The sequence below is a fragment of the Pipra filicauda genome, unplaced genomic scaffold (assembly GCF_003945595.2).
Source record: "Pipra filicauda isolate LSUMZ 115617 unplaced genomic scaffold, ASM394559v2 scaffold139_size1960392_pilon, whole genome shotgun sequence".
In the NCBI taxonomy this organism is placed as follows: domain Eukaryota; kingdom Metazoa; phylum Chordata; class Aves; order Passeriformes; family Pipridae; genus Pipra; species Pipra filicauda.
In genome coordinates, this window is record NW_024103873.1 from 53,682 (window position 1) to 177,591 (window position 123,910).

The 123,910-nt window shown below is 41.0% G+C and overlaps 3 protein-coding genes and 1 long non-coding RNA gene across 17 annotated transcripts; 2 read left to right on the forward strand and 2 right to left on the reverse strand.

The window, feature by feature from the left end:
• Positions 1-393: 393 nt before the first annotated feature.
• Positions 394-88,168, forward strand: FGD5 (FYVE, RhoGEF and PH domain containing 5). 2 transcript variants are annotated; one of them, XM_027746408.2, is made up of 21 exons: positions 394-532; positions 8,297-11,240; positions 37,598-37,727; positions 43,596-43,654; positions 43,765-43,795; positions 54,874-55,025; positions 56,971-57,127; positions 57,519-57,606; positions 60,455-60,505; positions 62,002-62,060; positions 65,218-65,289; positions 66,809-66,877; positions 70,217-70,300; positions 71,882-71,961; positions 76,130-76,229; positions 78,387-78,524; positions 79,603-79,705; positions 81,666-81,793; positions 83,272-83,400; positions 85,122-85,270; positions 86,028-88,168. In XM_027746408.2, exons 1-21 carry the CDS (start codon positions 520-522, stop codon positions 86,062-86,064), a joined length of 4,773 nt encoding a protein of 1,590 aa, XP_027602209.1. In that variant the 5' UTR covers positions 394-519; the 3' UTR covers positions 86,065-88,168. The 2 variants fall into 2 exon arrangements, with proteins under 2 accessions (XP_027602209.1, XP_027602211.1); XM_027746410.2 differs by having other exon boundaries at positions 57,522-57,606.
• On the reverse strand, positions 40,857-41,600 carry LOC120322639. The gene is made up of 3 exons (XR_005562451.1): positions 41,413-41,600; positions 41,234-41,305; positions 40,857-40,935 (listed from the first exon to the last, which is right to left on the reverse strand). It is a non-coding gene; the product is annotated as an uncharacterized LOC120322639 (long non-coding RNA).
• Positions 88,169-91,558: 3,390 nt separating the features above from the next.
• On the reverse strand, positions 91,559-93,229 carry LOC120322638 (basic proline-rich protein-like). 4 transcript variants are annotated; one of them, XM_039378461.1, is made up of 2 exons: positions 93,011-93,229; positions 91,559-92,894 (listed from the first exon to the last, which is right to left on the reverse strand). In XM_039378461.1, the coding sequence occupies exons 1-2, from the start codon at positions 93,140-93,142 to the stop codon at positions 92,667-92,669; spliced, it is 360 nt and encodes a 119-aa protein (XP_039234395.1). In that variant the 5' UTR covers positions 93,143-93,229; the 3' UTR covers positions 91,559-92,666. The 4 variants fall into 4 exon arrangements, with proteins under 4 accessions (XP_039234395.1, XP_039234393.1, XP_039234394.1 ...); XM_039378459.1 differs by having other exon boundaries at positions 91,559-92,815; positions 93,011-93,217; XM_039378460.1 differs by having other exon boundaries at positions 91,559-92,818; positions 93,011-93,217.
• NR2C2 (nuclear receptor subfamily 2 group C member 2) lies at positions 92,197-119,830 on the forward strand. 10 transcript variants are annotated; one of them, XM_039378453.1, is made up of 16 exons: positions 95,512-95,597; positions 96,882-96,981; positions 97,280-97,550; positions 101,175-101,285; positions 102,142-102,342; positions 103,501-103,603; positions 104,617-104,796; positions 106,833-106,980; positions 108,609-108,702; positions 109,117-109,250; positions 111,406-111,583; positions 111,861-111,982; positions 112,503-112,642; positions 113,108-113,245; positions 114,801-114,906; positions 117,090-119,830. In XM_039378453.1, exons 3-16 carry the CDS (start codon positions 97,545-97,547, stop codon positions 117,262-117,264), a joined length of 1,836 nt encoding a protein of 611 aa, XP_039234387.1. In that variant the 5' UTR covers positions 95,512-95,597; positions 96,882-96,981; positions 97,280-97,544; the 3' UTR covers positions 117,265-119,830. The 10 variants fall into 10 exon arrangements, with proteins under 10 accessions (XP_027602183.1, XP_027602174.1, XP_039234391.1 ...); XM_027746373.2 differs by lacking the exons at positions 96,882-96,981; positions 97,280-97,550 and adding an exon at positions 92,376-92,461 and having other exon boundaries at positions 95,514-95,597; XM_027746374.2 differs by lacking the exons at positions 96,882-96,981; positions 97,280-97,550 and adding an exon at positions 92,744-92,804 and having other exon boundaries at positions 95,514-95,597.
• Positions 119,831-123,910: the final 4,080 nt, after the last annotated feature.

Here is a 123,910-nt window from a genome sequence, read left to right on the forward strand (position 1 = left end):
GAGGTGATATAGAGGGAGGGGAGAAAGCGGGAGTGAGGATGGAGAGAGAGGGACCAAGGAGGGGGCAAAGAGAGACGAATGGGGGGGTGGAAAGGGTGTGGGGAACACGAAAGCGGGACATGCGAAAGGGGGAACGAAGGACCCCGCTGCGCTGCGCCGGGTCCATTCACCTGCTCCCCGCGGGGGCTCCCGGGCTCGCCGCGCAGCGGGGGCTGCCTGCACGGAGCCGGCCCGGCCCCGCCCGGCCCTGCCCCGCCCGGTCCGGCCCTGCGCGCCGCCGGCCGTGCGGGGCCCCGGCGCCGCCACCGCCCCCCGACGGGCCGCGCGCGGGGCAGGGCGGAGGCGCGCGGCGCTGACCGCCCCCGCCGGCACCGCCGCCCGCGTCCGGCCGCCCCGCTGCGCTCCCGTGCCCCGCACGGGCTGTAGGGCCGGGCGCGCCCGCGAGGGGCGAGGGCGGCGGCCCCTCGGGACCATGCGCTGAGCGCCCGGGGCAGCCGGCGAGCGAAGTTGGGGTAGAAGATGAACAACGCCGGTAAGTGCGCGGGCCCGCCGGGAAGGCTCTTCGCCTCCGGACATCTTTTCCTCGAGGCCGGCAGACGCCTGGCGGGCTTCCTTCCTCCGATACCGGCACCCCCCTTCCTTCGGGCTGGTACACCCTGCCGCCGGGATGGCACCGCCCGCCCGGGCGCTGCTGCTCCGGGGGTCGCAATCCCCCTCCGTCCCGGCTTCCCTCCTTCGGGGCCGGCAGCTCCCGGGCAGTCCCGCCGGAGCTGGCACCTCTCCTCCGGGCACCCTCGGCCCTCCGTTTCCACCCGACCTGCCAGGTGCTCGCTGGCTCCCTGGGGCTGTGCGTGCCCCATTACTTGTCCCGGCGGGACGGGGTCAAGCAGCAAGCGCGGGCGAGGCGAGGGGTTCCGGACATAACCGGACTGGCAGAGCGGGAGGGCTGCGGATGCTGAGGGACGGGGCTGTGCACCCACTACTCCCTCGGACACACTTAAGTCCCTAGGGATTTTGCTGTGACTTTCTTTCCTAAAGTCTGGTTTTGGGGGAGGTAATGTTTTTTGCAGAATTTTCTTTCCAAGGCAAACCCAAACCCTTCCTCCTTTCTTCTGTTAACTTCCCAGAACTTTTCCTTGATGTAAACTGGGAAGGTGAAAGAAACAGGATGAGAAGGGAACAAGACATTCAACAGTTAAAACGTTCAAAAAAGCCACTAGAAAACTGGGGCAAATTTTAAACTTTTCACCAACACTTTTTCATTTTCAGGGGCCAGGCATGAGTGTGAAAAACATAACAATCCAGGAAACAATTATGGCTAGTTCTGGAGTTATTTAGAAAAATTTAATTCTGCATCTAGTATGGAAAAGGAAGAGCAATAGACCCTTTGTCTTAGCTGTAAATTTTTTCATTGTGTTTCCTTGTTCCAGAACGTGAATGTTGCTGGGCATCTCACTTGCATGGGTACATTCTGAAGCCCAGAGATTTCACTGCTAGATACCTTGCCCTACAACTGTCAGGTGTTGGGAAATTGTGAATCATTGTTTGCCAAAGCACAGGAACATAGGATTGGAAAAGCTCTTTTGGGTCAAACCCAGCCCTCTGCCGTTGTATCAGTGTGTCATACCGCTCCTCTGAGTTTTGAAGTCTTTTCTCTTGGAGTGGGGAAGTGAGACAATTTTCTACAATGTGCTGATACTTGCATTCTGTTTTCTGATACTGGTCTGGACTGGACTCTGTACCTCCCAGGAGACCAAGTCATTTGAAAATTAAGTAAGCCAGACAAAAATTGCTTTAGCCATGATGCTTCTAGCTCTCTTTCTTTGTCTCTGCATTATTTAAACCCAGATCTAATCTGCTCCTGTTGTCAGTGGAAGTGCAGTGTAAGAAATATCAGATGTATTTGTAAAGACTTATTAGCAGTTTTTATTTTCAAGAATGTTGGATGACTACCTTCATTACCAAAAGCAGTACCCGTTGTTACAGAACACAAGGTCATACTACTTTTATTAATTCCTCCAATTATATCAACCCAAAACTTTTCAGGTAGCTCTCCTGCTACTCCTCGCACCAAAATGAGAAACTCTTGCCATTGCTAGTTCTTCTAGTTTCCAGACCGGGTTCAACACCAATTATTACTGTGATTGCATTGTCCTTTTGTTAAAAATAGTTCTTTTCCTCTTCTGGTGTTTACCTCCAGGTTGTATTTATAGAGTGCTCATATCCCTTCTCAGCCTTTGTTTTGTATGTTCACACAATGCAAGGAATGTCTCTCCCATCAGTGCAAAGCAGAACTTCCTACTGAATCTGAAGGAGAGGGGTATTTATTAACCAGCACAACCTGGGGACCAAAATTACCTATCTTTGTATTACAGTAAGTAATACATAACACCAGTAAGTAGTCATATGTGCAGGCTTAGACGGCAGTCATGCTCCCACAGAAGTTAAAATAATGACAGACAGAAAACAGAAAGAGAGATATGGATTATCCTCAGAGATGCAGACCTGGTAGGAAAAGAAAGATGAAGCAATCCATCCAAGGCCACAGGAAATCTGTGGTAAGAGACAAGAGACCAGACCAGCCTCATATATAGGACCTTCCAGCCTCTAAGTACCGATTTGTTTGCCAGGTGCTGAAATGATGCTGCCCATAGGAAGAACATACAAATGTAAGAGTCCAGATTGTTCAGAGGTATAAGCAGACAGTATATTCTTTCAGCTGCTACTGAAAGTGATATAGGAAAAGATGCTATATGTACCTGTCAAAGAATTTTAACCAATGTCTTCTTTGGCTCTTAGGACACAATATATAAACCAGCAGGTGAATATAAGTTGTCTGCTGCAGTGTTAATTTCCAGTTGTGAAAATCACAACAGCCAAATTGGTAACATCACAATCACTTACAGTTACATTAAAAAGAAATAGTAGTTTAGAACCAAGATTATTTAGTCATTATGTACATGTGGTTTTTCACAGTCACAGTAGTGGACCCTTCTTGCTATATACAGAGTACCTTTGATGACAAGAACATATCTTGATAGATGTTTTTCAAAACTATCAGACTTAGGCAGAAGATGAAATACCATTTTCATAAGTATGAGGCATTTAGGAGCCAAAGACCTGCTGGCTTTGACCAGGACCTCAGGTTTCAATGGCCTAAAGTCCCAGTTTTCAGAAAACACTCAAGTATCTAATACCTGTTCAAGTCAAACTACGAGCTGATACCTAAATCTGGACTGAGGTCCCATTTGAAAGGAAGACTTGCACTCCTAATTGTTTGAAAATCCTAGTCTGAATACCTTTTCCATTTAAAGTGACTCTCATGCAACTGTTTTCACTTATGTAATTTTTGTCATTTCAGAGTTATCTCCAATAGTGTGAAATAAGTGATGCATTTACATGCTGTAAAACAAAGAGAACTACTTCTGCAGCAAATATTGCACAATTAATGACGTCTCAGTACATCCTGAGTATCCTCAGTGACAGCACTGATGTTTTATGAGTTGAACCCCCTCATAGGGATTATACTTTCCTTGTAAATCATGCTACCTCATCCGTTTAATCTCCAACATATTAAAGTTTATGCTGGGTACTTAATTCAGAATGACATTAAATTGCTTTATCTACATATGCAGCTTGAACACACCCTCATTGTCTGACTTGGACAGCTGGTAGAGTTCTAATTACATGTTGGAACCTACAGCTTTCTGTACTGGAAATGTAAAAAACGAGTTTTAGGAGACTCTGTGCTCGACTTGCCTTACATTCCAGGCAGCATTACCGTAGTGGTTGGTGCTCATGTTCTGGCCAGGTCCGAACCCAGCTCTTCGTCTGCTGTCTGTTTCACTTACACTGAAGCTCCAGGTGTTCTTTTGAGAGGAAGCTCTGTACCAGCATTCTCTCAGAACAATTTCTTCACTAAGGAGGAAGCACCATAGTCAAAAGATAAACCCATGTATTAGACAAGTACAGAATTTCCTCTAATTCTGATATAGCTATGTGAAATTATACAGCTCCTGATCAGAGCTGAACAGGACTTTCTGATACCCTTGTCTGGATATTCTCCCTCTGCCTCCTGTTTCTCAGACACTTTCTCTCTGTGGATTTCAATTCCTTCTTCATAGGCAGAAGCAGTGACAGACAGGACTTGTGTGCACTGGTTTCCACTGGGATTCTGGGTTTGGTGCAGTTCCATCCCACTGTTGCAGTATGGTCCCTCCACCTGCATTGTTGCTTCCATCCAAAAGCTCTGCAGATCCCTGAACAATGCATTGTGTGTGTCTCCTCAGTGTGAATCCCATTTTAACATATGTCTGAGTTGAATTAATGCCAAAGGCATGAAGAAAACACAGGTCCACAAAAGTTCATTGATCAGAAGAAGCTACTTTCAGCATCTGAAGAGATGCCTGAACTGGATTGCAGCACCAGCCAAGGCTGGAACCAGTATCTGCAAAGTATCTTGAGCCACTAGCAAAAAGCATGACCCTGGGACATGTCTACAAATATTTCTGCAAGGGTGAAACCTCAGTCTTTAGTTAGTTCCTGGCGGTGATGTTGGGAGGTATGGTCCCTTATAAGCCTTAATTAAATTCTAGGCTAATTCCTAAATCTGGAAAACATTTGAAAGTGTTTAGTTGCAGTGTTTCAGGCAATAGCCCACTACAAAATGTTTATTGTTTCAAAGGAACACTTGAAGAGTGAAGGCTATATGGGTTGATTGCTAGTCCAGGAGAGCTGCTAGGCTACTGTTCGCTGCTTAGAAACTCAGACGGAAGGAGAGTACTGTAATGTAGTTTCATATGGACCGTGGCAGGAATGGAACCATGCAGCACTGCCTGAAGGAAGGTGGGTAAGGAGAGGAAGCGGTCCTTGTCAGTACAAGGAAGCACCGAACAATAAGGGGAGGAGCAGGCTAAAGGAATTCGTATTCCCCAAGAGTTTCCTTTTAAGCACAAGGTGGGTGTGTCTCCCTCCAAACTAAAACACATCCTAAAATAAACATGCACAATTACTTGTGAACATACACATTGCTTATGGTGCAGTGTTGCTTTGTGTCCATTTAGAAGTTACAGCCAGAACCTTTCAAGTGGCTCAGACAGCAAAGGAAGCAGAAATTGAAGCAGAATGAAATTGTCCTGATAAAAGGCAAGAAGCTGTGCTTTCTTTTGTTTGGGTTAGTTTTTAAACAAACAGTTGTACTCCTCCCTCCGCTTCCCCCTCGCATCCCCACCAAAGAAAAAAGAAAATTATTTAAGGAGCCTCATGAAAGGCAAGACCAACAGACAGAGCAGTTAGGAAAAAAAACTATGTAAGGAATCAGTAGTGACCAGTAGCTGGCACAAGTGGGTAAAAGTAGGACATCACAGTGCCTATTACTACACTGTAGACAGGGTCTACTACCATAAGTTCTCTTCCACCAGCAGTCTTACTGAAGGTAGCAGAAGGAAAAACTCATGTCCATGACATTATTTTATTTCAAATTTGTTTATAAGACAAAGCTTGGGAGATCTGGCATTGTCTATAGTCCAGTCTTTTCCTTGTTACTCACTGTTTCAGTACTGTCTGACAAGAACAGGGATGAGAATGTAGAGACTGTTCAAGCCTTGTCACATCTCAGGAATGGAGTAGGTATATTTATATCCCATTCTTGGATAGACATTCCATAGAAGGCCAGGCACTGCAGAAACTGGTATAAGACATTTAAAGTGATGTTTCTTCCTTGGAGTTAGTTGTAAAAATGCCTTATTGTGGTGGTAAAGGTGTAGAGACTCAGTTTTACTTAATAAAAATTTCATGCATCTTACTACCAGAAGGTTCGTTTAGGATGTTTAGTCATTGCAATAGCTGATTTAAAAATGCAAAGGTAGATCTGGCTGGGGAGCCAGGCTTACACGATACTAAACCCACTTCTATTCCCTCCCTGTTTTTAACAGGCAAGAGTTTTCAGTACTCTGCAGCCTTCAACTGCTGCCTGCAAAAGAAGCAGTGGTGGTACTTCAGCAATGGTGGAGTGTTTGGCACATAACGTTTCCAAAATACTGTGGAGGGAGAGATGAGTTACCCATTTGTGACTAGAGAGATGCCCTGCGGTTCAAAGCAGCAGCGGATACTGTGAAACACCACAGTACTGCAGACTGGTGAATACGCAGTTCTCTCTCCCTTCTTTTCCACAAGTTGTTTTAAGCCTCCCAGACATGATGCTGGATTGGTATAAAACTCCAGATACAGAGTAATTCTTGAACAGTATGTGCGATAAGGACCCTCATTAGGACAGGCTTTTCATTCCTTCTGGGCTAAGCCGAGATCACTGGTTCAGTTTTTAACTTAGAGGGAATCCCTCTAGTGTCTCATAGCTCTGGAAAGACTGTTTTCTGACTACATCAGGGTGCCAAATTGTCAGCTTCTTTCTGACTACTGGAAGAAATTTCAGCAAGCTAAAGAATATCAGAAGAGACAGCCTTTTATGTCTCCCAGAGTCTAATCAAACAAATATATGTCAGTATTAGTTCAGTACGAATTACTGCAATTATACTAAGATAACAATAAGAAAAGTACCATGACACCAAATATCAGAAGAATCAGAGAATCATTTTTAAGCAGTTTGTGTTCAGTATCCCCTTATTCTTAGTACGGTGCACAGCTCAGTTCTAACTGTCTGCACTTCCACATATCAAAAGTCTGCATTCCAAAATGCTCAAAATACAACAGCACAGTAGCTACAGTTCCTGAAACTTATACCATGATTTATGATAGGATTTCACATAGGAACCATGTCCAAAATTGTGTCTTTTGAGATGCTGTTCCCTTCGTTCCTGTGTGTAAGGCACAAAGATTTTGCACAAAGAATTGTTCCTGTCTCTCTCATAGTGAAATGGTTTGTCCTGCGCTTTTCCTTAAAATGGAGAGCTCTCCATTTTCCACTACAACATGTAAATTAAAATCATAAAAAAAATTAGAGATTTCTGATTGATTAACCATGTAATTATCTATTGATGGCTAGGAAACATCAGTAGGAGGAAACCACTTCTCTCTATTTATTACCATCTGTAACCATTTGGTATGCTGGCTTCTTTACATATTTCATCCCATCTAAAATCTCACAAGGGAGGATCCCTATTGTTACCTATTTATGCAGTCTTTTAGTATTTCATTTAGTTTCTGAAGAATATTAATTTCAGGACCAAGACAGCTGAATGACTGTGGCATGCAAACTGTAGTGTGAGTAAAATGGCCATATATGACTTAATTCACCTAGCTTCAATCTAGCTTGTCAGTCTGCTTGATTTCCCCTACACGTGTGTCAGCACTACCACTAGAAGTACAAGGCTGGCCTTAGTTTGCAAGATAATTTACTTTTTAAAGTATATTTTGATGTTTAGAGAAGACTATACCTGCAAGGGGTCCTGGATTTACAGGAGGATGGAGGATCTTTTGAGTAAAGGGCTGAAAAAGCTGTACATTGAAAACTGAGCTTGAGTTTAAACCAGTAACTCTCTTTATATTTTGGGTTGAAGTATTTCATACAGCGCATTATGGCTCATCAGCATAATCAGTGTAAAGTATTAGTCAAGCTTTTAGCAAACGACCTTATCCCTTATCATTATGTTGTTCAATAAACAAAACGTAACTCCGTATTTTGTTACCATGGTAATGGCAGGTGGGAAGACTCCGTGTCTGGGCACCAAGAGTTCAGTTTGGTTGGGTTGAATTAAGCCTTGATCTGTTGGTAGAACTAATTTTGTTCAGTGCTGAAATTCTGCAAACTGCCTATTGAAATTAAAATCATTGCTAAAAAGTGTTTACTCTGAATTATATGAGCAGCTACTATGGCTGAAAGGCATTTCTTTCATTGCAGTGAAACACTTCAGCATCATTGAATCAAAGTGTTCATATTTAATCATAGGTCAAACATTTCTGTGGCAGAACCAGAATGTCTCTAATATTAGCGCTTCTGAGTGTGGGAGGTGTTACCTATCTGTGGACACCTGTGTATGATACATCCTTGGCTCTGCAGCTGCACATCTTTCTCTCCCCAAGTGTGCTAGGGCTGCATCTAGTTCAGTTCAGTTTTGACCTTAAATTGTGTTCCTTGGAATATAGCTGCAGTGCTGCGTGGAAGGACGCTTCACATGCTTTGCTCCTTCACTTCTCTTTTCAGAGCTGAGCCTATATTATTGGCTGGACTCCTTCTGCATTAGAAGTCATTGATTATAGATAAAGTCTACTGCAGGATATATTCTGCTGGCTTTAATAAAAACCAAGATGACTAACATGACTTTTTTTCTCTTTTCTCCAGAAATCACAAAACCACCACTAGCACCGAAACCAAAGATTATCGGTCATCTTTCTCCAGTAGCTGTCTCCAAATTTTCTCCTTCACTGCCTAGGGCTGATATTCTTCATAACCCGAACTCTGTGTCTAGGGGTCCCAAACCACCTATTGCTCCCAAGCCAAAATTCTCAACTGACACTGAGGGCAAATCCAGTGTTTCTACCAACAATAACTTAAATAAATGCCCAAATGGGAGACTGATATGTCTTGATGGAGAGCTGTACGAAGAAAACCAGTGCAGTGCTGATTGCCTAGAATCTGAGGCAGATAATGAATACATTGTAGTTCCTGAAGCTCGGCTGACCAGCAAAGACTGTAATAATTTGGAACATGAGCATGACAGGAACCTAGATTCCTCTGTGGAAGATGAAGTCTCAGAAACTCCAGAAGAGGTAGAGAAGGAAGAGGATAGCCTTGCTAATGAGGAGAATACCAGTAATCGAGAAGTCATCGAAGATGAGCACCATAACTCTTCAGACATTGCTGAACCAATGGAACCAGACTCTGAAGAGTCAACCAGAGACTGTGACCAGTCCAAAGGACTTTGTGAGGAGTCCTCGGATGCCCCGGATAGGGATAATGATGCTTCCAAGAATGTAGATGAAGATGAGGATGTTGTAGGTGATTGTATTGAAACAAAAAACAAGCGGGAAACTTCTTACAACCTGAAACTGGTCAAGAACAATAGTGATTGTAAGACTGAAACTGATAACATTTTCAATAGAAATGAGGAACTAATGGGTGATACCTGTAAAAATACCATTGTAATTCCACTGCCTGCAGATGAATCAATCCCACATAGTGAGAAGGCAGGGCAGGAGGAGGAACAACTGCCTGAGGTTTTAGAAAAAGCAGATGGGCGTCTAGCACGTGATGATGACCACAGTGCACATGCAGAGCTTGATTTGAATTCGGAAGGGGAATTAGAAAATGATGACTGTGCAAGCCCTGACATGCTGCCTGATGAGGCTGATGAAGAAACAGCTCCTGGCTTAGAACTGTGTGAAGATGAACCCAGTGCCCTAAATGGTTTAGGAGAGTTCATCCATCAAGCAGCAGCTGAAGAGGAGGAAGCAGAACCAGATGAGCACAATAGTACACACACAGGAAACACTGGCAACGGCTGCCAGATCACTGAGAGGAGAGGTGAGAAGACATCAGAGGTAGCCTGTGAAGCAAGCAAAGACTCTGGGAAAGGGGGAGAAGAAACTGTGAATGCAGAGAATATGGATGATGGCTGTCAAATTGCACCTTGTGAGAATGAATGTGGTGAGGAAATACACATGGAACATTCAGATGAGCATCTTCAATCAGAATGGACCTCTCTGCATGAAGATGGTGTGATCTCTGATACCCTACCTTGTAGTCCAGGGATGGAGCCAGAGCTGGAAAATGTGACTGCTGAAGATCATAGTGAAAGTACTGTGGAAACGTCTAAGTCGGATGAACTGCAACTCGAAGACAATGAGGTAGAAGCAAACAGCTTCAGCAAAAGTGTCCCAAGTTCACCTCAACAGGTCCCACTTGAGGAAGAGTTAGACTTCTGTAAGCATGGCAAAATTAATGTAGAATGTGGGACCAAACATGTTTTGCATGAAAATCTGGCAGTCCCTAAAGTGGTCATTGTGCCTGAAGAATCAGAAGAAAGAGAAACTAGTGGTGATTCCCTAGATGATCCTTATGTGCTTCCTGCAGAAAATGAAATTGCTTATGGTGTGCAGACTGATTTAGGAGCTGATCACAGTAGAAAGGATGAATTAGGCATGGATGGTGAAAACAACTTGCCTCCCACTGATCGTAAAAATATTGTCACTAGAACACGCTCGCTATCTGGGAAAATGCCAGGCTATGTCCCAGAAACTGTTCTGGAAGAAACTGGACCTGAAACTGATTTACCATCTTCCCGCAATGGCTCTGGGACAGAAGATTTGAGCATTAATTTATTTTCACTGGAAGGAAAACCAATGGAAGCCAACAGGGCATTACCAACAAAGTCAAGACGTTTCATTTTATATCCTCGATCTTATTCTGTTGAAGGGAGAGAGATGCCTATTGCTGTTTACAGAGAAAGTGATGGCTGCATACTGGATGATGTTAGAATAAAAAGGACAGAAGATAACTTGTCTTTGCCTTGTGTCAATGGTTCCTCAGGTAGTTTTTCTCAGCGAAATCATCTTTCATCATGTAGCATATCTACACCATCCTCAGTTGTTGATATACCACCTCCTTTTGAACTTGCCTACATCACCAAAAAGCCAATAACTAAAAGTTCCCCTTCACTTTTGATAGAAAGTGACTCACCTGATAAGTATTCCAAGAAGAAGAAATCTTCTTTTAAGAGGTTCCTCACTCTAAAATTCAAAAAGAAAACTGAAAATAAAGTCCATGTAGATGTTAATGTTTCTTCTTCAAGGTCCTCATCAGAGTCCAGCTATCACGGGCCTCCAAGGCTGATGGAGCTAGACAGGAGGAGCCTCAGTAGCTCACCTCAACTAAAATCACATGTGGGGAAGCTCCGTGCATCTGAGTCTCCCTCTGCTGTTCTCTTCTATAAGGATGGTAAAAGAAAAGGAACGCCCAAGTCCTTCAGCAGGAGTGTGTCAAGGGTGGAGTCCTTCGAGGACCGGTCCAGACCTCCTTTCATGCCACTCCCATTAACGAAACCTAGGTCTATTTCTTTTCCCAATGCTGACACGTCTGACTATGAGAACATTCCTGCTATGAGCTCTGACTATGAAAACATACAGATTCCTCCTCGAAGGTCCACCAGAGCAGGAACTTTCACTGAGTTTTTTGAAGATCCCAGCAGGGCATTATCTGCTGCTAATGAGAATGACGGGTATGTGGATATGAGCAGCTTCACTGGCTTTGAGAACAAGCAGCAAACCACAGACCAGGAAACAGAAAGGTACTGTAATAAATTATTATGTAAGACCTGCTAGCCTTGGTCAAAAGGCAAGGCCTCCCCTGCTAGGTATAGTAGGCAGATCCTCCATGTTGGTTTACTTATACCTCCTCTCAGGAAAGGCTTACAGGAAAGATTGGAAGAATACAAGATAAGCCTTTATCAGTGGAAAAAAAAAAAGACACCAGATTAACTCTTTACCTTGTAAATGAATACCGGATCTGGGTCCTATGATTTGCAGACAGAAACCAAAGAGCATTCAAAAATATTTGGTTTATCCAGTTGATCTGATTTTTGTGGGTGGGAGGGGGGAGCAGAGAGAGCTTGCCTTGTTCTTCAGTAAGAATGGTTTCTGACTTCTTGCCTGAATGAAAGGAGAGCCTGATTGCTGGAAGGGGTCCTGCTTCATTTTTTCATGCCTGTCAATTTCTCAAAACAACAGTATGTACATAATGCATGTTTCAAAGTGCCTCAGTTAAGTATAGACCAGAAAATCCCAAAGCATGAACTAATCAGACAAGACAATTCATTTTAGAAGTCGCTTTAAAGGCTGTCATGGCCCTTTGACAGAGCTGCTGATTTATAAATGAATTAAACAGTGCTGTCTGAAATCATATGCACTGCTTACATTAATAACAATGTTTCACTCCATTCCATTAGGTTATTTGCAAACACAAAATTTTTTTTTTCATATTTACATACACTCAACACCTTTGAATTTGAATCTGTTGTCAGATTATAGCATTCGATCAGTGAAATGCAGAGATGTAAATAAGAAGAGTGGTTTTTGTTAAGTTCATGTTCAACAGGTAATAAGAAAAACAAGGTGCAAAGCCAATGAATGAAAAGGAGCGTCTTTAATGCATTTTGCTAGAGCTGTGTGAAAAACATAAAAATATTAAAGCAAGGTTTTCCTGTCCATTTCCATCCATTGTTCTCCCAAAGATTTAATACTTGTGTTTCTTTGCAACGCTTATTTTTTCTGGTTGTCTTCATTGTCATTGTGAACGGAACAAACCATGGGCATTTCACACACCCCTCTTAGGGTACTTCAAACTCGGGGAGTAAAAGAACTTTTCTTTAACACCTGTGAATGAGTCTTGCAAACCATTTCTAAGATAAGAATGATGTGAGATGGTGAGTAAACATGGGAAAAGAGATTGCATCAGGGCTTGAGCTGTGGATCCAGATGCACCTGAAACTGCGGAGTGTTGGACACAGGCCTGTGGTTTAGCTCTTTGGAGATGCTGGCTGCCTGCAGTGTTGGGAGCCCCAGTGATGCTGACACTGGGACACGGTGGAGTACGGTGCAGCTTCACAACACGCACCGCCACATGCCCAGAGCTGTGCTCAGCAGAAGCTGCATTACTCACTTGCTTTCAGTGGTTTGCATTGCACCCAGCACACTGACGTTTGCTCCTGAAAAAGCTGGCCAGTTCTTTGTGTCCATGAAACGCCGCCCATTTTAGGCAGTTCTTGAAGAACCAAGTTAAAAATATTAGAACTACGTCAATTGCTGTGACTTGGGCCCATTTATGAACTTCCTGTGGAAGCCTGTAGTTTCGAAGGGAGAGCCAATCCAAACTGGTTCAGGAAGTCTCAAGGTCAAGGCATGAACATAATTCTTCAGTCTGCTGCTAGTTGTGCATGCAGTTTTTGTGGTTGTTGGGGGTGAAATGAAGGTTAGGCTCCTGTACAACCCCTTTATCAAGATAACCGGGGTGGAGGGGAAGAGCACCAGGCAGACATAATTGCTGCTGCGATAGCTCTTATTTACTGTATTTGTCAGCATGTTTTGGACAAAGACATGCCAGAAAAGTTTTGATGAAATGTAAATGGCTAATACACATCCAGTGGCGTAATACACTTGAAGAAACAGGGTGTGGTCTAAATGTAAAGCAACACAAATCATACAAGCACATGCACCTAGTTAGACACGGATACATGATGTATGGACATGGATGTTTTACTTCCTGCTAAAGCAGTTCTTCCTAAAATACCTCGCCATGGGTTTAAGATTTCTGTTAGGAATACCTATCAAACATAGCTCTACCACAACCACACAGGGATAAAAATTACTTTGAACTCCAGCCTGCTCATATCCGGAGGCTTATTTCAACCATTTGAGAGTACAAGTGTGTTGGATTAAACCCTTGCAATACGTGGGACTTGAGCCCGTGAACTTCTCTTTGGTGCATTCACCTGCAGAGCACTTGTATTTAGCATCTGCTGATACTTTACAGAAGTGCTATATTTTTGATGAATGGCCAAGTACAAGTCTTTTATTACACTTCAGAGAACAGAATGTGAGAGTGTTATAAAAGATTATAATAATCCAGGAACCTTCACTACTGTGTGTGACTGGGGAAAAGCGGGGGGGGGGGGGGGGGGGGGGGGGGGGGCTGTCAGATGAGAAGATTCACGGTTTAATTTTCTTGCTTGAAAGGAAAGACCACGTGTAGTAGATTCAAACCAATAATTTCTAATTAGAAGCGATCAAGTTTATAAAAAATGTCCAATAAGGAAGATGTTCTGGAAATAAATCTTAACTTAGAATTACTATTGCCAGAATAGAACTGGGAATACTGCCCCCGAAGAGCAGTAACTGTATATCCCCAAAATCTAGTTATCGGGTATTAATAATTAAACTCTAATTCAGGTGTCTAATAATATAGATCATCATTAGCCTTCTGTACAGTATAGAAATAATGCATCTTATGTGGAATTGGACAAAATTCTCCTGATCTTTCCCCAGTCCACATAGCCTGAATCAGACTCAATTTTCATCTTCCTGTGTAACCTGCTCTAGGTGACCCTGCCTTGGCAGAGGGAGGGTTGGACTAGATGATCTTCAGAGGTCCCTTCCAACCCTAAAAATTCTGTGATTCACTGGTTTTTGAAAAACCACTTTCTAACTCCTTTTCTCTGAAGATTTTCGCTACAAAGTGCAAAGCAACACAACCCCATTGTTCAGCCTGAAAGAAAAGACAGTTGTGCCCCACCTCTGAGACAATACACTGTAATTTACAGCATTGCTTTGACCCTCAACAGCTCAGAGCAATTTCACCACGGTTACTGGCTAGACTTCTCATCAGATGAAAGTCAGTTAAAGTATTTTGCTTATGTCTTAGAGAATAGCTTCACTAAGTAGCTTGACCTTCAAAGCATCACCTGTGTATATGGCAGTGTGATAAACATGAGAGTGATGGGAAAGAGATACCTCAAACACTCATTTCATAGTCTAGGAGAGACGAGGAGAGTCTTTCATCACTGTTTAGATAAGGTTAGGAAGGTGGCATCAGTTGGGCATTTTCAGAATTTCATTCCACCTTTTTGCTTTCTACTTACAGTCCGTTATTTGGATTTAACAGGTTTGCTAAGTCTCAATCCTTCTTTCTGCTAAGATGCTCAAAATCCAGAGAAGAAAGAAGATAGGTAGAAGAGAGGAATAAAAGGAGTATTCCTGCAGGTCTGCAGCTAATCCCACTGTGATGTTGAGTATTCATAAAAAATAAGGCAAAAGCCCATGTTGCTGTTACCTGTACATTCCTATATCCTTCTACATAAAATGGTCACTGATCCATACTGGAAGACCCTTGGTCTGATCATTGTACTTCACCAGCAGCAGGACTTGCTCAGACTTTGACTCGCAAGTGAATTCTTCGGGGCCAGTGTGAGGATTCCAGTGCTCTGTGCAATTACACCAAGGCTTATGTAGTATCTAATAGATCTCTAGAATTGCAGTCTCATGCCTGTAAATTACTCCCAAGACTCCCAACTTTCCACAGCTTTTCAAGATATATGTCATCTATCTGATGCTTCTCGGCCTTAGTATTATCAAGAAAGCTGATCATATTAGACAGAGGGAGAACTGCTGTGTGTGGTTGGTGGGTCATAAGGGACGCAAATCTCCCTCCTGTAAAAGGAGAAAAATCCAGTGGATGAGCAGTTTGTTCCCCCTACAATGAAGCAAGCTGTCCCCTTGCGTCACCACTGGATTTATCAACCTCTGTTCAAATTATGGCATTTAAAGTGGTTATATCTTCTCTGCTCCCTGCAGGTCATCAGTCACTGATGAGCAGCCTGGGACAGTCTGTATGAGTGCCTGTTCCCTACCCTTCTGTAGGACACACAAAAAACAGCCTAATAAAAGCTGAGCATAATAGACATCTTAAAACATGATTTCTCTGTCTATAAATGGTCTGAATAGCACGCTACTTAGACATTCATATGTCCTTAAGGTGAAATTTAAACCATTAGAGTGACTTTCCTCCAAATAGCACATTTTTAACCTGTGAAATCAAGATGTCATATTCCTCGCTCTTTCTCCTCCTTCAAATGAGAAACACGAATGCTATATAAGATTAAATCACCAACTCTTAGAGAGGCACAATGTGGTACTAAGCACAGTGTGTGAAGGAGAAGGTGAAAGTCTAGAGATAATTAAGTAATGGAAGCTTCAGTATAAATAGCTCATACATGAAAATAGCAGTGACCAAGAAAGGACACTCACCGTTGTCATATTTATCACAGTAAAACAAATACACATGAAAATTATATTTATTTTGTTGTAATTGTGAATCAATGAAATTTATATAACCTCAAGGAAATTCACATAAAAGACCAGTAAGTTTACAAATAAAAAGAAGGTTCTTAGAAACCCCAGCAATATTGCCAGGTTTGTCAAAGAGGCAGTGTGTCAATTACTGAAAGAATCCACTAGCTGTTTATCAAAGGCAGATGCAGAATTCAGCTGTATTTCTAATATGTTTAAAAATCAGATAAGTACTTGCTGCACTAAGGTGCTAATTAACCTACAAGGCTGTCACTTAATCTCAGAGCAGAGAGGCACAACTTGACCGTCTGATGTATACGAAGGCAGAAGAAAATGCTCAGGACTGTTCTGGGAAGTTCAGCAGAGTGAGCTGAATTAAACCTGCACACATCTGCATTCATTACAGTGCAGGGGAAGCTAAAGATGCCACCTCTTCATTTCTTTTAATTGGCTGAATAAATGAGATTTTCTTCATCAATATCTTCTTCCTACTCTCCTCCATTTTCTTTTTCTTTCAATTATCAAAGACATTTGAAACAATTTAACTTATAAAGTAGGTCAGATAATACCCACAACACTGAGTTACCCAAGCATGATATAACTGAGGCCTGTAAGAGTGGCCACAGATCATAGCCTTTGTATGCTTTCCTCATTGCCAAAAATTCTGTAGATAAGTATTTTGTAAGGTTGTGGCTCACATATTCAATCTGTCATTCAAGAAAATGTAGCTATAAATGTGATTCACAAACCAACTCTGTTTTCCCTCTATTCTCCTATTAGAAGAGAAACCAGAACTGTTTCTAAAACGGTGGTCTGTTTTACTGCTACTTAAATTCACACAAACTCATTTGAAGAGTATGAGAGAGCTGGAAATGTTTCTGTAAAGGATATTAGAAGGGTTTAGGAAGTCTCTTTCCAGTTGGTTAGAGATCCCTTACATTCACATATTCATCAGACAATCAACAAAAACTTAAAAAGATCTTACAGAAGATGGTTGAGATTAGAGTCTGACCCTGAGGAGCTCTATTGCTTGTATGCAGAAACCACTTTTTTTTCATTACCATTATTTTCCTTTAAAAACTTGTACCCTTTAATAAGAGGGTAAGTAGGCCAAACTTTCTCTCCTCTAGTGATCACTGGCCACACGTGCTGTAGTCACAGATGGGCGTGTTTGTAAAAGCTCACATAAAAAAATGGGTGAGAAAGTGCACAGAGTACAAGAGGACACAGTCTGAGAATTAATCGTAGACCTCATGCTGTCCAGTGTCTATGACTGAACTGTGTAGGTGTCAAAAGTCCTTAAATGCAAAACACAGTCTGTTTGAAAGGTTACTGTCATTAACATGTGGAGATGCTAATTCCCTGCTATATTAAGTGCAGTTAGGAGTAGCTGAGCTTGGCCCTCCAGCTGCTCATTCTTCCACAGACACTTCAAATTTAGACAGTCAGTGGAGCTGATGCTGGAGTGGAGATTTTACCTGTGGTTTGATCAGGAACATTGTGTGCGACTCCGTGGAGCACAAATCAACCTCTTTGACAGGTTTCAGTGAATGCATTTTGCCAAATGCAAAACCATCTTCCCCTTACTCTATCTGTTGGGGTTTACATTGCATTTGGAAGGGAAGTCCCAGTTTGAGACCTGATTTAAGTTAATGCAAAGGGCAAGAATAGAGTGATTGGACCAAAGGTCATTGACCAATAAGGACTTTTCAGTGTCTTCAGTGAGAAAGCAGGTAGATGTGTTCTTTTCAGTTGCCCGTGCTGCTTTCCCAAGTAATTCTTGCTGCAAGCTGTGTTTTCTGTGCCATTCTGAGGTTATTAATGCTGCAGATCCCAGCAGACAGCTGAGCTTTTGGGGAGGTCACTGGGGAAAGGGAACAAAAAGCCTTTCCAAGACAGCAATTGTAGCTGCACGTCAGTGTCACTGTTTTCACTGAACTCACAGCCCCAGGGAAGGAGTGGTCCTTAAATCTGGGCATTTACTGATCCCGTATATCATCTCTGTTGCAAATCAGAAGTTCCCCAGGAGCACTCTGAGGCTGTCACGTGTTGTGTGTGTAGGGCTTGTTGCTTCCTGATGCCTGATTCCTGCAGCAGTTCTACAGTGCCCAGGCTCTCTATGGAGACAAAGGAGCTGGTAGAGTGGGTCCAAGCAGGAATCATCATTTTGGCAAGGAATGTAACTGCTGATCAGAAAAAGATTAGAGCTCCTTGGTAACGTCTAAGAAAGTAGCACAAGAAGGTATGACAGTGGTTTAGCATCTGAAGTGTGTTGGCATGCAGCTGGCAGGAGAATCCCAACAGCAATGTCAACATTTTTGTCAGCTCTGAGAAATACAGCTGTGGTATTGCATCATATAAGCACAGAGAATGGCCACTAGAAACTCCTTAAGTCTTTCACTCCTTGGATAAATAACACAGCAAAAACAATAGGTACAGCTGAAGCACCAGATTTTTTTTTAAACAGGTGCAACCTGCCCCTTCAATGATAATTAATTCAGTTGAACTGTGGCCCTAAGAAAACCATAGGGCTATAGTTGTTTCTGCCTGGACAAAGAGCAAATGAGGGGAAAATAGTCCAGAGATAATCAAAAGAGCCTCATATACACAAGGAGTACTTGTGAAAGGAGAAGCAGCACCAAATTTCCAGGTGTTTCTGACATTTTCTAGGAGACAGGGGCAGATGAAAGACACAGAATTTGTTAGCTGAAAAGCAGGTTTTGATCTGTAATGCACTGGCCCATATGGTGCCCCTATCAAGACTATTCTCATCCAAATGAGCAGTCCAATAACCATACTTTCTTGTTTAGGGTAAAACTCAAGAATTTTCTCAAGAAGATAAAATCAACTCGTGCTTTGTTGTTTTTCTGCTTGTCTCAGCTAGAGCTGCTCAGTACAGGCATGGCTGTCAGTGGATATCCAAAAAAGATACCTGTGTTCAACACAGTTCACGCTGTCTTTTGGCTCACTGCTGTGTATGATAATAGCAATGTTGCTGACATTATCCTACATTTGTAGTAGAAGCAAGTTATATCTAGACTAGACCTGGAGACAAACCTAGGCAAAGCAGGCTCTCAAAGCATCTGGATTTGGAAGGAAAGTTAGGCCTTGAGCTACAGATTCAGCCTAGATTTTAGGTAGTCACTCTGGGAAAGGTGTTCCCATCTTTTTCTGTTTTTGCTTTATCAGAAAAACAAATCCTAGATGTTGATTCCACTCAGTTCATAGTTCTCTCTGCCCCTTAAATCCCTGCTCTGTGCCTACACTAAGCTAGCATACACCCATAGCATTGATGAGAAGCTTTACAAGAGACAGAATTTTGTTTTTTAGGTCAAGCACTTCCCAGGGCTGGTGATATGTTAATGTTAATTATGGAGGTAGCACAGAAGAGGTCTATTAATAGGGCTCAGGGCCCTTAGAGACCTGTATGGGTCAATTGTATGGAATTTTGCTGACAGTCATTAAGTGTAGGAGAAATATGGTTAGCATAAGCATTGTGAGAGGTTTTTAAAGGAACAATTTTTTAAAAAGCAATTACACATATATAAATCTATACATAGTTTAAGTAGACGTGGAACATGTGCTGCGCTCTAGATCTTGTAGATGGAAGGAAGCCCCATAAAAATGCTGTAACAGAGGGAAGGAGGATCAGGGACTGATCTTAGACACAAGGGAAAGAGGCATTCTCACTTGTGATCTGGTGAACATGATGGAAAAATAATATGTCATCAGCTTTCACCTATTACTGCATTTTGTAGCATAAACCTGAAAGAAAGTTTTGTAAATTCTTGGAGAGTAAAGGATCCCAGTACTATATCCTGACTTAGAGCTGTGCATAGCCTACTGAAATTCCTGACAACAGCCACAGCCAGCTCTGTCGTGAGTTGTGTCTTTCTTTCTGTTTACTTGAGTACTGTCTGAATTGCCACAGGGAGTAAGGAGGTGATAGTGGTTAATGCAGGACTTCCAGCTGCTCAGAGACAGGGAGCAGTCTGTGGGAGCCCTTGCTGCTCGGGGCTGGGCAGTGCTTTACCTTGCATTGTCAGGCATTAGAGATGGAAAGACAGCTATTAAAAGCTGTCTTGGATGGCAGAGTTTTTCTAACAAGCACCTTTAAGAAGTGCCTCTGAACAGTATCAGGAATATCATATTAATACCAAAGAAGGAGAGATTTTAATACATTGCCCACATTCAGGTATCAATCTTACAGCAGCTCCATGACCGCTTTCCTGTTCCCTCATATCCATGGAGCTGTCTGTCCTGGTTCCTGCTGGGGAGGCAGGTGTGGGGAGACAGTGTAGGTAGTGAGGAAGTCAATGTGCTCCCCCAATGCAGCTTTGTATTGCACCTCACCATCCTGCACACACAGCAGCTATGTCCCAGCACAGCCTCAGAGGGCTGCCACTCTTCAGACACAACATGTTGGATCTAACCCTGGCTTTGTTTATGAGGAATCACAGTCCCATATACCTCCCAGGAAATTGTCCCAAGACCTCAGCAGATGTTGGCTTTATTAGCAGCTCGACTCCATTCTGATGGCTACTTTTCTGATCGAATTACGGCGCAGAGAAGGAGGAATGTGTACACATGGCTATCTTCACGTCCCGAAGGCTCATATACCTGGGTAGACTTCAGAAATACATTTCAGTGGGGTTACACAAGAGGAGAGAGTCTGCTGTGTATTGCAGATTTGCTCTGGATGATGTTTATAGGGCATAGAAGTGATATTGGTGTGATTTAAGCGTTCCTAGCACCATGCAGAAAAAAAAGCATATGCTGCAGACAGGGTGATGAGATTGCACGTTGGCCAAGATGCAGCCTGTTTGAAATGGTCAGGCCTTTTACTGTCAATGAGTGTTCTTTGCACGCCTTTCTCCTCTCCCACCCCCACCCCAAGCCTTACTGAGAAGATTTATTGAATGAGAGATTGCACATTAGAATTCTGCAGCCTTTCCAGAATCCACTGCTCAATGACATGGGGTATATCTCTAGATTAGATTTGTAACAAAAGCAACAGAATGCTATTGCATTTTAAATGCAAAGCTAATCTCATAGTTTATGGTTTGATATGCCACCCAGCAAAGTGATTTATAATGTACAGCACATTTTTAATTATCCTAGAAGAATTCTTTTACAGGACCCAAAGGGGGGGTTAATGTAAAAACTGCCTTAAAGATTTGGTGTTCAGTGGCATGGAACAATTAATTTTATCTTAATTGACTAGAGTTAATGGATGGAAGAACGTCTTTAAGAGGCACTGTCTGTTTTGCTAAGAACCCTCTTAAAGAGCTTATAAAAGGACCCCTTCACTTGAGTAATTGGCTGGATTAATTAGATGCTGTCTGTCAAAGGTGTAGAGCAAGCAGATTTAGACCTATCATCAGAGTACACCTTTTGGTGCTCTGTCTGATTTACCAGTATCACAGGGATGTCCTCAGACTTCTTTTTCTCAAAGGAAATACAGCTAGGTACTGATAGACAAGTGATAGTTGCTTGTGTCTCTTCCATCCAGCCATTTTCAGCTGTCTCAAATTAAATACCTCTTCAGTATGTTGGCAGTTCGTCCTTTCATCTTGAATACGTCTAATAAACTGAGATATCAACCCACTACATCCCCCTGCTGAGCCCTCTGGGCAGATGGACCTATTCAAGAATAGCTAGTTTGGTGTTTCTGATGAAAGTTTCTTACCCTCTTACACTTTAGGTATCAGTCTGTATTCCTAGTTCTGAGAGTAGGCTAGAAGAGCTCAGAAGGGACTCCTCCTTAGCACACATCCTCAGAAGTAAAGGACTCCATACAGCAGAATACATCTTTGAAGTCAAATCTTCTGGTCCTTAAATAGATAAGGGCAATATGTGAGATAAAACTGGGCACCTCAAAATCTTTCCTTTAAACTTTCTACTCTCACACTGTCAGGCTTAAAAAATCCAGACAATGGCAGTGAAATAAAACCATGTCACAGTGAATACACTCAGGGTAAAGAACCACTGTGAGAGTGACATATATTAAAATGACAAAAATGTAAAAAAAAAGTATTTTGTCTGGACAAGCAATTTATCTTGTCATTTGATTGCAGTTCTAAGGAAAAACAGCTTCTGTGGCTACAAGAGATAGTAAATATGTGTGCCTAACTGAAAAGTCCAAGAAAAAAACGCAACAAAATAAAGGAATTACGTAGTTCCTGACATTTTTTCTGATTGTTTCATTTGCAAGTAAAAAAAATAGATAAATACTAAAGTAAATTCTGAACTAAACTATACTTTTGAGTTGCAGAATTAAGATGATTTTGATTTTCCAGAATTATTGAGGGGAGAGGGTTGGAATTATTTAATAGATTCATCTCAGCCAAATGTCATAAATCTATGCAATTTTTAATCATACCAAACCTGATTTTTCAACTAAAAATGCCTCAGCCATGCAAAAGTACAGCCAGCTCTCATTTTAATCTGGGAACCGAACATGACCTTTTAGGACACAGAGGAGAGCCACTGAGCACTTTCCTTCAGCCCTACAGATTAGCAGTTAAGAACTGCTTCTCTCCTTCTGGAAATACTCTCCTTTAACAACTGGGTGAATCTCTGTAATATAAGAAAACTACGTTCCCTTGATGATGCTTCCCCCAAATGTCAGGAAAGAAAAGCCAGATAGTTTAGAATTAGTTTAGAATTCCAGAAAACACTTCTGGAAGGAGAGCCATGAAAATAAGAGGTTTCTTAGTAGTGTCAGTCTCTTTCATATGCTCTCGGGTCTCTCTGAATACTGATAGAAGCTGCCAAACCTCCCTGCCCTTCTCACAGGGAGGTATCTATGCACACCCAGCTTGCAGGAGCTTAGGAACTTTAAAACCCAAGAGACTGGGCACTGCTTTGTTCTGGACTGGTCAGGAGCATTCTGGACACAGTCTCTCTCCCACTGTCTGAGATCACTGAACCTTGCAGCACTAGCATTAAAAAGCATTATTCTGGTAATGCAGGAAAAGGTGGTAGCATTTTTCAGTGTTTTCTACCCCATGACCAAATGACAGGACCAGCATGTGCTGGCCTGAGAGCAACAGAGAGCTCGGTTTTCAGCTTGTACTTCGAGGGATCTGCTATCTAAAACTTCCCAATTCTTTCCTGGTAGCAAAATTATTTTGAGGATCTTAGCACAAGACTAAGATACATTTAGCACAAACTACCACTGCTTCAGAAAGACTCTGTGGGAGAGATTTAGGGCAGGGCTGATCAGCCATGAAAACTGTCTTTAAGAGTGAAGGTCATTTTGATTGATAACAAGAAAGATTGTATAATCTGTACTAATTCCTTTGTGGCTCTGGCAACACAAATAGCTGGAGAAATGCTAACAGCAGTAAGAGAGGAGTCTGTTAAGTCTCACTTCTGTCAAAAATACCTTGTTATTTTTGTTTTGGGTTGCTTGTTTGTTTGGTTTTTTTTAATAGGGAATATTACAATTACAAACCTCATTAGAGAGGTTTCCTTCTGATCCTAGCTTCACTGCGTTTTTCCCCTGGTTTGTCCTCAGACCTGGCTGCATGGTGTTGATAAAGCAGCTGATCCTGCTAATACAGGGAAATGACAACTCCCCTTACATCTTAAGAGTCCTGCAGGGCAGTATGGTGTTCATTATGTTGAACTTACTGTGAGTATTTTCCATGGAAAGTATGGAATAACAAAATGAAAATAGAACATAAAGACTCTGATTCCAAGTTTTAGTGACTAGGTTACACTGCCAAAAATAAACAAAGAAATAATAATCAGGAACATACTCCCGATCTCTAACTATAATATGTGCCATGCCATCAGACAGTTTCTTTTCAAGAAATGTATCATCTTTTTCTAAGTGGATCTAGGACTCATAGTCAGAAGGACATTAGTAAATATGTTATAGTTGGAAAAGTGACTACGTAAGCTGGAATCTGGATGAGAAAATGATACGGTGCCAGGTGCTCATTTGGGGTGCATTTCTATGCTCTGCTGATTTGTACCTCTGAGGATATGAACAGCAGTTTATGATTTGACTGCCTTGATGATTCAGGCTGGCACCTGAAAATAGAGTGAGCTGAAACATTTTCCAAAAGGGAAAAATTCACAAAAGCATTCTATGTGACCGATACGTCTATTTTGACAGAATTTAAAGGAACACCCATATGCTGTAGCCTGAGATATAGAAAACCCAGTCTCTGCTTCTTGAAGGTCTGTTTTTTGTCCCAGATCACTTTGAATCAGTCAGCACTGGTAATTAGATTCTGAATTTCTCACAATTCAGTGCCTAAGACACCAGCCACAGGAGAAAGAAATACCACAGGTTTTGGTCTCAAGGCAACCAGAAATGGGCACAGTTCTGTTTCATTTCTAGAACATCTGAAATAACTTCTTTTCAGTTTTCTAAGGCTCAAAAGTAAATTTCTGAACTTCAAATGTCGCAGCAAAGAAAAACAGGTTTCTCCTGGTGAAGTCCTTTGCGAACTGAGCTAACGCTCCAGACTCTGCAGTAATCATTGGCGTGGTTTAACCCCAACCAGCAGCCAAGCCCCAGCAGCCACTCGCTCACTCCCCCACCAGTGGGACTGGGGAGGGAATCAGAAGGGTAAAAGCGAGACGACTCGTGTGTTGAGATAAAGACAGGTCAGTAGGTGAAGCAGAAGCCACACACGTAAGCAAAGCAAAGGAATTCATTCCCTGCTTCCCATGGGCAGCAGGTGTTCAGCCATCCCCAGGACAGCAGGGCCCCATCACATGTAACAGTTGTTTGAGAAGACAAAGCCATCGCTCCAAACGTCCCCCCCCCTTATTTACTGAGCATGACATCATAGAGTATGGAGTACCCCTTGGATCAGTTGGGGTCACCTGTCCTGGCTGTGTCTCCTCCTAGCCTCACACACCCCCCCTCAACTTCTTCCCCAGCATGTCAGTAAGAAAACCAGAAAAGGCCTTTACACTGTGCAAGCCCTGCTCAGCAATAACAAAAACATCTCTGTAATATCAACACTGTTTTCAGCACAAATTCAAAACACCACCCCATACTAGCTACAATGAAGAAAGTTAATTCTACCCCAGCCAAAACCAGCACAGCCATTCTATACATAGCAGATAAAATACCTTTTTCATCACTGCTTTAAGCTGTGAAGGAATTTGACTTTCAGAGTGTGTGTAAAATAAAATGTCGCAGATGAAAAGCTGGGTTAATGGGATGACAATTGAACCAAAAAGCCTCAAGGCATAAAAAGGAGCAATACTATAACACAATACTATTTTAAAAGATATCTGAGGACTTTTCGCATAGATAAACATTGCAACACTTGAACCATGAAATCTGTGACAGGCTAGGGGCTTCAGAGAATGGGACCATGACAGAAAGCTGTGAAGGTTTGTTGGAAAGTCTTGGAGCCTACTCTACGTAAAGATACCAATTTACATTTCAGTGGTAAGTGAACAGATTGTTTAGAGCAGAGAACCTAACAGTGTACCTGCTGCAAAACATCATGCTACACCATGCGATATAGGGCCAGATAAGATCTTTTCAGAGTGGTTAGAGCTATACCTCTTGGGAGTGGCCTCAATGCCACAGTTTGTAAAGCAACCCCTATCTGCAGAAGGGTTGTGGAGCATATCAGTGATGTCCCCATGTCAGCCAGCCATTTTCTCATGTCAGTCATGTAACCAAACCCACTGTGAGTGTGTTACCACATCTCTTGTTCTACCTGTGTACATCCATTCCCAGAGCAGGGAGAGAACTAACAGCCATGCTTTGATGCAGCAGGCAGCTCCAGAAAATCATAACATAAGATGGTAACAGGGCATACCTGGATACAGCAGGCTTCTTCATTGCATTTTCCATGGCTTATATGAATCCTACCTTTCCTTGCACAGGTCTCCTTTCTGATCCACATATGATACATTGGTCTTCCTGTCCATGGTGTCCTCTGAAAAGTAAACAGCACAAAGTGGTTGCAGAATACACTGCAGAGACCAGCAGGACTGTGCACACACCAGGACATGGTGTGTGTATATCCACCATGGCCCTGTGCAGCCCACATTAAAGCTCAGACTGTGGTGTTAAAATCAGCTGAGCTGTTCCACTACTGCCTAGTCCCATCTTCCTCCTTGGGCCAAAGAGGCCACCTTATCCTCTTCCCCAGCACTGTGCCTGTGGCTTGTTTGGTTTCATTCAGGTAGCTAAACAGGCAAAACCTGGTCACTTTTCTGGTGCTGAGCTAGCTTCAGGTTGAGGACCCAGGCCATGCACACTAGTCTTACTGGTCAAAGGGTAATGGAGGCACAATCTTGAGTCTTCATACTACAGTTATACTGCCACTAATACATACATACAAAGAGAGTTTTGCCCCCTGTAAAGTGAACCATTAGATGTGAAGCAAATCTTTAATCTGCCTGCACACAGAACACTTTATTACAGAGAGAGAAGCATGATTAAGCCACAGAAAATTGTTTGATGAGGTCCAGCTCTTGTCTTTAGTATTCCTGCTCAAGCTGTCATAACTGGGCCATGGCTTCTGGCCACATCATTACACAAGCTCTGGGGACTAACAGTTCTGATTTCACTTCTCTCACTGGCTGTGCCCACATTGCAGGCTGAGCTGCATTTCCACGCTGCTGTGTTTGCTGAGCTTTGCCACAGTAGTGGAGTCAGTGAGGGTGCCACTTGAAGAATGACAGCAAGAATCAGTGCTAGTTTAGCCTCTGTGGGAGGTTAAGCATGGCATCATTTGGTCTGGGAGGGAGAGAGGAACACTCTCAAGCTCTCTTGAGGAATTGGGGAGGCTGTATTTAAAATACCTCTGAGGCTTGTTCCTCTGCCCTTATTGCGTGGGGTACTGTCTCGTAACAGCGGTCATTCTTCGTCTCTTCTCGTTTCTTCACAGTTTAGAAGGCATATTTTATTCCTCTTACTGCTAGGTCAGGAAGTGTGCCACAAATGTCCACCTGTCTAGATATTTAAACTTGGTTGTTGCTTTAATAAATGCAGCAGAGGAAAGTTCTAAGCCCCCAGTTAAAGAAATTTTCTGATACCTCCAAAGTCTGATGTCAAGCAAGCGTCTAGATCGAAGTAGTAATTTTTTACCTTCTCACCTTGCTCTAGCAATTTTGATGGACTAGGCTGTTTTGAGGCAAATGTAGAATAAGGATCTCAGGGCTTGAATGTGAAAGGCATAGGCTGATAGGTTTACAATATTTTGCCCCAAAAATATAAATATCACCTAGGGGCCACACCCAAATGAAAATTCTTTGATTTAAAATTAGCACCTGAACTTCATCCTGTAAATCCACCTCATTATGGCTTTTTCCCCATGCAATTTATTTTTGGGGTCCATAAAGTTTGCTTTTTCAATCCATTAATAATTCAGAACCTTAATATTCATTCATCATCATCATGGACAGTCTTCGCAAACGAAGATTTGGGAAAGGTCTCTACCCACGTTTGTTAGAAGCGCACTCATTAACCTTCATTAAGACTCAAAAAACCTGACAGGGTCCAACAAAATGATTGTTTTGATTTATCATAAGTTGATGTCAGTTCTGCACACGTTGAGTGTGTCCAGTCCTGTGTGGGAGCTACTGGTTTGTCCCTTCTGCAGAGTTGGTAGCCTGGGATGCAGTTTGACACCTGCCCTGAACATCAGTCACTGGTACTATACCTTCCCCTTAACTCCTCTCTAACTTCAGTACCATTCTCAGCCTGAGGCACATGGCAAATGACAGGTTTCTGCTGAGGTACTGCAAAGTTGATTCTTTAGTTGCACAACAGAAATATATACAGCACTGTGAGTTCTCCTTGCCAGCTGCTACTGAAGGCACTCACATTGCACACTTGGGTACTCTTGCACTGCTGGATCTAAAAGATGGATGTTGTTACTGCATTGAAAGGGACATCTTAAAGCCATACATTACAAGAGTCATTTCCACTTTGGAAATGGCAATTACAAATCAAGGGTGTCCTGCTGTTCCTAATACCACTTTCAAAATCCCATGTTCTGCCCTTATTCCACTATGTGCATAAACAACTGTTGTTCTACTTATGCATGAGTGAAATTGAAATCAGTAATGCTATGACAATGCTTTGAGATAATTCTCTTATTCGAACTCATTATCATGTAAAGTGTTTGTATAACTTCACTACTTGCAAGAAATTCTGATTTTGTCTGAGAATCGTATCAGATTCAGAAGTATGTTCTGAATCTATCAGATTCAGAAGATTTGTGAAGTATTGGTGTTGTGTTATTGTGTTATTGCTATTTCTCCTAATTTTAGAATAAAATATTATTTTTTTTGAACAGAAAGAAAACAAAAACTGAAAACTGTCATTACCTGCTTTGGAAGTATCATTTTCCCTGTTCTCTAAAAGTCTTTAGGAATACTAATTCTAAGTCTGATCCCAACACAACTCTAAACAGCTTAAAAAAATGCAAGAATGTTTTCTATCACAAAACCATTCCCTCTGTCTTCCACCAGTTCTGATGTCTTTTGGCATCGGGTGACAAGAATTCAGATTTCTGTTAATACATAGATCACTAAAAATTCTGGCTGCAGCAGATTATGATTGATTCAAATTCAGTTTTGTGTTTGTGTTTCACGGACATCAGTTTCCAAGCTGGCATCCTCCTTTGACTTTTCACTACTGTTATCACTTAAGATTATGTTAAACTGGATATTCTTAAAGGATTATAATGAATTGGATCCATTTGCTGCTATAATGATCACATTTGCCTAACTGACACCTAATCACATCTCATCCAGGCTAGATTCCAGAATCAGCAGTGTAGTCCCAGCTGTGCTCCGAGTTTCAGGACTATATGTGCTAAAGTACAGAGCAGCTGCTGTATTGTATAAACATAGAGACACTAAGGAACAGGACTTATATTCTAGTTCTGTGTTGCTCAGTGTGGTCAATAGCCTCCCTGTGCAGCCATGAAACATATCTGGACCAGATTCTTACCTATTTAAAACTTTAAAACTCTTTATTATGCTTGTAAGACAGCAGAACCATCCACCAATACTGAGCATCTCCAGGAGTGTCCACTGTGTGTGACAAACATGCCTTTGTTCTGCCTGGCTCCATTTGCAGAACTCCCATACAATGATTTGTGCAGACCTTTCTTTGATTTTTGTCTGTCTACAAAGTTTTTATGAATTCTAATTCTATGGGTAAGTAGCACTGCCTAAACCTTTCATTGCTGCCGTTCTCCATTGTGTGCCTTCATGCAGAAATCACTGGCTTGGCTGCCTGAGAGCCGGTAACTCAAGAACCCCCATCCCTAGCAGAAAACAGCAACACTAGCAAACATGATCGTTGAATGGATCCAGGTAAATTTCCGTATCGCCGACTGGGCTACAAGAATGAAAGCACTCTGTGCCTTAACTTCAGTAATCATGGGCATGATCCTGGAGGTACCTGTACCTCTTTGACTTAAGGATTGGGCCACAGTAGTGAAATCCCTTTTACTTTGCAGTCATCAGGAAGAACAGAAGTGAAACAGTGCCCCAAGGGAAATGGACAAAGCATTTCTGGTTTAGGCCGTGGTAGGTATCCATAGTTTCCAAAGCCTTTGGTCCAACCTGTATTTTAAACATCACATTGCTCTGGGATCACCCACTTAACACAACTGACTGCCAAAGCACAAAGTGAAGAAACATGCCAGAGATTATAACAAAGAATTTGTAGTAGAGCAGGGGTTTCAGCTTTGCTTCCCAGATAGTAGTCTCCCCACAGAGGTGTACTTCTCATACTCTGGGATGACCATCAGGTGACCAGCTGAAGGTCCCTTCTTACTTATATCTTTTCCTTCTCTTTATTAATGCAGTTCTAGGGGGTTGGCTTATTCCGTCATTGATGTATAGAGAGGAATAAGTTTTACAGAGGGTTCAGAGTGAAATCAGAGGGTCTTATTCTGCTCAAAGATCACAAGTATAAAGTGACTCCACTGAAGTCAGGGTGAATCCCCCCCAGTTTTACACCACTGTATCCAAACTCAGACTGTCACTAAGATAAGTCATTTTATAGAGGAGAATAGGGCAGAAGTGCTGAAAGGTTTCATTTCATTGTCAGAGGCCACTTGTGCTGTGGCTAGGGGTTGCTCAGCAAATAATTTGAAACCCATCCTGATAATTAGTGGGTGTTTTCTTTGTTATCTTCTGTCCTTTGACAGATATGCAGAATGGAGTTTCAACATAATGCAGCTGTATGGTCTGCATGGTCTGGGAAGGAAGAAGAGTTTCGCAGCACAAAACAGAGACTTTTGTCACTGCCAAGCACTCAGCATTTTGCCCTTCTCCTTTGCATTGCAAGGATTCAACATAGCAAAAGGTTACCAGAGATGGGGAATGGTAGGGGGATGGAGATCAATAGGGCTGTGATTTATCAAGCAAAAGAACAACCTTAAGGAAAACTTCTGCTGAGGTTGGTGGAAAGAAGAGCTCTGGGGTGCCTGTGAAGCTGATGATTTAATGAAAGTAAAAGCTCTGTGGTGGCTGATATGACATGTAAATAATATGTTTGAAGGAGTCTATAAAGGGTAGAGCTGCCCTTAATAACCTATTATGTATTATCAGCTGCCCCATTGTACCTTCTGGCACGGTGGGGCGCTGGGTGCGGTGCGGCCGAGCGTCAGCCCTCACTAGTTCATTGCCAGGTCATCTCTGGGGAGGAAGCCTTCCCTGTTTACAAGAAATGCAAGACAAGGGCCAGAGGGCCAGGCTGAGCGCAAGCTGAGACCACCACAGCTCACTGCCTCTCCCTCGGGCCTGTGAGAGCAGAGAGGGGGTGTGCACTGAGCAGGGAGGGGGTATGCCACTTGTTGGAGGCCCAAGGACTCTGTGTTTTATTTTCATGCATGTCCAGCTTTTACTGGTGCTTTGTTTTCCTGAGTGGTTTAAAGCCACAGGATTAGGGAGGTAATGGTGCTCACAGACAGCTGTGCACTCCAGGGTACACGTCGCTGAGCCTGAAGTGTGGAGTGGCTGTGCAGGTTTGTACAGATGCCTCAAAGCAAGAGCAGCCAATCCAGCCTAGCACATCTGGCATATAGCTAGTGAAACCTCAATCTCAAGCTTTCTCTTATCCCTTCTCTACTCATAGTGACCTAGGCTGGGCCAGAGAACACTCCCTGAGAGGAAGCCCCAACACCTTTATGCTCCTCACTGTCAGTGCTCCCTTACAAAACTAGCCTGCACCAGCACCATTGTTCTCTGAGCACCTCTAGGAGCAGTGGTTGAAGATGGGAGAGTTTTGACCCTAATGTTGTCTGGAATAGAGCAAAAGCCTTATGCACCTGAGCAAAAACCCTCCTTTTCTCTCCTATATTCTGCACCACAACAATTCAAGGAAGAGGAAAATTCAAATTGAAATGCTTGTGGCATGAGGAAGAGATCCTTTCTGGCCTTGGCAGGCAAACAAGTTTATGGCTCAGAGTGTGAAATGTGATTATCCCTGTGTTACCTTGCCTTGACAGGCTGTGTATGTTATGAGCAGACATCATGTCTTTCCTGCCCTTTTCAGACTTCAGATATAGTATTTGCCTTGATGATCTGCCATAACAGGGAACTGACTGGCTAAACATATGCTGCACTAATAGGCATTTCCTTTTATTGGCTCTAAATACATTTGGACTTGAATTTCCTTTAGTAGTGAGCCTTCCTTTTGCAGAATTAATTAAAATAATAATTTACAAATGGATACAAGAAAATAAATAACCAGTTTTAATAGAACAGGGTTATTCAGCACCCTATTGCCTCCTCCGATTACTATCACTGCATTGAGTTCATATGATTTTAATTTTATGCAATAAGGATGTCACTGTCTGAGAAAGACAGGCTTTTAATTAGTAACTGCTGAGCATGGGACTTGAAATAAAGCCAGGGATAGGGATACTGCATGTAGAAAAAAAGCTGGATTCAATCCTCTTGGTCCAACAATAGAGGGTTGGGGTTTGGGGGGTATTGATTACTTTTCCTCTCCCACTGGATAGAGGGGATTTTATATATGTGGGCTTTGCATAACCCAGCTGTGTCCAGGTGAGATTCTGGTCTTGCATCCCATATATTATAAGCAGTTATGAGCCAAGATCCCAATGACGGGGGAGTTAAAATGGGCACAGGCTGGAGTCTGTGGATGGGAAGGTTATGGCAGCAATTTAGTAGTCATTTGTAAACTGAGCATATCGGATTCTGAGCAGCTGTGTCAAGCTCATCACCACTCAGCTGGTTATAACTCAGGGAAGTTATACTTGTAGAGGATGTACTCCACAGGGAAAGAATAACTGTACCTTCTTAGGTAGTTCTTGAAAACTTGCTTTGCCGACTCACGCCAAGTAATTGCTAATGAAATCACCAATGCACACAGAAAAATATTTAGTCAAAACTGTCATTCATTTCAGAGCTTTGATGGATCTAGTCTAACAGAATTCAATACCACAGCCATTCTCTTTTTAGCAAAGAATTAAGAGAATCGTCTTTTAGCAATCTAGAACCATGGTTTCGCTAATGAATGGAGGAAACATCCTGGACAAAAAGACATTCTGTCCCCCACAAAAGGCAGAGCAGAAGTCAGCACTTACCTCAGAAACCCAAAGAGTTCACTTACTTCCTATTGCCACTATGTGGAAACAATGCATATGGGAAGCCATGTGTTGATAATTACTGACAAAAGCAGCTTTTAATACAGTGGTTCCACTATAGGAATGGAACCAAGGACGTGATTTCTAGCTTCCTCAACTGCTTCTTTTGTCTTGTGGTGACATTTTTGGCAAAATACTGCTTTGATTTTTACTTGCAGGCACTTTTGAACCCCTAAGAAATTTTCAGAAAATAAATCAGGGGGCTCTTTGGCCTTCAAGTATATTGGTAGCAATTGATTTGCATAATCTAATTTGCAGTTTGCAACAGATGCAAAGAAAAGAACTATTCTCTCTCTGTCGTGGCACTGACTGGGGATACCAGAGTGAAAGACCACAGGGAGGCAGCAGGGAAGTAATCCAGGTAGTCCGGGTGTCTGAATGCTGAACAGATACCTGTTAACTGAGTGCTGACACAATGGTTAAAACCTCAGCACACCCTGGAAGTCATTAAGCAAGGTATCCTTTGCTGACCTCTTGAGTTTTATTAGCTGGGACCATCCTGTATGCTATATATACCTTATGGATACCAATTATGGGTTCCTTTCAAATACAAACACAGCAGAGGTTCTTTAAGTGCTGCACTTGTTCCTACCCTTCTTTACACTGAAAGTACATAGAAACTTACCTCCAAAAGAAACTAATTTATTCCAAGGAAGCTAATTCAGGCTGACTGGTGATGGTGATTAATGATAAGCCACCCAGTCTCCTTCTCTAAAAACTGCATTTTGGAATACTGAAATCCAATTAAGGAGTCCCTTGTTCCTGGACAGACACACGAGAATGATGGAAGTGCTCAGGAGCTGGGATGGGGTAATCTGAATGTCCTCACTGGCCACACAAGACTTGCTTTGGTCTCGAGAGGGTTTAGTCACAGGAGTCTCCCACTTGCCTGCTCCCTCCCATATCATTAATAGGGAGGGAATCTCCCCCTCTACTCTGTCCTCCTGAGACTCCACCTGGAGTTCTCAGCACAAGAAAGACAAGGACCAGTTAGAGTGGCTCCAGAGGAGCCCACAAAGGTTCTCAGAGGGCTGGAGCACTTCTGCTATGGAGACAGGCTGGGAGAGCTGGGGTTGTTCAGCCTGCAGAAGAGAAGGCTCTGGGGGGATCTCATTGCAGCCTTCCAGTACTTAAAGAGGGCTTATAAAAAGGAGGGAGGGTGACTTTTTACATAGGCAGATAATGATAAGACAAGGGGGATTGGTTTTAAACTAAAAGAGGGGAGATTTAGATTATACATTAGGAAGAAATTCTTTACCTAGAGGGTGGGGAGGCCCTGGCACAGGTTGCCCAGAGAAGCTGTGGCTGCCCCATCCCTGGGAGTGTTAAAGGTCAGGCTGGACGGGGCTTGGAGCAACCTGGTCTGGTGGAAGGTGACCCTGTCCATGGCAAGGGGGTAGAACTAGATCATCTGTAAGGTCTCTTCCAACCCAAACCATTCTATAATTCTGTTCTGTGATTCTGTGTTCTAAACTGTGGCACTAAAACTGCATGACATCTGAACCCTGGATTAATTGTTGCTGCTTCAGGGAGAAGATGAAGTGCTTTTGACTAGCACGTTTCCAGCACATTTCCACTGTCTGCTGCGGATTCATTGCAAGTCAGAAATATGCTGTACATCTGTCCCAACATATGTGATAATACCTTGTAGGTACTGTGATGGATCTAATGCAGTAGCATTTGAAGGATCATGGTCAGCACATTTTAACAGCCTAACCAGCTGCACTTCAGATGTATAAGGAGCCACTTGGTGGACAGGATGAATAGTCCACAGGTATCAATAAGCATAGCTGACTGGTCTGGGGATACATTGATATAAATACCTTACAAAAAAAAGAGCACTCCCCTTCTCCCTTCATGATCATAGACCATGAAGCAGAAGGCAAGTGAGATTTATGAGCCTTTCTTCAGGATGCATCACTCGATTTATTGAAAGCAAACTGCAGGCAATCTGATCCTTACTGGTACAGAGGACTTACATCATCCGGTGGAAGTCACAGGCCTTAAGCTGAGATTTTCACCAACTCAGACTTTTTTCTTGTTGTTGTTGTTTTCAGGCAGTTGGTGACTCTAAAGGAGGAAACAGGCCATCACCTGTGTGTGGCCAAGAGATGAGCATACAGCCGAGAGCATTTGTGATGTTATGCAAACAAAAATACATGGTCTTCATAGGCCTTTATTATAGTAACTTTGTCTGTGTTTTTTGCCACTGTTAAATCACCCACTTAATAGAGACTTGTGTCTGGACTTTATTTACAAAGTGCTAGTACAAGGATCAGTTCAGTTTCCCTCTACTTGATGGCTTCACCCTCCCCTCAGTCACTGAGGTCACTTGAGGTGAGATGTAAACAAACTATAGGAGCAGGATAAGCAGAGAATCTGTAGACTCCAGAACACTTTTTCAGATGTACCAGTACATGTTCAGAGATAAAGGCACACAGGTAACTAGTAGGGTGCATCTGTACAGCTTCTCCCTGCTCTGTACCTATCAGCAGCTCTGGTAATTATAATGTAACTGGTGCTAACTGAAAGACTTTTGCTGCACTGCATCCTCCTGCATTTATTCAGTCAATTAAATGTCAGACTGTCCCAGAAGGCCCATTGTTTCCTTTCTTGTGCTGGCTAACTCTTGGAATGATGACAGACAATTGCTGGAGGAGCAGCAGATAATGTGCCTGCAATCTGTTCTCATCCAACCAAATTATTGCTACAAGGAGGAGAATTAGTTGGGTATTACTGTGTCTATTGAGATATTGCAACCTCCAGGACTATTTCTCCCCTTGTTCTTCATACGCACACTTTTATTTGCATCTTCCATTGCATTAAAATTTATTGCTTACAGTAAGCTTATTTAGCAGTGCTTTTAATGAGCTAAAGAAAAGTATCATTTAGCAGTTCATGGACACAGTTCAAGTCTTCAGAAGCTAGGAGTGCTAGGAGACCACAGGAGCATAGACATGTATGGTGGACAAAGATGTGTGAGTTCATTGGAGTAAAACACATGCTGAGTATTGGGAAAGGTGTACTGCCCAGGAGCTCTGTGACAATATAGAACAGTCTCAGAAGTAAACACCAGAGTGCTGCTGGAGTGGTCAGAAAAGAGCAAAATGGAAATGGTGGCACAAATATGCTTATGCCTATCCCTTGTGCAAATGAGATCCATGACATTTTGAGACTTCTCTTTAAACACAAGCCATGCCACTGGCTGCAGGTCTACTGTAAATGAAGCCCCTGTAGCAATTCAGCAATATTGCAAGTTCTGCTACTACATGAGCCTTTAATAATGCCATTCATAATGATTACAGGACTAATATACTGAGGCATTCTTCCCAAATTGTAATGTGTTCTTACATTAACATAATGCAGTCATTTATCAGAGAGAGAGAGAAAAGGGGGGAGGGCCTTAATTTCATGTCTGCTGGGGCAAACAATTACAAATTGCAGGACTGTGTGAGTAAGGACTGAGACTGGCTCAACTATTAATAAGCTCCCTGAACTGTTCCTGTATTTGCCTTGCTCTTGCTTTCACTTGCGCTGAGGCCCCTTTGCTGTTGAGGCTAGGCAGGTTTTCAAAGTTTGGTGATGCCACTTACACTGAAAAGCTGCAGACACTAATAATAAACAAGAGGAACAGTGCTGCTGCTCGGCCCTTCGTCCATGCATGAGAAGTGCACTGGGCAGCCTGTGAGAACTCATGGACTCTGTGCATGAGGGAAAGGCTGGAGGTGTAACAGAAAGGCTGACAGCCACATCTGCATGGGAGACACGCAGCCCTGTTTGCAGCTTAGAAATGAGGAAATAAGAGTCTGGTCAGTGGCCTTGGGAATCTCTTTCTTCATTGCCCTGCCACTTACATTAACCCCTCTTTTCCCAGCCTCCTATCACTCTAGTGTTGGCTTTGAAGTTTTGGGTTTGTTCACGTCTGGGAACCCCACGTGGGAGATCAAAGAAAAATAAAGAGGTGAGGCAGAGCTGTGAAAGGAAGTTAATGTTTCAGAGGAATGAGAAGTATAGAAATCATACACACTGAGTAATCCAGGCTCACATCACAGACTAACCTGGTTGGCCAACATGTCTGTTGGAAAACACAGAGATGTCAGACTTTGTTTCTCAAGACTCACCCTCTTGGCTGAACGCTGGAACCTTGCCCTGGAAATGTAAAAGGCTTGGGGCCACTGTGGTGTATAAGCTGTATATGAACTCCCAGAACGACACTGTGGCCAAAAATACTAGTATGGTCCTTGAATGTAAAACCTCAGTAAAGTCAAGTAAGAATAGGTGGGTGGTTAGAGCTGGTATACTTGGTATAGCAGTCTTGGTATATGTCTTTCGTCAGTGCTGAAATAATGAGTTTTGTGTTGCAGTACCAAGAACAGTGCGAAAACTGGCTAGTAGTAAAAACTGATGCTAAAATGGGTAGTAAATTGAATAATGCTAATGGATAATTGGAAGAAGTTCAGAGATTTTAGAATGATTAAATGATAGGAGGCATGACATAGTAAGAAACCAAGATGTTCACCTATTTCATATAGAAGTCAAAATGAAGGGACAACCTGAATGCAGCCTGTAAGTACACAGTAACAACATTTGGAAGACTGCTGCCAGTTCAGCAGACAAAGGTTTAACAAGATCTAGTAACTGGAGTTTGGAGCTAGGCGTATTCAGATTGGCAATAAACGACACCTTTCTAAGGTAAAGGGCAGGCACCATCTGGATTACCTACCTCTAGTCATGCTTTGTGGAGGTTTTGAAATCATGGGCAATTTTAATTGAATTTTTCTTTTTCTAAAAGAAAATGCTGTGAAGCCACTAGCCTGCATTGCATACTAGATCCAGTACTCCTACTGCACAGCTTTCTCGAGGTTTCTGGAGCTGAATTCAGATTTCCTGGAAACAACTTGAGGATTCTGGGATCTGAGTATCTTGTAGTTTGATTGATACCATTGGTATTAGTTATACTTTTCTCATCATTCTGTTTTCCCAGAAAACCCCATTGTTACAACATCTAACTTCCATTTTTAATAAGCACTGAGATGTTAGCATGATTTTACTGCATCGATTTTGAGGGGTTGACTAGGGAGGAACAAAGCAGTTCTGGTTGCAACTAAGTATGAACTTTTTATTCCAAACTGAGGGAATAATACCACTGAGCTAGTCTGTTCTTATTCTCTCTGCAGTGCCTACACTGAGCCTTACAAGGTGTGCCCAGTCTCCATGATACCAATGGAAGTTGTCACATCAGATGAGGAGCGGAGAAGTTCAGAAGAGGAGGAGAGCAGCCCTGGTGATCCCAGCCTCATCAACAAGGTAAAAGTCCCAAAAATGGGGACTGCATGAAAGCTGGAGAGGAAAAAGCAGTTAGCAGAAGGATCTGGATTCTCAACTCTCTCTGCTCTTTGTCTCTCATTTAGGAATGTCAGAGCCATCAGTCCTTTACTCCCCCAGTGTGTTAACAGCAATTTGCCCCTCTAGCATGTGGCAAAGGCAAAGAATGTAGTCCAAAGACAGATAGTGGAGGCAGCATAAACAGCAAGAAAGTCCTGACTTCAATGTCAGGAAAAATGTCTCGCTCCAAAGGATTTAGCTGCAATCTTGAAAATTTAAAACTCCACTGAGTAAAAAAAAGACAAATACCGTATTGGTACCAGTTTTGCGTTGGCTGGAGTAAACTATTTAACAGGTCTCTGCCATCTCAAAATTCTCTCATTACAGGAAAATCCACTTGTGTTTGGGTTTATTTTACTGATTTCTGATTAATAAAACAGCTCTTAAACAAATTATGGGGAAGATCATGGAAATGTGACCACATCTTAAGACCATTTAAGGCTGTTTTAATCTCCAGTAAGCTGGCTAACAGTGCAGTTGTTAAACAAATGGCATCGAGCAGGCTTAGGCTCAATTTTACCTTTGTTTTTCACTGGAGGGCGTGTGTGCGCATGTGTGCGTGTGTATGTGTGTCTGTGCTTAAAAACCAACGTGAGCCTACCCTTGGGTTACTGTACAAGCACACAGTGCATCGCTCATTTGGTATGCGTGCAACAAATGGGTATGTTCTTCTGAAGTCTTCCAATTTGAGCCCCAGGAACTAAGGCTGCATAGGAAAATAGCAAATCCTGATTACCTGCACCTCTCTCTGCCTTTCATTTTGTCCTGGTCTCTCAGTGTCAACACAGCTATACAACTTCCTGATTGTAGATAGCTTGTGTTTGGTCATGAGCATGTGTCAGAGCCTGAAAAAGTCTGTGCAGATGAGCCTCCGAATCCAAATGATGGCTAAATAAGGGTCAACTCTGACAAGGAAAAGCATAAGTAGATTGATTCTAGGAAGGTCAGATCTCTTCAGGCATTGCCAGAACGTGAAGCTTTGTTTAGAGGCCAGTATGAAGAGGGAAGCATAGTTTCCCCCCTACCAGGACACCAGTTCTTTAGAAACAGAAAATAGAAACTGCAAGCAGAATGACATTGAAAGGTAACCGAAATTGCTGTTGCTTTAATCTTGGAGGGGAAATAGCTTCCTTTGATTTCCCCGCATGCCATATCTCAGTTATGTCTAGCCTGCAGGGTGCTAAACTGCCTCTGGTACCAGTGGAAAAGACTGTGGTTTGATCTTCATGATGACATGAAACAAGTGAAACAGTCACAATCAATCTTTTTTCCTCTGAGATTTGTGAGGTTTTATTTGCTGGTTGGTTGTTGCTTTCACACTGTTTTGGAAAGGGAAAAGCCTTTAAATTTCTGACACTCCCCATTAAGTGAAAAAGATTTTTCCTTTCAGATAGTTTCCTATTAGTTAGCTGACAAACCACTAGCATTTCTAGAGTGTACCCTAGTGTCTTATCTAAGATGACCAGATTTCTCAGCATCTCGTGATGGTAGTTGTGAAGTGACTATAAAACTTTGACTTGAGTTCACAAGGGAATGCATGCAATCACTGTGCACTGGGGAGTAAATTCAAGACTGCTAAAAACAATTTTATTGCCACTTCTTGTAGGGTTTTACTAAAGACACTGGGAAATAATGTTTTTCTAAATGTCTCCCTTATTGCACCTCATGTATTTTAATTGTTCTGTTGCCCTGGTGTAACCACGCTGTGTAGCTGTCAGAGAAGAAGGCAGCACTTAGAGAACAAGTATGTGCTTCAGAGTCTAACTGGAGGTATCTCTCCCACCCTTCAGAGCACAAACTGTTTGCACATGGCTGATAGAGAACATCAGAACAGGTGTGGTTGCTTTGTTGGCCTTTGCTTCTCAAGCTGACTGTCAGCAAGGATCACAGTACCCAGTGCCAGACTTTCACAAGCTCTTGGGGAGCTCTCGTAAAACAGCTTCATTTTACTACAGGCCATATTTCCAAGCCGACTGATGAACCAGTGAGTGCTCATGTCTCAGGAAGCACTGGTGTCTTTACAGAGGACTTCATAGAGGACTGTTTTTCCTACCCTGCTGCTCCTGCCTCTGCTTATTGTCTTCTCACACCAATCTTCTGTGTGCCAAGGGAACATTAGCTGCTCTATCAAAACCTGCCTCTATAATGCCAAAGTGCAAAGAACTTGTCCAGCTCCCTGATGAAGTGATGTACCTCTTGGAACAAAATGCCTGGGAGTGGCTGTACAATATGAAAGAGTTCAGATGCACTGTCACTTGGGGAGAATTGGCAGACACATATTAGTCTGGATGCAAAAATAGGATTTCAAAATGAGCTAATCTTGTCAAAACAGCCATTTAGGGCTGGCAGGCTAAGAATCAAATTTGGATTTTAAAAGACACATACACACATGCCAAAAAAAAAAAAAAAAAGAATCTTCTGGGGTTTGTTCGTTTGATTTCTGTTTTTCTGCTCCTCAGGGAAACTTGGTTTAAATAAATGCATGAAACAGCCTCGATTATAAAATCTCCCCCCTGTGTCCAGATACATGAATTTCATTTACATTGAGCTGAATTCTATCTGCTGCCTTTCACGCCCATGAGTGAATTTCTGTACCAAAATGCAAGGAGAATGCTTTGGTTTTGCTCATCTGCTTTCTCTTAGCTTGTTTGCTGGAGAATCTCAAGACTTCCAGTTTGAAGCAGATTTTTTCCTCTGATGTTTCTTTTTAAGCTCATTTTTACAAGTAAATGTAGTTTAAAAAGTTAGCTTTGTACACACATTTCCTAGTATTGTTTCAACAGCTCATCTCCTTTGAATCCATGCTCTCCTGGGGACCAGACTCATGCAAGTGGGGAGAAATTTTCAGGGGCTGCTAGAGCCCCTGCACTGTAAACAATCTGAAACACAGCCAGTAGTATCTGTTGTGGTATTTTTTACATTATCAACTTTATTTTAAAGAGCAAAAAGAGGGGCTTTCATCTCTGTTAGAGGAATTTTCATTATTAAAAACCTATTTAGAATGGGGCAGGTATAAAAATGTAAAACAGGAGGTGGATTTTGAATTTTTGCCTTTATTCCACTGGGAGTACCTCAGACCCTGAGAAGTCTAGCATTTGTCATCAGAAGTCACATGGTAGTCTTGATTCTTCTGTATAAGAGTAACAGTGAAAATTCATTATTTCTGGTTAAAAAAGCTCTTTATTTCCTTCTCTTCACTCTGCTGGCATATAATAACAACTTAGAGAACTCAGAGACAGGGAATGCTGTAAGTTTTCTCAACCTTTGAGATTCTACTGGATTATATTACGAAGAGCGGTGCCCTTCACTTACACTACTGATGGAGATTCACTCCTTTTTTTTCTCCTGCTAATCTAATTTAGAAGATGGTCCTGGACCACCTCTTATTCCTATGTCTTTTATATATGTTCATTTAATTAAATCCTTACCAATTTATCAGAAGGTGACACATGGCTTTTCTGTACTGGGCTCTCAAGGTTGTATGATGGCATCTGAGCTGCCTACAGAAAATAATATTGGAATTAGAGATTCCAGTTAGGAACAGAAAACTCATGCCTAGTAAAATAAGGACTTTCTCTTCATCTCCTACATCTGAACCTTCACTCACTAGACAAATGCTCAAGGTCCAGGATGCAGAACCCCAGATTTTTCTTATCATCATTGAGCTGGATTCAAACCTGAACTTCATGATTGCTTTTTACTGCTAAAAAAAATAAAATAGATCCATCTGGGACCCACTCAGCTAATGAGCATTAAAGGAATTATAGGGTAAATGAGCTTAATAGTTAAGATTCGACTGGGAGACAGATGTGGACAGCTTCTCCTTCTCTCTCACTGATTCACAAAGCCAGCCTGAAAAAGTCATTTGTTCTTGTAACGCCTCAGTTTACTATTGGCACCACTGTGGCATCACTGTTAACTGCTTCATAGTGCGTGATAGTTACAACAGGGGCATTATGAAGTCACTCAGCTCAGAGGTTGAAGCTTATGAAATTGTGATAAGCCTCTGATTGGGTACCATCAAGGTCCCATACCCCTACCCTGAGCAGCGTGTGAAATGACATGCACGTACTAAGACGGACAGAGAGATGTAGTTTGTCCGTGTCAGTATGGCAAGCCAGTGGCATGCACAAGGATGAAGCTGCTGATTCCAAGTCTTCAGTAGTTTCCCCGCTTTTGAAATGCAAAGGGTCACTCCCTGAGTACACCAGAGAAGTGACTTGTCCAGTACTAATGCTTCTGGGGTTTAGTGAATTGTTCTGTGATCTGCTTGTGCTGCTCTTAGGCCAAACAACCCCATTCCAACCCCATGGAGGCAGATTTGCCCCCAGCCCCACAATTTTTTAAGCTGGATCAGGAGACCAGTCTGGTTCTGATCAAGGTCATGCAAACAACTAGATCAGCACAACTAAGAGCTGGCACTGGGCCCAGAGGGCAGTGACTGGCACTGTCACCAAAGTGCCATCAGCTTTTATGATTAATATGTCTTAGCCAAGAGACAAAATTCAGGGACCTCAGTGTCACATGGCCTGTCTAGGGCAAGTCAGAGAGTGCATCTAGGCATTGCCTGTCTTGTGTTATGTAATTGCTGTTTCTTAAACCAGGAAATGGACTCTGAGATAGACAACAGTATCTAGAGACAGACTTCTGGGAACAGGGGATAGAGGGAGTGCAGGTCCCTCAACCATCAAGTTTCTGAAACAAAGTCCAAGTGATTATTGTAACACTGCCAAGCTGCCACCTTTTTAGAAATCTTTACTCTCTGCAGCCAGTCATGTGCCCAGCCCTGTGGTATGGCTCCTTCCCAGCTCCCTCTCCAGAAGCTGCCCTCCAGCCTCAGTGCATGCCTTTGCTTAGGAGATGGAGGCTGTGCAGCCATGTGGGGACCCTTGGCTTTCTGCTTCACTGAGTCTTCTTCCCAGCATACTTGGTCTGGCAAGCACTGTCACAAAGACTTGATGCTGCTCTCATTTCACCTGAGTCCACTTTAGGACACTGAGGGCTGCTTTATTTACTGCTTTTAGACCACTGGTTTAGCTCCCTACTTCACCACTGCTAAAAAAGTAAAACTTTTCCTAGAACATTCCTTTCAGTACATATTTCTATGCTTTGTTCATCTCTTATCATAAGGATGAGTCATGAAGTATGAGCAAAATGCCCTAATTAGCCACTTGCACCTCAGAGCCATACACTTTGCTTTCACAGTTCACTGTGTCTTCCAAGATGCCCACCAGTTAAGTAGATGCCACTGAGATTTCAGTGTTGTCTGGTGAAGTACTGAACTACTTCTGGAGATATTTATGGCCATTTCATTTAGACATTTTGTTTATCATGCAATAAAGCCCTTTGCCCTATTTGCTTCCGCAGCTCTCACGCACAGCAGTCAGAACAGTTTGGAATATGACCATTTTGATAAAGAACTCCCTTTTCCACGAAGGATGAGCTGCAACAGCCATGAAGCTAGTCTGTTTAAAGTTAAGCACTTTCTGCTTCTTTGACAAATTTTGGACCTGTAAAAATCAACAGAAATTTGTTGTCCATTTTCAATAAGAACACAAACTTGATATCTGCATTGGCAGCTATTGTTTTGTACTATACTACAAGTATTTGAACTGGGGAAATGGCCTGTCATGGAAAGAAGTCCAGGATGCCAGACACTGAACAACAAAGAATAAAAGTCTAGTCACTATTTTTACTGACAAAATATGTCAGTTCAAAGTGCTCTTTAACACTGCTTTACTTCTTGGAATGAGACATCTCTTAATTGTCTCTGACTTTTTCTGTTGACAGAAAGAAGGCCAGTCCAGAGCTTACCTCATTGCCCAGGAGCTGATGTCTTCAGAAAAAGTGTGAGTTCATAGTTACAAACTATCTGTTGCTATTCTAAAGTTGAAGCTAGGCAGTCCACCCTTCCATATTCATTTGATAGCAATTAATAAAAGTTTGTCTCTTTCCTCAGATATGTGGAGATGCTCCAGCTGTTACACATGGTAAGTAAATAATTTTAATTACTGAAGCCTAAATACCATTTTACTTAGCTGCAATTTAGAAGACATAGAAACACTGATGGGATTGAGGAGAATTTAAGAAGGAATGGCTTACTGTGAACCATTGCAAAGGAATATGTCTGCCGCTAATCTGCTCTTGCTGCAGATCATCAAATCTATAAATTTATCATTCAGAGGGAAAAGCATTGGCCAACAATGCTTGCTGAGGCTCTCAGACTGGTGTAAGATGCAGAATAAGCCTAGTGAAGAGGAGATGGTGATAAACAGGAGTGAACACTCTCCTCAGAGCGAGACTGATGGATGCAGAGCTATGAAGGATGGTGATTCGGTTTGAATGGATTCACTCTGCTTCCTTTTAAGCTTTTTTTTTTTTTTTTTTTTTGATAATGCAGTATTGGTAATAGCCAGTATGGGCTGGATATCCACACTGTGACACAGGTAGTCACCACATGGAAAATACAAACTCTGGTGTCAGAAACGTATGAGAGAACACACAGAAGTATAAGGCCTGATAGAGAGCTCTTGTGTGGCATAAACCCACTGGTTTATGGGTTTATCTGTTCTTTTCCATGTTCAATCTGGAAAGCCATAGTCACAGCATTGTTACATTTCCCACCCCAACTGCTGTTGGATCTTCATATTCACCTGCTGCCCAACGTATTATTCCGAAAATCTAGAGAAACCGTTACCAATTTTACAATGTGTAAGTCCCTTAGAGTGCAGGGATAATATTGCCTAACAGAGGTTTTTCCATACTGCCATAGTGCAAAAAGGTACAATAAATTAAAATACCCCTTTTCCCATATTCTTCCGTATTTAAATAGCGTTAGGAATAGTCACATCAGCAAAAAATCATGCTTCACTGCACACTTGCTGTTGACACAAGTCCCACTGGCATATTTCAGAAGCAGCCATGAGTGAACAGAGAGTCATCAAACTACTGTCAAGGTACAGCACCCCACTCATGGCCAGTTAGTTGTTCCTTGACAACACTCCTCAGCTCAGGCAAACATTTCTCTGTTTCCCATCACCAGTGTTCTCATGAAAACAGTTTCTAAATGTTCATCTTCATGTCTCAAGTTTCATCTTCTCATGTAAACCCATGTATTGGTGAGAAAGGCAAGGAAATAAACCACACCCAAGCTCTTTTCAGAAAGGAAAAAAGGGCTTTTCTTAACCCTGCAGCAGGAGCAGTTTCCCATCTCATGTCCAGGCTTGGCTGTAGCTGCTATTCATTCAGCATAACAGAATCTGTTTGGCCTTTCAGTGGAGACTTTAATAAACTGATTGATTGCCAAAATGATGACATTTCCATACACCCACTCTGCTATTGAACTGAAAGACTGGAAACACTGTGTTAGCTCACAAACTCCATATCAGTTGGTGTGGTAGTAGTGATGATAATCTAAAAGGTTAGCTGTTACTTGCCCTACTCAAAGGTAATGCAATTCTCTGGAGCAGCGACTTAAGAACTCATTTTGGTCTGAGCAAATGGAACTGGCAGGGCCTTGTAGTCCAAGTCCGTGATCTCTTGGTATTCACAATTTAGTTTTCAGAAGTTGATTAGTCTTTAAATTTCCTTCAGGATTATTTAATCCTCAAACTTTGTCATTCTTTTCTCCTATTTTTCTTCCCCAGTAATGCAGGCTGCACTTGATATTATTTCTTAGTGCTCACTCTTGAACAAAAATGCTGCAGGTGGCTTTCTGAGCCTAAAGTTTCATGCATCACCGAGAGTCTGGTTCATTTACTTCCCTTCAGCTAGTCTATTTCAAATGAGTTTACAAGATGTGCACAAATCAAATTTAGGGTGACTCAGATTGCCTCACAATCCCAGTCTGTATGCAATCAAGCATTTGCTTTATAGTGTACCGCGTTCATTTTTATTTTGCCTTTGGCTTTTGTACGTAAAATCGTCCTTTTTTTGTATGCATAAACCCCTTTGAGGTCATTATTACTTCCCTCCAAGGCATTTATTGAATTAAGGTACCTAAAAGACAGCCCTGCACTGAAGAAAAACATCAGCCCCAACACATCCCCATTCAAAGGAAGTTGATCCTATTTCCTGGTTTGCATTTTCCTCCTAACTGTGGACCACAATTCTTAGAAACACCAAGACTCAGATTTATGCTTCCTACGTATATGAAGGCATGGATACGAATATGATATGAATTAGATATGTGCTGGTTCTCCAGCCTTCAGAACAGTTTGGAATTCAACCCTACACTGGGTATCCCAAGGCTTCTGACTGCAAAATAAATCTTAGGAAATAAAAAAGAACAAAATCATTATAGTGCTCCAGTCTCTAACTCAAAGGTACCTAAATGCAGATTATCATGAAGTCAGCCTCATTAATTCATGACAGCCTCGTGATTAAACTCAAGTTTCAGAATTCTTGTGGGTAGCAGATTCTCAAGAACAAAAAATACCTGTTATGTATTTATGTACCTTTGGACATGTTAGACAAAACAGAATTCCATCTTTCTAATTATTTACACTCCAAGTGAATGATTTGCTGAGTCTTTTTTATTACTGTAAATTTCTTGGATGATGTTCAAAGTTCTGCTGGACCAATCAAGTCATTACTTTCCTAATCAAATGTTTTAGTGAATGGAACATGCTGGCTAAATGAAGAGCTAGCTGGCTGTTAGACCCTCTGAAGCTCTTATAAAAGCCTAAAAGACACACTGTTACAAAGAATAGCTTGCCCTCACTTACAGTAGCCTGGGGTTTTTTCTCATTTATATATTCATTGTTGTGTTTATCGGCAGTGGGAAAGTAGCTATGTATTGGCCACGGAGCTTCCACAGTAGGAATGCTGAGTCAAAATAGTTTTCAGATAATGTGTCTATCTCTTAAAAGGAGAGAGAAGCCACACTAGCACATCTGGCATCAGGACAATTCCCTGGAAACAAGCCCCACTGATACAGTATTCTCAGTGCATACGATAGAGCCTGCTGGTTTTGAAATTCATTTGCAGTGTTTTGGATGAATGTGTGTATTTGGCTGCATGTGAATGTGTGCTGAGGTCAGGGGTCCTGACCTAGATTGTGCCCTGCATGGCAGGATAAGAGACTAATTGTGGCTGCTGCGATAGCATTTTCTGCTGTTCATCTGGCATTGTTTCTGCTGAGCTCAGTAGTGAGAAATTTCATAAGATCACTGTTTCATGCAGATCAGGGGTCATTCAGTCTGCTACAGGAGATGTGCCACTTTTTAATTCAGGGGTGCCACTTTCATCATTAGCAGAGAGGCTGATGGCTGTGATGCAGATACCTCCAAGCAGCACCATGAGTCAGACCTGGCTCCCAGGATACTGTACAGAGCCTCATGTCTGCATTCAACTTTAATATGGAGACTTTATTCTCCTCCTTTGAACTCTTCAGCCTCCTCTCAGCTGTAATGTCTAGATGTCCCTTAGATTCTGCAATATGCAATGTCTGTTGAATCCACCTTCACTTTAAAAGTGAACGTGGTTGTAAAAGCCTGCACCATTTTATGCAATTAGTATAGACTTCAGTTGCATAGTTTGGGTTGCAACAAGATTTCACGTTTTCCTCCCTGGCCCCCTCACAAAGCATCAAATATGAATGACTTCCCAATATTATCAGTCCATTAAAATATCAGCTTGACTTGGGAAGCAATTGCAGTTCTAGATATACAAGTAAAATGATTTTTGGATGCATGTATGTTGATGTATGTATGTATGTACTTTACTGAAGAGGATGAAAGTCTGGATGCCAGGTGGATACTGTGGTGTAAGCAAGGTAAACATGCTGTGTGCAGACAGGATTTGTGCAGCTGAAGTGCCACTATCCCCAGGTGGGGACTGAGGCAGAAAAATGCCCATGGTTTTCCACTAATACTTCTGCTTTCTACACTCACTTCCCTTTTACTTTTTTTCAGTGTTGTTCCATAATGGAAACTCACAAATATATTCTTGAAATTTGTAGAAATATCCTAGGGGAACTTATTCACCCATCAGACCTTTCTTGCTCTTTGATATAGACCAGAGGTATAAGCAGAGAAAGCTGATTCAGCCATGACAGCAATAGAGATCAGACCTTTGGTTGGTATAAATTTACATAGTTTTTCTCTGGCAGGTGACTGCAAGAACAGCAGATTATTAACTTCTTCAGGGCATTGCACTGACTCCTTTTGAGTTAAGATTTCTTTCCCTCATTATCAACAACATGAAGACAATTCATAATCTGGGAAGCAGTTGAGCTCTATTCTGCTTTGTGCATGACTGCAGGGAGAAGCTTTGTTCCTCCCAGTGAGACAATGGAATAAAGAGCATGTAGAGACTTTGTTTCAGCACTCAAGATCTGGAACATATTACTTAGACTGCAGGCATTCAGAGCTTTTCTAATCCAACCACAGTCTAGCAATCTGGTCCTTCTAGTATAACGTGCACTTTTTGTTCACAGAAATACTATTTATTTCAGATATTTCTCTTGACCTGTTAAAGAGTGGCTTTGCTCTACAGTCACCATCTTCTTCTAGAAAGTCATGGTTTCTGCCTCAAATGCAGGCCTGATGTCAGGAACACAGTGCTGAGAGCCAGGGAGAAGGAACCTCAATTCCCATGGGCAGATCAACTGCTGGTCAAACCACAGGACTAAATATTACTATTGGCAAAGCTCATATTAATGGTGTACTCCTTTCTCCTTCTATTCTCCTTCCATTATGGTCAATATGCAAGAACTAAGATTTCCATTATGACTGGATTAGCATTGTCTACACTGTTGTTTTAGAAGATGAACAAATAACAACAGGAAACCAAGGAGATCTAGCATTTCTTGGACAATTTTAAAAGGTTTTCTTTCAAATAGAGCTATCTGTTTAGCTACACTTTTAAGTCAAAATCCTGACTTTCTCTCCTCCAGCGTACTCACCTTTCTAATCTACATAGTTGCTTTTGGCCTATTGTAGGTGGCAGAACCATCAGCTTTTTACAGTGAAGGTAGAGACTAATTTTGGTCCTATCATTTCCTGACTACCCCAACTAGACTGGTTGCAGTGGTCCCCCATTCCCTAGGGATTCATTCATCCCCATTCATTCATCCCCATTGGATGAACTGATCTAACTTGGTCTACTCTGTAATATAGAGAAAAACAAACAGATATTCTGGATCCAGACTGAATTACTGCACTACAAATTATTTTCAAGTAGAAGTTGAAGAAAAGGAATCACCCAACATAGCATATATATATATGTATATATATATACATATACACACATACACAGAGGCAGTTTTTTTCTCCTGGGGAAAATACTTGCCTGAAACAATGGTTTAACTGACAAGAGATTAGTTTTCCTTCCTTTCACTAGGGTCCTGCAAGGTTAAATGTTCTCAGGTTAATAAAGGCTAACTGGCAGCAGGACTGAAACACAAAAAAGATCTGAATATGTATGGGATGTATCCATCTTGCAAAATGGCTCTTGATATGCATACAGGATCGCTACAACTGATTTTTGCAGCTGGATTCCAAAGTACATTCACCCCCATTGTTGGAGAGATATAATACACAAGCTTACTGTTTCTGCATCTGCTCACAAAATCCTGGAAGCAAAACCCAAAACTAACTCCCATTAACTATGCCTTTTGCTCGTGTATTAGAACACTGCATATTGTGTAGATATTGAATCCGACAGAGAACTTCCTTGATAAGTGTTCTACCAAAAATCTCTGTGCATTACTGGCATTGCTGACTTCTTTGAAAGAGTACCTGGAAATAACTACCTGCTACAAAAGTTTCCAGGTTGTTCATCCCAAGTAAATTGGGGTACCTTTCTGTAGCCCTGAGCTAGGTACCTAATTTTCCCCCCCCTCTAAACTCTCCTGTAATCACTATTTCCTCTTAGCATTGGCAGGCACTCCCAGCATCAATAAAGCATCTCATATCCCAGCACCCTACAGTGAGCCTCATCACCTCAGAGAGGGCATCACATTCTCTTCCAAGAGCCAAGCATGTGACAGTTAGGCTGTGCTCCACATAAACCATAAGATGTTGAAATTAACCCTGCTTGTCTCATACTCTTATAACAGGTTCCAGACTACAGTCCTCCTTTCCAGCAGAGAATAGAATTCTTCAGAAGCATTCTTGGGGGGTAAAAATGTAACTTGTATGTGTTAGTGATGTGCACAAACAAAAGAAGAAAAAAACAAATCCAACAAATCCCTCCTTTGTGGCTGTGGGGTTTGATCCTCTTCGTTTCACTTATTTGTAGGGTTTATTTCAGGGATGTTAAATTAAGGATATGGTCATTGGGTGGCTATAAAGGGCTTATTTATGGGTGCCCAACATGCAATGAAAAGTTTTATGTTTCAAAAATGTATTTTTATAGCAGAGTTGCTAACCTTTTATGTCATCTAGCTGGCTTGGGTTATGCTTTCCCATGCACAGACAAATACCGGTGCAGGTACAGGCATAAGACCGGAGTGAGATCTGCAGGCTCATCCGCCCCCTGGACGAGATTAAGCTCTGTAGCTGTCACACCAGAGCCTCAACTGAACAACTTCAGTTCATGAAGCTGTTCTCAGAAAGTTTTGATCCAGCAGAGAATTACATGGACTCAGTGTTTGGTACCTTCTGAGTTTAGACATGGGGCTTGGGTGACAGACTTGGAGACCTTCAGTTGCCGTGACTGATTACAGTTAGTGAGACTGCAAAAGCACTCTGCAGTTGATTAATGGCCTTCCAGGCACTCAGCATTTTCAACAGTGACATAATTATTTTTTTAATGGATGTTTATAGTGATTACTGTTATGCTGCAGGGTTTTTATTAATCATTAGGAAGCTGGCTATCTAGGCAACTGGAATTAAATAATTTGTCTGAGAATTCATTATAATCAAGGGGGCAGGCAATTAATGACTAATTAAATCCATTGAGATACTGTGGGAAAGGGGTGTTAATCTTGTTGCTCAGCTGTGGTGGAAAATGGACAAATACACTGTTCAATGTGTTCGATGTTAATTTGGAAAAGATGACAGCTCTGTAACATAATAGGTTACTTAAGCACATCGGTAGTGAACTTACTACAGCTATTCACTTGCCCATGCACAAAAAGCTGAAAGAACCCTTTAGATTGTTTCCCTTTCCCTAGTCCGTGTTAATTATGATGACCGAGGACTTTGAAAGGTTGCAGATTCCTTTGAGTTACAAAAAGCATCCAGAGACGGATTGACTTGCTTAGTTGATTGGTAAGTCTCTGGAGTGTATGCTGGCTGAAACGTGATGTTAGATAGGCTAACTCACACATCAGAAAAAATGGAAAATTTAATAGCAGGACACATGGTGGAAATCAGACCCAGATAACGAGGAAACATAGTAATACTCCTTCAGAAATTTTTACGATATTGTTTTATCTAGGATATAGTTAACCAAAAAGAAAATTGTCACCATAATCTTTTTTTGCCTAGTTCTAGTGGCTTTTCAGAAAACAAATACTTCACCTGTCATAGTTGCTAAATCCCATATAGTATGAGTGACTTTTCTTTTGGCTAGTATCCATTAGATTGTCCAGTCATCCCAATTCATAGCGAGTCAGTGTGTACATTGCAGTTGACAGTAACAGAAAAGCCAGGAATGAATCTGAGGAGACTTAGACCTGCTCTTGCCTACAGTCAGTTCCTACTGGTGAGAGAGGAATTTTGAACTTCAGGGAACAGAATTTGCCTTTTTGGCAATAAGCTCCTTGATCACTAGATCCTGACAGAGGAAGATACTCAACCCATCCCACCCTGGTTCAGGGCTGGACAGAAACAGCTTGGCATCTTTCAATGAGCTGTGCAACCTTAGATATTTCCTTTTATCAAGCCCCTCCTTCCTTTCACAGCACATTTGGCCACATCACGTAGTGGAGTAGGAGGCCAGGAAATTGTCTCTGAATGGAAAAATCTAGCTGCCATTTCTATTAACTCATCCAGCAGAATAACCTTCTCAGTGATTGTTAAAGCAGCGGTATTTTTTTTATCTGATGAACTGGCATCTATGGGTAGACAGAGAGTATTTTTAATATATTTTTTAAAAAACATTAGTTTTAATAATAACACTATTCGCAGAGACACATGAAAAAACACATTCACAGCATGGATTGGCCAGACTGGTCAGACACTAGAGCTTTCCTTCATACTAGATCTGCATCAGGTTGGAGCACAGCTCAGCACAAACCGGGTGGAAAAAACAACTCCTGGTGTGATGGCCTTAGTTGGACAGGTTGCAACCATGGCTTTAACACCAGCTCTGCTGTGACTAGATGCTTGGGCTTTTTATGTGGTTTTGAACTACCTGAGCCTTCATGAGATCACCAAGAGTCCCTTTTGGGACTTGGTTTTTTAACTTAGGATGCAATGTTACCCTATTCATAACACGTGGAAGGCTCTGTCTTAATTCAAAGTTGGTTGTTTTCCTAGTAATGCTATATTCTCATCTTGTGTTCTGGGCTACTGACTAGACCGCACAAGATCATATCATATCAATATGATAAGATCCAGACCCTCCTGGCTTCAAAGTCAGTGAATCTAAGTATATTCAGCTACAAAGCCTCAGTTCAAGTATTTTTAATGCTGAATTTAAAAACAATACCCTGTTTGAGGTACTTACTGGAAAAGGCCAACATTGGTAGGCTGGCTGGCAATAAGAGAGAATGCTGCAATGCCTTACCTTCACACACAGGGAAAAAAAGAAAGGAAGGTCAGATAAGGACAGATAGTATTTTTATAGGGAAGGAAGCTTTGCAATCTCCTAGTCTGCAGCTGCTGCACCGAAAGAAGTCATCAGGAGCTTTCCAACCTCACAGTTAATGTGGCCTTTCTGTTGAGCTGTTTTGAGTATTTACTCTGGTTTTCAGTTTTATTCCTTTTTCCTCATCTTGTGCAATAAAAGCTCCATGCACTTCATGACTTATTGGGATGCAGAAAAAAGACTGGAAAAGGAACTCACAGAATTAGTTTCTAAGCAACTGTATATGAATGCCTAGTTTCTGCTCTCATCACAAACTGGGGTGCACTTAGATTTTTAATTGTTCACTTATTTTCATAGAAAAACTGAGATTTAGATACTTTGACCATGAAGACCTGACTAGAAGAAATGGGAAATTCAACAGTAAGAGCCCAACCTGACCCTGATAGAGGAAACACACAGGGTCATCTCCTTACAGGGAATACTCATTCATGGCTGGGCTTCGCGAACGAAGATTTGGGAAGGCTCTATCCACATTTGCTGCAGGCACGCTGGTGGCTTTTGAGGCCAATACGTGACAGACAAATCCGATTGCAAAAGGCACAGCAGAAAGACTCCTTAGATGGTGTATTCTGCAATACACGGTTCTTTCTGCGTTGCCTTTTTTCCTCGAGGGTGATCCTGCGTGTGTTCTCAAAGGAGACAGCTGCGTTATAGATGGTGTGTCTCCAGGCCTCCCGGTTGGAGGCCAGAGTGGACCAGTTATGGTGATCAATGTGGCCAAGGCTGAGATGTTGTTTCAGGGAGTCCTTGTATCTTTTCTTCGGGGCTCCTCTCTTGCGGCAGCCGGTGGCAAGTTCACCATAAAGCATGATCTTAGGGAGGCGGTGGTCCTTCATCCTGGAGACGTGCCCTGCCCATTGCAGCCGTGTTCTCATCTACAGAGGATAATTAAACCTCTTAACAGGTTTGCCTGAGGACTGTCCTCAGGCAAACACTGAGTACTGCACTAATGCTCTCCTATCACTTGTACTTTGTAGTAATACTGAAGAAGTGGGTGCTGAAATCACACACTGTTAGTTTCATTGAATGAAAGCTGCTGCTTTTGACCACCAGGTACTGCCATGGAGATACAGCATGTGGTGACAGCACCTTGGCTCCTGGCAAAGGCAGGCAGAACCCCTGGGTTAGGAACCTGCCCCACGCTGCTCAGCAGCAAAGCTATACCTGTGCACAGCATCAGCCTGCCTGCCCTGTGTTGTGCCTCACCTTGCACCCACTGCCACAGTTTGATTCAGACCTCCCCAAAGCCCAGGTAGCTTGAAGTGCCTGAGCTTCTCTAGCCATTGCCTGTGAAGAGGGGACACGTGTGGCAGCAGCAGGCAGGGGAAACAGCAGCGGCTGGTAAGAACCTGGAAAGGGCCATGGCAGCACATTGGCCAAAGTCTCTCAGTTGTATCCCAGTGATGGCAAAGGCCCCTTTACAAGTCTGAGTCAGAGAAGAAGGATTCTGTAGGAATCAGGCTTTGACCTGAAAACATTTCAGCATTGAGAGCTCTGAATGCAGGAGACTTTAAGCAATGGTTTCCCTTCAGAATATTTGCTGGCTGCTGCTGGGGTGATTTTCTAATGCCTGGGATCTTATCACTGCAGTTTCAGATGGAAGCCTTATTCCTCACTTCCAGCTCAAAGCTGGGGAAACCTTTTGCTATGTACTCTTAAATAGGTGCCCTATTATGTACCAGAGCTGGCTACATATGTGCCCATGTAATTTATAAACCACTTCAAGATTAAAACCATTTTTAATACAAGGAATAAAGGACCCAATTAAGTTTCATAGGGAAAATTATTTGTTCCACAGCTTAAATTTATAGCTTCTTCCTCTTTTTAAGTTCAGAAGTGTTGCAAATTCTAGCACAAGGCATGTAGACATTCACGTTTTTCATGTCAAGCTGTTGGATGCAATGAACCAATAGGACAATCTCATCCTTCATTTTTAAAAAGTATGTTTGGGATTAAGAAACACTATAAAAATGAAACCAACTACACCAAGAAAAGCAGTGGTAAAAGGCAAAGTAAATAAACAGATACCAAACTCATTGTATGCATAAGGGTCTGATGGCTTGATCAAGTGAAATGTTCAATATTAGGTTGACAGCATTGGGGAATTCAGCTGAAAATGTGTATGAACTAATGGATAGAAGAAAACATGTGCTATGATCTCCTTGCCATACTTAACACACTCTATCACAGTTTATGGCATATCTTTTAATTCCTAGGAAGCATAGTTTAAGAATCAAGAAATTGTAATAATCATTTCAGAAAAGGTATTTTAAGTCTGTTTGCCCAATTTCCATATCCTTTTTCACAGGATTTCTATGAAGGCATCTTGAAAGTGCTTGGAGAAAATGATGAAAATGAACAAGAAGTTGTTAAACTCAAGCAGGGCTTAAATGAACTCCCTGAAATTTATGAATTACACCAAGACATCCTGGGAGAACTGGAAGAGAGAGTCCTTAAATGGTACGTACAGATGGCGTGGTTCAATGGCCTTAACATACCTTCCACAGCAGATGGGTGAACTCATTGCTGTTCCCTTGACCCCACCAGCAGGGAGGCTGGGATTCCTGCAGAGATGAAAGGATTAGAACCTGAACTACTTCAGCAGATTTTGCATACAGACAGGAAGGGAGTAAATGTAGAGGCTGTCAGGCTAAAAAATCAAATACTGAAATATTTGTGCAGTTATAGCCCATGATCCTGAAATGGCTCCATCAGTCAGTGTGAGGATAGCCTGCTTCGTATGCATTCCCCTCTGCCAGTTCATAGTTATCACAAGTGGCTTCACACTCCTGGCCTGAAGGTCGTAGACTCATGCTCTGGGAAGCAGGAACAGCAGACATCAGATCCTAAAGATCATCTGCTTACAGAAATCTACATAGCAGCTGTGCAGCTCTCAGATGAGGGACAGCCCCTCGCTCCCAGCACCAAGGCTGGGCTTCCAAGCCAAACAGACGCTGGCAGCCTGCTGAGGGACTCCACCTAAGCCAAACATCCTTACAGGGCGAAGTCTTTCCATGAAAGAATAAGATCATGCCTAAGACAGACAAAGCTCCAAAATTCATTCAGTTAAAGAGACCTCTGACTTAAGCCAGCTTCCAGGCTCTATTCTACCAAACTGCCAAAATAAAAACATCTAAGAGAAATTACCTCAGCAGACCCAAGCTGACTGAACCTACAGCAGCCAGCACGGCCCCTGGCCTAGACTGAATGACTCTGGCTTTCCCAGCTTCCGATGGACCCTGCAGCCCCACACCTCCACCTTGATGGACTCCAGGAGACAGTGGTCATGGACAATGGCTGATCCTACCTCAGCACTGCCACTGAGCAGTTAAGGAAGTCAGTTAGATGAGGAGAATTTTTCAGTAACAACCTTAAATGCAGGGCACAGCTCTCCTCATCAGCTCTGTACTTCCAAGTCAAAGCACACAACAAGGAAAGAAAAGGCTAAAGGGAGTTGTGTATTGGTTTGTGTCCACCCAGGGGCTATCGGCAGAAAGACCATGTCATCAATGATTTATGATTTACACACTTGTAACACAAACAGAAGTGGTGTTTCCAGCTGGGATATAAAACGACTCGTGTTCTAAAGAAGCCACAGCCCTATTCTAACAGCATGCTACATGTTCCCTAAGACAAAAGGGACACAACTGGAACTGCCCTAAGATTCTGTCCAGAACTATTCTGTGGCATTCTGTTTTACTCCGTAAAACAGGACTATATTGCAAATGGTGCCAACGCAACAGAATGACATATGTGACAGATCTGCACTCATACAGGGTCCCAGGTCTCCACCATGCTTGAAGCTTCCAGTAAGTCCTTCCCTATGCCTTCGCTGCCCCAGACACCCGTGTTGTTCTGGACATTCCCAGGAACTCAAGTTGCTCTATTAAGTGTGATTTCTCTTTCGTGATCTCAGATTTTGTTCTGTTCTCTCCTTGTACATGCTCAGTAAAAATTTCAATACCGTGCATCTGAGACAGATGGTGGTGAGGCAGTGCTGAGAAGCGGGCAGTGAAGGAGACCTGAAGATCTGGTATTACAACAGAAGATGTCATATTCTCCCCCACAAACATTGCTCAAAGCACTGCAGCAGCTGAAGGGTCTGTTTACAGAAGCAGGAGCTGTATCCTGGAAGGGGCCGCTATGGACACATGGTGCTGCTGTGGCAGAGGCACAGCCAAAGGACCACCTCCTTACGGTGCCCGTTCTATAGCAGCCCGTGTTGTTGTCCAGTCTGTCACAGAAGCACTCCCTCTTTCCTGCCATTTCACCTAGTAGCTGCATAGTGTGCTGAGCCACTGGGGGTCTAATACAATGAGAAGGAAGTATCACTCTGCTTCTTTTTATTTAGTTAGTTAGTTAGTTAGTTACTTATTTGCTGCTTCTTTTCTTTCTGTGGACGTAGGGAGGAACACCAGAAAGTTGCTGATGTTTTTCTCTCCAGAAAATCAAGGCTGAATCACCACACAGCATACATTGTGCAGTTTGACAGGAATTTGTCTTTGCTAGATGAAATGTGCCTTAAATATTCCCAACTGGCTACCATGATGCAGGAGTTTGAGGTAAGGCTCCCATGTTTTTTTACTTGCACTAATGCATGGCTTTGCCATGGGGAATACTCAAAAGATACTTTTTTCTGGAACTCCACCAGTATTCACACATAGGGTAGAATCTTCACAGATCCTGGTGCTAGAACTGAAGTGAGAAGTTCACTTGTTTCTGTATCTGTTGCCCATATACCCCTGTGTTTGCACACAGAATGTATGTTGGTGAATTTACAGATCTGTGAGTATATTTTGTTGAAACATAGTGAAGTGGTTTCTCAGTCACTTATTAACTTATCAAGCTTTTTGAGGATGTGTTAGAGTTAATAACTATAACTATGACGATAGTTTGGTGTTGAGCTCACATTCCCCTGCTCTTTGTGTTTTCTTTCCCCTCCACTGAGGACAGCAGAGCTCTGGTGACAGCCCTCAGAGTGTGAAACACCAGCTTTTGAAAGTGGTGCAGCGTGTCTTCCAGTATCGTGTGCTGCTCACAGGTCAGTAAAATCACTCTCAAAAGTACCCAATGGAAACACAGCCAAGATGTTCTGTGCCTCCACTGTGCTACACATTGATGCCAAGACAGCTAAAATAGAGCTAAAGCAGTGTGGGATTTCCTGGGAACTTCAGTATGCTTAGTACAGGATACAGGAAATGTCAGGGAGCCTGGGAAGAGGCAGGCACTTCTTCAAGACAGCCATGTTGAAAGGTCACAAAAAAGTGTAGTCAGGTGCTTTTAGCCATTCCATCTTGGCTTTTTCTTTCTGTGAATCAGAAGAAGCAGAGTTCAGCCTCACTGCCAGCAAACAGGCTTGATTTTTTATTGTGTCAAGGGCAATTATCAGAGACAGTAGAAGACAGTTGGCCTCAGCAAGGATACTCTGCACTGCATCCTGTATGACAGTGGCAAGTACCACCTCCTTCATCACAAAGCAGTGGTACTCAGTACTGTACCCTAAGTCCTGTGAACAGCACACCTAAGGCTAGCGATAAGTCAAAAACCCAGTCCGGTTTTGCTGCATTGTAGGAGGCAGAGATACAAATTCACATTTACAGATTTTACATTTACAGTAATAGCTTCCCTTTACATTCAGGACCATATGTATAACTCCCACCTGGAGTCTCTCCAGGGGGGGTTGTGTTCCTTCTCTGCAAGCCACAGCAAATCTAGCAAGCCTGAGCCTGTGAGGGGAGCAGGCTTTCTGAAGCCCTAGAGGGAATTGGGAAGTTTAGAACTGGCTGGGGAAGGAAATTATGAAATGTAACAATGAGTCCCAGTGTTGTCAAGTAATTTAGTCAGAACACAAAAGAGCAAGGATCCAAAGACATAAAGATGGAGAAGTGCTTTGGGAGTATGTATTTAAGGGGGTGAAGAGAGATGCAAGATGAGTTATGCATGGGACAGTAAAAAGGAAGCCATAAACCCCGCCCATACAGCCAATGAAGGGCATGGAATACTAGAAGGGGCTCCTATAAATGCAGCAGAACAAAGTGACCATATGAAAACGTTATCGACAGCATAGATTAACATCAGTTTCTTCGTGCTCCAGACACTTTGATCAAGGATGCAACTCATTATTCTCAGCTGGGTTTGCTTTTTTAGTACGAGCAATACAAACGAACACCAGATGCCAATAGTAGGACTTTATTCCTGTCTGACTTGCTTCCCTCTCTGGATGTGTCTACATTAAGGGCAACTTCCCAGACTTGTGGCTTGCAGTACTTAGCAGTCTCACACGATTCTTACAGTGTTTGTAGTGCATGCACACAAATACTGCATCAAAGTAAAAGGAATTGGCATATCCCCATCAGAAATACCCCCACTATCCTCTGTTTTCTCTTCCCATTTCTGTGGTCCAGAAGAATAAATTGCAAACATGCAGCATGGTATTTTGGAAGAAAGCTGGAAGGGCTTCAGTGAAGCTCCAGTGATTAGATTTCATCTATGCTTGAAGCAACTTCAGGTCCTCCTTGTCCTAGGTACTGACAGAAACTGGGAAAATGAAAACTTTTGTGTGTAGTGAGATAAGGTCTGCTGGATTAAGATATTACAGAAAATAGTTTTACTGCTTCAGTTCTTCACCTCAAGAAACCAAGCCACTCTTTGCCTGTTAGGACAGAGGGAGTCTGGAACAGTGCAGTCTTTCAGATTCTCAGGTGTATTTGTGTGTTCATAACTGGCTGTTTCTACCAGATAAGGCTGGTATTCATTAGGATATTGCTTGCCAATTAATGCACCACAGCCAAAAGGACTTGCCCACTCAATCCATAGCTAAGAACAGGGCTTGCAGCAGTGAAAAGGAACACTAAATATTGCCTGATGACACTGCACAACCCCTTCCTGCCTGCCTGAGTACAGGCAGATGCTCTCCAGAATGCAGGTAAAAGCCAGGTAAAGTTCAGGATGCCAGGGAGGGCACAGCACTAGAAAGAGAAACGTGTATGGATAGGGCATTCAAGGGAACAGACATCCATGCACAGCACCATTATCAGCACAGAGGTCTACTTCTTGGATGGCAGAATTCAGGAGTCTGGATTCATCAGCAAGATAAGAATGAGGTATTTCTAGATTAGGCTTTTAGAGCTGTGGCACTCACATACTACATTCTTTAAAAGCATAAAGATGCAGACACAGAACAGGCATATGATCCAAAGAAAAGTAGTCCAGACAGGTTAAAGGTTTGTATATAATGCAAATATAACTGCTGTAACTCTAAGCCCTATTGTATCTGTTTTACAGAACCTATTTTCAGAATATGACTGAGTTTGGTAGTAATCATTTGAACCCTAGAACCAGTCTCCTTCCTGTGCCCATAAAAAGCATATGATTTATTTATTATAACTATAAATATAGCATTAATTCAGATAGGAAAACAGAACTCATTAGAAGAACAAATATTTGTAAAGTGGTGCTACTCAGCAATTCTCCAGACTGAGAAACATTGTTGTCACTGTTTATTCATTTATACCTGCCAAATTATATGAGGAGTTCAAATCTGTATCAGTGGTCTTGCATTGATTCTCAAAGTAGAATGCAGTCAAAGATGAGTTTTTCTTTGGAAATAGGCTATATACACTTAATTATTTGGCAACAAAGTAACGTGGGACATCCCTGGAAGTGTCCAAGGCCAGGTTGGACAGGGCTTGGAGCAACGTGGGCTAGTGGAAGGTGTGCCTGCCCCCATGGCAGGGGGGTTGGAACAAGGTGATCCTTAAGGTCCCTTCCAACCCAAACCATTCTAGGATTGTGATTAGGATTTTATGTTTTAGCTAACAGCACTACAAATTATGTCAGTCTGTATTCTGACTATTGGATGTCTGTGTTTGTTGGATTATTTTCTACAGATTACTTGAATAATCTTTGTCCTGATTCTACAGAGTATGAAGCCACACAAGGTAAAATGAAATGGGTAGAACAAAAATGCTGTTTGTAAAGAGGCACAAGACCTACACTGGTAGTATATGATTATTTTGAACATTTTGTGTTAGTAGGTTAAATGTAAGATCTATAAGAACTGATTACTAATTTAGACAAGTTATTTAGGACAAGAACCCTTTTTTCATTGAAACGTGGGCTTCCTATGGTTTTTACATGATGGAACTTATGGAAGAAGAAAATATCATCTATACAGGCATGGTGCAGATACTGTAGTTCTGACCCAGTCATTGAGGAAATCCTACTCCTCTTTGGCTTTGTCCATATCTGGCCTGGTCATTGTAAAGTGAACGGGGATGGCTCCACCTGCTTGTTTTTGTACTGTTATCTATGGTGTGCCTGCTACGCTCTGTGAACTTTGGAGAAACCCGGGAGATTTGAATCGTGTATCTCTATTCTGGATTCCTTAAGCCTACATAAACTTGAAAGACATTACATAAAAATCAGTTCTGCATAATCAAGAACAAATCCAGATGTTCAACTGCTAACATCATCCTTTCCAACACGAGACAGATAAAACAGAAGCCTCTTACTCCCACTGAAGTCAAAGCAAGGTTTAGCTGTGGCCTCTGTGGGAGTAGTTTCCAGGCTGGAGTAAGCAGCAATAACATTGTATTAATGAAACTAGTTCACTTCTCTTACACTGAGTGTAAATCCAAACCAAGTCATAGGAATAATGTCTGTGGCTGTCTGAAATTCAGTCAGTCTGTTCTGACCAAGAGTAGAGACTCATGCAAGATTTAGGACCCTAGTCACTGACAGTAGAACTACAGCTATACTAGTAATTTAAACAACACCAAGGTGGACCCTCAAGCCCTCTGGCCACAATTGCCTATCTTGTTTGTGGTTAGCACATGCTTGTCCCATTTCTGGCCAGCAATCGTTAGCATGCTCCCAGGTTTGATAGGAAGCCCTGTTTCACAACGGAAGGGATGTGAAATAAAGACCCAAGCCATGTTATGCCACTGCTCTCAGGGCCAGCAAACATACCCTATTCCAGGTTGTTTGTCAGCGGAGAATCCAGGATTTAATTCATGTCACCACTTCATACACATTTCATTCTGAAAGGGATGCCATGTCCTCTCCCTCAGCAGTAAAAGGTACACCTTAAACTGTACATCTCTCCCTACCACAAGCTCCAGTTGCCAAAAATCTGCAACTAGAAAACATTGCAAGATTTTGTGCCACACTAGGTGCTTAAAAGGGACCTCATAAGCTCTCTGGGTCAGCACAAGTATGATGCAGTTTGAGAGAAGGGAATGATGAAGGGAGGAAGGGAGGACAGCACTGTGTGCCATGTCAAATTTTCCGCCCAGTTGCATTATGAAGGTGCCAAAGAAATCAAAGGAGCTTGAGCTTTTTGTTTTTTAAGGATGCCCTTGCAAACAGAAGGGATTTCGTCTGTTCTCTTACTCTTTTATGTGATATGTGGTGTTCGTTTTGCTTAATTCCTCAGCTGCCTTATTCATTGTTTCTGAAATCACGGACCGAGCCAATGACAGCATGCTCCAAGCGGTGAGTCCTACCATGAGCTCTCCTGATCAACACTGTTGGACATCTGCTGTAGTGAATACGTATCTCCGCTAAATTCTGAATCCTCCTCCATGGTGAAACTCAAAGGCTTATACAGATCTGGGTTACAGTATTGCAGATATGAAGTAGGTCTATGCCCTATGGTGTAAGACACCATAGCCAACAGCACAATTTTGTTTCTCTCTTGGGGGTTACTGAAATGCTATGCAAAGCAATAAAGGAACAGGTGGGAATTTTCAGGGTTCTATTTCTAGACAGCCAGCACTTCTTTTCTTTCTCTCAGATTTAAAAAAAAAAAAGGCAAATAATTACTCTAATTACAGAAGAAACTGAACAATGTCAGTCAATTTAGAGTGTTAATAACTTGTTGTGCATTTGGTTAAAGTTCTAAGCAATAATTTAGACTTGGCATGTGCTGGGAAGGAGGAAGATTGCTGCTGCCATATACCAGCTCATCAAACTACGCTCTGAAAATCTGACAGGAGCATTGAATATAAACACAGAATATTAATGAATACAAATGAATTTAAATGACTCATTATTAGCTTTTTTTGTTTTATGATAATAACACTGTAGCAGTTTTTCTCTGGGAACTATTAACCCAGGATTTTCAGGCACATTATGACAATAACTATCTCCACAGCATTTTCATCAGGTAGGAAAATATTACTTGCAATTTACAGATGTGCAAACAGAGGCGTAAGGCCCACCATCACCGAGAGCATTATGTCTATCTGTAACTCCAGGAGATGAACTAAGCAGAGTTTGTATTGCTCACTGAACGTCTACTGATCTGTTAGAGGCCCTGCGATGCTAGGAGCCATAAATCATTGTTGCTATTAACAGCTGGTGAATTCCTTGGGGAGGCGGTCTTCCTGCATAGACATAATGATAAAATTATGGAAGCTGCAAGTTCACTGCTAAAATGGCCAGAGAAGGATGTCAGCCACCCACATCTGCAGTATTAGCTGGGTGGAGCTCTGCTTTTATTTTTTAATTGTAGCTTGTGAAGCATCTTTGAAAGGAGAATGATGATAGTTTTAAGGACGATGAAGAAAAATATATAGACAGGGAATTTAGGCGAACTGTAGGGAAACTATACCCCCCCCCAGCTGCCCACATTCCCAGATAAACCACTGTCCTTCACATGTGATGGCTGTTTGACTTTCTTTAGGAAAAGAGTTTGATACTTCTCTGTCCATTTCCTGGTGAACACGTGTCCATTTTGCAATCATCAGCATTTCAACAGGCATCTCTGCCAGCAGTCCTGAGAAAAGCTGAGCTGCAGCAACTTCTCCTCTCACTCGTGTAGAAAGCCAAATGAGTAGTACTAGTGTTGGCACAAGTGTGCTCATAGGAGGGCACTGCCTTTTCTGTGGATGAAGATCAGGTTTGCATTGTGGAAGCTGTCAATTTGACAACTTTTGCCAGGGCTAAAATACCCTTTAGTGATGGGAAAGTCCTTTGCAAATATCTTTTGCACATGTCAGCTGTCCCATGATCCCTGATATTTCCTGTGCTATTAATTTATATGTTGTTTCCATTTTGTTGGCCTGTAGTATTTTAAAAGTGACCTGAAAAATTCCATTTGTTGCTTCCTGCATTTCAAAAGAGATACTTGACACCTGAAATTCTTGAAAATGTGTCAACTGTGAGTTATACTGGATGGGAACAATGCAGCCCTGTGCTGGTCAAGCCTTGTAGGTGTTTGCATATATTTGATATGCAGTTACTGATTAAGAACTAAACTTACTATCATGCTAAACAAGTGTAATATTTCACTAGGGCAGTAACATATGGAGGCATTTCAGGCTTATCTTAAAAGCAAGCTGAGATAGGTACATTAATTGTGTTAGCTGAAATCCAGGTAAATTAGCCTTGACATACCATCATGTTGATATGGATATGCTCCTTCTGGTATCTGTGATAGCTTTCTTAATTAGCTGATTCTGTAGACAGCACTGATTTGTATCAGGCAGATACACTGTATGATCTAATCAACTCTGACTAATCCCAGTGGTATCTTAATGCCAGTCAATGGAGCAAAGGAAAACAGACCATTACCTGTGTAGCAGAAATCTGTACTCAAAGGCTTGTCAGGTCATGATGCTGTGTCAAATATGATCCTTAATCTGCAGTTTATCTGGGTGCATAAGTGAGGATTTGGGATACAAGGGCTAACTTAGACAGGAGACTCCTACCTTCTAGGCATATTCCAGCAATGACTCATTGCTGCTGGGCAGCCCATTCTACTGTTCTGATCAGATAAAAACCACAGCTGAATGCTATGCACAAGCCTGTTTTAACAGCCTCACCTGCAAAATGGAAGGAGATTTGAAAAGACTAGCAATATTGCAAAAGTACAGATATGCCTTCTTCTTTTGTCTTATATATTCACCTGATAGCATTTTTTGTTTTTTAATGAGAACACAGGCTTATCTAGATTACTCTTATTTACCGTCCTCATAGATAAGTTCATGCCTCGTGCCAGTGCGCACTGAATGACTGTGCTTTAAGGCCAGGTAAACAGTTAATAATATCAGAGTTTGATCATACTTCATGATTTTTGCAAAGCATCAAAACAGAGATGCAGCTTCATTGCCTGCTTACTAGTTTACCTTCTAAATCCCCTATTGCAAAGGTATTAATTCATTATCACAGAATATAAACCTCCAGATAATCATAGCAACAGTCTTATAGTATCAAAGCCTCCTTTGGATTATCTGTGTCACGGCCCTAATGCACAAGCCTTTGGGGCAGATACTGCACTTTGCCTCTGCTTCTAGTTTATTAGTTCCCGGAGCCAAAAAGTCAGCAAAGAAGCCAATGTATAAATACTGTATGAAGTTAGCAGGCCCTCTGGAAGGTGAACTGAGAGATCAGAGGTAACAGAACTATAGGAGGCCACAGCAGATTGAATGCTAGTGATTCTATGATTCTGTGATGAGGTTTAATAAAATTTGAAAACCGGAAGAAGACTTTCTGGGCATAAAATACTTGGTCTCAGTTCTCTCTGAAACCTAATTCTGTAATATCAGTTTTAAAGAAATAAAATGGTGAGGAGGGGTGAGGGAAGGTTTGCCTGCTTGTCTAAACCCACTCTCCATGTGGTCTTCTAAACGCTATTTCTCTCCCCCAGGAAAACCTGCAGAAGCTGGTACACATCGAGCACAGTGTGAGAGGGCAGAGTGGCCTCCTCCAGCCAGGAAGGGTGAGTACTGCAGGCAGACCTATGCTGATAAGGGCATTGTTTCTGGCCAGCTATATCTCCAATTGTGTGGATGGCTAGATTTCAGGCCTCTACAGGTGGTGTTTACTGAGCTACTGTGATAAGAGTTGGAGCACTGGTTTGTGTAAAAAGCCATCACTCTGGCAGTGCACAAAGAGAGCCTCAGGCTGGGAAAGACATGCCTTGTCTCTGCATTTACACAGAGCAGCCATTTGATTTTTCACTCCAGCTGTTCTCAGTCACCCCAAGTGTAGTGTATTTTGATGGAACTGCTCTTTTCCTCCTTATATACTCCTGTCAAAAGGCTGCAACACTAGCAGGAATTGCTTACAGCTTGAAAAGGCTCAGAGTTTTATATGGCTGGGTAAGATTTAAAATCAGGGGAAATGATTTGTTTTCATATTTTTACTTTCACCATTCCCCTGTGGTGCTTTTAATGCAAGTCATTATTTTTAAGCAACACATCAACTGAAATGTGAGAGAATGTACAGCTCTGTCTTGCCAGCCACATCAAATGCAAATTTCTTTTTCTGGCTTTCAAACCTGTCCAGTTTCCTCAGTTCCAACCTGCCTCTACACTTCAAAAGATTTCTTTCTTGAATTCTGCAACTCTGAATTTCCCTTAAGTCCAGCAATATATTTAGCAAAACTCATGAAGCAATTTTCTAGGCATGCATGCTCATAGCATAAGAATCCTCATCAGCCAAATACTACAAATACTACAGTCAACCTCTGTTTTTATCTCTAAGAAGGTATCCTCACTTGCCCTTACCAGGTAATGCTTTGACAAATTCTGCAAAGCTCAGCATACAGAATTTGTGGGACTGGCCTCTGATTATAAACTCTCCTTGAGTGGAAAACTACACCAGATTCTGTTCTTCGTCTGAAAAGAATAGATGATTGTTGATCCACTGATGTAATTCAGTTATGCCAGACCTTTTCAAATGTTACTGCAATCAAATTCTAGTGTGCTGGTTTAGCTGCCTACATATGCAGTCCTACCTACATATACAGTAACAAGATGGACTGACAAAGTATTGTGCTTGCAAACATGTACAGATTATGTATGCAGGTATAGTTAGGTGGATGTAGAATGCTGAAACTGAAGATTTCAACTTTTCTCTTTGGTCTGTCTATTTTAGAGGATTTTAAAGACAAGAATTCTTTTCTAAAGCCCATTATGTGTTAGCTTTGCAATCTGTCACACTCACCTCGGAGCACAGTCCACAGTGCAGAAACAGTGGGCTGAGGACAAGTGGGCTTCCAATCCATTTTGTACTGACACAAATGCAAGTCATAGAGGGCAGCAGGGCTAATCCAGGCAAAGATTAAACCAGATCATAAGGAGTAACGCTAGAAACAGGTGTGGAGGTTATCTATCTCCTTCTGTGCTGATGAATGCGGTTGGAGTAGCTCTTTCCCCAGGAGGAATATTCTCTTTTGTCAGTAAGATTTTAGAATAAGGAGTCTCAGGATTACAATCTGTTGTTTTCTCCTTCAGATCTTTGTTAAAGAGGGAACGCTGATGAAAGTTTCTGGCAAAACCAGGCACCCTCGGCATTTGTTCTTGGTAAGATTTATATTTTTACTGTCTCATATCTTCCCATACACTTATGCAGCCCTGAACCCTGGCAGAAACTTTCAGGCTTCAAGTCATGTAACCATCGGCAGCGATGTGGTGAGTCAGTTCCTGTTGCTAACAGGGCCTGTAGTCCTTTCACATGTCCCACTGGCCCTGCATACAGGAATGTGGGCTGTACAGCCCTCCAGTTGTGCCACACTCACATACTGCCTTGACCAGGCCATAATTCTGCAAAGGAGTGCAAGTTTCCAAGGAGATTGGGAGGATGTGAGCTCCTGAATACCTTCAGGAATTAAGCTTCACACTTCAAAGTCCTAAGACCTTAGGAGATTTGCTCAGAAGCAAGAGGGAATACCCTACTGCTAAAGCTTTCTTTGGTCGCACTTGGGAGAGATTTGTATCTTTGATGCTGAAGGACTGGGTTTTAGTTCCTGCTGTCCACATCTATGTAAATTACCTGATAACTATGTGCATTGCCTCAGTGTAGCTATTCAAAACAGATTTTTAGATGAAGAGCATTTTCTGAAGTTCTTAGTAGTGAACTTACTCTGACCAAAGCTAAATCAAGACCAGGACCTGGAGGGAATTTCAGTGCAAGAGTACACACTGAAGAATAACCCTGAGAATTTAACCTCTACTCGTCCCAGGGGATGAGTCCACCAAACTAAAGCCGTAACTAGAATATGCCTTAAAAATTGGGTGCATGCCAGACTCCTACTTGGCCTGTGCTTTCAGGATGTGTTTTGGTGGTGTGCGTGCTTGTGTTCTGAATATATCTCCACCCATAAGGAGTATGTCTGTGCACAGCCCATATAGGCACGAGAGGGTAGAACACACATTTAAGGCTTTTGATGGACCTGTGTTTCTGCGGCTGTATGGTGTGTGTAAGGTCAGTTGAGCTGTCTGTTTTGTGCAGGCTGATGGTATTGTTGAATCTGGTGTTTCCTGGCAGGATGTTTGGTGAGTTTTGCTGTGCATCTGTTTCCTGAGTCCAGTCTCTGTTTACAAGGATGTTGGGGCCTCTGTGTAGCACAGTATGGACAACTTTGCAACTCAGACACTGTCTCTTATCTCACCCTTCTAAGAATTTCTCTACAAAGGCTGCTTGTGTTGCAAGTGGGATGCAGGAAGCTGCTATCAAATGGGAGACTCTTAAATGCTCTAGCTGGCAGGGCTGGAGTATAGGAGGCTTTGGAGTCAGAGCTTGGAAAATGCAGCTCCAGCACATACTCAGGCTGCTCCACTGACACTCGGGGTATGTTTAACTCAGACTTGAATAGAAGAACACAGGGTTCGTAATGAACTAGCCTTTAAAACATTCAGAAAAAACAAACATGGTGAAGCTTTTAGACAGAAAGTACATTACTTATGGATGCCAGCAGTTCAGCAGGGCATAAACTTGTTTGGATCAATAAATTTGAGTACTGTAGGTTAGAAAACTTGCACTTACCTCTGATGTTACTGGGTACCTGTCACAACAGAGGGAGTTATAAAAAAAGTAGTAACAGAAAAAAAGGGAATTAAAGAACATGGGTATCCTTCTTTCTCTGTATTGTCAACTGTTATTTGGGGGACCGTGTGTGTGTGTATGGAGCAATGCAGAATAAGAATATGTCCTCCAATATCGAACTCTGAGCAGTCTAGGGATCTCAATTATTCAAAAGTATTCTGGCAAACAGGAAATGAGTCTGAAGCCCAAAGACTTGTGGGAACTCCCTTAAGGATTTTGGCAGTCCATCTCTTCTACTGCAGATTCCTGAGAGGCTCCAAGATCAGCTTTTATTATGGCCCAGTCCTCACTGCTTCAGGGAACAGTGTGCAGTGTGAAGCAGGAGGATGCATGAAACCACTGGTACTGACAATAGTTCTGTCCATACCAATCATATGGTCACCACTCAGGTTCTTCTGTAGATGTGGCAAAGGAGACAGCAGCGAGTGCAAACCCTCTGTTTCTTCATGATTACATATGCCTTGCTTCACAAGCTTTGAAATATTTGTCATAATTTCACTGTGTCAGGTTGTGGATTGTGGGATCTCTAAGTCACAGCCCACTGCTACATACTTTGGTGTACTAAAACAGAAGGATGAAAAAAATTCCAATGGGCAATTATAAAGGAAAGTCATCATTAATGTTTAGTAATATCTTGGAATATTAACCAGAGCTGTCGTGACAACAGTATGCACCACAGTGTCGTTCTTAATCAACAGTAATAAAAGAATAAGCTGCTTTTTGAAGAAATATATAAGTTTTACAATACATAAAATAAATGGAATTTGCTGTTCAAGAAACCCCATAACAGATTATGTCAGAATCCTGAAAATCTCTCTTAGGAGTTCACTTGCTCAGGCTTAGTGCCCAAGTGCTGCAGGGCTCCATCTTAGGCCCTGTGCTCTTCAACATCTTCATCAATGATTTGGATGCAGGACGACTGGAAGGGATAATAGCAAGTTTGCAGATGATACAAAACTGGGAGGAGCTGTTGAGTCCCTTGAAGGCAGGGAGGTCCTGCAGAGAGACCCCAACAGATCAGAGGGTTGGGAATCATCAACCATAGGAAGTTCAACAAGGGGAAGTGCCGGATTCTGCACCTGGGATAAGGCAACCATCCCAGATGGACAGACTGGGAATGAGAGGCTGGAAAGCAGTGCCAGGAAAGGGCCCTGGGGGTCCTGGTGGGTGGCCAGTTGGCCATGAGTCAGCGGTGCCCTGGCAGCCAGAAGGGCCAACCCTGTCCTGGGGGCATCAGGCCCAGCATCCCTGGCTGGGCCAGGGAGGGGATTGTCCTGCTCTGCTCTGCCCTGGGGCGGCCTCGCCCAATATTGGAGCAGTTTTGGTCACTGCAATATAAGAAAGATATTAAGCTCTTAGAGAGCATCCAAAGGAGGGCAAGAAAGATGGTGAAGGGCCTTAAGGGAAAGCCATAAGAGGAGCAGCTGAGGTCACTTGGTCTGTTCAGCCTGGAGGAGACTGAGGGGAGACATCATTAGGGTCTTCAGTTCCCTCACAAGGGGCAGTTAGTTGGTATTGCCAGGTGGTAAATGCAGAAGCTGCCTTCCCAACTTGAACATGTCATTGCCTTTAAAACAAGTAGCTGTTTCACCCATACTGGATAAAAAAGAGCTGATTCTCTCCTTGCTTAGCCATTAGCAACAGTCAAAAGTGGTAAATGCAGGTCTTGATCTAAGCTGTGTAGCTTGGGCCTGTCTTTAGTAACAGTCTCAGCAGTTCACCAAGTTACTGCTTGTTCTGGGTATCCCCCTCAGGAGTAATGGGCAGGCCTACAAGCCATATTGCAAATTATTGATTTTGTCTTTCTTTTCATATAGATGAATGATGTTCTGCTGTACACATATCCCCAGAAGGATGGCAAATACCGACTGAAAAACACCTTAGCTGTGTCAGGCATGAAGGTAATGCCTCATCTGTATTATAGGCTGGAATTAAAGTTTTATACTGAGCTGTTAGTGCTTTGCTGGTTTATGTCTCATATCCAGCAAGGGGAAAGAGGGAATGGACCTGTTATCAGGGGATTCCCTTGCCTCTTACAGGAGACAGAAGGAAGAATAATATAAAACAAACATAAAAAGATAATCTATAAGTCTATGACTTAGTATGACAGCCTTATTCAGGCTGCATAAATAATACAAGCCAAAATTGCAGTTACCATCTGATCATGAAACTGGAAACAGAAAAGATTTATTATCCCATTTTGTCCATTCCTCTCCTCATATCTCCAGCCAATGCATGATCATTCCCTTCACCATATTCACTAGAGCTTAGTCTGCCTGGTTTTAAACTCCTGCTACTCAAAATTTACACAAGCCTGGTTTTCGTGTGCCTTTTATCTGTTATAATCAAAAGCATCAATGGGTTCAAAAAGCAGTTAGCCAACTTTATGGGGAAAAGGTGTATTGGGAGCGATTTCATGCAGTGATATAAACACAGTCTCTTCTTCAAAAAATGTATACATTGCAGACACAATTCATCTGTCCTTACACTCTTTCCCTAAGCATCCATTGGCACCAGTACCTTACACTGTGCAACAGGAGATACTGGACTGGAGGGGTCTTTGCTTCTTACCTAGCCATACCTCCTGCCAAGAACCTTCATAACTGTTCTATAGCTAATATGCCAAGTTGCATTTCTGTGGAAGAGAATTTGAAATGACAAGCCAGGTGTCTGATGATCAAGAAAACAGACGAGATGAGAATTACTAATCATTAATTCCAGGGGAAACTTAAGGTATTGTGAAAAGGTGGGAGCCTGATAACCCCAGGGACCCAATAGCTTAAAACTAACTCAGGGATCCCATCTGGTGTAGGAATTGCCAAAACATTCTACCGTTAAGTGAAAAGGAGTTGCAGAGCAGGTACTTGTTGAGGTATATTTGAAACATTGAGTCACTAGCATAATGATGCTTGTTAATAAAAATGTATGAAACCATGAAGCTATGTTTCTCCTCAGTGACTGCTGCTATTAGCAGGCAACTAATACACTAGATGGCAGGGAAAAGATTTTAGATGAGCTGTAGCTTTTAAGTTTGTTGGTTTTTTTGCTCCTAAAGAGCCTTGCTGCAGACAGGCATTCACTGAACTGAAGTGCTTCGCTGTAGAATGTCTGCATGTCAGAAAGAGATTTCTGTTCATTACAAGCATAGACATAACTTTTTCCAAAATGCTCTGACACTTGTCAGACTAAACATCTCCTAAGCTTGTCACATTAAAACTGAACCCCGATAGATACTTCATCCTTATCTTTATAGGCTGGATTAAATGATTTCTTTCCTTTAGCACCAATTGAAATAGAGAGCATTCCTCATTACACCAGCAATATAGCAAACAAAAAACCCCTACCTGCCCACCTCTTTGCATTGAAATATGACAAAGATGGCTGGGACGTCATAGATCCGTATGCATTGAGACTTGTATGGTGTACTGGTTATAGACAGTTTAACTCATGTCCACATTCATGTTCATGGCATTTGTTTCTAGGTCAGTCGCTCAATGACAGAAAAAGCCCAAAACGTCCTGAAGATTGAATATGATGAACATTGCCTAACCCTGTCAGCAAGGTATTGTTCCCATGGCAGAGGGTGTTACATTCTAGAGCTGTGTCTCTAGATTAGTCCAACCAATACCCAAGACTGAAATGGTGTCTCATTCTTTTTTAACTCAGTATCGATCTGCTATTGTGACAGACAATGGCTGAGTACTTGATTACATAATCAACAGTCATAAATGTGAGGCTCATAAACTACAACTAATTCAATTAATGTACTCAGTAAAGATTAGAAGTTGGGTCTTGATAACATCTTAAAGTGAAAGGAAAGATAAGAACGTTTGTTACTAAGAAACCTGAGTACTTTCCATTATCTTTCACATGCTTTCCCTGCAACACTAAGAGTATGTTATATCTCCCTCTTACAAGTTCCCTTGTTACCTCATACCACTGGGGCTGCAAAACTTCTGGAGAAAATAGTAATTAGGTAATACCATGCAACAGATATAAAAGCATTTAATAGTGCTTAAATGACAAAGCCAGAATTAAACCTTACTGGCAAGCTCATGGTTTTTCTAATAAAAGAAATTTCCCTAATGAATTTGTGTACTGCTAGTACTGACTGCGACTGGGAGTCAAGATCTCTGTCCTGGGATTACACGCTAATGCCAGAAAGAGATTATAGGTCAGCTTCCGATCAGTATTTTTCCTGCTTCTAGCCCAAAACTATCCTGCAAATTTACTTACAGCTATAGCAGAGAGGTGGCTGGCTTGATTTCCATGTGTAATTTATTACAAAAGACATAGCACACTAGCAGTGGTATTAAAAGTCTTCCAAATAACAAGGTCTTCAGTGCTTTTACACACTGACTTTCCCACCACCAGTCTCCAACTACAAAATGCCTGGAAACACAGCAGACTTCCTAAATTACACAGTGCAAGAAAAAGACAGGGAGGGCACTTTCTTATTCAGAATCAGAATTTGGAACTCTCATCCTTCCCAGAGCACTTATCATCTGTGGGCCATGCTCAGCTATCTGTCGAAGCCTTTTGGTCCATTTCCTTTTATAACCATAACCATATCTGAGATTATCTTAGACCTGTGCACTCATCACAGTCCTTAAAATATACACACAGTAATTTTGAGTTACCTGCCAGTTACAAAAGCAGGATGTATACAGTTCTTCTGTATTGCAGAGGGGAAATAACTGCTGTACGTCCCCATTAGCCAGGGCAACTAAGCTGGCATCCCTAGTGAGCAGCTTGGGACACTTTGCTTGCATTGTTAGGATGTTTCTTTGCCTTTTGTACTCATATCAAGTCCATGCTTAGTTAGCCTAAACAAAGCATGTGAGGACACCATGAGCTATGTTTATTTGGTAGTAGGTAGGACCAGGGCCTGAGACTAAGGTTGCCCTTCTGATAACAGCCATATGGAGACTGGGACAGATTCCCTTTCCCTTCCTTGTGCTGCTCATTCTGGGACTGGTCTGCCAGAAGTCACCCCAAACATTTTTTCCTCTCTCTTTCTGTACTGGCTGGCAGAGCTGATACACCAGTTGGTCAGCATGCTCTCCTAACCCCACTGCACAACATTCTTGACCTGCCACACTCACAAAAAAAGCACCAAAGGCAGAAATGTACCAGAAAGCTTTAAGTGTCCCTGAAGACTGTATATTTTACTGCTCACACCAAGGTGCTGCAAGTCTGCGCTGAAGGCCACTTGTTAACAACCACAGCACAAGCCTCAATGCTTTTATACTGGTATGAGACAAGGTGAATGCACTGAGGAAATACAGCATGAGCACCAAGGACTAAAGGCAGTAGACTAAGGATGACCAAAGCTCAGAAGTCAGCGTGGTTATATGAGCAGATGGCACTGTAAAATATTTCCAGTTCCTGCTGAAAATATCTTGTTCACCTGAAGAAACATGTTATTGGTTTGCAGGGAGCTGCTAACAGATCTGAGCACAGCACCTTTATGGAGAAGGCTTATAGTGCTCTTATATCTTCATTTGCATTTCAAAAATATTCTTCTTGGACACAGGGATAACCATGTGGTGCTCATATAAAATACCAGAGCACTAGGAGAAAGCACTGTTACCTCCTCAAAGGCTAATTTAGAGTGATAGTGGTAACACTGCGACAAAATCCCATCTCAGTCCAATTTCTGTGTTCCGTGGATGTCCCCTACTGCAGTGACAATTTGACCTTCTCTATTTGTTTAATGAAGAATATATAAGCCAACATAGATAACTGATAGCTCAGCACAAAAGATACATCCCAAAAATTCCACAAGGACCAAATGTGGCAATGGTGAATCACAGGCTGAGCTTCTCTGAGCCTCAGAAGTTCAGCAAAAATTCCTCTGAGCCTTGAAGCAACCAGTCAAATACCTAATTAGGAATGGGCCAGTGCCAATTGACATAATTTACCTTATCAGCAGATGGGGTTATTCCCACATGTAGTCGCTAATAACCCACAATTATTGCCTAGAGATATTTAATGGAGTGGAGAAAAGGTTAAAGGGGTCAGTTGGATATGAGGCTTTTAATAGTAGGCTGTCCCTCTTACCTGTCTTTCCCAATGGGGCTTTAATTTACATCACTATATAGGCCATGGTTTCCCTTGTTTTTTTGGTTGTTTTTTGTTTTAATCATATCTTAATACTCAAGTGAAGAGAATTTCCAAGAAAGAATTAGCAAGAGAAAGGTTTAAGCCAGGACTCCTGGCTGTGAACATGATTCGTCTGGAAGATACAGACATCTTCAGATTTTTTAGAAAGTGTAATTTGACAGGTAGTAATTTTGGTAGAAATACGGTGTGACTAGGCTGGATGAAGTCAGGCTGGATGGAGCTCTGAGCAACATGGTCTAGTGGAAGGTGTCTCTGCCCATGGCAGATCATTTGGAACACAATGATCTTTAAGGTCACTTCCAACCCAAACCATTCTATGATTCTATGACTAGTAGTGGGTGTCTTGACAGAGATGATCTCCTGTGACATAGCCTCTTGGCTTCCAGAGGTTAGCCTATATGCAGTACATGGACTAGCTCTGAGTTTCTGCTCCAGGCTTGTTGAATTTTGCAGAGGCTGGTGTTTTTGAGACAAGGGCTTATGCTCATGGTGCAGAAGGATGCCAAGTCAAAGATCATCAAGAAAATCTGGCACTCCCTCTCTCTTTGTGCCCTTTTTTTTTTTAAGACCACAAAACACAAATTGTTCTCAGACATCTTGTTTGGTGGTCTTCATGAGGGCGGTGTGAGGAAATCACAGCTGAACAGCAGCTGGCAATGATGCCACTACTAGATTTTACAACAAAGTCTAGTGGATAGCTTTAATGTGAGTGGCTGGTATGATCTGGGGAAGGCAGACCACACTGAGTTACATTCCCTCCGGTGACTGAGGCTAGAAACCACTAGAACTGTGCAGAGTTTCAGATGGACAGGAAGCACATAGTTTGAAGTCACAGCAGAAAAACCAGCTAACACAAGCAGGACACCTCATGGCTGTAACAGAGTGAATGCATCTGGGAAGGAACAGGCACTAAGAGCCCTTTGGCTTTTTGGGGATAGCTGGACTGGCAGGGAAATGCAAAGTGTTCACTCCTTTGCCTTGTGCAAAGGGGGCATCTAGGGGCCAATCTGGAGAACTACTGGCCTCCATGTGTACCTGCAACTACAGGGAATGCACAACTTTCTTCCCAAATTGCTGTCTTGGCCTCTTGCCAGGAGACTGGAGGTTATCTGTGATGGACCTAGAGGAAAATGAAAGCATTCACACCTGTACCATTGGTGACAGGCTTCTGCATTTCCCAATATGCAGATCATCTGAGCATCCCACTATAGAGATGAGCAGAAACACACTTACCTTGAGCAACCCATGCCAATGCTATGTGCAATAGAGTGCCTAAAAGCTAGAGCAGGCAGGACAAAAAGAGACAATTCATATTGTCCTGTTTGATCTAGGATTGAGCAGCTTACAGCAAAATCAGAGACTACTTTGAAAAATTTTCTGAGCATTTAGTTCCTTCTAAGTCACAGTCCTAACCATGGAGCTACACTACTCATTGTGCTGAATATGTTCAACAGTCAATTTTGTTCCTGGTCAGAAAACTGTCAGTTCAGTGCAATAGTGCAAGAAAGCAAACATTCATAAAGTAAAGCTTTTCTCCTCTGACCAGCTTGTTTCAGTCCCTACTGTGCATGGCATTGACTGCTCTGTTGTATTTCATTCCACAGCTCTTGCTCAGAAAGGGATGACTGGTACAACTGCATCAGCAGACACATCCCAGATGGCTACAAAGCTCACAACACTTCGACTTTCCACAGCAGTGTGGAGGTAAAAGGAGGCCAAGTCTTTCAATGCTTGAAAAGGGAAGGAGGGAGAGAAAGAGAGAGAGGAAGGAAGGAGGGTTATAAAATTCAGAATTCCTAGTAGCCAGATGTTCTATTTTCTTTTAAACCAGTATGCCAAGCTTGAACAATGAAACTCATCACAGCTCATGGGCCACCTCTGAAATGTTAATCACACTCTATACTCTGTGGCCTTTGCTTAGTTCTTCTGAAGGAAGATTATTTTGTCCTGAAGGACAAACCAGTAACTATTTTTGATTAATTAAAAATAGCTACAAACTTTATAGATGTAAAAAAACCCCAAATTACCCATTAGTTACACTAATATCATACACAGAATAAAGTAACTGCCACTGCAAACCCCACTAGCAATTTTGCAATTGTACCAGCACAATTATGTATATTATTACCTCACTATTATCAGTTGTACTACGCTCAGTTAAGAAGGCAAAGAATGCATCTGATAAAAAGTAAAAATGCTATTTTAGCTTATGTAGAACCTCAGTTTTACTAAATAAGAAAGAGTGCCGGTGAGGCCACATCTGGAGTGCTGTGCCCAGTGCTGGGCTCCTCAGTATGACACATGAAAATGCTGAAAAGCCCGACAAAGGGCAACAAAAATGATGATAAGGGACTGGAGCATCTCTCCCATGAGGAAAGGCTGAGAATGCTGGAACTGTTCAACCTGGAGAAGGCTCAGGGAGGATCTCCTCTATGTGTACAAGTACCTGGAGGGTACAAAGAAGACAGAGCCAGGCTCTTCTCAGGGCTGCCCAGTGACAGGACCAGAGGCAGTGGCCACAAACTGAAACACAGGAGGTTCCCTCAAACAGCAGCAAACACTTTTTCACTCTGAGGGTGACCAAGCACTGGCACAGGTTGCCCAGGGAGGTTGTGGAGTCTCCATCCTTGGAAATGTTCAAAGGACACCTGGACACAGTCCTTGCCAACAGGTGCTACATAGCAGTAGCACCTGAGCAGAGTGGGTGGACCACATGACCTTCAGAGATCCCTTCCAACCTCAACCAGTTTGTGATTAAACTTGAAATTTTTTAAGACCTCAGAAAGTAAAAAATTAATTCAAAACCAAAACAGGATTTTTTTTCTGGCCTGTATCTAATCTACTTTCAAATATTTAACAAGAAAAAGATAGAAATTAGTCAGTACAGCAATCTAAACCAAATCCTTTTTCAACAAATGAAAAAATAATTTCTTTTCCAGCTCTGCTTCTGATGTAAACCTGAATGTGCACATGAGGAAAATTTGGAGGAATTTCATTTGTCTGTCTTTAGATCCTATTTGTCTGCAGAAGTCTAATTTCCACATAGGAAACCTTCCTAACAAACAGTCCTTCAAAAGCACAAGAGTTTGTGCTATTTGTGCCAAATGCTGAGCTGCTGTGAACTGACAGTGGAGGGCCCCTAATACTTTGGTGCTGAACCTCAAGTAACATAGCTTCTCAGCACAGTTTATTAGATTGGGTTCAGTTCCACGTGGACCACGGCTCCCTGGGCTTGAGCAAAGGCACCTGAACAATACTGCGATGCAGTGCATTCCAAGAACTGGGAAAAGTGAATGCATTTTTCTAAAGCTCCTTACAGATATTCAGATCAGCCATGGAAAGCATGGATCAGATTTGGAGTAGGAGTAGGGGAGGGTAAATTCATCTTTGGTTTTCGTGTTTTCTTTACTCTCTGTTGCATCATCACAGAACTGTCCCAAGGTGTAATGACATAAAAAGCTCAGGTACTTTTTTGATTGAAAGCTGTAGAACTTTTTATGAATATTATTTCAAAAGTTTCTTACAAAAAGATGGGTTTAAATCATGTTCTTACCTGTAATTTTCATATGCAGATAATCAGATACTTGTCTGGCATGGAAGACTGTCAGGATCTCACCAAAAATAGATTTGCATGGATTTTTACTTGTTGTGACTCTGGATTTAAGAGCACCATGTCCTAATCTTTCAGTGCTGAAGCAGTTGTATGTCACTTAAAAGTGCATTAAGAATGAGGAAATTTGGGGATCTTAACAGGAGAAGGTAGATTGAAATGAGATGAGAATTGTATGGGATGGAACAGGGCTGACTGAGTGCACTTTGAAAGTGCGGATGCTTTTTCATTTATTCTTGTTTGATTTTAAGCTAAGGGAAAGGCTTGGAATACCCTTGGGTGAGAGGCCTCCTACTTTGGTACCTGTGTCCCATGTCATGATGTGCATGAACTGTGGCTGTGACTTTACGCTCACTCTGAGGCGACATCACTGCCATGCCTGTGGGAAGGTAAGAGCTGTACAAGCTTCTAGGGGGGCTTTAGTCGCACCTCTGGGCTGCTGGCTGCTACTGCTGCAACTTCTGCAAATTTGTAGCAACATCCAAGACCTGAATTTGACTTCTCACAGAACCTGTGAGTGCTTTGCTAAATTAGGTAATTAGGTTCCTAATGTCCTAGAAGAAACAACAGTAACCTTGCCTTAAGGGGTAAAAGGAGTTCCTGAAGGCGGGTTAAAGCCTGACAAGATAATTATTGCTGGGTGCAGCCATTATATCTGATATATAGCTAGCTCTGAGACAAGAAGCAATACACTAAAAATACAGGCTCTCTTCTGGACCAGAGCAGTAACACATGTACTCCGTGACCTGTCTCTAATAACATCTGGTAAAATTATCTTCCAAGAAAAGTGAAGAAATTTGGCAGTAGAGCATGGTTTGGCCAGTGACCAAAGGAAAAGTTTCCTCTTTGCTCCATTGAAGAGCTGTTGCCTTTTGCCCTAAAGCTAAGGGGATCTATAAGGTTTTTTGGTTTTGTCCCTTTATTCCTGACTCTAGAGATTCGCTTATATACATAAACCTGCAGTCATGTTTTAAACCATGGCTGTCTTTTAACCTGATTTTTTAAAAAATTTTAATAAAACGACCAGTGATTTTTGCTAGTATAAAACCCCCCCGTTTACTTAATCTTTTTTCTAATTCCACAGAGAAAATCAGTCACACAGGGATTGCAGGAACATGCAAGCTTGCTTAAGAAAACAATGTTACTAACAAAGCTATGAAAACAGAAGTAATTTTAAAGGTGTCATTCTACAGTTCACTACTAGGGAAGGTGTAAGTTCCTGAGGAGATGGACACAGCAATGGTGTACAACTAAATACAGTGTTCAATTCTGCTTGGCTCACAACAGTGGAAGCCTACAGCAATCATATTTCAGTCGGCAGACTTTCCCTGGCTGCCAGTTTTAGGAGAGAACCATTTCTGGTCCACTATCCATCTTCCTCTCCCAGCAAGGTGAGGGGATTTGTTTTGTATGTGCATATCTATAAATATAAATTATATTTACATGCATCTCTTCTTGATGGAACAGATTGTATGTCGAAATTGTTCAAGAAACAAGTACCCTATGAAGTACCTTAAAGATCAAGCAGCCAAAGTCTGTGATAGCTGCTACGTGGAACTTAATAAAAGAGGTAGGATTTTTTCATTCTTGGCAAAACTGACAAATTGATTTCCTTCCTATATGATGAGGAGGCTTTAGGACCTGCCTACTATGTTGTATTTTGTTAAATATGCCTCAAGCTTGAGGCATGTGTATTGAGGTTCCAGGAGAGCCAGGTTTTAATGGTAGCTGAAACTGTTTAGCAAGACATAAAATCAAGTTTAGCAAACTGTTTTCTCAAATGGAAAGAGGGCAAATTTAGGTTAGATATACAAAAGAAATTCTTGGCTGTGAGGGTGGGGAGGCCCTGGCACAGGTTGCCCAGAGAAGCTGTGGCTGCCCCATCCCTGGCAGTGTTCAAGACCAGGCTGGACAAGGCTTGGAGCAACTCGGAATAGTGGAAGGTGTCCCTGCCCATGGCAGGGGCTGGAATGAGATGAGCTTTAAGGTCCATTCCAACCCAAATCTTCTATGATTCTAAGCCAGGTTCTCTGAGGGCTTCCCTGACCATTTTAATAAACCAGAATAATGGTAAAAACTATGTCCTATGAGGAGCAACTGAGAACTCTGGGTTTGTCTCCTCTGGAGATAAGGAGGCTGAGGGGTGATATTGCTCTCTGCAGCTTCCTGAGGAGGGGTCGTGGAGACAGTGGTGCTGATCTCTTTTCCGTGTGACGCAGTGACAAGACACATGAGAGTGGTTCAAAGCTTCATCAGGGGAGGTTCTGACTTGACATGAGGAAACCTTTCTTTTCCCAGACGGTGGCCAAACATTGGAACAGGCTTTCTAGAGAGGTGGTCAATGCCCTATGCTTCTCAGTGTTTAAAGGACATTTGAACAATGCTCTTAATAACATGATTTGACTTTTGAGCAGCCTTGAATTGGTCAGGCAGTTGAACTAGATGATTGTTGTAGGCTCCTTCTAACTGAACTGTTTTATTCTGTCATTTCTAATTAATTATCCATTAAAGTAAAACAATGGCTTTGTGGTTCTTCACTGTCCTCATCCATGTTGTAGCTTTTACAAAAAGAAATGCCGGGGTAAAGTGCAGAGTCACTAAGAGCTTTTCTACATAGGGAGTTAATCTGGTTACAGATGAAAGCATAAATTCAAAGCAGAAGAGCTACTGCCTATCTAGAACTGTATTATTATCCTAATATGTAAGTCTCTTTTCTGATGTAAATACACATTCAAATCAAAGACAAAAGGGGGAGAGGGGTTACAAATATATGAACAGAGAGGGAATAGGACATAATTTTCTTGTACAACTACTCATGTAGACAATCTCTAATAAAAAGCATATTATACTTTTAATAAGTCAAGAATAAAAAGGTGTGGACAATGAAGTTTAGTTTTTCCACTCTGACTGAAGAAATTCACACTAGCCAAGCAAACGCATGAACAGGTGCTGTCACAACAGCCAAAAAAAGCATCTCCAAGCCACTCTGTGTCCAAGAAGCGGTACTTCAGACTTGTGCTAAAACAATGCCATCTTTTACTAAGAGCTTTCAAATAATGTGTGTTGCCAGAAGTGGAATCATGAAGATGTGAACTCAGACAAGTGGAGTTAATGGAGATTTTCAGAGCCAGAAGAACTGTCTCCCATGCAGAATTCAAAGAAAATGGTTCATACAGAAAGAATGTCCCATTAGTGAATCTATCCTGCAAAGATGTTATAGAACATAGAGAAGATGTCAAAGCCATTTGCTTAATGCTCATTTTAAATAACAAGAAAACAAGCTGTGCTGTGCTTTGCCAGCTTTCTTGCAGGCTTCTTTCAAGCACCTGTAGGTTATTAAAAAAGGGTGCTATGGAATCCACTGATCAGACTTAAAGAGGTGATTTGAAAGAAAGGCTAAAATAAAAACTGAGTGTGAAGGAGGCGTTGCATTTTCCTTAGTCATTTACATTGTGTGTCTCTTACACAGCCTGATATGTATCAACTCATCCATTTCCCCCTTCCCTTTCTGAATTTTCTTAATCTTGCAGAGCGGCCACTAAGCATGAGCTTCCCTCCAACTTCATCCAGGTGTTCAAGCAGTGCCTTCTCTGTTTTCCACAATATTCATTATTCATCTTTTAAGAAACAGAAGAAGATCCCTTCAGCTCTCATGGAGGTAGGACCAAGCTGCCTGAGAAAGGCAGGAGACTCGAGGAAACTCTGTGCTCTTACTTCAGCAGCTATGTTTATACTGTATGCAGTAGGCTCAGCACATGCCTTGGTTTACTTTCATCATGCAATTATTTTTTTGTTTTTCACAGTAGTGTTTAAAATACAAAAATACTCTGAGCTCTGGAGATACCACAGAAGTGTCTTGAGCCCACTGAGAAACCCAGTTAGAGTATGATACTTTAATTTGCTCATCAGCCTGTGAAGTCTTGAAAAAAACTAAACCACCTTCAAGGTACTAGACAGAACAACAGAGCAGATCATAGACACTGACAATCTTACCAATGTAAACAAAATTCCCACCAATTTCAATAGGGCCATGATTTCTAAAGCTGTATTAGTTTTCTTTCCAGGAACAAGGTGCCAATCATTTTGATGTATTCTAAGTAGCTAAGCTGCCCATTGAACTTGAGCATAGCAAGGTACTTCCATTTCCTGCAGGTATTTATCACTGTATAAAGAAATGAGAGTGCAAACATCTTGCTGAACTCACTGTAGAGTCAAGACACTGGAATCTCTTGAGGTTTGTTGGTGAAACTGCGCCAGAGATACAACCATGTAACACAAACACACAAACTTAATATTGAAAGAGCCAGCAGGCAGAATTTAAACCTCACGAGGGAAAAAGCATCACCTTTCTATCCACATGGAGGCAGCACATGTTTATTAACATGAACTATCTCATAATAGCATTACTCCATGTCCTGGCACATTTCTGTTCTGCTGCAAAACACTGCTATATAAATGCTCAGTTTTCTCTTCTGTCAGTGCTACAAAAGCTGGTTTTGAATCTCTGCTCTTTGTTTCTAAATCCAATACTGTTTACTGCTGTAATTAATGATGTACACTGCACTGTGTGTGTGCGTGTGTGTGCAAGTGTATAGTTCCAGCTACTCAAAATCTGGATTTTTAAGAACATTAAGCACTTAGATCTCAGAATATTTCTGTGAGAGGGGCAACTCTTCTCAGAAATATTATTACACAAATGAAACCAAGTCATCATTAAGTGATTGATATAAATTAATATAAAACCATAGCAAAGCCCTAAATATACCCATGGCTTGAAAGTGTTCAGCCACAAGACTGTAATTCACTTTTGGAAGCATGCACCTTTAAAATACAAAAATACCCCAGACCTTGGAAAAGGGACAAGTCTGGCTTTTCAGAACACAACTGTAAGCTTACTGACCTGAATAATAACTCAACTGCATATTTCCCATTAGAGTTACTGAGAACAAAATTTAACTATAAATATTCAAACAGTTAAAAAGAACCCTAACACCATGCTTATAATTTTTCTGTATCAATACTTTTAATGGTCTACTTACAGTTTCACCTAGTTGTCTGGTGTGATGCAAGCATGCATATTCAGGAGTGGAAAAGCCTTTGCTGTTACAAATCCTGATTTCTCCTACCTTGCTCCAGGTGGCAGCCTCAGAAGAGGGAGCTACCATCAGTGGTTACCTCAGCAGATGTAAGGGAGGCAAAAGACACTGGAAGAAACGCTGGTTTGTTATCAAAGGCAAAGTCCTCTACACCTACATAGCAAATGAGGTACTGTGCAATCTGACTTGAAGTACTTTCTTATCTGAGATCTCTTCTTTACTCCCTACAGGCAGAACCAGGAAATGGGAAAGGTAGAAATGGTAGTTCTCACAACTATCTGCCTTCTGAGACCTGGTCCTAACAGACTGAATCCCCAGGGAGCTCAGCCACAGCCCTAGCTGGACCTTGGCAGCCTTCAGACACTGCCCTTCATTATTTGAACTTCAGATCATTATCTGACTTCTTGCTATTCATGCTATTATAAACTGTCAACCACAGTGAACCTTAGTGTAAATATTTACACCCAAAGACTTCAAGATCCTTCAGCATTCTCTGGTGTACCTTGATAACTGCCAGATATTTTGTAGATAGATAGCACTATGATCCATTTCTGGTGGGGAGGAGAATCTTGTAGTTTTGCAAGTATAAGTAAGACATACTTGTCCTACTAGTACCAACAGGTAAAGAGAGGAGACAGTCTGCAGAAGTCAGTATAATGCCAGCTCTGTTGGTCTGTAAGCTCCTCCTTACAGCCAAGGAGGCCAGGTATCAACTAGATCATTTTTATGTATTTTGTCCTTTCCCAGTCCCTTTTCTTATTTTATAATAGCTGCCATACAAATAAACTTGAAGTGTAATATAAAGTTTGGTTATAATGGACAGGTTTCATAAGCAAAACCATAAAATTCATTTTGCTGAAAAAAAGGACAATGCAAAAACTTGTAAAAAGCAATACTTGGTACTTTAGGCCCTCAGAATACTTTGCAAACATCATGTGATGGTTGCATGAAGCAATGTTATCCCCTTTAAACGGATGAGAAGATTGAGGCACAAAAGGGTTCGTGATTTGACCAGCAGTTCAGACCATTATAATCAAATTCCGTATCCCACACATTTACCTTACCTCACCTAAGCTTAAAAGGGATCATTTCTGGTTCAACAATAGGGAAAAAGCAACAATGCCTAATTACACTTTGCATTCCCAGTCTGCAATGTACGTTCTAATAGCACAGGCAAAGCCAACATACACATATAATCACTGCCTCAATACGGTGATCAAAACTGCAGCTTTCACTAACAGCTAAACTGCAATTCAATTAAGGCTTATTGTTTTCTTTGACTTCTGCAAAGCCATGTCTAGCAAGCAAAATTTGTGGAAGTTTCTTGGGACTAAATTAACAATTAATTGCATTACCAGCTAGGAAATTTCAAACCAGCCTTTAGGAAAGCAAGTGTGCTGTTTGAGAAAGAGCAGATTTCTGAAAAAGTCACTAGTGCTTTGAAAGGAAATGATGAGGCACCAAAAAGACTACTATTTGCACCCAGTAAAAAAAAATTATTGAAAGAAACATAACTGGGAGAGAGTCTCAGGCTTTCCAAACTGCTGCTGGACTGTCCTATACTCTCAATAATCTCTGCTTCGCCTCCTGGACCGTTATGTCAAAGACAGCCATCAGTGTTGTGGCTAATTTGACCTGCATGGCCATGTGGATGATCACGAAGAACTGGATTTTCAGAGGTGGTGTTCAAGTTCAGTACTCAGACTAGATAAAAATGTGCAGTACAGGCACTGCTCTGGTTTAGGTAAGAGCCACGAGTCCAGCAGAACATTCACACTACTGCTTTTGCATTTCTGTCACAGCAGGGTTGTATCATTTGGTTTTCAGAAAGAGCCCTCAAACTGTTACAAGCCTTCTCTCTAAATTTTGGTTCACTTCTTTGCTTTTCAGGACAAAGTGGCTACAGAGAGTTTGCCTTTGCTGGGTTTCACCATTGCCCCAGAAAAAGAGGATGGAAGCACAGATGCAGTTTTTCATCTCTACCACAAGCAGACTCTCTTTTATAGCTTCCGAGCAGAGGATAACAATTCAGCACAGAGGTATGGGGGTTGACTTCCACACTAGCCAGTGCACAGGTCCAAAAGCTTACATAGGGCTTTCCCCTCTCCTTCAGTTCAGAATGCCTTCATGACAGAGGAAGCAAGCAACTTTCAGAGTGTTGATTAAGCCAAATTACATGTGACTGGCCTGAGTGACTTAAAAAATCTACCTGGTGCTTTTAATTTCCTTTAGGAAGGAGAATTTGCTCCTCCTATGGCTAAAGAGGAGACTGAGTCTCAAGAGGCATGTCTAGAAGTCTGTCACAGGTGATTACTGTACAGAAGCTTCTCTGATTTATATGTTCAATTTATATGTTCAATCTTAGTTTTCTCATCAACAAATAATTGCTTATTTTTCTCAATTCTAATGCTACTGCTTCCACATAATAAAATAGTCACAAAATTTATATTAAAAATGCTAGCACCTCAAGACACACAGGAAAGGAAATGAGTGTTTATAGGAGGTTTTGTTGCTTTTAAACATACTTCAGTGGTTTCATCTTTCCTATTCTAAGACAGCACTTAACTGTCTTTGAGACTTTACAATAATTTACTGGTTAAGATTGCACTAGAAAGCAGGAGTCCCAGTACTCCCTGCTTTAATCACAAAACTGTAGTTCCTCATCAGAGGTAGGATGGAAAATACAGTCTTCTTCAAGCTTTATGTTCTTAAAGTACTTATTTTTCTTAAAATACATATCTTCTAAAAATGTATATAGTTTTATATGTACCGCTTTTTCTTTTCTGCCCTTTCTAGGTGGATTGAAGCCATGGAAGAAGCATCCATATTATAGCAGCTATCACGCAATGAACTTGGAATAAATTCTCAGATTTCTGTACATTTCCAGCAATCTTCTTCTGACTTACAAAACTGAACAGCATATTTCAGGCCCACTGGCCACACACACTGGATTTGAACTGTTTCCAGTTTGCTCTTTTTGCTTCCTTCTTCTTACATCCATGTTGTTGCAAATGAAAACTTCAAAATAGAAAATATTTATGGTGATCTTTATGTATGTGCAACTTCAGCCTGTACTATAAGCTTCTCCTCTGACCTCACAGTAAACTAAGTCTAACATCAAGACCAGAAAATACATGGAAACACTGACTACAGTAAGTAACAGGCTCAGATTTACTTACTCAACAGCACTGCCATATTTCATTGAGTTGGTTTTGATGTCTACCACAACATGAGAAACAATATAGTACACAACAAATGATCATTTAAAGCACTTTATCATTTTTATTGAACTACAGTTTCCTTTTCTTCATGTTTCTAAGGAGTTCTGTGGCATGATTCATTACCCATCCATTAACAAGTGCCAGCATGAAATTATGCCCCACATTTGCTAACTAGCTTCCACAGAAAAGGAACGAACTACACATTCAATTCACCTGGTCTATCAACACTTCACTGGCTATGATCCAACATAATTACTTACTATCAATTTATAATTTTACACAGAGCACTGTATAATTTATGTTAAAGGGTTTAGTTTCATATCACTGCAGTACTTTGAAATGCACTTCAGTAGCTCTACAGATCCAGGCGTTGAATTATATCACTTCTCTCTAAATACTGCATCAGACTCAAACCCAAAGGTTATTTGTAATTTATTATAAACCTACAGACAGTTTTTATTTAACATGTCTACCTAGTAGTGTTAAGATTTTTATCCTCTATTTAAATAGTCTATCTTTATTTTCAAAATTCCTGTTGTTTCTGCTGTTCTTGTTATGAAAAATGTCATCAAAAATTGAATGCACATAACTAGCACAGCATTTGAAATATGCTGGGTGCACTGAAATGCACTTGTCTGAACCTGCTCTGCTGGAGTGCTTTGGAACTCCTGTGGCTATACCTGTCTCACATCAGACTGCTGCCGTGCTCTACATCTCCAGGGCTGGATTCTCAGCAGCCAGCTGTGTTTGTGTGACTTCAAAGATGCTGTGCTGCTTTACACCAGCTGAGGATATAGATGTCTGGAGTTTGGGGGGTTGGGTTTTTGTGTTTGGTTTGGGGGGTTGTTTTTTGTTGGGGTGGGTTTTCTTTAGTGTTTGGGTTGGGGTTTTCTATAAAGAAGGTTGAGAAGTGGTGTTCTAATCATTGCAATACAGTGGGTTTGTGTCCTGTATTTGTCATAATATTTGACTGAGGAATAGAACAGCATCTATGATTAAAATATATCTTTGTATAAAAATACCACGTTCAAGAATTTACTTACATTAAAATATATTGTTGGGCATTTTTATTACTTTCATTTTTCCATTTCTTTAAGAAGCTTAATGGATATCTGAATTTTTGACCCTAAAAAATTGTTTAGAATTGTCTGCATTTTTAAAGGTCTATAATATATACCCAAATCATAAGGTAGTTCAGTTTATCACCTGCAAAAACAAGTTTAAAGAAACAAATACCTACCACTAAATAAAAATATCATTGTTTTGGGGTTTTTTTGATACAACTGAGTCTGACCATTTCATATAGCATATATTATCATGTGCAAACAGAAACCAAGTATAAGAAAAGTAAAACTTTTGATTCTTTAGTTAATGAATGAACACCAGTGTTAACTCTTTACGTTAGAACCATGGCCTTGCTACCAATACACTGTAAATGTTTATCCCCCCCTTAAAAACATTTTGCACTTAGAAAAAAATAAGACAACATTGAATACAGAGTAAGATCTCTTAACTCTAGTCTCAAACGAGAAAAAACTGCACTACAGAATGACAATATTATGAAGATTTAGGTGCTGACATTTGGTGACTGTTGTGTGAAGCTTTCAGTTAGAAGCATGAAATGAAGACGTGAAAATATTTTGTTGTAAAAAATAAGATACAGTGCTATTAAACATTGTTTTAAGTAATGTAGAAAAATAAAAGAGCAAAACATAACTGCAGTTCTACAGGCTTTTCCTTTACACTATTTTTACCTTCTTTAATTCCAGCTTTGCAGTTCCAGTTAATAGATACTTGCCTATTAACCAATTCTCTGACAAACCAGGGAAGAGCATCAAATCAGAAGATGGTAATGGAGCCCTTCGGGTGGGAACAGGATTTAGACCTAATTGTTACGATGATGTGTTTCAGTCCACACTGCATTCATCTCCTGTAAAGCCTGCCTACTTTACTTCAACTTACAGATACAGGTGGTCTCAATACAGCATAAAAAAAGAGCAAAAAATGAAAATGTCCTCGCAATTTCAGTCCAACTGTTAACTAAATTTGAGCAAAGCTAAGCACCAGAGACAGAAATTATCACTGTTTCAGAATTATTCCAGTAATCACCTTCTAGAAAATGGTAACTTCTTAAAATAGATATATATACTCAGTTTACTACCTGCCATTTACTTACACAGTTCTTTCCTACTAAGTTGTAGTTAGTATTACTCTTCCACAATGAAAACTTTGTTCCACACCTTCATAAATGTTTCAAAAAAAATTCAATAATAAGTCACAATGAACTAGCTATTTGGCCAATAGCTGAGATGCAAGCTGCCCTCATTTGTTGTTTCAGAGTTTTTCTGTTTATTTTTCTACTTATTAAAAAGCATTAAAGTTATTAGCCATTAGGTGCAACTAATATTTGGACCTATTTTACAGCATATGCCTAGTTAAAATCTGTTTTTTAAAGTTATTAAATTATTTTTCCAAAATACAAGTCATTCAGAGATGGAGAATACCAACCTGACAAGATTCTGTGCCACTTACATAAGCACTGCTGGTCAAGCCCCGGGACTGCTGCCCTTCCTGAGCTGATTCTCTGCTGCTTTTACGATTGATGAAAACCACACAGCTATGAATACCAACCAGGCTTTTCCTGTTTGCATGCTACTTTGATACAAAAGTAATAACGACTACTTCGGCTGTAACCATGTTCAGTGAATATCACTGCTTGTGAAGGTAAAAGAAAGTGCCAATACTCAGCGAGGGGGGAAAGGTATTCCCTTAAATACTAAGGGAAAAACACCACTTTAACTCCACAAGTTACTTGGGAACATAACATACGAACTTCTATGTATTAAAAGCAGTGCAATTCTTCAGCCTGGGTAACACTGTGACACCACTTTTGATCAAGTTTTACAAGAAAGTTTCTAGACTCCAGGGCATGGTGTTATGAGGTCAAAGGTTGGACTTGATGACCTTGGAGGTCTTTTCCAACCTTAATGACTCTATATAGTGATATTTTTCTGCAGTTGAAAAGCCTACATTAGACAGCAAGGTCATTTTTGCTAAGAGATGAACATAGAGATATGATGGCAAAACCCCACAGGATGGAGGTCACCAGCGTCCCTCAGCACTGCCCAGCCATGTACAAAAAAGCAAGGCATGAGGACTCATACTTCAAAAATCATCTACTAACACTTAAAAGAGAGATTTAAATTGAATGTGGCATTAGCAAGACCAGTTTATACAGTTAAAACCCTGTCAGTCACTTATAACTGTTGATTTCTTCCATGCTCGGTATCAGTTTTGCTCTTAAAATTTACATCAAGTTTCCAGAAAATTCTATGAAAATTTTAAGCACCTGAAATGAGAACTTAAAAAACCCCCAAACAACAAAGCTCTACAATACTAATCCTTATTATCCAACTACCTACAATATCCCAAAAATTTAAAACCCATGAGCAACCTCAAATCCTATTCTTATTTTGTAGTACTTGGCCTGCCCTGACTTAGTCCATTATGTACCTTTACTGCCATCACCACGGCCAGAGAGGTGGCTTTGGCTATGCCATTAGTACTCTTGCAGCAGTTCTCTCCTTCCACACCTAAAACCTCCTTCCCTCTCCACAAGTATGCACATCTCACCTCTGCTCTGTGGGGAATCCAGCCTGTTCTCCTGAGCAGCGTGCAACTTCCACGGGGTCTCTTCCCTCCTCTTCTTGCATGACAATTTTGCGGCACATTTTTTCTTCTAAGGCAACTATCCCACAAAGGGAGGAGCTAAAAGGTCCCTGTTATCAGCAAGTGCGTTTGAAAATGAACACCAGTAAAATCCCTTCTCCACTATGGCTGGGAGCAATTTAATCCTTATCGGCAGGAACTGCGGCCCGAAGGAGAGAGGCCCTCGATGGAGCCCGCGCTCCGTGAGGAGAGGAGCCCTGAGGAGAGGAGTCCCCGGAGAAGCCCTCGGCGGAGCCCTGAGGAGACGAGCCGTCGGTGCAGCCCGCGCTCCTGGCAGGAACTGCGGCCCAAGGCCAGGAGCCCTCGGTGAGCAGGGCACAAGCGTGAGGAGCAGGAGGGCAGGCAGGAGGTGGTCTGTGCTGGTTGGGATCCCCCATCCCCAGAGCGCCGCTCCGAGGCGGGGAGGGGCCCGTGCGTGTGTGAAATCGCGCCTGGCAGAAAGGGGTGGCTGGGGAAGGTGGTGGTTTAATTTCTGGCTTTCTCACTATTCACATCTGTTTTAACTGGCAGTCAGTTAAATTCATTTTTCCCAAGACAGATCTATTCTGCCCATGACGGCAATTGGTAAGTGATCTGTCTTTATCTTGACCTATGAGCTTTTTCTCCCCCTGTCCTGTTATGGAGGGGGCAGTGAGTGACGGGGTCAGCATCTGGCTGCAATCCATGGTCAGCTCACAACAGTGTGGTAGACAGATATAATAATTTTCTTTGCTGCCAGTCTAGTTATTAACCTTTACTTGTAGACTATCTCAGTTTTCTTTGATCTTTTTCACCTTCAGCATCTTCTATTAATTTGATTTCTCTTCAGTCATAGCTAAGGCCAAAAATGGCTATACAAACACTTTTTACTAATGCTCTTTTAGAAGTCAGTGTATATAAATTTAGGAAACTTCAGCATTATCTAATACAATCTTGCTTATTAAACAAGTTCAGGGCATACAGTGTAGTTCTACATATCACTGAAATTATCACAAACACTGCAGCAAAGTTTGTCACAGCTTTTTTGATGCAGCTTTCCTGACTGCACTTAGTGTTGCCAGTCTCAGTGAGCACAGTGGAGCTGCACATCAAGCAGGACTGCACTCCACCAGAGCTGAGAATAAAACTGCTCCAAGGCCTTCTCTTGGTGGCACAAACAAGGAAGAATAAGGAGACAACTCCTGTCCCCTAAACTTTTCCTCAACTTGCCCATTAGGAAGCACTGAGGGGGAAAGCAGCATTTCACATCTGGCTTCAGCATTTTCCCTTCTTTCATTCAGTCACACCCTTTAATAGTATGTTTTACGAAGTTAAAAAAACCTGCTTCTAAAGGCATATAGATATTTTGAGAATTTGAAAATTCTTCATGTATTTAACATTACAGTAGTGAACACCCAAGACATTGAGACATTTTCCTTTATTTATGTATTGCAAAGACATCTGTACATTATGTGCTTTGCTAAGTCCCATTCTGTGACAGTCAGGCTGTAATTCATAGGTGTACTTCTTTATTTCTCATATCCTTGCCCCAAATAGCCACTTCTAAGAAAAACAAACAAACAATCCCTCACTCAAGCCTGGCTTGCGCCTACCACTGAGCATTCAGAGGCAGAACAAGACTCACGGCCAGCTTCACCGTGAGAGCCCTAATCAATGACACTGACTTCAGAAAATGAAATAAGAACTCGGTACAATCTGGCGGTGGCGTTTGTGAGAGCCTCTCTCGACTGCGAGCCTGCCTTTGACTGCACCTTCAGCGAAAACCAAGGTACACGTGGAATACCAGCACCACCGGCGCACGGAACAGCCACCGCCAACCCATTACCTCGGGCTACCGGCTCCCGAGAAGCTTTCCAAGCGGGACGGACAAAGGCGGGGGCCGTTCCTTCCCGTCGCTGCCCCAGGGGCCGAGCTCCTCCCTGCACTGCCCCGGGAGCCAGGCCCGGACCGAGCGGTGCGGGGCTCGGGCGGCCCAGGTAGCCCGGTAGCCCCTCCCCGCCGCCAGCCCCGCCCCGCGGGGGATGGAGGGGCCGCGGCAGGGCGGGCGCTGGAAGAGGAAGCGGGGACGCGCTCCCGGGCGGCGACGGCGGGGTCACGAACTCTGACCTGTCACAGGGCACGGCACGGCACGGCACACACAACAAAACACCCCCGGCCCAACACAGCCCCGGCTCCCTCCCCTCCGCGGGCCCCACAGCCCCTCGCCGCCCCCGCGGGGGGAGGGAGGGCCGCTGCTGGGCACCGCCACAGCACCGGCCCGCCCGGGTCACCGCCACTGCACCTTTGGCGCCCATTCCTGAGGTAAAAACCATTTTTTAAAATTGAGGCGGCCCGGGTGGGTTTGTTTCGTGAGGGCCAGGACGAGGGAGGGGGCGCGGGGAGGCGGCAGCGGGCCCTGCTCGGGACACCCTAGCGAGGGGAGGGGAGGGGTGACGGTGGGTTTAGGGGAGGGGGATTGCACGGCTCCGATATTTGGCTGGTAAGCGAGCACCAGCCGTGCTCTGGGCTAGCCTACAGCTCCTGGAGAGAGAGAGAGGAGAGGAAAGGACCGTTGCGGCGTGCTGGGTCGATCGGCGGGCAGTCCCGTGGCGGAGCCGCTGTGCTGCAGTGTGGGCCGGCTGATGTCGGAGCCGGTCCGGTCGCGGTGAGCGCAGTCTGCTGTCCGGGGGGGTGCAGGGGCGATGGTCGCGGCGATGATCGCGGGACACGAACACACAGAGAGAGAAGATGGAGTCTGAGCGGGCGGAGGCGGCGGCTTGAACCCGACCCTTTTACCTTTGCCACCGGGAGGGCGGAGGGGAGGGGGCGGTGGGTACTTTGCATACGGGGCTGAGACCGCCGCCATCTTACCGGCTGCTTCCTCACTGCCATGCTCAGGCCTCCCATAGCCTGACACAAGGCTGTACCGGAGGGGAGGGGAAGGGGCCTAATGGCGGCAGCAGGAGCCCCGCCTGGGCCCTGGCGGGAGGCCAGCACCGCCATCTTGTGCTCAGTGCGTCCCCGGGGGGTTCTTCTTGCGCTCGGGGGGCGGTGCCGCCGCCATTACAGGCGGCTCGCTCGGCCAATGGGCGCCGTGCGGGGGAGCGCTGCGCCTGCCATGAGGTCATTGGTCGGGCCGGGGGGCGGGGCTGAGGCGCGCGGGGCGGGAGCTGGACGCGGCCCTACTGCGGCGGGCGGCGCGGGGCTGGGCCCGCCCTGCCCGCGGGGCTCGGGGACGGGCTGGGCTGCCCGGGGAGTCCCCGCCGGCCCTGGGGGTGTCCGTCGCGTTCCAAGCTGTCCGTCGCGTTCCTGCCAGGGCAGGGGGTGCCTGTCAAGGCACCACCGGATCGCGGGGTGCCCGTCGTGCCCCCCGTCGTGCCAGGGCCGGGGGTGTTCATTGTGTTCTGGGATGCCGGTTGTGTCCTGGCCTCCAGAACAACGTACCAGAGACTGCCGGCAGAGCCGCACCCGCGCCCCTCCTGTCCCGCCGGTGTAGCCGGGTCGAGCTCACAGTGTGAAGAATTCGTTTCCTTAAGACAAAGGAGCAAATTTCAATAGTCTTGAATTTGGCCTATTGCCATGTCGTCATGGTTGGGCCATACCCGTAGAATATCTCAAATGGAGTTTATGACTTGCTTCTGAGGTTTCACTGCAGCTTAGGGAGAGATTAATGGATTTACACCGTGTTTTGGACAGCAGTACCTCAGCACATACTGAGCTGGCTGCCACACTGCTACATTGAAAATAATTTCCTGGTGCTCCACGTGCTTCCTTGCAGATTTTAGGTTGCACCTCTTGTTGGTTTGTTTGGGGGATTTTTTTTCGTTGTTGCCTTACAAACTGTTTCTCGAGGCTTTTGCTGAGAAGCTGATTTTGCCTTCTGGGAGTTGACACCATTAAGAAGCTTGGTATGGCTGTGTACGGTCTCTGGGCTTAAATCGAATCAGCTTAATAGCCTCAGTTTAAGGCTCTTTCGGAAGGGTCGAAAGTACAGAAAGCCTTAGTGGATAACACCACCACCAGCACATCTGTCAAAGCCATACCTCAGGAAAGACTTCTTTGTGTCTCAGAAAGGTACTTTTATGAACAAAATATCTGCAGGGTTTCTTTCATCTTAAGGCATTGAGAAAATAACGTTATGACCATATGGTTATCGTTCTTGCTGAATATAAAATAATTTAAGAAAAGAGAAAACACTGAAAAGGAATTACTGAACGACTGAGAAACCATTCACAAACTGGGTTTGGTGGAAATGGTTCATAATATTAATGTGTAAGTTGAACACTTGAATAAAAAATGACAAGCTGTAGGAAAAACTAGCATAAATAGTTTCCATAGGGAAATGCATTTTTCTGTTACATTTTGCTATTGTTTGCAGTATTTTTAAATTTTATATTAAATGATTGCTTTGGAGATACAAACAGAGGTTTTCAACAAAAACATCAAATGGGCCAGCATTCAGGAATACCGTTTCATTACCTACACCTGGGTCAGAATCTGAAATCTGGCCCTGTAATGAGCAAGTCACAATTAAAAAGTGAATTAATTGATTGGAAATCTTATTTAAATTTACCTTGGGAGAAACACAGCCCTAATAATGATAATCAAAAATATATAGGAAGTGGTTTTTCTTGTTTCTTTATCCTTGATTGCTTTGCTTTTTTATTTTTTTTAACCCCAAAGGCTATAAAGTTCAGTGTGCAGTCACTCAGAATAGGATAAAATGATTCTGCAGTATTTTCTTCTCAAAGTGATAATACCATCACATTATAATAAAAAAATAGTTTAGATAACGGAAAGCACATTTTAGATGTGACAGTTTATTTCTCTTATTGTGCAAGATTACGCTAAGAATATGAATGAACATGGCAATTTGATGGAATGACTTGATGAAATTTTGTGCAAAACAGCATTCTTAGCTTGCTGTTCTGTGTTCAGTGTGGGATGTAGAAGCCGTTTAACTGTAAGGTTTATCCTTCTTGAGCTGAGGAAAGTGCCTTAGAGATCTGTGAACTCCACAAACTGCATCAGTAGTTGACACTCAAATTAGTCCTTTCTCATTTATGAAATTGCCATCTCTTCTTTACTGCCTAAATAATAGAGTGGAAATAGTATGTTAGAGTCTTTATAGAGTAAGGGTATAACTCTGTGCCCCGGGTGTTTGAACGGCACGGTTGCAGTGTGCACGTCCCATATACGTATATGTGCACACGTATGTAGTCGCGCACACGCATCCGCGGCACCTTGGCTTATTTGCCAGATGCATCAAGCAGAACTGTAAATTACCAAAAATTCATCTCAGAGCTTTCTTTAATAATAAGAAAACTCCCTGACTTTTGTGCCTGATGGAAGTTGCTGGCGTCTTTCCAAACAGGTTCTCTAATGATCTTGTTTCACCATGGCAACCAATATGGAGGTGCTGGCTCAGCAGGTAGTGGAGACTCAGCAGGTGGCTGAGGTGAGTGACAGATAATATCACAACAGTTGGTATATGAGATTTTGAAATTAAAAACATATTAGGGAGTCCCTGCTGTTCACAATTAAGCATCATAAATGGAACAGAAAATCTTTATAGAGCAGGATTGCTTTACACTTGGGGACAAATATGAAACCAGTGCCACCAATATGTGTTTTGTTCACCTAACTTCATTGTGGTGGCGCCCATATTAGGAATGCAAGTAGGAAATTCAGCATGAACTATAGAGAAACTTGGCTGTATTGTGAATTGTTAAAAAGACTAATACAATGAAATTTCTCATCATTTGATCATTAGATTGACTGTTTTGGACATGAAAGGTTTCTGCTTCTCATTTGAGTTGCAATCTGAATCCACCACAGTGTTTGAAGTTGCCTGTTTTACTTATGCACACTGTATTCAATTTACAGTAGGGTGATTAATTTAAATCAGGTTTTATATTTTCTGCCTACACATGTAAGAAAAAAGAGCATGAAATCTACTTTAAATGATATTAGGTGATGTCTTGATGTATATTCACTGAAGCTTGGATGCTCAATAGCTAAAATGTTTAAATCAACTACTAAACACAAACTATAAGTGTTCGCGGTCATAGAAAATAACCTGTTTATCTCCTTCACCATGCAAACTTCAGTCAAAAAATAAACTAGATCATTTGTCTGATTAAAATTATTTTGTTTAATAGCCTTCAAATACTGTGATTTTTCATATATTTACATAATTAAGGGATTTAATATATAGCTCAGTGCAAGTGGGCTGAGAGATCTCTCTAGATAAGGCCACTTTTCAGACACTAGTTTGGAGGTTTCCTTCATCTATTGTAGTATTGTACTATTTTTCATCTATTGTGCTATTACACCTGGATATTAAAAAATACTTTTAGTTCAAGAAGAAGCCCTATATAAGAAAGAAATACAAGTTTGATTCTGTTTTCAGAAGTGGATTCAAGATTCCCTACTTAGAACTATTTTTTTTTGGTTAAAATTTGGTTCTTTTTAGTGTGTCCTGGAAGTAACATCGAAGGAGTAGTTACAAAAAGCTCCGTGAGTTTCACACTGAAAACCAACAGGAGATTTATCACTCTAGTTTTCTGTACCAGGTATCAATTTGGCAAGCTGCATTTTTTAAAAACACTTCCAAACATACTTGGAAATAGAAACCTGTAATGGAAATACTGGCAAACCTTATCCTATATTGGTAGAACTTGGGTGCTATAATAACATCTCAAACACATAAAATATGTGACATTTGTAATTCCTCGTGCAGGAAATGCACCGTGGTAACATAGTGTGATGGTTGTATCTTGCCACTGGAGAGATCGCTCCATCTCAAGAGTGTACGAAGCTCTGTGATTTCTTCCTGGCCGGTGGGTAAATAGAGGGCTTCGTCTCTTTATGGTATTCAGCTACTCCTTAAACTATATGCCTGTCCACTACATAACACCATGAAAACTTTGTTCATGGAAAAACAGTTGTAAGCAGCATTATCTCATTAAGAATTCATTAATACTAGGACCATGTAAATGTTGAATCATTTTTTTATGAATGGCTGGCTGCCTGCTATATTTGTTTCTTCCATCAGATACAGGTTTTAATACAGGTAAATACATCACTAGTTTTCGTGACGTGTGCTAAAATTCTATATTGTACTTACTGTTTCTTTAGAATCAAACTTGGCACTGGCCTTAAAAAATGAGAGGTTTTCAGAATACCATATTTTTCATTGATGAAAATTAAATGGAAGAAGAGCATCATTGATCATGCACTGAATTTCAAGTTATGAACTGAGAGGCAAGTGGCAAACAGGATAACCCAATGCAAATATCGACAGCTTTAGCTGTATCTGCATAATTTTTTCCACATAATTGCCAACAAACGTAATGCCTGGGTTTATTGAGAACTGTGATATCAAGCACCAAATCAGACTGGCATGCAAGTAAGGCTCTGTGTTGTTTCCCTTTCTTGAGCGATAGTTCATCAGATTTGTTTTCAATGAAACTGAATGTATCACAGAAGTTGCTGAGCGTGCTCCAGTAGTGCATGTACTTTTGTACTTTATTTTTACGACTTTTTAAAATTGTCCTTGTAATTGCTTCAAATGGTTTCAGTGCTGTTGCTTGCTTCTGCTTTATATCAGTGTTGTTTGTTGAATTTTTGCAACTGTATATTTCTGTGGACATCCAGAAGAATTTCTTTACGGAAAGGGTTGTCAAAATACACAGAAATACAAAACTCTGTATTTCTGAACAGGTTGGGGGTGAGTAGTGTCTGCAGTTGCCTTTACTTACATTTCATGAGACTGGAGAACAGAGAGCAGCTATGGGATTCGGAGGGAATTTCAGCAATTCCTCCTCATCCTGAACAGCTTTTGAAAAGCAGGAAAAGTACTTTAGCCTTAATGCAAAAATAAGTAATGCTGCTTTTCCCAAGTATTTGTTTAGTACTGGGCAATATGTCAATGACTCGGGTTCAGTCCCACCACTGACTTAGGTTTGACTTGAATATTGTTTAAGAAAACTGTATTTAGTTTTGAAGTGGAGATGCATTCCCTGTGTAGTGCCTTAGATTTAAATGCAAATCTTTTAAACAGAGCTGTCACTGTGGGGAGGAATAATGACTGTTTCCTCTTTCCAACAGCAGCTCTGATGTGACCAGGAAGAATTTTTAGTAGTTGCTAAAACTGTCCCTGCTGGCTCCATGACAGCCACAAACTGTTCCCAGTGCATCCTTTTTCCCTGTCAGAGGCCCTAGAGTCACAGAAGGTGACCAGTGAGCCCTGTGCTTCCTGGATCTTGTTAATGACAGCTGCACTGTTGGAGAATTTTCAGTTGCTTTCAGTTCTCTCAGTGTCCTGATAAGAACCTATCAAAATATTGAACCTTTTTGAAAGAATGTTTTGCCATGGAACTCAAAAAATACTGGATATCTTGGTCCCATTAAGTATTTTCTTGACCCTCTTTCAGATATCTCCGACGTGTTACATCAGTAAGTAGTTCAGCAATTCAGATGAAGCACAGTGTGCTGGAATAGGAGAGTAGAAACACTGCTGTTCTGATGGAATAAGGTTTTGCTTTGGTTTAAGAATTGATGAAGTGTAAAATAAGGCAATTTTTGTTTAATATTTCATTACTATCTTTGGCCACTTTCTCATTTCTGGATGAGTCTTCAAGGTGGAGTTTTAATGCAAAGTCTTCTCAAACGATTTTTGGTTCAAATACAGCTTTTCTCAATTTACTGTTAAGTGTAAAAGACCTGGACATACCATCAGCCCGAGAGGTATTTCTTAGAAAGTGCATATGGGAATAAGGAGCTCCTCCCTGGCTTAGGCAGTTTGGCAGCCTCTGAATTCAAGGCTGTTACCAGAAGTGGCAGAGCCACTGGGGTAACAAAGGTGTTGGGGTGGTCCATAAGACGTAGTCTGAGATTTTCTTAGGATGTGGATATGCCAACTGCAGTTTCTTCCGTGACTGTTGCCTTTGTATGTCTTACCCAAGATCTTGCACTGCCATGCTGCTAGGGCAGTTAAACTAGAGCTCTTCTATGGGGAATTGAATTTTATCTACCATTCTAGAAAAGACCTTAGTGGTCAGAATATTCTCTTCTCCAAAGAGAATCACTGAAACATTTTTAGATATATCTTACATCTGTGAAAGAAATATATTTGAATGTACATTTTTTTGTAAAAGCCTGTTATTAATTTAATAGCTAAAGAAGTTAATTAGGAAAAATATCTATAGAAAAATAAGTCTTTCTGATTTGATTTGAGATGCAGGTATAAAACCTGATACCGTATTTTTTACTGAAATTCTTTAGCTGTTTCATGGGTGCAGTTAAAAATAGCCTGTGTTTGCTTAACTATGCCTTACTTTATTAATATTATAGGAAAGAGACTAGAAATCAGTATCTCTGAAATTGATTTACACTTAGTGAGAACAGACCAGTGTATTTAAGCAATACAATTACTTTGGTTTTTACTGCTGTGAATACAGGAAATATTTTTCTGCTTGTTAGAAAAGATTAGAGACTTTAAAAATTCCTTCCCAATGTGGCCAGTTGATTATTCCTTCAATTTATTGCTCAAATATTCCTTTCATAATCAGTGTGCTGGTTGGGAAATAAACTACAGAAAGTGTTGAAAATTTAGTTAGTAAGTACAGAAATGTATTATATATATACATATGTTCATACAAACTCGCACATAGATGTGTATATGTGTGATGGGCAAATCGGTAAATTAGTATGCAAACAACTATATGGCCATGGAGAAACCTTATTTATTTCAAATGACATAAGAACAATGAAATGTCTAGAGAAGCTTAGCTTTGGTCTACCAGTTTTATATATACATATATATTTTGTATATACCTATCTGTTGGAAACTTAATATGATTCCAACTGAAGTGTAGAAACTGCAAAAAATTAGGAAAAATAAGGTAACTATGCAATTATATATATATATGAAATGAGAAAATTATTAATAGATGAAACAGAAGCCAAATTTAATTTTGCTAGTCTTCAATATGCACCTAATTGCCAAATACTTGGTGTTAATTTAATGATAAAAAGGGTAGATACATATGTTTTTAAGTGTATTTTTATATTTCTTAAGCTTTGTTCTGATCTTCTGTGTCATTTAAGGCAAATCACTATTAATTTATATTGACTTCAGCATATGAAATTATTGGTGGTGATACTTTTCTACAATTCCAGGTGAAGAATTGTAAAACAGTTTTAAAATATATTCTAGTTCTAATTTAGACCTTTTAAAGAGCGTGTAGCTTAGTTAATAATTTGTCATGGAAGACAAGAAGATCATTGATTAAATGTGTCCACTAAGAGTCTTGATTTTGGAAGTTTTGGTTTTTTTCTTGCCTAGGTATCTTGTTTTCTGCAGCTGAATGCTTTGAATCATCCAATAATTAGAAGATTCTGCTATTTCTGCATCTCTCCTGTGTATTTTCCTCATTTAACATGCAACTTTTGTGACCTGTGTATTAAAGATAATTAGAGACGGTATGTTGAAGTTAGGTTAGACTTTTATACTGTATCAGACTGCTTATGGTACAGGCAGTAGGGGAGTAGAAGGGTATGTTTTCATTAAGCACCGTGTATTTTAACACCTCTACTTTCCCAAAGAGACTTGCAGTACAGGTTCCTTGCTGTCCAAACTGTTTTTTCTTTTTTTACATCAAAAATGAACTTTTATGTATATTAAAAAAAGATTTTTCAAAGCAAACTTAAATTGACACTACCCTGTTGTCCAGCTGTATAGATTTTGATAAACAAATCATTCCAAGATTGTTTAACAGAGGATTTAATAAAAACAGCTTGTGGAGCTTCCTGGGTTTTGACACGTTACTGCATACAATGTATTTTTTTTCCCAAAACCCAATATTCTGATAATTCATTGAAAACAAATCCAAGTTCATTTAATAATTGTAACCTTTCCAATAAATTTAGATTCCATGCCATAGGTCCATCTGTTCTTTAATAAATATATGTATTTTTAAAAGTGTTCAATACCCTTACAGTAGATTAAAATTCTATGTATTATTTACAGGTGCAGACTGTTCAGACTTCGCTATCTGAATCTCCAGTGATGACCAGCCCTTCCCAGCGTATCCAGATAATTTCCACAGACTCCTCTGTAGCTTCACAACAACGCATTCAGGTAAAAATCTATTAATTAGCTATTACATTTTCTCCTTTTTTCTCCTCCTCCCACTTAGGGTTATACAAAAGCATGCTAAAGTCTATGGAATACTTCCTTAAATTTTGTGAGAACAGATCATTTTTAATGCAAACTAAAATTCTCTTTCTTCCTCAGCATGTATGTGGTGATGACTGGTTGGCTGTGTATAATAGTTATATTGATGATGTGGTCAGTGAGGAGTGTTTAGAGAGATTAAACCTAGCCTACATGTACAAATCTCCTGAGCCCTAGCCACAGCAAATGGGCAGACATTGTCAACCGAACACCTGAGGTCATCTCTAAGGGCATGCCTCCTCCCACTCATTTAGTAGCCAGTGGGAGATTAATCTATTTAACATGAAGTTAGCCTTTGAGAATGCTGCACAGTGGGTTGTTGTTACTGGTACATAATATAAAGATGCCATTAATGTATCAGAATGTATGCAGTGGCAAATGAGATAGGACTTGTTAAGTGTTAATGAAATACTGATGAATGTTGATATGGTTACTTTACCAGGCAAAATAGAGATTATGGTACCAGACAGCTGTATCAAAAGTAGAAACCTTCCACCATAAGAGAATCTTGAGAATCAGCACATGAAACAATAAGGCTGCCTAATTCCACCTTTTGTTGATAACTTTAAGGAGTAACATCTTAGATAAAATATATAGGTAACTGTTGTTGATGACTGGAGAACATCTCCTTGGTGACATCTATGAAGAAAAATCAGAGCGCTTCCTTGTAATTTTTCATGGATATAATTTTGAGAGAGCATTAAAGGTTTTAAAATGTAAAGCTTACTGCAGTCATGAATTTCTTTAATGTGTTTTACAGATTGTGACAGATCAGCAAACAGGTCAGAAAATTCAAATAGTGACAGCAGTGGATTCTGCCGTGTCTCCAAAGCAACAGTTTATTTTAGCCAGTCCAGATGGAACTGGTGCCGGAAAGGTGATACTGGCAGCACCTGAGACATCTAATGCCAAACAACTTATCTTTACCACCACGGACAACATTGTGCCAGGCAGAATTCAGGTAAATATGGTAATTGGGATTCTTGGTTTCTAGATTTTTTAAGTCTGTATTTGCTTTAAGACCAATTGCAGTGGTTTTCTAAAGATCTAATGATATGGATTAAACAATACTAATTGTAGGCTTCATTATTCAATCATAAATTCTTCTGTCTTCACATTCCTTATTGCGCACATCACCCCTCATTGTCTGTTCTAATTCAAGTTCCAAAGACATTAGCGAATACTTAAGATAGGGCTTAAGTGACAGGATTTCTTAGTCTGTTCATTATTCACAGATATACAGAGATACAACTCAGCTGAGCAAACTTACTGAGTTCATACTTTTACATTCAGTATCAAGACACTGCAATAACAGCTATTTAGAGCAGAAACTATCCTCTGCTATACTTTTTTGTGGGTTTTGAACATGATCTAGGCCAACTGGAGCTTTGCAAAGCCAGCGATATAAACAATAATCTACCTCCCCCTAGTGAAATTTGAGATTTCTTCCTGGCAGTCTTAAAAAAAAAATTAAAAATAGAAGTGCATGGTCCCTATTGCTACTGTTACAATAGAGAATATTTTACAGCAAGAAGAATCATTTGTACGTAAATATTTTAAAAATTCTAGTAACAGTCTTTTAAATTTTATTTTACTATGCTAAATAGGATATTTGACATTGTAGAGGGGTGGGGTTTTTTAATTTTTCTGTGTTAAGTGGAATGTTTGGAACAGAAGTTTTGGAATTAAAGGCCTTTGGAAGCTAAACTGTTTCTATAATAAATCTCAGCTTCAGGCTATCCCCTTTGAACAACATGCCCCTAATAGCTAGAGAAGGGGTACGTGGAAACATCATCTGAAAGCCAACCATCTCTGGCTAAAATATAGCAGCTGTTTGACAGCAATTGCAAGAAGGGAAAAATACTGTTGCACAAGTGAGGAAACTCATTTGTACTCAACAAAACTACCAGTTTTATTTGGAATTTGTTTTGATATGACCGTTTCAACAGTGTCAGCATTGACAGTAAAACCTCTCATTAAATTGCATTTTATGCTACATATGTAATTCTAAAATTTAGTCACCTCTTCTCAGCTGATACACCAATCTTGTTCTGTAGGCAAAGCTCCTTACTTTCATGTCTGGCTAATGATGTCTTTTTGTTCTGGAATTTTGCTTTAGATAGTGACAGACTCTGCCTCAGTGGAACGTTTGCTGGGAAAAACTGATGTTCAGCGGCCCCAGGTAGTAGAATATTGTGTAGTCTGTGGCGATAAAGCATCAGGTAAGGAAGCATAGAAAGCAGTATTGAAGAAAGTTGCTAGAAAGGATGACTGGGATGAAGAGATGATTTTTTGTGTGTTTTAACTGATTTTAGGCATGCCGATGGCAAAAGCAATTGAGTTTTTAAATGAAAAAAGATAACATACTTTGTATTTATACACACAAAATAGTTAAACTCTGCTTGGAAGAACATTATTCTTTTCCTTCAACTGGAGCGTATGATAAATAATGATTAAATAGCTCCTGCTAATGGAAGAAGACTCCTTGAAGCATTTAGTCAAGTTCTGCACAGTGATGGGAAACCATGAAATAAACCTGTCACCTACAAAAGTCTAGCTACTCTGAGAAAACACTTCTTAGTGCTCTCTAACAAGCTTAGTGCTTTCTGGTAGATTTTGTTCTTCTACTGTCACAGAAAAAGGCAAGTAAAGATCACATGAATCCTCGGTGTTTCAGATCCAGGCAGTTACAAGGAGTCCTGAGGTAAAATTTCTGTATTAGTCAAGGAAGTGTACTGTGCTTTCATGCTACAGAGAAGACACCCTTCTGTCTCTTTGCCTCACTTTCTTTTATGTAATTAAAACAATACCAGAACTGGTATGTACAGGAAGTCTAAATGAAGATTGCATTTTAAATTTTGTTGTAAAGTTATTTATATTCTGAAATTACTTGAACTTTTGTACTGTATGTTCTTTAAATATATCCTATAGTCTGTAACAGCAGGTAGAATTACATCTGTACTTGTCCAGAACAGGAACTGCAACTTCATAGACCTCACATTCAGAAATAGGCTTAGCCTTCCTCTCTTCTCTCCACTCTCTCAGCAAAAAACTGACAGTAGTTAAACAAGAAACATTCTGTAAGACTTTATAAATGCTTTCATGGTCCAAAATGATTGTACAAATACAAAAGAAATTTAAAGGGTGACTTACAATGATTTACTTGATTAAAATAAATATTTCTATGCTAAAATATAAGTAATTTCCATCTGATAACAATATATATGTTTCCTAGGTCGTCACTATGGTGCTGTCAGTTGTGAGGGATGCAAAGGTTTCTTTAAAAGAAGTGTAAGGAAGAATTTGACCTACAGTTGTCGTAGCAACCAGGACTGTATCATCAATAAACACCATCGGAATCGCTGCCAGTTTTGTAGGCTTAAGAAATGTCTAGAGATGGGCATGAAAATGGAATGTGAGTGTTAAGTACTCAATGTGATACTGTGCCTACCAAATAAAAAATATGTGGGCTACCACCTTTTTGTATGTTCTCTCCGTTTTGGTGTATGTTGCTTGAAGGAAGCAGAACTTTTGGCAGCCAAAGCACCTACAGCACCTTTCTTTTGTCGCCATTTTATGTCTGAGGTGCAGTAGTGATTTGTTTCAAACTATTTCAAACTACTGTAGTCTTTGAGGAGCCCAGTTAGAGCCTCACTCAGAATGCATGTTAAAACACTGTGTATGTTTATAATACAAAATATTTTAATATGGATTGACATAAATCTAGGTCTAATGTTCCACTTCAAGAATCTGCTTTCCTTACGGTTTAATTTTGTGGCTTTTTCAGCCGGTGATAGAAAGTAGTTAATGTCTTTTTTTTTTCCCCACTTTTAAAATTTTTATGTTAATTTGGTCATTTGTGATATGGGGTTATGAGGCATTGTATAAAGTGTTATATATTAAAAAATACGCTTGCCTGTTTGTATGCAGTGCCTCGTACATTTCCAGCGCGAGCAGCCAAACGCCTCTGTCAATGGATTTTGTTTTCAGTTTGTAGCACCTCTGCCTCTTCAGTTCAGTGCTTCATGAAACCTGTTATCTCGTTGCTTTGTGATGTGATCTAGACAGGATAAATTCCAACCACCAAGTTCAAGGGAGGCAGAACTTTAAATAAAGAGATACTTGTATTTGCACTTTGGAACTCCAGGCCTGTTGTAGTGATTGTTCCGCTTTGCACACGCTGTACTGAATATTGGAGAAGACATTTGTACAAGAGAAACTGCTGCAGTTCCAGAAACTAACCCTTTCTTATCCCAATATCATTAGGATATATACTCACTGACTTTACTGGGCTTTGGGTCAGGTTTCTGATTAATATTTATGTATCCGCCAAGCCAACAAAATTGATATACCTACTTTTAAGCTCCTAAATTTTGCTAATTAACAAAATAAAATCAGGAACTAAATAACTCTTGCTGGTTATGAGGATAGAGACATATCCATGTATTTTAATGTTACAGTCAAAAGAGCTATAGAGGAGGATTGCATATTTTTGTTTCTCTGTTAATAATGTTAATCTTCCAGAACAATCACTGCTGTATGATAAATTGGAATAATGAATAGCACAGAAATATTGTCTTCATTTATATTATGCCTTACGTTGGCATAGTGTTGTGAGAATTAATATTAATACAAGACTTAAAAATTCTTGTAGTCTGTTATTCATTTTAGCATCCTCATTTTTAGGTGAAAAATCAATGCAGTCCAATGTTATGCCAAGTTATAGAAGAGTTTGTAAAGTTCAGTGACTTAGATTTCAGATAATTTTATGTAATATGTTTAATAATAGTACTTTTATATTATAAAGATGCACTTTTTCTTTAAAATTGCAAAGTTACTGCTTCTTACTATTTCTGTTAAAAATTTGCCTCACTTGTTCAGCACATTGGAAAGTGAGCTTATTTTCTTTCAATTATCAAGTAGAAATATTATAAATTATGAAAGGGTTAGTTTTGGAACACTGTTCCCTAATTGGGTGGAATGAATGGATGATATGTGGAGACTGTCAGGGAATTAACCTACATCTCTCACGGAACTTGCCTGTCTTGACTTTTTCAGGGTTCGCTCTGGATTTGCATTGTTCTGAGTCATCCAGAGTAGGAATGTGGCTAACGTTTAGGTATAGCTTTCCCTGTAAAAAACAGATAATTAAACAAATTGAAAACACAATCGGTAGAATACTCCATCTTACTAAATGCAAAAGAAAATAGCAAGATTTGACTCCAGTTCAGCAAAACTTCAAACTAAAGATCAATCTGTGACCTTCTTAGTTAAAAATACACATATTCACAGGCAGAGTAAAATTGGAACCTGTGTTTCTTCACTCTTTGTATTAAATTTTTAGTTTTGCACTGAGCTGGTACACCATCATAACTGAGAATTTTACTTTCTTTTTGTATTTTTCGTTTGAGTTATTTCCTTTCAAATCTGAATGGTTTTGTCTTTATGTAGCGGTTCAAAGTGAAAGAAAGCCTTTTGATGTGCAACGTGAAAAACCAACCAACTGTGCAGCTTCTACTGAAAAAATCTATATAAGAAAGGATCTGCGAAGCCCTCTTATAGCAACTCCAACGTTTGTGGCAGATAAAGATGGGACGCGGTGAGTACCTCAGTTGCTCGTGTCTTCTTCCCGGTTATTTGTGTATATTACTTCACATTCACATATGTATTTTATTTCCCTCTACTCTAAAGAATTGGACAGAGAAGAACTCTAATTCATACATCATCTTTTTCCATTACCCACCCAATTTAGGTTCTGCTTTTCATGGAAGTTTTTATGTCTGAGTACAAGTGTACAGTTTTCAGTTCAGAGCTGGCTCTTGTCCAGCCAGGTCAGAGCAAAGGCAGGGCAAGTAAATGATATTCAGGCAAAAAGTATGTGGGCTAATTCTGTGATGCATTTGGGTTAGCACTTCTCTGAAATCAGATCTGCTAGTGGCAGACTTGGGCTTCCTTGCTTCCTTCTCCTAAAGACAGTAGTAAAAGAGACTGCAGTGACTGCTGATTCCAATCCCAAGAGATTGTTTTCAACAACAGCAAAACAACAGCAGCTTCCTTTTACTATGTGGGAGATGCTCCGAGATGGTTCCTGCGCTCTCAGATGTCTCCAAAGGCGGTGGGTGTGGAAATGCACATGACTGCAGAAGCAAGATTTGTCTCTTTCTGAATAGAATAAAAAAGAACTCTGGGTTAAATATGACATTTCTAAACCTGTAGTTTACAAATGGGTAAGAACTACCTAAAAAATTGGATCTTATTATTCAGTTTTCATATATATATAATTGTTTAATTTAATATGTATATATTCTTTGTTGAACAAATGACACTGCAGTTAAGAAGATTGGTGATACTGCAGTTAAGAAGATTGGGCTGCAAATTTCTTAAGAATGGTTTTTCAGTGTCCCCATTTGCAAGTCAGATTATTCAAAAGTGCTCACAGACACATTTGCTTCTTTGAGACTTCCTTATGCTACAGATCCCTTACAGACCTATAAACAATATTATAATCATTAAGTACAACTATTATTTATGTAGGGTTCAGATTTGCATAATGCATGATAATTTGCAGCCTGCGCTCATTCCCTATAACTTGCTGCAACCTTAACCTGTCTTGCGTGCATTGGTATTGTATTATGGAGACTTGGAGCATCACTTAAGTAACAAATAAACTTCTTGCAAAGACTTTCTGCTGTCTCCCTAAATTAGATACAGCAAAGGGAAAGGATGTTTGATCAAAATGTAGCAGAAGTAAAGGCAGCAGAGATTTTATGCAGACCTTGATTGCGTGATTGTTTTTAACTGTATTTTGGAATGTAAAATATACTTCCATGACTCTTTTTCTTCAGTGCTGTCCATTGTCTAATTTGGAATGCACAGTTATGCCTTCCTCCAAAGTGCAATGTATAACTTGAGAGCTACTAGGTGACTTCTGAGAGCATGAGAAGACAACTTTTCTTAAAGCAGAATAAACCAGAATACAAAGCAAATGAGAGGATATGTATTTGGGAAGTTGTCATTGCTTTTGCACAGGAAAGGAAAAGATATTCCAGTCTTTCTGTCTTTCAAGCTACTTTTTGAAAACTGTTTCAGAAAGACTGAAGTCCTGATGAATAAACTGTGAGCTTCATTAAATTGTTAATTTAAAAACTTGTTTTATTCTGTCATAGGTAGTTACACATTCTTCTGATTAATGTAAAATACTATCAGATGCCTTATGCTTTTGAACAGGTCAGCAGGACTTCTTGATCCTGGAATGCTTGTAAATATTCAGCAGCCTTTGATCAGGGATGATGGTACAGTCCTCCTAGCTGCTGACTCCAAGGTATTACTCTTTCAGTTCAGTTCTGAACACACATATTAATTTGCTTAGATTATTTTAGCTATTGTATGTAGACTTAAATAGTTGTTGCTCTTGAGAAGAGGTCATGGTAAGTCCAAAGAGCTTTACAAAGGGAGGTAATAAACTGATCAATAGGAACGTGGTTTCTTTTCACAAGCATGTTTCTGCAAAAGGTCAGCCACAGGTAGTTGCCCTTATGATACCTCCTCTGGGACTAGGATTGATAATTACAGTAGGATTTAAAGATCATTGAAAGCCATTGTTCTTCCTGTAGGCGTTCAGGAGGAAGGAAAAGGTACATAAGGGAGAAAATGCAAAAAGATTAAAAATGGGAAGAATTTATATATGATACATCAACTATAATTTTGATCTACTAATATTGTTCTTCCTTTTTAGGCTGAAACAAGCCAGGGTGCTTTAGGAACACTAGCAAATGTTGTAACATCTCTTGCTAATCTCAGTGAGTCACTAAATAATGGAGATACTTCTGAAGTTCAGCAAGAAGAGCAATCCGCAAGTGAGATTACACGGTATGCATTATATTTGCATTTTATTTAACAATTTGTGTTCTGTATGATGTATCCTTACACTCATTCACTGAAGGAATTTGGTTTTGTGACAGCAGACAGCGTACAGATTGTCCCTAGTTTGAAACACAAAACTGATTCTTTAGAAATCAAGTTTGGCTCTTGTGAAGTTGTCCTCTTGTGAAGAACTGTGTCCTGCATTACAAATACAGTTTTCTGAAGCTAGCTCAGATTTCATTCTCAGAAAAGTAATGAATTACTAGTTTGTGACCGTGAAAGACTCTGAGAATAGCAACACTTCAGTGCTGTTTAATTTCATAGGCATGTTTTATGTAAGGTTCTTCTGTGCAATGCTTATGCCCTTAGCCCTGCTCTTTAGGGGTCTTTATTACTGCAGATTTATTTTTGAGATTGTACTGCCAAAAAACCTGCTAGTAATATAGCTTTAGAAAGAGTTTGAAGTCTTTGTTGTCTTTATTAATAAAAAAATGTGAAAAAGGAAAATGAAATATTAAAATTTCCAGCAGAGCTTGGATTTGCATGGCTGGGTTTTTTTTGCTGGGGGTTTTTTTGTGGGGGAGTGGGGGTTAAGTTGAATTTAGCAGTATAGGAAAATAAGAAAAATACTTGGCCTCATAGCTGTCCATTGTTTCTCAAAAAGAAGATTTTTAAGAGGAGCTTAACTAAGGCTTTTAAGTCTTTTATTTATACTCTTCAAGAAATGAATTGATAATTAAAAATACTGGACACTGCAACTTCGACTTTGTCAACCTCGTACTCTTTCTTTAAAGTTAAAAAAAAAAAAAAAATTCCAAAAAACCGTCCCCGAAACGTCTTGATAAAAATAGTGGCAAAACAGCACTGTACTGTAATACTGTCCACTGGTATGAAATTGGAGCACAAAATTTTTCTTTACATCTAAACTCTGTTATCCTAAGGGAATTCACAGTGCTTTATTTGGGCACTGATCCAACAACAGCGTGAGTAAAAAGGAGTCCAGGGACCAGACTCTCGTGTTACTGTCATAAGAGTTCTAAGGCTCTGACTGTACTGTGAGATCAGGAGTGCCTGCCCATATCTCTTCTTAAGGGAAAGAAATTCGGGCCTGTTGTCTAGAAGAGAACCATATTATTCTCCATTGTTCCAAAAAATTGGACATCAAGAACAGGGACAAGGACAGGGATTCTGTTCTCCAGAGTACATCTGGTTTGTAATCCTCACCTAGTGTGTGAGAAGGTGAGAAAGGGGAGGATAGTGAATGGTAAGTGCAAAAGAATTGTTTAAGCCCACACAAGAACTAAGCCTCTCAGCTACTCACTCACTCCCCCACCAGTGGGATCAGAGAGAGAATCAGAAGGGTGAAAATGAGAAAACTCATGTGTTGAGATAAAGACAGGTCAGTAGGTGAAGCAGAAGCCACACACGTAAGCAAAGCAAAGGAATTCATTCCCTGCTTCCCATGGGCAGCAGGTGTTCAGCCATCCCCAGGACAGCAGGGCCCCATCACATGTAACAGTTGTTTGAGAAGACAAAGCCATCGCTCCAAACGTCCCCCCCCCTTATTTACTGAGCATGACATCATAGAGTATGGAGTACCCCTTGGATCAGTTGGGGTCACCTGTCCTGGCTGTGTCCCCTCCCAACTTCTTGTGCACCCCCAGCTTCCTCACTGAAGGGTGGCACAAGCAACAGAAAAGGCCTTTACACTGTGCAAGCCCTGCTCAGCAGTAATAAAAACACTTCTGTGTTATCAGCACTGTTTTCAGCACAGATCCAAAACACCACCCCATACTAGCTACAATGAAGAAAGTTAACTCTACTGCAGCCAAAACCAGCACAGCACAAGACCCCTTTACTAGTACAAATACTAGGATAAAACTATCAGAGCGGGATTTACAGTAGTAAGTCCTCCCCTACAGGGGAGATCTCTTACCAGGGATACGTGGGCAGCTCTATTCCTTTTATTAATGTCCAGAGAGTACAGAGGGACCAGATTGTAATGAAAAGTTGGACCTTGTGTCTTAGCATAAACAGTTCCTGTGTATGTTACCTCTATAAGTGGAAATGCTTTATAGTGTTTAATTTGCACACTACTCTGAATTTTTTTACGGTGTAAGGAAGCGCTTTTTCATTGTTTATTTATTTATTATTTTTTAAGGGCGTTTGATACTTTGGCTAAAGCACTTAATACCACAGATGGTACAGCAGCTCATACCTTGGCAGATGGGATGGATCCTACAGGAGGAGGGAATATTCATGTAATCAGTAGAGATCAGTCAACACCAATTATTGAAGTGGAAGGACCCCTACTTACAGATACACATGTCACATTTAAGGTATGTGCTTCTTTAAACATCTTACTAACATCAAACTAACACTTAAGATGTATGAGCTCTCTTCCACATAATTTCTTGCTTCCTATTCCCAATTTGCATTCCTTGCCCACAGTAATGAGTTATTTGGCATAGTTTTCATTCGATGATTTCTTGTCACACAGTTGCTTGTGATTGACTATGAGAGTAGTTTGAATGTTTTTGCTGGTTATTTCGTCGATAATAAAAACCGGTTTGTGTCTGAACTGTATATATTGTACTGTGCTTATATTTTTTGCAGCTGACAATGCCCAGTCCGATGCCAGAGTACCTTAATGTGCACTACATCTGTGAGTCAGCATCACGACTCCTTTTCCTCTCTATGCACTGGGCTAGGTCCATACCTGCATTTCAAGCTCTTGGGTAAGTGGACATATCCTGTTTGAACGGTTTGCTTTTGAATGAATTTAAGCACTGATCTGAACACTTTTCAGCTATTTTGAATTTTTTAGTTATGATATTGTTTAATTTTTAATGCATTTTTAAACTGTGTGAAGGCTATGCAATATTCTCTGTTTCAAAGAATAAAATAGAAGAGGGCAGAGGGGAGGATAACTACAATATCTGATGTTACTGTGTGGTTACAGAAACTAAAGGCAAATCAAAAGTAAGAATTTGTAAAAATTAAGTGGTTGTTTTTGATATCTTGCTAAAGAACTGATGAGTACCATTTCACAGATAACCTTAAATGGTTTCCTGTAGTTTGTATGTAATTTCTTTTTGCTTTCTGAAATACTAGTAATATCTTAATACATGCCTTTTAGTAAGACGTTTTGCAATGCATTAGTCCTTATTATTAATTGTTATAAATAACATAATTACACATAGGGTAATACCAACCTGATGTGCAAACTACCTAGAGGTGACTTTCTGCTGTTTGCAGGCAAGACTGTAACACAAGCCTTGTGCGTGCCTGCTGGAATGAACTGTTTACCTTAGGCCTGGCACAGTGTGCACAGGTGATGAGCCTGTCTACCATCCTGGGAGCTATTGTCAACCACCTCCAGAACAGCATACAAGAAGGTATGTTTTCAGTTCTGCTAACAATACAGAGATTTGTATAACATTTCTCATGACATGTTTCCTAATCAGTGGCGAAATTGTTCACCTGGATCGAGGGGAAGGTGAAGCCTTCTCTTGCATAATTACCTTTCCTCTGGTGATCTATAATTTTGTTGCACTGACCTCACAGAGATACCTGTGGGTATCTACTGTGGTAGTTACATCACTGGAAAAAGATTGGTGTGGCAGATTATGCTATCCTGGCAAAATTACAGAAGAGTTAACATTCTGTTTGCTAGCCCTGAGTTTGACTCAACTTTATAAATCTTTGCTTCCATAATAATTTAGGCCATCCTTATATGTTAAGTGGTTTTAAGACAGCGAAAGACTTGAAAATATCGCTTGACTTGGTTTATAAAAGTGTATTTGTTGATATATCCGAAGTGCTTGAGCTCACATGAAATAGTAAGCAATATCTTTTTGCAGATAAACTTTCTGGAGACAGAATAAAGCAAGTCATGGAACACATCTGGAAACTTCAGGAGTTCTGTAACAGCATGGCCAAGCTTGATATTGATGGATATGAATATGCATACCTTAAAGCTATAGTCCTTTTTAGCCCTGGTAAGGAATTTAGTAACCATATCTCTTTAAATAATAAGCATTAGTATGTTAACGTTTTAGCAATTTTTAAATGAGACTAATGTCTTGAAATGAGACTTATCTGGTAAGTTGCAGATAAAATGATTGTTTCATAATGATTACCACAAACAATATGTGTTTTAAAATAACTTTGAAGCAACATATCCATGTTATTTACAGTTCCAATATGTCAGGTTTTTCCTGTACATCTACTTGGAAGACTAGACTCTCAAGTTACCTTCATCTGAGAATCTATGAGTAAAAAGTTATCTGGGATGTGTGTAGTAGCAATATTAATGCAGTAAATGGTGGGAAGGATTAGAGGAAATACATTCTCAGAGTGACAAAAAGAAATTTACTTCAATTTTTATACTCTCATAAGAGGACTAGCTGAAATATGAGCAGAAATACCACTCTATTTTATATGAAAATTCCACAAAATCTCTGAAACTAAATGTAAACAGGCTGTCTTCCATTTGTTACCAAAAAAATTACAGCAGACAACTAAAGTATAATGAAGTTTTTATGAGATATGAGGATTTACTCAAAGAAGACACTTGATTTTCTGGAATGGTAAGGTAAGGATATTAAAGAAATTGGAAGTTGACAGTCTTTTCAGCAAAGGTGGAAAAATGTTTCTAGGACACACAAAGGTTAATCTAAAACTGCTGACAGGCTGAGTGAAAGGGAAACTTATTCAGAAATGTATATTATTTATTAAGGTATTTACCACTTTGAATTTAACAAAATAAAAAGGAAAGGGATATCTTCTTATTGGTGTGTTGGTTTTTTTGTTTTTGTTTTTGTTTTTTTTACATTAGTATTATTTTTCTTTTTGTAATAAAACTTAATTAGAAGATATTGGTGTCCTAAAATGTTCTTTTGCCTTTTTTTTGTTTGTTTTTGCAGATTGTCCCATTAGGATTAGGTTTATTAGGGTTTTTATTCAAGTTGTTAAAGCGAGAAACTCTCCAAACTCTCCAGAGGTAGCTCTGTCCTATTTCAAGGGACAAGCAGTTTGGACACAATGAAGATATGTGGGCATAGTAAGATAGATGATATTTTCTGGGTTTGGGTTTTTTCTCAGATCACCTGACTGTCTGAGGAGCTGAGCCAGCTGGAATTAAGACATGAGACAGACTTGGGAAGGTTAAGAAATTGATTTGTCAAGAAAACAACCCTAGGTATTGCTCAGTCAGCATGGTTAGAAAAATCACAGAGGCAAACATTTAAATTTAAACCAACAAGGTTAGAAACATAAGCTCGGAGTATCATTGCCTGGTACATACCTACAGGCTTAATCTTTGTCCACTTTCTTGTGAATAACACACGACTATGGAGAGAAAAGTGAGCAAGCTAATTCTGAAGCCAAGAAGCAAACGTTCAACTGAGTGGTTTCCTTTATACAACTAACATGTTAAATATCACAATACCAGAGAAATATTTCATTGAAATTAAATGTGAGAATCTTATAAGTACATCTCTTTCACAATGTTTAGGGAACCAATCGACATACAGAAATGTTTTGTTTCTTTAGATCATCCTGGTCTGACCAGTTCAACTCAAATAGAAAAATTCCAGGAGAAGGCACAGATGGAATTGCAGGACTATGTACAAAAAACCTATCCAGAAGATACTTATAGGTATTTATTGTCTATAGTATCCAAAGTAACGTTGTGGGCCGTAGCTAACAAAAGTACCAAATAACATCATTGATGTAAAAAAATTTCCTTTTTGACATCTGGGGTTTTATTGATTGTTGATGAAAAAGAACTAGAATCTCATTCATAAAAGCAGGCAGGTTTTGGTTAAGCAAAAAGTTTGTTTAAAGATACATATAAGCAAGAACAGCTGTCTAGCTTCTTCCATGTAAATTTAATTTATGAGTATTTTCTTGGTTTTTGAGGGGTTTCTTTGAGCCTTGTTGTCATGTTTAGAAAAGTAAACAGACTTTATTAGAAGTCTTGAGAACAACTGCTTCAGCTGACTCAAACTTTAGTTCACGCTGCTTTGGTTTTTTAATTATTATCTCAAAGCCTCTTTGATGACTAAAAGTTGATTATCATCCTTTAAATGTTTTTCAAGTTACATATGCAGAGAAGTGTTAAAACTGTCAGTTTATAGGTCTTGGAAAAACAAGGATTACATGTGACAGGGAAGAGTAACCAACTCTTAAGCTTCTGTTTGTAAGAAATTCCCACATCCTACTTATTTTCTCCTTTAGCTTCTTTTTTTTTTATTAATTTCAAAGGTAGATAATCTTTGAAATTATCTAGGTTGGTTTTTTCACCCCTCAATTGTTTCTGTTTCTTATTTGCTAGAAATGGTTATCCTATTTTCTAACAATCTCCATCAAAACTGTTTCAAAATTCATCAACACAATGATTTTTTGCATTACCAGACAAATTCTAACTTCTGTCTAACAGTGTGTCCTGTGAAAGGTATCCTCATCTAAAGAAGCAATCTCATACATTTAGGCAAGGTCTGAGGGTGATGTAATGAAAAAAAAAAAAAAACAAACAAACCAAAAAACCCAAACCTGTCTGTAAAGAAGAGAGCTTCTCTGGTTTCTGCACTGGTCTTACAGAGTTAACATTGTGTGGTGCAGTGAAGATGAGATTCTCTACCTCAGAAATATCCTCAAATCCCACATTCTGCTGTGTACAATTCAGTCATTCTGTTTTAATTTGTGAGAACTGGATAGTTACCGTAAAAATAATTACAGAATTTGTTCCATAGACTTACTTCTCTTAATAGTGGCTCAGGGAAGAATATCAGAGTTACATTCCACAAGTAGTAATCTGTATTTTGACTGATAGTGTCTGTATCTCCATGCTCACCCATAGACAAGTGTAGAGAGCAAATCTGATTATTTCTGAGCAACTGAATACTGCCACAAATTGAGATAGAAGACAAGAGTTATAAGTTTCACAGAATCAACAACACAGCTTGAATCATTTTTCAGTTTTGCCCCAAAGTTTACAAGATATGGTATATTAGCAGAATGGACCTTATGTATTTTGTCCATAGATATTCAAGCATTTTCCAGAGCACCTGTGGTCAGTGCTACCTAAGGTTTGCTATTACGTAGTTCTCGTTCAGAAAATTTATTTGATTTGGCATTCATGATGTACATCTGCCATATAAATGACAGCAAAATGCTTTCATCACTGTCCTTAATTTCATATGCATGGAAAGTCCAGCAACTCAGTACAATCACTTTGTTATATTAGGTATCTGTTAACATCCTGGTAAATAAAACCCCACAGCATTTGGCAATATGTGTGTGCGTAACAGCACATCACCCCAAATTCCTTTTCTCATTAGAAGCCAATTCTCTTTTTTCCTTTTATATATATTCAGTCCTGTTCTTGCTCTCTGGTTTGGCATGAAGTTGCTAGGCAACTGAGTACTATGCTGTTTATGGTTGAAATTTTAATTAAGCATTTTACTCTTAAAATTGTGCAAATGTTCGCACTAATCAATGTGAATACTATTAGTCTCAGCCTTGTCCTTCCAGAGTTGGGAATTTCAAAAGCAGGCCAAGAGAATTGTGTGTTTGTACATACATGTTCTGCCTACAAAGGGCATTAACATGTCTCTTTCATTGGCAAACCACAAAACTACGTGGTGGCTTTTCATTTCACTCGCAGCATAGAAAGGTGACCATTTTTTTGTGGCAGCCAATTACCTTTAATTGCTTCTTTACTCCCGTTTATGAGTTAAGGTAATAATAAAAGCAGATCCAGGTCTTTAGCCACAAAGTATCTTAAGCTGGTTTTATATGTATTATATGTATTTATAATCCACTGAACTTCTTTTTCAGGCTAGCCCGGATCCTAGTTCGCCTGCCAGCACTTAGGCTGATGAGCTCTAGCATTACCGAGGAACTGTTTTTTACTGGTCTCATTGGAAATGTTCCCATTGACAGCATAATCCCCTACATTCTCAAAATGGAAACAGCAGAATATAATGGTCAAATAACTGGCACATCTCCATAGTGGGAACAATGCCATTCAGTGGATCGAAGTAATTTTCGTAAAAAACGTATAATTACGAAGTTAAAAGAATAGCATTTTGGTTTGTGCAGATAATTCCAACTTGTTATCAGTTTCCTGAACAGATTTCTCCTTGTCTCTTTCCTGATGTTGACAAAATTTAAGCAGCTACTAAAAGACCTGCTATAGGACCTTTTCTGCCACAAGGAATATTTTTGCTGCCTTTCATTTAAAAGGCTATAGATTACTGAACATACTTTTCACATGCTTTGTATTTAGAAATTATCAGTGGTTAAAAAGAGTTTTATAATATCAGAGATTAGTAATAAAATTACTTTAAAAGTAAAAAGAACAGTATGTATATATTTAAAAATATCCTTGGAATTAATGTCTAGTAAATACCAGGGTATAATACTAGCACTTTGTAATCACTTCTTGTCAAAGTGACAGCATCATCAACATCCTGCTTATGAGTATGGAAAATGAAAAAAATGCTTATGTCCTTAGTCAAAATGCCAGTGATTTTTGTGAAAAGGTAGAATGCTATAGGAGACAATCATTTATCTACAAAAAGTCACTTGCTCTTATGTTATGCATGAAATATTAATGTGGATTCTTAAATCAGACATCCACATTATATGAAACTATACACTGTTAAATTAGTGCAGTTGTAATTCATAGTACAATGCAGTCATAGTAACTATTATGTGCTACAAGAATTACCCCACACTAAGAGGAAAAAAAGTGTTTCTTGCCACAGTAATGATGAAATATTCAGGTTCCTTAAAGTGTGTATTCAGACCAACACAATCACAACACGTGTTATTCTGAAATCAAGCCTTTTGACTGTGGGGAAAATCAGTCATTAACTGGAAGAACAATAATTTTCAAGTAGAGCTTTGTGATGCTTTTTGAGTATGCTCTTTATATTTTCAAATTTACTACTTCTCTCTATACTCCTGAATACCCTCATCATCCAGTCACAGGTACGATTTAAAACTTGAAATGTGTAGAACCTGTGGCTGTCAGCAAGAGTATATTACAAAGCTCTCTCACTTTATTAACTTCCCACCTCCCTCTCCCTCCCTCACTGAGCACTCCCGGTTTTGCAGTGCTCTCGACCTTCCTGTGACTCAGTTTGAAACCAAAATATAGTTAGGATTTACTCTCAGTCATGTACGATTGCAGTTAATGACTGATACATCATGGAGTTATAAAATGGACTACTTTTTAATTGTCTCGAGTGATAAGCTATCAACATGTTTTCTAGTATTGGTCATTAGCTGCTAACAGCTTTCATTTTAGTATAATTTATTATTATGGAATTCAAGTATTTTAAACAATCAAAGTTTTTTAAAAAATGTCATGGCAATTAATACCTTCATCTGATCCTGGCTTGTTAGATTCATCAAATATTTTAATTATTTGTATTGTAGAGGCATTTTTACTTTTGTAGTTTTATGTGACAAAAATCTGATTATATGTTCAGCACTTTTGTTTTTCTTCTGTTACTCATATTTATTTAGAAACATCAACCAGGTTGGTGTTTGTGTCTTTTCGGAGTCTGAATTGGAGCTAAAAGATCTTAAGCAGCTCTAGGTGAGGCTTCTGAAGTAATAAAAAGTCCTGACCTGGTATACTTCATGCTCATTAGGGGGCTCACATTTGTAGCACTCAGTGTGGAACAGAAAGCTATTTAATTTTAACTTCTGGATGCGTTAATGTCTTTTACAGTTACCATTGTTAGTGCGTTCAGAGTCTTCTCAGAAGGGTGTTACAAATAGTCCAATATACATGCAGAGATTTGTAATATTGCACTTTTATTTCTCCTGGCTTTTGCTATAGCAAATGAAATTGTCATGTTATTAATGTGATGGAAGATCTACCCTCTGTATGTGAAGTTAGCTGGACTGCAGAATTGAGTACCGACCATTTGATTGTGGTGTCCCTGCTGGTGGGATTGTGTCAGAACTTCTGATGCACAGTCCCTTTGTTAAGGGTACACAACTTTAAAATCAATGGTGATATTAACATCAGAAGCAGTACCTGCCTTGGAAGGAGTTGGGGCCATTTTTGTTAAAATTTAAAATTTTATTCGGTTATGTCGTAGTTCTAAAAGCAGAATGCATTGAACTATTGTGATATTTTTCATTGCAAAAAAGAGATTATGGAGTTTGATTTGCTTTCAGTATTTCATAAAAATCATTTAAGCAGATAAGTAAGCATCGTTAGTGGCAAATGAAATATTCCTTAGCACAAAAACTAGCCATTGTAATATTTGTTTTTAATCTAAACACACCAGATGGCTTTTTCTTTGCAAACATCATTTCAACTTCTGATTTTTCAAGTAAAAGGGCCTCATTTTATATACAAAAATATTTTCCTAATTTTTATTACTTGTGCTGTGATCATAACAGTTCAGCAAACAAAATAAAGGCATTACAATTTTTTTGGGAACAGAGGGATCACATGAAATAAAATTTAAAATATATGCCTTGCATTACATTTGTAAACCAAAATGGTGAGTATCATGCAGCTCTGTTTACAAATAAACTACACTCCCCACAAATGCAAGTCCACATAATGATCTCCTTGATCAAACTCTGGTAGTCGCTTACTCTGCAAATAGTTCCCTGCTTGTTAGGGATAAAATATTAATTTTTGTAAATTGAGTAACAACCATGCAATCCTAGTTAGGTTTTATTTATTGTGCATGCATTTAATAGATGAAATTAAGCAGTTCCATAATTAAGATTCGGATATTACCACCTAAAAGCTCTCTTTCCATAGCATTATCAGCATGATTTGCTGGCTTTCAGTAGTCAGAACCAAGCTAGTTAGTCCTGATGCCATTAACAAAAAGGGCTTTTTCTAACTATACACTATTTTGGTTCCAAGACTAACAGTTTGGATTGTAGAAATTTGGACTATGATGGCAAGTTCCTAGGGCTGAAGAAATATTCAAAATCTAAAACATTTTGTATATTTGAATATTAGCTATAAATAAAAGGATAGTTGTGATGAGTAACCTAAGACTTCTTTCTCACATTCTGGTTAAGGGCTGTTGTAAAAGTGAGACAAAAATTTGGCATCTGATGGAGACACACTGAAAGGAATCACTTAAAACACTGCTATACAAAACTATAAACCATCTTCTCCAGTGCAGTAGGGCTGCTTTGCACTCACTTTCAAGTTTAATCACAAACTGGTTGAGGTTGGAAGGGATCTCTGAAGGTCATGTGGTCCACCCACTCTGCTCAGGTGCTACTGCTATGTAGCACCTGTTGGCAAGGACTGTGTCCAGGTGTCCTTTGAACATTTCCAAGGATGGAGACTCCACAACCTCCCTGGGCAACCTGTGCCAGTGCTTGGTCACCCTCAGAGTGAAAAAGTGTTTGCTGCTGTTTGAGGGAACCTCCTGTGTTTCAGTTTGTGGCCACTGCCTCTGGTCCTGTCACTGGGCAGCCCTGAGAAGAGCCTGGCTCTGTCTTCTTTGTACCCTCCAGGTACTTGTACACATAGAGGAGATCCTCCCTGAGCCTTCTCCAGGTTGAACAGTTCCAGCATTCTCAGCCTTTCCTCAGCCTTTCCTCATGGGAGAGATGCTCCAGTCCCTTATCATCATTTTTTTGAACTCTGCAGTATGTCCCTGTCTCTCTTGTACAGACACAGCACTCCAGGTATGGCCCCACCAGTACTGAGTAGAGGGGGAGGATCCCCTCCCTCAACCTGCTGGCGATGTTTTGCCTGATGCAGCCCAGGACACCATTAGCCTTCAGCAGAGCAAGGGAGTGTTCCTGACTCATGTTGAGTTTGGTGTCCCCTGGGGCCTGCAGGTCCTTTTCTGCTGACCTGCTTTCCAGCGTATGTGGGTGCCTGGGCTTGTTCCTCACCAGAGACAGGACTTTGTGCTTCCTCTCTTTGAACTTCCTGAGGTTCCTGCCAGCCCATTTCTTCAGCCTGTCACAATCCCTCTTGGTGGCAGCAGGACCTGGTGGTGCATCAAGCAGTGGAGCTGCTAATCTAGCGGTGATCTGGGTGTCATGTAGCAGTGGAGCTATTTTAGCTTGCTCAAAGCAATCTTCTTTTCCTTGTACATCCATCAGAAGATAGATCTTCAAGAGGCACAGAACTGACGAAGGAATTTTCTACCAACAGTATAGGCATTGTTTGGTAGCAGTGGAAAAGGCACATCTAAGGAAAATGAGCCTCAGAAAGTCATTTGGGCTGTATGTATTAACCTTTAACATTATTTTCAGCCTCTTCTGATGACTGGACTTTTAGGCTGCTTTGACATAAGGAAGGTAGAACAGTGCACACAGTACGGCTGCAGCCAAGTTTTACACTGTCTCTGCACAAATACAAGGCTGATGTAGTTCTTGTAATTTCTGAGCTTTGTTTCATCCCTTCTGCAATGACTGGAAGATGGTAACAGGCTAATCTTAGTAGCTTTACTTTTAAATTAATTTTATTTTGTTTTTCCTTTGAAAGGGCAAACATTTCCTTATGGATATGGGACAGGAGAGTTTTTTATTATTGTAACAATTATTGAAAAACTTTCTTGATTATTAAATATTGTTTTCCTAAAGGCCAAATTTAAATGCCAAACTTGTATATGTAAAACTTGGAGTCAAAGGATCACAGCTGCAAAGTGATTCTAAGAAAAGTTCATCTCACTGAAACTCTACTTAGTGCCTAAAATTTACTTTCTCCAGAATTTTTGAGGTCCTGTTTCTGCAGCTCTTGAAATGAAAATATTTTAACTCGGTAGAAATACAGTGATAAACTATCTGATTGGATTTATCTGAACTTGAGCAAATGTGTATATTAGTCATAATTCATTCAAACAAATGTTAAAATTCTGTGCTCACTGAAACTGGGACATTCAGGGAATGATAATGAGGCAATAATGTCCATTGTCCATGTGCTTCATTTGTTTTCCAACTCTTATGAGAAGGAACTGGATTTGCATCTTGTAGGTAAAAAGCATTTTGGGCTAGCTTTATACTACTGATTTTTATTGCATTTGTGACAAGTGCAAGAAGGTATACTACTTTTCTTCCCTTTATTTACTTATATTGGACTAGAGAGACACACAACTAACACCATGTGTAAAAGTCCTCTTTCTCTGCCTATTTACAATTTACAAAAGCTGCAATGCTTTTGGTGTCAGTGGAGTTACTCTGGCATGAAACTGGTAGAAGAGGAAAAAATTATCTTCAGGGAGAGATCCTTCTAAGGGATCATGCAAGCCTTTGTTTTAGCTGCCTTAAAATGTTAGATTATTAGAGCGGCCTAGTTTTCAGAGCACTCTGGGGCAAGAAACTACTGTTGGTCTCCACGTGATGTCATTTACCAACCCTCCTTTTACCATCTTCCGAAGCCCTTGGTTCCCCAGGCAGCCACAGTGGCTCCAGTGGAGAGCTCTGACTCAAGGTCTCTGCAGAATCCAGCTGGCTCTGCATTACCATTCCAGTCCCCTTTGGCAAAGGCACGTCCTGAGGCTGTGACAGAGAAACCAAGCCAGGGCTGAAGCTTCCAGGTGAAAGCAGTTTCCTGACTCTTGTTTCTCCTTTGACAGAGACTGTAAAACACTTCTGTGGTTTTTTATTGTTGTGTATAGTACACAGGACTCACAGATTCCTGAGTGAGTTCAGCCGGGATATTGCAGATGTCAGTAGATTTTCCTGCCTATTAAAATTAAGACAGTAGTTAGGATTCTTTCCTGATCACCTGCTGTTTAACTAGTAAGAGATAATTAAAAAAAAAAAAAAAGGCACCAAATAGCATGAGTAGCAAATGGTATTGGGAATGCAGTTTAGCCAGGAAGATGGAAGTGGGAATTACTGTGCTGAGGCTACTGCCCAAGCAGTGCCAAAGCAGCTTCCTGCACTGACAGCACAAGGTAGGGCCCTGTTGGAATCAAGTGCTGTGAGCAGTGGAACTGGCAAGTCAGTCAGACATGCACACGTGTACCAGCAGATACCTACTGGATGATATCCTGAAAAGAAAAAAAAATGTTGATTTTTCTGTTTGAAATCCCTCTCTTCCCCTCCAGTTACTCTTTAGAGTGCAAAACCAGGGTAGGTTGGGGTTTTTTTTCACCTACTCTCATCCATAGGAGAAAAAGCAGAAATGCCAGCAAACACAGGTAGGTTCCCATCTGTCTCAGGGCTTTGCCACACTGACCCACACAGCCACAGAAGAGCTTTTGCAGTGGTTGGCTCTGGTGATGAGCATGGGCCAGCTATGAGAGCAGCACGCAACAGCTGCAGTCCTGCTGAGGCCATGGTCACCCTAGGGAGGAGAGGGATGAGCAGAGGACAGATTGCCAGCATCTGCTCAATCCTGAGTGACAGAAAATTAGTTTAAAAAACAGCTTTATATGAAAAAAGTTACTATGAAGGCATGGCAAAGGGAAGAAAATGAAAACATTTACTTTTTGCACCTTTTAATTCTGAAGTTTCTGAGTTGTTTTAACAGTAAATATTCCTGAACTAAATTCAGGTTTATTGTTTGATGAAAAATGTCATTAACCCCTCTTGTTAGATAATGCTACAACCCTACTTCAGTTGCAATCAATGTTATCAACATTAAGGTGGGAATTATTTTTGAAAAAAACTTAAAGCTTTATTTATACTGAGGTTGC

Excerpts from the sequence above, each read along its gene's own strand:
- LOC120322638 (XM_039378459.1), bottom strand. The coding sequence starts at position 92,472 with ATGGTTTTTACCTCAGGAATGGGCGCCAAAGGTGCAGTGGCGGTGACC.
- FGD5 (XM_027746408.2), top strand. Across the intron at positions 55,026-56,970 it reads GAAGAGAGAGTCCTTAAATG|GGAGGAACACCAGAAAGTTG; the intron begins GTACGTACAGAT and ends CTGTGGACGTAG. Across the intron at positions 62,061-65,217 it reads ATGACAGCATGCTCCAAGCG|GAAAACCTGCAGAAGCTGGT; the intron begins GTGAGTCCTACC and ends TCTCTCCCCCAG.
- NR2C2 (XM_027746373.2), top strand. The coding sequence starts at position 95,538 with ATGGCAACCAATATGGAGGTGCTGGCTCAGCAGGTAGTGGAGACTCAG. Across the intron at positions 111,584-111,860 it reads ATACACATGTCACATTTAAG|CTGACAATGCCCAGTCCGAT; the intron begins GTATGTGCTTCT and ends TATTTTTTGCAG. Across the intron at positions 113,246-114,800 it reads TATAGTCCTTTTTAGCCCTG|ATCATCCTGGTCTGACCAGT; the intron begins GTAAGGAATTTA and ends TTGTTTCTTTAG.